The following is a 140,830-nucleotide window of genomic DNA, read 5'->3' as shown; positions in this document are numbered from 1 at the left end:
CAGACTGACACTTTGCAAAAGCATCGGGAGTACTTCTTAATGAGCCAGTATTTTTTTTTTCCCAAGGCTTTGAACATTTTCTGACATCTCTACCACCCCACTTTATTTCCAAGAGCAAACTGCTGAAATCCTTCTCCTCCCTGGGTGCAGGTGGAGCTCAGGCTGGTCGCTGTGTTGCAAGAGGAACTTGGTAACACGATAGCCTGGATCTCAGCCTGAACTTCCTGATGCAGGGAAGTCTGTTGCTTTGTTGTGAAGGCATAACGCAGGAGCAAAGTGTTGAGTACACAAGTCTGGGCTCCGAAATCAAAACTCTTCCACAGGCAGGGGTCTCTACCTGCAGCTAGATTCAAACTTACTCAGGTTTCAGGGAGTCTGTTCCCCCTCACTGCACCTTCACCTCAGTACTAAGTGCTCCTCCCATAGACCCAGCTGGGTGACCAGCTTCAGGTATCCAACTCTGCAGCCACATTCTGAGCCTTAATGTTATTCACATCTTCCAGTGATTCATTAAAGCAGGACTTACACTGAAAGTCTAATTAAGACTGAAGTCCCACATTCATTTCCAGAGCAGTAAAAGGCGAGTTATGTAAACTCACAGCAAGTAATTCTTCTTTTACCAGAAGAGCAACATAAAAGCATAAAACGCATCCATAGGCAAAACAGTAAAAGAGGGGAGTGAAGGTTCTGGCAGACAGTACATAAGAGAAGGAAGTCTAGAAAGACATTTTTATTTGCATTTCTTACATGACATTCTCTGGACTTCCCCTCCACCTGGAATACATCAGAGGGAAGCGGACCAACCAGTGTGATGGCTACTGTACAGCCCTGAGACAAAAAGCAGCTCATTTTGACTAGAAAAATGGTCTGTCTTGCTCTCCTCATCCCCAGCCACCCCTTTCTCTCTCCATACCTGGGGCTGGGCTGCTCTCAGAGGCACAGGTTTGGAATTCAGGCTCCCAAATGAGTCAAGCAGAGACAGCCCACTGAGCCCAGCTTCCCTCTGCACAGAGCTCCCTGAGTCACCCCAAAATCCTTCTTATCCAGTGTCACCAAAATCTTCATCCCAGCTCCTCTGACTACATTGTGTGCCACATCAAGGCAAGGTTGAGGCACAGCAAAGAGCAAGACTTGCCTTTGCTGAAGGGGCCAGCACAAAAAGGATACGAGGGTGAGGGAAAAGGAAAACATCCTAGGAGGGTAAGGAATAGGGTTAGAAGATGATGCCAGTGTGAGCACTCCAAGTTACAGAGGGTCTTGGAGGTGGGAACGGGCAGCTTGGTTTTGATTCAGTACCTGATAAAAGGATAAGGGAATAGTAGAGGTGATTCCTGCAGCTATGGGGATGTGTTTGGGAGGGCAGGAGTGGGTATCACCAAGGCCACCAAGAGATGTAGCAATGACAGTCTGAACTGTGTAACACAGGGAGGTTTTAGTATGGGCAATGGAGAAAAGTGAAATGTTTGAGATTTTCTTATTTTAACAGGCATCTGGGACTCTTGTTTGTTTGTACTCAGGCTAGGCTGATTTGAAAACCCCATGGAAAAGCAAAAGAGAAGACTGTTATTATATACCCCACATGTGAGAAAAGATTTTATGCCCTGAGATTGCTGATTTATCTAATGAGGAACCCAACACTTGCTCTAAGACACATTCAGCCAAACCCACAAGTCCCAGGAGAGGAATGGATCCTGCTTAAGAGACCTTTTGCAGATAGTGGGATAAATATGCCAGATCTCTGCCTTACAAAGCTCAGGGCAGTAGTTGGAAGTAATATTGATTTGTCCTGGGATGAAGTGCTTCCTGAGGAACTGCTGCAAAAGTTGTATGAGAACATCTTCAAAACGAAGCCCTTTATTCTAGGTTATATTTTTTGCTTAGCAAGTATTTTCATCCTGAGATTTCCCAGTCCCAATCTAGCAAAACACTTCTGCAGTATTAAGATCTCTTCTGGGAGTTACCAAAATCAAGTGCATTGTTAACACAGTGCATTATTTGCTTACAAATAGAGCAATGCCAATTAAATTCTCTCCTTCAGTAAGAAATAAGTAACTTTACACTGGACCCTTATTGAGGATACAGCAACTTCTTTTATCTGAGTCTGATAAATTTTATGTCTGGTCCCAAAGTAGACACCAGTTCTGCCTCTTACTGTCCACTGGTATTTATGGCCTTTCACTGTCCTTCTCTGTATCCTACTACAAACTTCTATACACCTGTTATTTTATAATGTGGGTTCTCAGGTTCCTTCCTGGGCATTAATAAAGAAATAAAACAAATACTAAAAAGGAAGGAACATTTAATAATTAATTTGGCAAAGAAAACCCAAACAGTGTTAAAATACAGCTGCCAGGGTGATGAACAAGAGTGAAAGAGGGGAAAAAAACAACTCTAAAAGAAGAGTGTGCCTTGTCAATGCCATCCAAATTTCCTTCACCATTGCAAAGCAAGAATCATGCTCTCTTTAGTGAAAAAAGCAATGGCTTTATAAAAGGCTGAAAAGGTACCTTCATTTAGCATTTCTAGAAAAACAGAATACAGCAGACTGTTAAAAAAAGAAAACCAAAAAAACAACCAGAAGTTACGTGTTAGACAAGCTGAGTGAAACTGTGGAGATGAATAACTGAGTGAAAGCTGCCTCCCAGATGCTGACAGGGGAGCCAAAGGTACAGGTGTGATATTAAATGCCTGGCTGGGTCAGACAGGGATGTTGCAAACTCTCACTGCAGAGTCAAATGTGACCTGTGCCAGTGGTACCTCCGCAGAGTCCTTTTTGATTTTAATGTGTCCTTCTAGATTGATGCACCCTTATTGACAGCCACGTTATGGCAAATAGAACAATATGTAATTTATCCATGCAGCTTAATGCCACCAGCCTCTCCATTTGGTTGGATGATTTGACACTGGCCCTGGCTGCTCCAATACATACTCACAAATACTGCAGCACACGCAGGGTCTCGTTATCGGGGAGAAATCAGCAGGACAGCCATAAAACAAATCCGACTCACATAAGCACACTGCTGGGGGAGACTGCCTGCAATATATGCTCTGATTAATGTCTGGAATGGCAGCAGTGCAAGTTAATGCTTTCTGGAGTCTTGGATGACATGCTTGAAAAGATCTTTGGGAAAGTCGTGCCCACTTTTATGACCTGACTGCAAACTGAGCAACCCCTGAAATGCTGACCTTGGATTTGACTGCAGGGTAAGTGCTGGAGGAGATTGCTAATTGGGGAAGTCCCGTGCATGCCAAGGGCAGCTCCTTGTCTTACCACCACCAGCTCTGCATCTTCTGGGGTTAAATTCCTCCCTGTGTCACAGGAGGGAATGAAGCATTTGGTCCTTCTAATGCTCGCTGCTGTCTGCAAGGGATAAAACAGCCTTTGAAAAAGTTTGGAAGAACTTCTGCAAATAAACCTCACTATGACCAATGCACTTAAAATAGCTTCAATCCTGCAAGTATTAGACAGTCTCAGGCCCTGACTCTCCCTCTGAAATGCAACTGGACTATCACAAAGAAGACGTTCTATTAAAAAAAAAAAAAAAAAAAAAAAAGAACATAAAAGCACTGAAATCATGTAGAAACAAACACAAAGAGGCTTCTGCCCAATGTGGTGAGAGAGAAAACGATTAAATCGCATGAAAAACCTGTTGCTACCGCTTCTGCATCTGGCCAACAAAGAGGGCTGGAGAGGCCCCACTCAGTAAATACCTACTCTTGTTGGATCAAAGGGGTAAGAATGGAAGCGAGTCCTCAGGCTTTATGGACCTGATCCAGTTGGTTTTTCTACTAATTTCTGTGGGCTTTGGCTGGTGTCCAGGCAGCAAAAACAACCAAGAGCAGGGCTAGCCTTGCCTGGCAAGTGGAAGCCCTGCCAGCACCACTGATTTCTACTCTCTCTGCCCTAAAGCCGGGCTTTCTGCTCAACTCTGGAAAACTCCGTAGGCAGCAAAAGGCTTTGCTGGAGCCCAGGAGGGTTTTAGCCAGACCCAGGAAATGCACCCAGCTGCACAAGGACCACCCAACAGCTTCCATCAGTCCCCATCCACATTCAGCTGTCCTGATGTTTGGTGGCACGGTGGCTGTGATCTCCTCCAGCACAGGCGCCAGTCACAAACCTCTGTATTGGCCAAGCAGCTCTGCCTGGCTCTGCTCCATCGAGGAAGGACTGAAAATGGAGCCTTCTCTGGGCTGGCTGGGAGGGGAGCTTGAGAAGGGCTTAGGGGCCAGGGAGAGGAAATCAGATAGTTTGGTCACCCTGTCATGCTCCCATGAGGGCTGTCAGAAACGCAGGAGCTCTTGGAATAAAACTTCTGGGGCAGTTCTTCCTGTTGCCTTGCTTCCAGTAATGACTTTGTGCTTGTTTACATTAGCGAGTTGTACTACCAGTATTTTATACAACCGTAGCTAAAGTACAACACCTGCATTGTACCCAGCCTTGCCTTGGTGTGAAGGTGAGTATAGTATTTTTGAACCCTGAAAAAGCAAGCCAGAAACATGCCAAATGGATACTTAGAGGAAATGGGAATGCTGTTGTATTTTCTGACACTTCAAACTCGATAATGACCACAGACTTAACTGTGAAATTGTAATTGGCTTCCTAAAAATAAGACACTGCTAGATTGCAGACAATTATACCTACCTTACAGTGCCCAAATAGGAATTAAAACCTTGGTTGTTTTTGTAATCTTGTTTTTTCTCAATTTATTTATTAAAGGGGAGGAGGTAACATGAATTATTACTTACACAAAACAAGGTATTTCTGCCAAGAAACCTAATTCATACGAGTACAAGATTCCACCTAACATTTCCAATGCACAAAGATAACAAAACTCCACAAGTTAGCAAATCCACAGGGTAACTTCATGGAGATTGCACTCGCACTTTGGGGAAGAAATTGCTCCACTTTTGGTAGAGCCTGTGCAGGCTGTGACTGCAGGATGACACTGTCTTTAAAAGGACAGAGCTCCCCAGCCCTGTCTGCCGTGGTGGACAAATAGATAAAGCCCTCAGCTTTACTGAATGGTGACAGATTTAACCCCAGGACCTTTAACTCTTTCGTTGGAGCTGGGCACCTCCACATTCTGGGCTGGAGTTTTCCAGTTTCAACCTTACAGCTGACAGTATTACCAAATACTGCTACTCTGAGAAGGGCTTTGTGACAACACAATCATTCATGCTCAAATCCACCCAAATATCCTGGCACTCACTGCCAATGCAGTTAAACAGTTGAGGTTCATGGGGGAAAAGTGCTGGTGGTGATGCAGACACCAGCTCCTGTGACAAAGAGCCTTAATACATCAGAGATCCAAATGAAATTAGATTAAATCCAAATTAAACTTGATCTTTTAAGGTGCTAATTGTAGAAAAGTGTGGAAAATGGATTAATAATAATAATAATAAGTTGCTATTTTACAGTTATTACAATCTAGGCAAGGCAACCTAGAGGAAGGAAAGGGAAAGGAGTTTCCCTGCTGTACTTGTTGGAGGCTCAAGCAGAGTCTGGAAACTCCAGCTGGCACCACGCGGGGCGTTCCGGGGGAGCTCTGAACTGCCCTTGTGCACTCTCACATCCATCCCTCTAAACCCTCAGCATCCACCTCCACCCGGAGCCTCAATCCTCATCCCCCTCCCGGCGCTGCTGCAGCTCCAGGGCTCCGGGACAGCCCAGAGCAGCGACATCCCGGGCGCTTCCAGCGACATCCCGGGCGGCACCGGAGGAGTCCCGGCTCCCCCAAAGGGTTTCGGGGTGAGTGGGCACCCCCTCCCCTCCCCGCCTGGCAGGGCGCTCGCTTTTTGATGCGATTACAACTAATTAAAATTTAAAATTCAAATCAACTATCGAAAAGGTCATCTTGAAAAAAAAAAAAAAAAAAAAAATCCGTCGGCATTTGGTATTTATCATCTGGCGCGCGACTACAGATAAACCCGGGGGGGGGGGGGGGGTGAGTGTGTATATGTGTATATGTGTGTGTGTGTGTGTGTGTGTGTGTGCAGGGGGATCACCGCGCCCCTGGCCCCATCCCCGCGGCACGTCGGGCTGCAGCGGCCGGGCAGGAGGGAGGGAGGGATGGAGGGAAGGAGGGAGGGAGGGCGCGCCCCGTCCGCGGCGGCGCAGCGGAGTTGGGAGCGGGACGGCGGCGCTGCCAATGCAGCGGCCGGGAGGGGAGGGCGGCAGCAGCAGCAGCAGCGGCGGCGGCGGCAGCAGGAGGAGGAGGAGGCGGCGGCAGGGGGAGGGCGCAGCCGGCAGCGCGCACCGGCCGGGGCGGCGGGGCTGGCCGGGGCGGCGGGGCCATTGTGTGCTCTGCGCTCCCGGCGGGGACACGGCCGCTCGCCACCGCCACCGCACCCGCGGCTCCCGGCGCTTAAAGTATCGCGAGAGCGGCCGGAGAACAACCTGCTCCGCCACAGCCCCGCGCCGCGCCCGCGGAGCGCCCGCACCGCCGCCAGCGCCGCCAGCACCGCGCACATGCGGACGGGGAGCGCCGCCGCCGCCGCCCGCCGGTGAGTAACGCGCTGGGGGAAACGCGCCGGGGGAAACTCGCCACCACACCACACCACACCACACCACACCACACCCCGGCGGGGGAAAGTCCTCCCCGCAAAGTTGGGGAGCGCGGCTGTGAAAGGGGGAGATCCCAAAAGCGGCTCCGCGGTGGTTCCCCCCGCCCCGCCGCTGTCCCCCCCCGGAGCCGGGCACAGGCGAAGGTCACCGCGGAGGCTGCGGGAACAACTTTGCGGAGGGAGGTGGGGTCCGGGTTGGGGGCTGGGGGTGGCCAGAGCGTCCCGGGGGGGGTAGAGCGGGCTCGGGGCAAGTTTGTGGGATTTAATCGCGGGCTATAAATGGGGCTGCTGGAACTTTAAAAGGCAGCAAGCTGTGGTTGGCTGGTAGCGAGATTTGGAGTAACATATGGCATTAAAAGGCGCACAGCTGGAGGTAGCATTTCCATCGCAGTGAAGTCAGAGCAGCTGACTCTCCAGCTTGCGGTGTAATTAGCAAACCGAGCACTCCTCCTTCCCTCCCTCCCTCCTCCCTCCCGCCTGCCTCCCTCTCTCTCTCTCTCTCTCTCTCCCCCTCCCTCCCTCCCTCCCGCCGCGCCTCGGTCGCACTCGCCCCGCGCTCCCTCCTGCCCGCCCGGCTCCGGCCCCGCGCAAGGTAAGCGCCCGCCCGCGGCTCGCAGCCGGCTGCACCCCCAGTCCTGTCCTGCCCTCCCCCCGCTTATTTTCCTCCTTGCCTTTTAATAACTTCAAGAAAAACTTTTTATTTTTTTTTTCCTCCCTCCCCCCTTTATCCCCCCCGCCTTTTTGGCCTCTCCCCGCTCTGCCCCGCGCCCCCTCCCCGCGGAGCCGCCGCTCCCCCCGCGCCCGCCGCCGCTGTTTTGTTGTGGTTCGGTGCATAACGACTGGGGATAAAGTTTAAATGTGCGTGTGTGTGTGTGTGCGTGACGCGGGGAATATGCTTTATTAAAAGATGCCCCAAGTTAGCGTTGCTGGGAAGACAGCCTGGGAGTTGATGCTTTTTTTTTTCCCCTTTCGGGGTTTGTGTGTGTGTGTGTGTGCGCGTTTTTCTTCTGCTTAATTTTATTAAAGTGCTTAGTGGGAGAAACAAAGGTTGGAGGGGCTGCTGCTTTACTAGCTTTTGTTTACTTACAATCAAGTTTTTCCTGTTCGGAGCAGGTGCGAAAGGATGAGAAGCATGTTGTGTTGGTGGTTTTTTTTTTTTTTTTTTTTCTCCCCCCCCCCTTTAATAAAACTATTACAGACAATTAACAGTAAATGTTATCTCCAAGGCTGTTTCTTTGGCTTGGGTTACCAAAAAGCCGATCTGTTTGTTACAGCTGCTAGGAGGCTTTAGTTTACAGTAGCATTCAAGTTTTTCCTGTTTTGAACAGGTTATGAAGGAAGAATGGAGTTTCCAGACCATAGCCGCCAGTTGCTGCAGTGTCTGAGTCAGCAGCGTCACCAGGGCTTCCTGTGTGACTGTACTGTTTTAGTTGGAGAAGCTCAATTCAGAGCTCACAGAGCCGTTCTTGCCTCTTGCAGTATGTACTTCCATCTTTTCTACAGGGACCAGTTAGACAAAAGGGATATTGTGCATCTGAACAGTGACATTGTCACAGCCCCTGCCTTCAGCCTGCTGCTCGAATTCATGTACGAGGGAAAGCTGGAATTCAACAGTCTCCCAGTGGAAGATGTGCTGGCTGCGGCGAGCTACCTTCACATGTATGACATTGTGAAAGTCTGCAAGGGCAAGTTGAAAGATAAAGAATTATGTTCGGAAGAGAAGATTAATGATGAGGCGGCTAGTTTGGAGAAAGCGGAGCATTTTCTAGACGCCGGAGTGCCCCTGGTCCACGAGTTTGACCCAGGAAACAAACAAAAATTCAGCGTTGCAGAATACGAGAGAGCAGCAGGCAAAGAAAAGGTCAGCAGTCACCCTGCCTGGTCCTCTGATCATATAAGTGTCAGCTCTGTGCCGACAGAGGCAGAACCGTGCGCCGCAGCAGCTGGAAAAACAAAGGCTAATGTCAATAGTTCCACAGGACCTTTGTCCCAAAGGTCTGTTAACCATCCCCTGGCTTCGAGTGATGTGGACTGTGCGCTGGATTTGTCTTTCAAGCCCGTGCCGGGGAGAGATTCCTTACACCCCTCCTATGTCTTTGGACAGCTGGCTTCCGACAGCCAGCAGCAGGGTACCGAGCCACTTGTTAAAGATGAACAAGACTTGCTGTCAGATCAGGAGGACAGCGAAGCCAGGAGTCCAGAGAGTCAGCATTTTGGGAATTCAGCCAAAAGCCTAGTGACAGGGTTAGGACACATGTTCGCGGGGAATGGCAGCTCTCATGCCCGAGAGGAGGATATAGATCAAGAGCGAGACGAGAGCGAGGACGACATGGATTCGTCGGACATCTCCTCGGGCGTCCTCGTGCCTCCTGGGCATATCTGCATTTGTCCCCTCTGTAGCAAGGTGTTCCCGAGCCCGCACATCCTTCAGCTGCACCTGAGCTCTCACTTCCGTGACAAGGACGGCTCCCGGACCCGCCTGTCCCCCGACGGGTCGGTCCCCACTTGCACCCTCTGCGGAAAGACTTTCTCCTGCATGTACACGCTAAAGAGGCACGAGAGGACTCACTCGGGGGAGAAGCCCTACACCTGCGGCCAGTGCGGGAAGAGCTTCCAGTATTCCCACAACCTCAGCCGCCACGCGGTGGTGCACACCAGGGAGAAACCCCACGGGTGCAAGTGGTGCGAGAGACGCTTCACGCAGTCCGGGGATTTGTACAGACACATCCGCAAATTTCATTGTGGCCTTGTAAAGTCCTTGGTTGTTTGAGACGTGTGACTTTAGTTTTGTTTTGTTTGGTTTTTTAATTTTTTTGTTTTGTTTTGGTTTTTTTGGGATTTTTTTAATATCCATACCCACCCCCAACCCTTTTCAAACAAAACAGGAAAAAAAAAGGCAGCATCTGAATTTTAGTTTTGTTTTTCTCCTCCCTTTCCTTTACTTTGTTTTGGTGATATTCACTTCAGGTATATGATCTTTAAAAGATGCAGCGGTATACACTCCAGAGGCCTTTTAATGCAATCCTTCCACCTCTCCCATCACCGCCCCTCCCTTCCTAGCACAGTCCTTTAGGTCTTCTCTTGTGCACCCATGTTACATTATTAATGTGAAATGATCTTAAGTAATTCTGCAATGATTTAGCATCAGTTTTCACACTGGAAGTACTTGCTTTGTGGTCAGGGTTTTGTTGGTTTGGTTTTTCTTTTTTTTTTAAACCTTTTTTTGTTTTTTTGAAAAAAAGGTTATCAGCAAATTCTGGAGAAAAATTTGGCTTCCATTAAGCTCCCCAAATGCCCTCTGTGTCTTGCAGAGAAACATCCAAAGAGATGAACTATGATTTAAATACATTTTGGTGTAGAGAAACCTGTCCACACGTTGCAGAGTGGGCAGATGTACTTCTGTTTTATAGAGCCAGATGAGACATTGAATTGGCCCAAATTTTAAAGGGGTTGAGGATTCCTGGCTGCATCTTTGGTACTGATCATTTTTTAATCTCTTTATTCCATTAATACTGTTCGGCAGTTGATCCTAAAATCTAAATGAGAAGTTTTTGCCTTGGGACTTGACTTAAATTTTCCCTTCCCACCCATCCTCCTCACTGGGCTGACCTGCTGAAAAGCTGCTTTTTGAGCATAAAATGCGGATGGAAAAACACTTTCTGTCTGCAGCATATTCACTCCTGAAATGTTGAAGGATGCACGCTAGGACAAACAGAAAAATTGTATAATATGAGAATATTTTCATTCCCATATTGACATCCAGAGGCTGATCCCATCCCCCTTGGAGGGGACAGCAGCTATAAAGTGGCCAAATACCCCTCCTGGCATCAGGTTCCTGGGGTTTTGTAGTTCAAGGTAACCCATGGCTTGTGCATTAGGACTTGCTCTGCTGTCTTGCCTGAAAGGTTTGCTGCCATGCTAAAACCAGCAGCATGAAATTTTATTTTATTTTTATGAAGTTGGCGATTCCCTCTGAGCCAAATTGTGTGCAATTGCTGGTGTTCCCAAGAGGCAGCATGAAGATGAACTGCTGGAGGGAAAGCATGGCTTGACTTTTTTCCCCCAAGTCCCACCTTTTCAGGGGAATTTTTTTGGTGTAATTTATTTATTTTTTTTAAGTTAGTTTGTAAACTAAGGCTGCCTGTAACGATAGCCAGTTTTACTCCAGATGATTCAGTTTCTTGCCTATTAGATCATCATTTGGTCTGTGCATGTCGGTGGATGTCACCTGGTTCCCTTCCAGTCAAATTACCCATTCAAGGTACATGTACATGGGACTGAAACACAGTAATAATATCTGAGGGGTGTGAATGTCCTTCTGCTGCATTAGCATTGCTTCACCAGCTTTCTTGACACTCCTGGAGTCGTCTGGTGAAATTTAAGTGTGTGTTTTAAAAAGAATTTGAAGCACTGAGTTAAGTTATTTTTTAAAAGTTGTGCTTAAAATACTGTATTGCATCTTATGAAGAAAAAACTTCCCAATGCCTTTCCCCCTCTGGTCCAAAAACTGAGCACTACCTACATAAATAATATGGGATTGACTCTTTTTTTTTAAATAAGTACTTCCTCTTCAAAGAAAATCAGGATATACTTGTTACAGCCTCTTACTATTCATCTCTTAAACTATGAATGTACATGTAATGTGAAATTTTGCTTTTATTTATAGTTTTGGGGTTTGTTTTCAGTTTAATTTCTCAACTGTAAAATATTTTTGCTGAACCTGTTACATATGAAAGTTGTGGGAGAGTACTGTATCTTGAACATAAGTGGCTTTGGTACTGTGGTCTTATTCTACTTAATCAGTTTTTTTCTTTTTTTTTTTATTTTTGCTGTGATTGGAAATAGCACTGAACAAAATCTAGTAAAATTAAGTTATTTTTCTTTCTACTAAAATTAAGTTATTTTTTTCTCCTGAAGATACTTGATATAGTATTTATTAGATTTTTTTTGTTTGTTTTGTTTTTGAAGTGGAATTATTACTGTTAATCTATTTCAAAACTAGTTAATTTACACTTTAAATTTTATAACAATGGGTTTTGCATGTTGAGCAACATGTAAAGAGTTTAATGTAGAGTCAGCATTACTGAAGCTGGTAATCTTAATTTTGCATTCTTGTGACACTTTTGTTTGCATTTCAGTCTTCAATTACTGTTTGTTTTTATTTTTTTTTAGAAGATCAGAAAATAGGATGTGCCATAAGAACATCATTAGCGTATGGAGCAGGGAAAAGTTGAAACAAGTTTTTGTCTGATCTTAGTATAGAAATAATTCATTAAACTGATGCTACAAGCATGCTCTGTGCTGCAGTGAATATGGGACAAAAGTTGGTTTTGTTTTGTTTTAAATAAGAAAAAAAAACTTTTTCATCCTTGACTACATCATGAACACACTGTTCTCATAGTCTGATATTTGTGTTGCCACTCATAGCTTGAATTTCTACAGTAAAGAAATGTTTGCACTTATTTTTGTCCTTAAGGTGACTTTTTTTTTTTTTTTTTTTGGCTGTTTCTCTGTGTGTCTCTTATTTTTTTAAGTTGCAATAGCTCGGAGCATGTTTTCAAAATGGTTCATGGCTCTACAGAGAAGTACTGAAACATGGCACACTTAATGCTTGTCTCTTCATAAACTATTTCTCTGTGGAGCAGTTGCTGTCTCCATAGGGAACACTCCTGCTCTGCATTTTAAACACTGGATTTGTCTTCTACTACAAACAAATACTGTGAAGTTAATGTAAAAAAAAAAAAAATCATTGATATTTTTAATTGTTTTTAATCTTGGTGCAGTTCAGATTAAATATGTATATTTAAAGACACTAATTTTTGTGGGAGAGTTTTATAGTATACAGTATGTAGAAAAGCTATTGGAATGGAATATATTTTATAAAAATGTTCTATCACTGTTTTATAGTGAACTATTTTTCCTTCAGTGTTAGTGTAATACTGTTAGTCTAGATATGACAATCGCAGGAAGAGTGATTCAGGCTACTGTTAGCGCTTAGTTTTGCGTGGAGTTCTGTTTGCAACTGTATCAGTATGTGCTGTACAATGTGACAATCGTGACTAGGATTGTTGTCTTTATAAATCTACATGAAATAAAACGTGCTAGAATTGTAAGCTTGAGCCTCCTCCTCCTCCCCCTTTAGCAGAAGGGGTGTGGTGTTTGGGATTTTTTTATTATGTATTAATAGTGATTACTTTAATTGCAAGTATTTTATAATTTGCTGCTTTTTAAAAAAATATTATTATATACTCTAATAATTTCTTTCTTTTTCAGGGCCATCTGGAATTTTAGGCATGTAAGGAGCTGCTGTGTGTCTCAGTCAGAGCCTGACTGAGCATTTCCTTAGTGACTGGGCTGGACCTAACCCAGCACCACTTCTGCATTTTGACCAGGGTTTTTGGGGCCGTTTGAAGGGGCTCAGCACTCCCTGGGTGTCCTGGGGGAGCTGTGGGCCAGCCCTGCCCCCAGTGATGCTGGTGGTGCTGGGTGACAAACCTGTGAGCACAGGGTGATGTGGTGTGCAAGGACAGCCTGGCACCCTCGGGCTGATCCAGCCCAGTGCTCTGAGGGCTTTTTCTTAAGTGCAGAATCTGTGCCAGCCTCGGGGGGCTGAGCTCTGACCCACTCCTCTTAACTGCCTCAATCCTTGGGCTGCTTTTAGCAGGAGCTGGGACTGGGAGGAAGAAGGAGCTGGCCATGCTGGCTGCTGCTCAGGGGAGGGGCAGTAAGCTTTGCACCTGTACCATGAGTGCTGTGTCTTGTGTTTCTTAATTATTTGGAAGCAAAAGATCCTGGCAGAACGGGACTGCCTCAAAGTGGTGCTGGTTAAAGGATGGGCAGTTTGTAGTTAATGCTGGTGTGGAGGCACAGCTATTGCTCCCCTCCTGCTACCACGTAGAGGTTTCTTCACAGTCGTCTCAAAATAGGTGGGTATTTCTTGCCTTCAAGCATGTGTCCTTCCTTAGAGATCCTGTGCCTGCATCCCCATCTGTGGGGAGGGCTGAAAGCTGCTGAAGATACGTGGTGATCTGCTGCAATGTGGTGAAGTGTTAAAAACTATAAATATATATATTTTTTTTAGTGGTTTGGGTTTTTTTTTTAATTTCTACCACTGAGGGTTGGGTGTCCCTGCAGCTGCTTATTTGTGGCACTGTATTTCCAGTCTTTTCTGCTGTTGTGGATGTGTGCAAGAACATTCAAAGGTGTTTTATCTTGCCCTTGCCCCCTCAAAAAATTAAATAAATTTGCCCAAATCTGAGTGCAGTGCTGGGGAAGGAGGAGGCAAAAGGCTTTTCTTGGAGAGAGAGGGTGCTCAGAAAGAAGCAAGCTTGGAGCTAAACCTGGGAGGTGGATGGCTTGCAAACAGGCTATAAATAACTGTGAGTAGATTGAGGAGAGCAGCCCACATCTCCTCTGGCATGGGCATGCTGTGCCCATTTTCTTTGTTGATAGCAATTGCTAATGTGAATTCTGGCACTCCAAATCCCGATGCCTGTTGTTCTGATAACATAATTAAATCTTAGGAATGTGAAATATAAAAAGCTTTGAGAAGAAACCAGGCCACTAAGTGGATACTGGGAAGGGGGTTGTGCAGGCTGTGTATGTACCAAATAAGCAGTGGGGTTGCTCTAGGCAGGATTCCCTGCCTATCTGCTCATGGCCACATTGGGAGTGATCCTGAGACCTACAGGAAAGGGGGTGACCCCCCAGGAGCATCTGCTGTCCTAATCTCATGGTACAAGGGCTGTCATCTTCCGGGATTACAGCACGTCATGGGCTCCTTAGGTTGACAGGGGTCAGCTGTGCCCATGCCAGCAGCTGGGGTTTGTGCCGCCCTTGCAAAGCCTGGTTCTCCTTGGGATGAGTGTTGGGAAATGGTTTTGTTTATTTTTAGCTTTTGTTCTGAAGTCTAAGTGCCTCCTGGAAGTGGTCTGGCCTTGATAGGCACAGAGGTGGCTGTGGCTATCTGGGTGCATCTGGCCATGTGTCACCAAGTGCTGCTGTGCAGCTGAGGACCACGGAGAAATGGCTTTTTCCTGGCACAGGTGATTGGGTCTGGTTTGGACCAAGTGTCTCCAAAGCACAAGGAGAGGTGCTGAGCCTTAAGAGTGTCCCTGGTGCTGTTGGATTCTACATCGTGGGGAAGCACTGTGATGATGGTTTTAATTTATTGCTTAAGTCAATGAAATTCTTGCATGGATTTAATGAGGGAGGTCCCCCATGCAAAGTATTTGGGGTAGAGGGGTCTTTGTATTATTGCCCAGCAGGTTGGCAGTACTGTCACCTTCCAGTTTCTACTGTGCTCGAGGTCAGATCGTGCCACCCTGAGCTTTGCTTGCCCACGAGTGTCTTTCTGCGCCGTTGTGCTGAGCAAGGTGAACAACAGAACATGGAACAGCAGCTGTTTTCTGAGGGAATCAATGGCAGGTGTGACCCAGCAAAAACAGCCTATGTAGGACAAAGCTGGACTCTAGTGAAATGGAGTCAAGCCTACGGTACAGTTGGTGTGTGAAAATGCCTTGTCCTGGGAGGAGGAGGAGGAGGAATCATGAGCGGAGCTGTGACCGACTGCCTGGAGAGCACTTTATCTCAAATGACTTGGTGTTTTGTGCTGGAGAGACCCAGCTGGAAGTGCTGCAGGTTGAGCAGCTTTGTGCAGCCGTGTCTCCTAACAGTCAGGCCAAGGGATCCCAGGTTCTTCCTTTTCACAGGTGGGTTGACGCTGCAGAGGGGTGCCAAGTGCTTTCCAAGCAGGTACCCTGTGTGTGTGTGTGCTGTAGCCCTCCTCTCTTCCTGACATGCTCTTTTCATCCCAATTAAAAAAAAATAAAATTAAAAATTGCTATTTAACAGGAGGAGAGTGAGCAAACACGTTGGTTATTGTTACCTGTTTCCTGTTTGTTGTTCTCTTTCGTACAGCTGCTCACTTCTGTACACAGCTGGCTCCCCTGCCCTTTCAAAATGATCTGTTGCAGAAAACTGAAGTATTTGCCAACCTGGCTCTAAAAAACCCCTCAAACAACAAAAACCCAACAACCTCTCCTAAATCCTTCTTCATATGCTTTGGCTTCCAACACATGAGCCTCCTCTGTGCCCTGCCCCAGCTAGAGGAGCTTGATACAGGCAGGGATGGAGGCTGATGGCCCCACCAGCAAAGCAGCCTGGGGCAGGCAATGCTGCCAGCACTTCCCAGTGCCAAAGGGTGGCCTCCAGCATCCCAGTGGGTTTTCAAGGCTTTTCCCAAGGGGGTTTTAAACAATATGCGTTGTAGATGTCAAGACAGAATCTCTAGGAAATTGATGTTCTCAGTCTTAATAACACAGGAATTTGGGAAAACAAAAGTTCAAATGCCAACCTTATCGACAGGTTACTTATCCCCGGGGATAACTCAGCCCACACACTAGGTACTCTCTGTTCCCCAACCTTCTTTATCTCTCTCCCTCTCTCTCTTCTGTGCTATCCAGGTGGTGTTACGAACCATCTGCTGCAGTGATTCAGCAGAATCCATTTAGCGCTTTCCCAGAGAGGCCGGCATCTGCCAGGCAAGGGGGAGACCATGGGGAAGCCCGGCACATCTGCCACTGTGTCTGCGAGCGGGGCCCGGGGTCAGCCCGCAGCCTCCCCGCGGGGCGCTCCTGTGTGCAGCCCCACCGCCTTGGCCCTCCTCACTGGGGCTCGTCTGCCTGCTTCATTACCAAATGGCTCATTTGGCTTTGGGAGGGAAGAACTTCCCTCGCACTTTGTGATGTTCTTGCGGTGTCTGGCCGGCGCTTGGCAGGCGCTGGACTTCCTGGCTGGCACAGGAGACGGTGCCGTTCTCGTTCCCAAGGTCATGCTGAGAGTGCTTGGACTGAAAAGCATCAGTGTATAAAGCTCCCTAAGGTGGGGGCAATAAGGGGATGAATTTCCCTGTGGGGCCGTAAGACAGCTCCAGCCCAGCAGGATTTTGCAGAACAAGTGCTGAGGGGGGCAGAAAGGGTGATGCCAGTTCTGCCTTGGGTACCCTAAATTCCTCAGGGTAAGAATTTGCCTTGGGGTAGGTCTCTGAGTGTGAGAATCAGTCAAATTTTACTCTGGGATGGGGGAAGATGATCTTTCAGATAACATGAAGAATTTCGTTAGCAGTGCTGACTTTCCAACCTATTGGTAAGAGTCAAGTAATGCTTGGCAGCGACTGCCAGCAAATACTGAGTCAGTATAAAAAGTAACTACCTGGCAACGTGTTTTCAATGCCTGTACGCATTTGAGCCTCTGGCAGGAAACATAATAGATCTTGTGTTCAAAAATCCATTGCATCTGTGCAATAGGTTGTGGCAACGAGCACTGAGAGAGGACCAGGAACATTAAATTTCTCATGTACCGGAAGGTGTCTTTAGCTCATGGAGGACCACTGACATTTGGAGGAGCAGAAGCTGCTCCCTTTCTAGCTCTGTAAATTAAATAAAAATATCTTAGTAGACTAGGAGTAGTCACACTGACTACTTGAAGGGTTTCAACCCTTCTGATGTCTAATCAGCTGTCAGAAGAAGCTGCTTTTCTTTTAATCATTTCCTTAGAGAGGTTTTTATACATCTAACAGTTTTGTTTCAGAAAATGTTTTGTAAGCAAACCCTTTCACCATGTTGCTGTCAAAGGATGTGCACAAAATCCTTGGCACAAAAGGGGAAAAGACCTTGTCTGGGATCTGGTCTGCCCTGCCCCTTCTCAGGGGCAACTTGCTGTTAGTTTTACCTGAGGAATAGATGTCTAACCTGCTGGTAAGAACCTCCTTGGCTAGTCTGTCATGATGCTCACCTCTCCCTTAGCTTAGAAAGCCTTTTTTCTCACCCTAATATCTAGTGCAGGTCATACGCTCTGATGTTTTACCTTTTTATGGGGATAAAGAGAGAGGCTCTACTGTCAGTGTGATGCCTGAGATGTAAAAATGGTCTGTGTGGAGGACTGACCCAGTTTATAAACTAGACCTGGATGCAGTCTTGGGCAAAGCAGCTGAACAGCAGAACGAACCTATTCTGAAGCCCCCTGGGTGTTTTATTTCACAGCCAGGAAGATCTAGGAGGCCCCAGGGCATAAGCTGCTGTCTGTAGGTGGCCAGCATGAGAAACAGGCTGTTGGGTTAGTGCCTGCACAAGTGCCTTCAGGAAAACGTGCAAGGTTAAGGCTGCATTTGTTCTTCAGGACACTCTTAGGGACTGACCCTTGCTTGCCCAGCAGTAGGCTGTGTTCTTCTGGGCCTTGTCTTGGGCTTTTGCTTAAGGTAGAATTTTGATCTCTTTTTAATGAACACAATTTAAATTTTTAGAGGTGCAGAGGGGAAACCCCAAGTGAGATTACCTTCCCTTTCTTGTAGCCTTCAAACTGATCGTCTGGTTCTGACTTCAGAAATAACCTCATTAGCCTCTTACTAATGAAAGTAATTTCTCTTACATTAATTCAAAATGAGGGTATTCAGACAGAGCTTGCTAAGAAAAGAGGGACAGGGCCCAGGTTACACCAGGGGTTATTAACCTTGTGAGACCATTTGGGCTGGACCAGTGTGGGACCATGTAGCCTGTGGTGGTGTTGGCAAGTGAACGAGGTAGTGAACATGAGGGTCCTTCCTGCCTTTGGCCTGGTAAAATCTGAACACTTCAGCTGGCAAGAGTATGGTGGAGAAACTCACTGCTGGGGAGGAAAGGATCTGGGGCTGCTGGGGGAGTGCAGAGAAACACCTGGTCTGTGAAACCTGGTGCTGCAGGTGCCTGGATCTCTGCTCTGCATCGGGCTGATGGAAGGGTGAAGCAGGATTAGTCAGTCCTGCTCAGTCATCCCCTGGTCTGGCCAGCACTTTGTCTCCTGGCTCTTCTCCTACACCTGGCAGAAAAGCTTTCAGCTCCATGCCTCTCACGGAGTGTGAGAATTTTCCTAAAGCTCAAGTTTACCCAGGGGATGGAGTTTTGCTTTGTGTGTGGAGCAGGTCTGAGGGAGCTCTGTTGAGCCGCTCAGCTGAAATCCAATCCTAGTTTCAGTGCCATGAAAGTGGAGCACTGAATTCCATTCAGCTCCACGTATCCAGAGGTGGTACAGACTCCAGCACTTGATATGGTCTTGTCTGGAGCTCTTTGAAACTGGGGAAGGAAAGGAGATTAAGTCAGTGATGCCATTCAGTGCAATAAGCCTGGGATAGCAGTGCTGGCCCAGGAAGGATCCCCTCCTGCAAGGGCAAGACTTGTCCAAAGAGAGAGAGAAGAGAGCCAGGCTCTGCTCCCACTGGATGAGGACCATTTTGGGGAGTTGCAACCAAATTTCTGAGGTTGCAGACTTGAACACAAAAGGTGTGATCATTTTCAGAGCAAAGAACAGGGTTCTGACTCTAAAATCATGGTGATAGTGCTGCTGCTTCTTGTTGCTGATGTAACAGGACTGAGGTGCTCTGCCTCCCAGCAACCCCAAATTCCAGCAGGGCAAAGAAGCTGCAACACTTCCAAAGGTTGCATTGAACTCCTCCCCATCAGCAGAATCAGAAACACTTCTTTCCTCTAAACTTAGGCTAAAAAGTCACCCATGACTTCCAACAAAAATACCACCTGTTATATTGGGCTCACATTCTTTAAGCCTCACTGCTTGCAAAACCAGAATTTAAAAGACCAGACAACATTTTGTTCTACAGTATTTCCAAACATCAGAAGATGAGAAAACTTACTGAGCACTGCTCTGAAGTTAGGTAGGAGCACAGTGACTTCCTTGTGGTGTTCACTGTGCCTCCAGTAGCATTCTGGCAAGTTCTTGCAATGCTTTGTGTTCACCTTCAAGACAGAAATTCCAGCTTTTTGTTTGGTTTATTTCAAACTCAACGAAAAATGTCAACTGCTTTTGGAATATGGAAACGTAAGAGATTTTTCTTGGAAATGATTTTTCAAAACATGCTTTTTTGTGTTTTTCTCTGTTTACTGAGTCTTCAGGGTATGCATTGTGGCTGTGCACAGCTGATGGAGCACAGGGGAGTGCAGGGAGGTATCCAGAGTGAAACTACAAAGCCCGAATTTGTCCCCCAGGATGATCTCATGCACAGTCATGATATCTGGATCTCTTAATTCTCCTCTCAAGTTGACATATCTAAAAGCCTTGTTGCTAAAATGTCAGAGCCAGGAGTTTCCCTGGGAGAGCCTGTCTCCACATCATGACCTGGCACAAACTCCCTTAGCTTTTACAACTGTGTGGTGTTAAAGGGTTCTGTGGAAGGAAAATAGATGTAGTGAGAGCTCTTATTGCATGCCTGGCTTCTGGCACTGCAGCAAAAGCTGCCTGATTCAGTCGGTTTCAAAAAATGGGTTGAAGTCTGATTTTTTTTTTTTTTTTTTTTTTTAATCTGCTAAGGAAAGTATTAGATTGGCAGCCTTTCAGTTAAAAGTCTCCGCGTTTGCCATCCCTGCAGATTCTCACGTGTGGAGGCATCAAATTGCAGAAAATAGAAAGTGCCTGGATTGCTGGCTGCATCCTGCGAGACTCAGCCCCGGGAGGGGGGCAAACTCCAGCTCAGTGGTGCAGAATTTTGCCCACGAGAGGCAAAACTGAACGGGCTCTGGTGTTGCACAACGTCGGAACGGGCACCACGGCGTCAGTACCTGCGAGCCTCTCCCTCTTCCTTGTGTACTTTGAAACCCCGAGGGAGGGAGAGCACGGAATGAGTAAGTCATTGGGAACAGATGTTGCACAGTAGCAGCGAAACAAATATTTTGTGTTTATGCTACTTCCATTCAAGGGTAATGTTAACACCGATGTGTCTGTGTTAACTTGCCCTTTTCTCAGCAGAATCTCAGCAGACCATTGGGGTTGGTTACCAATAAAAGTCTGCTTGGAGCAGGGTGAGTGCTGGGCTCCTGAATGTGTGCGTTTGGTTCCTAATTCTGCAAAGTGTGTTGCTTATTCCCTTGCTATGTGTCATTTCTTCCCCTGCCTGACCTGTTTGCTCTCCCCCTGCTGCCAGTGGCAGTTTGCTTTGCCTAAGGAGGAAAGGCACTACCCAGAAGGACTCCAATTTTTTTTCCCCCCCAGCTTTTATTTCTTTTTTTCCTGATAGAGTTTCTGAGTAAGAAGCAGATACCCTGGTGGGTTTTGTTTTTCTTTTTCTTTTTTTTCTGAAGAGACCTGCCTATTCCCTCGAGGCTTTTTCATGTAGATATGATGGGCTTGGGGTGCACAGCTGCCCCACCATCCCCTTGTTCTCAGCTCAGAAGGCTGGGAAGTGCCTGGCTCCCTAGCCCTGGAGGAAATTATCCCCGTGGCAGCATCTGGCTCTTGGCAGGCTCTGTGGGCAGCCTCACTGGCAGGGTTTGGAGTTCCCTTTTAGCTTTGTCGTGTGGTAATGTCAGTTGGCTCTTCGGGCTCCCTTGTTCTCTTGTGTGTCTTTTTTCTTTTTGACAAACTTCTTGATTCAGAGTTGGTCAATGAGAGTTCTGAGAATATTCCCTGGAATTGTTATCCACAAGGAATTTCTTTTACTTTTCTGCAAAGGGGGTCTTTTGGCAAATCTTTGTTTTATTGTAACAGTAGGGAGAGGGGAAAAAAAAGCTGATCAAGTTCCTGGTAGCTCGTGGAATCTGTTAGTGTCAATGGACAGGATAATTTGCTCAGCTGACTGATTATTTACAGTAGCCCTAAAAGCATTGACTCCCTCCCCAGGAAGGAAGCACAAATGGTTTTAAACAGAAAGAAAAGGCTTTAAACAAAAAGACAAAATGCTAGTTCTGCTGCTCCTCTTGAAAATGAGTGGTTTTGGGGGCAGATCTCAGCTGAAGTAAATCCTACCTGTCCCTTGGATTGTGTCACTGTGCACTGTCAAAAAACTGTCTCCCAAGGATATTACTATTACTTTCTCCATGTATGAATAAACCACTTACAAGGCATAGCTGCTGTATTATAACTTCCTAAGAGGTGCTGGCATCTGGAGAGATGACATTCCACTGGCCCTTGGGATGGAAAGAACGAGTTCAAGAACAAAGAACGAAACTCTCACTTCTGCACTCAGAAACCCAATATTCACCAAAGGGTAGGGGCAAGCCAGCAACCAGACCTCAACATCACCACTGCTTGGTGCAACCTTCCCCTTCCCTGCCAAAAACTGGGCTGCACCAAACCATCCATAAAGCTTCGTACTGCTCAGGCTGAACTTGGTGGCAGGAGGGGAGAGGAGGAGGGGGGAAAAAAAAAGCCCCCTCTGAGTGGTGAACTCTGCAGCAGGGTGATGTGTAGGATCAGCAGCCCCGCGCCACGGTGTCTATTTGCAGGACTGGCACGGTTCACGCCGCGGTCTTGGCAGCGGTGGCGCAGCCCCGGCACCTTGCTCTGCACAGACACCTTTCTGAGTGGGAGGAGGATGCTGAGCGCCTGGCTGCCTGCCAGCCCCCGCCGAACCACCACGCAAATTGCAGCGGAGCTGCAAAAAAAAAAAAAAAAAAAAAAAAAAAAAAGCTAAAAAAAAAAAATAAAACGGAGATCACCCACTCCAAGCAGTCTGTGCCATCGGCTGTCTGGCAGGATTGATGGTTGTCACTACCGAAACGCTGCTGAGCTGGAGCCAAAATCAAATGAGTGGATGTCCTCGTGAGCCTGCTTGGGGGAGAAGGGGAAAAGAAAAAAGCAAGTTAAACTAAGAACTTCTTTTCAGTTTAGAAACTGAGCTAAAGAGGCTTGTTCCACTTTATAATAGCTTAGCTGAGAAGAAGGGCTGGGAAACGTTTCCTGCTGCATGCAGAATTGAAAGGCCACAGGGCTTCAGCTGTCGTTCCTTGGTACTGATTTGTAGCAGAGGAGACTGTCAGGAAGGAGGGAGCATCTCCTCTCATCTCATCTCATGTTAAACTGTCCGTAGGACACAGAGGAATGTTTAACCAATGGCCAGCCTTGATCTTGACAGCTGTGGTGTAACGTTGATTGTGGCAACAGAGGATGGGGTGGTGTCCTTTAATGGTTTTCCTTCTTCCCACATGGACAACCAGCCTTGGGAATGCTCCAGGTCACAATCATAGCAGGGGCTGATGCATGATGATAGTGAAGTGACTGGTTATATCCCCCCCTTGGCAAATCATAGAGTTTGGGTTGGAAGGTAACTTTAAAGATCATTCAGTCCAACCCTCCAACAAAGAGCAGGGACATCTTCATAAAATGATGATAGAATGGTTGGAGTTGGAAGGGACATTAAAGACCATCCAGTTCCAACCCCACTGCCATGGGCAGGGACAACTTCACTGGACCAGGCTGTTCAGAACCCCATCTAACCTGGCCCTGAACACTCCAAGGGATGGGGCAGTCCCATCTCCTCTGGGCAGCCTGTTCCAGTGCCTCACCACCCTCATAATAAAGAATTTCTTCCTAATATCTAATCTAAACCTGTCCTCTGTCAGCTTAAAACCACACCTCCTGTTTTTCCTATTGCTATGTGCCCATTTATCTGATCTTCAACTATGTCAGGTTGCTCAGAGCCCCATCCCAAATAACCTTCAATGTTTCCCAGACAAAAAGAGGGGACTTGGTTTCCTGAATCTGACTGAGAGGTGTTACCAAAAGAATTTTGCAAAATCACGGTCGAAACACAGTGTTAGAGCCTGGTTTGTCTGTAATGGCTGAATTGAGCCAGATTTACACCAGAAAAGCAGAGATGAGGCCCTACCCCTAGCATGGGGTGGGCTCACCTTTCAGTCTCCAAATTGTTCACAAAATGGACAAGAATCATCTGGACCAACATATCCTGAGGGACTTGGAAAATGGAATGCATCAATCTCTGTTCCTTCACCTCTCGAGAGAGGGACAAAGGAAGGAAAATAAGCCAGAAAGGAAAGAGATGTGCTTCCTTTTCTCCTCTGTGTTTGGGGGGGAAAAAAAAGCTTACTTGTCTTTCTGCTTCCTCTTTCCTTCCCTCATGTCCTTAGTGTGGTAAGATATAGAAAATGAAGTGGTGTTTTTGGCCATGTAAGTCTCTCTCCTGGAATGGAGGTGCTGTGGTGCTGCCACTCACTGGGCTGAGGAATGCTGGGTCTGGTCCTGCCTCTCCCATTGTTCCTACTGATACTGGTAGTTTATTTTTTGGGGGTAGATCTGAACTATCAAAACTAAATCCATGGGCCTTACTAGAAAAAATGGTGCAACACACTCTCGAATTACATGAACAGATGTGATGCCTAAGGTATCTTTGAGCCTGCTTGAGCTGAGTTAAAGCCTCCTGCCTGGTGATGTGACCTCTTCAGGATGCATCCCTTTGTTTTCTTCTGGTGTGACTTGGAGGGACTGATCCTAGCAGGGAGGTACTGCTGTGGGGACATCCTTGTGCCTGCAGTGGGGAGCAGTGGGGGGACAGGGGATGCTTCCTTCTGTGGCATTGGCAGAGCCTGTGTTGCTCATTCCTGGAGGGATACCAAGCTGCAGAACTAAAATGCATGGTAAACACTGCAAAGACTGTGGCTACAGTGAGGTAAGCCCCTGCCCTGCAGCCCAGTACTTCTTTGAAGTTGTATCCTCTGAGAGATGATCCCTCCTTGTTGTCCAGGCACTGAGTTGAACTCTTCTTTTCTTTTCCTCAGAGCTCCTGCCCTGATGGACAGGAAGCTCCACTCTTCAGATGGGCTATAAATATTTAAAGCAGGAAGCATAGGATCCTGGCCATCACTTCTGTGACTTACAAACCTAAATTACTCCTGTAAGGTGAATTCTTGGTTTGGAGGGTACCTAAACAGCATGTTCAAACACTTCTCCCTGAGCAGGCACTTCCTCTCTCTGTTGGCTTCAGGAAGGATGCTCATCCCAAGCTACCTCCTTCCCAACTCTGGTTCCAGGTTCAGTCTGGCTTTGCAAACCCATGGGCACCTTCAGCCTGATGGATCCTTCCATCTCTTCTCTGCTTCCAAAGAAAACCATGTCCAAGTGTTGTGTCTATCCCTAGAAGAAGGGATATATGGAAGATGTGGAGGATAAACTGGCTGCCTGTTGGCGTCTGGTCAAAGCTGTGACTTGGTTTGGTTCATTCTCCCTCCCTTTTCCCTGTTAGTCCAATGTTATCTTTACCTTAAGCAGTACAAGAGAAGAATAAAGATTTAAGCTCATTTAACCTTGAACACAGCCATTAGTTAAGCAATTAAAATTAAAGGGTGAGTTAATGGGCAGTGTCAAACATTCGGAGAAACATCTGTTGTAATAGAAGTCTGCTTTTTAGTTGATGAATAATTGATCTTCTGTTTGTCAGCACCTAAGCCCAGGCAAGGCAGGAGCACTGGCACTGCCACATCATCCCCAGTGCCCCCTTCCCAAGCCACAGGCTCCAGGGGAGCAGGAACACCCAGCCACCACCACTTGGAGGTACATTAGGAAAACCACCTGCATTGCAGCCCCTTGCTGAGGTTGTCCCTGCTGGGTCTCTTAGCTGGGATCAGATGTGTTACTTCAAGTCTAGAGGAATCAATGGTCTATTTTTGAGTCCTTATTAATGCATGTGTGGTTGGATGCAGTGTCTGGACACCCTTAGCCAGGGATGTAGATGACTCAAACCTCTTTGAATTGAATCACTGAGTTAAATTTACTTGCTTTTTGGCAAGCAGTGGATGCGAGGGAACGTCTTCACTAATGCAGTACTGTAATATTATCCAGAGTTTGAGGGGCAAAAACTGTGTTTGTCTCTTGGCTGTGGCAGAGCCAGTATTGCTGGAGTCACTGCTGCAGTATTACCATCTCCCACAGACATCCCTCTCCCCCTAGAATGGAGACCAGCAAAAGAGATTTGGGTGAAATCTTGTGTCCTGTGAGATGGAGGAGGGCTCTGCTATTGCCAGCAGCAGGGTGCCCTTGGTGCCTGGTCCTGCATGCCCAGCTGGAAAGCATTTCCCAGCCAAGCCAGTCTCCCTGTGGGGTTGGAGGTGCCTTAGCAGGGTGGGGTGATGGAGCAGGGTCTGGTGCCCGTGCTGAGCTCCTCGAGGCTGGGGCTGGGAGAAGTGCCAGCGCAACCCAGAAACTGAATTGAGGACATGAAACATTTGCAGCGTGGGATGTGGGAGAGGAAGCCTGGGTCACAGAGGATTCTTGACGTGTTGTTTTCCATATTACCTCTCAATCCCTTCAGAAGAAATCAAACTGAGCCTGTTGTGCAATTTTCCATAATTTGAGCATGCAGAACTGTGCAGCAAACTGAACTAAATCAAAGCCACTGTCCCAGTCCAGCACAGAAGGGACAGTGGGTTTTTAGCAAGCCCAGGTGAGCCCCTCCTCCCCCATATGGGGGATGCTATGAGCACAGGCCCCTTTATAGAAGGCAGTTGGGAAAAAGCAGTGGGAAGGCAACAGAAAAAGCAGAAGGAAATTATTTTGAAGGTACCTCAGGGATGAATGTTGTCAGAATGTGGGTTCTACCCCTGCCTCAAGCTTTTTCAAGTCAAGCTTTTACCCTCTGAGGTAAAAAAAAAAAAATAAAAAAAATCCATCTGGCTATTTGTTAGAGAGAAACACAACAAAATCACCTCCACCCTCCTAAAGAAACCAGTTGTATAAATATATCACTTTCATACACTTATCTTTTTTCCCCCCTTCCAAACTATCTGTACAACTTGAATATACACAAGAGTTCAGGATTTTTTAAAAATTGTGTTCATGGGTATGTGCATCATAAGCATAAAGAAAGGGAAATAAACTGAGATGGGAAAATTATCTCTGTGTCTTCTGCTGGTTTTAGCTGACAACAAACAGAACCTGTAGCTCAGTTTCTTCCCCATCTCCCCCTCTGCATGTAGAGGCTGCCTAAGCATTTGTCTGCATTTTTGCTGCTGCTTCCACTTCCTTCTCTGCTTCTTTGGAACAGAGCAGCTCTTTCTCAATTTTATATTGAAACTTCTATTTCAGTGTAAAATCGTCCCTGCTTCATTGTCAAGTGTTTGATGCCTTTCCCCACTTCTACCTTTCATTAACTCGTCAATATTGCCTTTAACAACGTGTGAATGCAAACAGACCTTGCTCTGAGGCCTGTGTACAGCAGACAGCAAATGTGGCTGTTCCAGGGCTCTTCAGACAAATTGTTTTTAAGCAGAATTTTAACTGCTGAGGTTATGAACACACAAATCAGCTCATCCAACTGTGTGTGGGACGTGCACAGAAGAGATGTTCATGTTGAACTTAGCGTGGAAGCTTTTTTAAAGCAGAGATAACTGTGAGGATGGATAAAGTAGAGGGTTTTTTTTATCCTAGATGAATTTTGTTTGAGGAAATCAGACCAATTATTAAGGAGATTGTATTCAAAACTGTAATTCAGCCATTTTCAAATATGAATAGCAAAAACCCCCTCAGAAACAAGAACAAGAACTACAAAAACAACAAAAATCTCAGAACTCTGACTTTTCAAATTTACTTATTCCTGTGTTCTGTATTGTAGAGCCAAGTGTGTATTTGCTAACTTTTTCCCAAAATTGCATATTCATATCTCTGCCTCAGCCCCAAATGCAAATTTGCAATTTTCCAAATGGTGATACAAATGACACTATTTCCACTATAATAACCTGGTTACATTTTCTTGGTGACAAAACTACAAAAAATCATAATCGTGCTTTCTTTCACCCAAATATTTTGAAAGAAGGATCTCTGAAGAAATCTCTGCTAAGTAGTTTAGCTGAAATTCATGTTTATTGACTTAATGGAAGAAGATTTGAGCCTTGGGTCAAACTTGAGCTTCCCCAAACACCACTTTTTCATGGTTTTCTGAGGCAGGTATTTTCTGAGCTGACTTCTTTCCACCCCGCTGTTTACTCTACAGACAATAAAAAGGGGATTTACCCCAGAGCTTTCTTGCCTCTGATGAGCATTTGCCCCCTGCACACCACGTCTTCTCAGAGGAGGGAGCAAAGCAGTGCTGATTTATCCCAGGATGCAGGTTACAGGAACAGCTGTTTTTGAAATGTGGAGTTTGTGCACATGAACAGAGGATAGCTGGGAGCTGCCAACTGATCTGCTGTAAGCTTGCCCTATACATTGTTACAGCAAAGGATTTGAGTGGTAATGCTTAATTTTTAATTGCAATTTCATTAGGATTATCAGCTAGTTATTTCATCCCTGTTGGTAGTGGCTGGGCTGCAAGGGAGGTACAGGGGCATCCTCTGCCTGGTCCAGCCAAAACCTGTGTCACTCTCCCAGCAGGGGCAAAGTCAGTGCCTCTGCCTGAGCTCTGCAGAGCCCACACACAGAAGTCCTCATGCAAAGGCTAGAAACTTTCCGGGAGCCCTGCAGATGCTTGCGAGGACAAAGTGAAGTTGGGGATGTTACAAAGACATCCCAGAGTCATAGAATCATCAAGGTTGGAAAAGACCTCCAGGGTCATCAAGTCCAGCCTTTGACCCAACACCACCTTGTCAACTAAACCATGGCACTGAGTGCAAGATCTAGGAATTTCAGGGATGGTGACTTCACCACCTCCCTGGGCAGCCCATTGCAGTGCTTAACCAGCCTTTCAGTGAAAAACGTCTTCCTGACATCCAACCTGAACCTCCCCTGGCGCAGTCTGAGGCCAATTCATCTCATCCTGTCACTGGCTGCCTGGGAGAAAAGGCTCAGCCTCACCTGGGTCCTTTCAGAAAGTTGTAGAGAGTGATAAGGTCTCCCCTGAGGCTCTTTTTGTCCAGGCTCAACACCCTCAGCTCTCTCAGCAGCCCTTCATACAACTTACTCTCAAACTAGCATCTCTCTCCCCAGAGATGCTGCTGAGGCAAGTCAGAATAACTACTGCTTTGTTTCAAAATAATAGAGGATTGATTTGGCATTTTCTTCTGAAAAGCTGCTTGCAGTGTTAGCAACTACCCAGGAAAAACAGAGGAGAAAGGTACAACTTCCCAAGCCCTGGGTGTTCTCCCCCTGCCCGTGACTGACAGCTCCGCTCTGCCTGTCATCTGCAAATGAGCTGAATTCCTCACCATAACAACAGTTGGAAGAATCTGTTTTTCTAGCCTAGAAATAGGGGTTTGGCCTTGGCCTTTTTTGGGTAATCTGCTTGGAATTTGGTGGTGGTGGTGATGATCAACAGTTGTTTAAAGCTGCTGGCAGCCCACTGGCCTTCATGCATCGACTCGGTGGTCTTGGGCTCTTTCCAGCTCTGTGCATTAAACATTGCTTTCCCATGATGCAAGGAAAAGGGTGCAGTCGATGCTAAAAGGCAGAAAATTTAAATCTGATGAAAGGAAATGCTTTTCCACACAATTAGCCTTTGGGATTTGTTACCACATGGAGCTGCTTAGGCCAAACATTTCACATGTCTTTGGGGGGAGGAAAGGGTGTCTGGGGATTTATATGGAAAGCAGATTTTCCAAGGAAAAAGGTTCAAATTAGAATGAGGCGTCTGAAGTTCAGAGCAGGAGTTTTAGCTTCAGTCTGAGTGATTAAGAAGCTCTCTGGACTGCAGCAAGGTCTTGAATTGCAACCTGCAGTCCCAAGTGAGCATCACAACTACTGGCTATGCTGTTAACCAGCTTTCATAATTGGTTTTCCTACCACCAGTTCACCCAGCAGCATAAACTTCCCCACCAGAGGACTTTCAGCAGTGGTACAGTTTGTTGCCTTCCTCCTTGGGGCCACAGCAGCACTATAATGCACTGGGCTTGCTTGATGATTTCGTGTGTGGGCAGCAAAGGCATTAGTGGCTTTCCTCATCCCTCCAGCTGATGGGTGACTTTGTGCTGTGGGAGAGGTCAAAATGTGCCTTCCCTTCAGACAGGAGCAAACCACAGGAAGTTTTGTGTATGAAATAAACTCTGCTGCATGGGCTGGCAAGGCTGAAGCCTTGTTCCTGGGAAAGATTTCTCCTGGCTGTAGCCTTGCAGGTGCTGGGCCCCTGAAGAGCCACCTGAGCTGGAGTTTTATTAGAGTTATGATGGACACAGCCTCCTGTCCTGTAGTCACATCATGTTGAAATCAATGTGCTTTTTAATGGTTGGGTTTTCTTTCACTTTTGTTTTGAGAATGCCAAGACCATTTTTAAAAACTGAAAAATTCCCCTCTGGGTTTTCCAACTCCCCCTGAAATATCAAGCCCTTCATTTAAAATCAATTTTTATTATTAGTTTAGATTTTACTGGACAGTCTTAACTTGCATCCAGGTGTTTTGTTAGACTGGATTTGTTCCCATGTGCCACAATGAGTTTCATCCTGCAAAATGAGGCAGTTGCAGAAAAGGGGGATTTTAGAGGAAGTCCATCAAACCAGAAAAACACATGGCAGAGCAAGAGACTATTGCCATTATAAACAAGTGTTTGGTACAAACACAAACGTCTGCAGAAATTCCCTTGTTCCAGTGGGAGGGGCTGAAATTCAGAATATTCACTGAGCCTTGGGAGCTCCTGCCTGTTGGGAGATGGGTGGATCTGCACAGTGCTAGAGAAATGCATAACAACCCCAAATTTCCTCATTTCCTTCCTTGTTATCTACAATACAAGGACATGAGGATTTATAAGTGTCCTTTAATTTGCCCCTTATTTGCTGTCAAAATCACAGAATCACAGAAAGGTTTGGGTTGGAAGGGACCTTAAAGATCATCCAGTGTCAACCCCCTGCCATGGTCAAGGGACACCTTCCACCAGACCAGGCTGCTCAAACCTCCATCCAGCCTGGCCTTGGACACTTCCAAGGATGGGGCATCCCAGCTTTTCTGGGCAACCTGTTCCAGTGCCTCACCACTCTCACAGTCAAGATTTTCTTCCTAATATCTAATCTATACCTGCCTCCTTTCAGTCTAAAGCCATTCCCCCTTGTCCAGTCACTACTTGCCCATGTGAAAAGCTCCTCTCCAACTCCTCTGTATTCTCCTTCAGGTACTGGAGGGTCTCCCTGGAGCCTTCTCTTGTGTCCCAAATAATGTATCACAAACAGGTGACTGAAAAAAAAACCCGCTGGAAACAACTGTTGGCCTTATCAAAGTCCCTGCCTGCCTCCAGGCTAGTTTTAAATGTATATTGTAATACAGTAATAGCATTGCAAAAGCAGGGTAGGTAGTTTTTGTCACTACTTTGTCACTTGCATTACACTTTTGTCCGTGTGAACGTTTTCTTCTTATCTTTTTAAGCCTTGAAACACCGCCTAAGCCTTGGCTAAGCCTTGAAATACGTTCTGAGCCTCGAAGCTGTGCGGATTGAGAAGAGGAGAGGCGGCTTGTCTCTCACTGCTGGCCCAAGAGCATCCTCTAGTGTGGATGCGAGGTAATACTGACACCTTGCCTTAAGAAAAACTCTGCCGGAGCGAAGCAGCAAAAACGCAGCATGATATTAGTGGTAAAAGGCAGCACGAGGGAGGGAATGCAAACACGGGCAGTGGGTGCTGCTTGTCCCCGCTCCAGGCTGGGTTCAGGAGGAGGTGACAGCACCGAAACCCCCGTGGGCTGAGCCTGGGAGATGACTGGGCAGCTCTCATCTACTAATCCTGAGTGAAAGTGAGTGCCAATCATTTCATAATGTTAAATGTATTGATGTGGCCAGGTATATCAAAAGTGGAAGACTTGCTGTAGGCAAACACCTTAAAATAGTTTAAAATGTGTATTGTGCACTTATAGATTACAGCAGTTTCTGTAAGGGGTGAGTTTTGAGTATAAATGTATCTTGCTAAAAAAGGTAAGCGAAACCACCTTTGAGGCTGTGGGGTTTTTTTTTCTTTTTTCTGTGAAAACCTACTTTATTTTCGGTAACAGTAAGCAATTTTTGTGCACTGAGCAACCAAAACCACATTCTGATTTTCACTGCACTGTAAAAAATGTGCCTCCATTGAGAGCAGGAGGACTGAGCTGCCATGACCAGCTGCCATGGTTCACTCCTAGGGTGTAAGGGAGTGCATCTCCAGTAGACAGAAGGCTGGATAAATAATGAAGAGTGCAACTAAAGATTTTTAAATAGTCATTACATGGCTATTTGGTGTATTTATGCTGTTATGGTATTATATGACACAGATCTAGTCCCCCCTGTGTCTTATTTTTTGTTCTGTAAAATGGAAAAAAACAAGTTTAATTTCACTGCCTCAGGAAGGGATAAGCTAATTATCCAGAGTGTGCATCTAAAAGACGATAGGGGGCTGTATAATTATTGCTGGTGGGTGGACACATGGCCAATGACAGTGTGTTACCTTCCAAAGCCTGAACAGAAGAAATGAGGCCACAGTTTCCTTCCCCACCTCACTGCACCTTGGAATCATAGAATCATGGATTGGGTTGGGTTGGAAGGGACCTTAAAGATCATCCAGTTCCAAACACCCCTGCCATGGGCAGGGACACCTTCCACCAGACCAAGTTGCTCAAAGCCCCATCCAGCCTGGCCTTGAACACTCCCATTCACAACCTTTCTGAGCAACCTGTGCCAGGGCCTCACCACCCTCATAGTAAATAATTTCTTCCTGATATCTAAATCTACCTTTCCTTCAGTTTAAAACCACTAGCCCTTGTTGTGCCCCTATGCTCCCTGATCCTTCATCTTTCCTCTCCTTCTTAAAGTGCTGGAACCATCCTGTTTTCAGGGTAGTTAGGTTTTTGTTTTGGTTGTTGCTGTTTGCTAAAAACTTGCAGTGAAACACTGCTGAAACCTTCTGGAGGAAGGAAGGCAGCACGTGCTCTGACCTGGAGAAGCTCACATATAACACACTCCATCTGTGCAAAAATTTGGAAGAAGTGGAGAGGAAGGGTGAGATCAGGACAGACACAGGTTGGAGTAATCTCACCTCAGTGGGATGAAAGGCTTTGAAAGAAGCTTTGAAGGGATAAATACTTATCCAACATGGGAGCAAACAGAAAATGAGATAAGAGCCAATAGAGCTTACCCAAAGTCCACCATGCCAGCCTAACCTGTTAGCTTCCTTTGATAAGAGAACTGATCTTCCAGATCAGATCCATACACTACTTGCCTTGTCTCTCAGAGCAATTGAGAAAGCCCCATTTGGGAGATTATGAACTCAGATAGGAAGTGGTAGAAATGTTGTGGTGAGGTAAGGAACTGGCCAGGGTAATGTAAGTAGCAGGGAAAGCCTTGGGGAAGGTGCTGGAGACATTCCACAAGAAGACTGGAAAATCATTGCCAGTACAGGGGAGATGGTGTGTCCCACTAGGGCACAGATGGAAAAAGTAGGAGAAAGGGAGGAAGTTCAGTTGCTGTGAGTATGAGCTCATGGAGTAACAACAGAGTTTCTGCCATCAAACAGGTACTCAAGACTTGGGAATGGCTGGGAAGGAGAACACATCAGTATCTTCACTGAGAGCAGGAGGACTGAGATCCACCAGCTGCCATGGCTTTGACAGTGGTGTGTCCTCTCCTAGGATGTAACTGGTGGGGATGGATTTCCAGCAGATAGAAAGCAGGACAAAGGTCAAAGAACAGAGGTGGGTGAGACTTCACCTGGGATATTCTGCTCAGTCTGGTCCTCTGTGTGAGGTACTGGGCATACCTACTAGACAAGGCAAGTGGTTTGGGGAGAACAGGCACAGCTTTTTATAGGTAAATATTGACGCTGGACAGGATGATCATTGCAGATCCCTTCCAGCTGGAACTATCCTATTCTATTCTAACACCCTAAAGAGAACTGCTGGGCATACCCCAAAATCTTGAGCTTACTTCTTTTGCTGACTTGTGATTTAATCAGATCATAATGCTAAACACAAGATAAACAAGTTCAAGCAACACAGATCTTGAAAATCAAATGAGAATTGTTAATGTCACCAAGGATTTTGCCCATTCAAGGTACTGAATTGCAGGTTGACAAGTTTTGATGACTGATGCCCTTCCTTCTGCAGCTGGGGTGGTTCTGTGCATTGGGAATGTGTGTGTGGACACTTGACCATGGACTTGCAGGGCTGATTGCTCACTTCCTGCCCTGCCTTGCTCCTGTTTCCTCTGAGTAACCTACTGCACTCTCACCTTGAGAGCACACCAGCAACACTTAGTTTATGCTGGCAGTGGCTTCAGAGGGTTAGTATAGACAGTGCAAGCCTTGCAACAAACAGCATGAATAGATACAGGTGGGGCCAAATGATGTGTCATTTGGTCAATAAAAACCCTCTTAATAATACTCTAGATTGTAGAACTGCTGCATAGCAGTGGTGAGGGGAGGTGTTGCCAAAATTATTCATCCAAACGTATACAAAGCCTTGCAACCCCTTCCCCTATTCCATCATTCCCTGCTGAAAAGAGCAGCAGCTTAGCTCCTGATTGGAGTGAGCATTGGATTGGGTGCTGAGGGATGCTCTTCCACTCTGTTTTAACTGGCAATGCCACCTGCAGCACTGACTGACAAGTTCCTCCTTAGATCTCAAGTGATGCTGCCCCTGCCTTATGGTATCTCTCTGCCTTCTCTTCTGTCTTTCTAACCAGGTTTTTACTCATTCACCCAGCCTGTACTATTTGCCCCATGTCTGCTGCAGGAAGATAGGCTCTGGAGTCACTTCTGTCTTGCTTTTTGGCTCTTTGGCTTCTGTCATTTTTGTGGAAATCCATCCTACATCCCCAACACTCCATCCTGTCCCCCAAAACCAGCCTTCTAGCTATGTCATCTCCCTTCAAGTCCAGAATCTGCTTTTCTCCAGCAACTGAGCCAAGATCAATTTGTAAAGTCTACGGTTCTGATTAGTGCAGGCAATTGCTTAATCTCTTTTAAGTCTCCCCCTACCCTGGAAGGCTTAGCAGTTGCAAGATCCCTTGTATTCAGCTGATGGACTTGCTGAGCACACGGATTGTGGTGGGAAGCCCTCCAGAGCCACATCGCCTTGTGCATGACCCAGCTCAGGTGAATCACTAAAGCTCAGTGCCAAGAATCACAGTAATTGCATAGAGGCCTGAAGAAAAACTCTGTGCAAGCTGATCTATAACAGCTTCAGAATGCAGTCAGCCCTTCCAATACAGATGTCCTAAATCCCCTCTGCACCTACCAGTATCAAGGAGCCACTGGTAAAGGAAGGCAGAACATGACCCCATGTGCCTTATATCTCTTTGTTACAATTTATATTGCAAATGATAAAAATGATTGTGAGTTTAAGGAGAGGCTGGGCAGATTCATAAAAGGCTGTTTAGAAGAGGGAAGCCACACACACCTCAGGAAGGCTCTGGCAGCCAGACTCTACCTGTATTTTTGCATTTTCTTCCAGGAATTCACTTCTACTGTGGCCAAGAAGGCACGGGATACAGCCATTAACAGGAAAGCCATCACTTTCCAGAGCACCTGTGAGCTCCTGGGTCTCATCATACACAGGCTCTGCCTGTGCATGGCTGCCCACACTGGAAGCTTTTGTAGCCTGGACCTTCCTGCTTCACATCAAGAGTAAGGAAAAAGTGCTGCCTGAAATGCAGTTGGCAGTGCTAATTCTGGATCAAGAACTTTATCTTCAAATAGCAAAGGCTGCAGTTTAAACCTTCCCCTGAGCACAGGGTGATGTGTGTCCCTGACAGACAAGGACACAGCATGTGAAAGTTTTCCTTGCTGAAGTCATCAGAAATTTACCCCTTCACACAAATGAGGGGCTTTTCTGGCCATCCCCCACCTTCCCATTGCAAAGGAACAGAGAGATATGGTCCCATACAGCAGTCTCCAGTCAGCAAATCCTCCCATTGGGAGCAGTGAGTTTATGAATTTTCATGATATCCATTAGTAGTAAGCAGAAGTTGCCTTGAGACAGATTTTTTGTTAATTAACTTTCCGAACACACACTTTTGTTTCTGACTGGTGAATGAATTTGGTATTCAAAGTCTTTCTCACATGCCCAGGCTTTTGTCTTTTTCTTTTCCAGGTTAATGGCTTTATAATTCTTCATGGATAATAAAATAATTACCAAAAGGCAAGAGCAATAATTACACAGAGCTGAATAAATGGACGTGGTCACAACCTCAGCTAATATAAAGAGATTTTGAGGGATCTGTTCCTACTAGATGAGGATGTTCAAAGATTTTCCTGCCCTTCTTCCTCCTCAGAAGAGGAATTTGGAGTGTATGTTCTCAGGGATGTGAAACTGTGCTGTGTAAGGATGTCAGCATCTTCAGGTTTACTTCTCAGCTTTTTGATTTTGTGCTGTCTAAGAAAAGCATTCAGAGCACAGATGAAATACTCAGATGTGCTAAATACTCCCAGCACAACTGCTTTGGTGACTGAAAACTAGAATCCCAATTGCTGAGCCTCTTGCACTGTGGTGGATCCATGAAGATGGGCAGTGGCACAGGGGGATGGGAAGTTTCCAGGAGCAATGCACAGGAGGACGTGACTCAAATCCAGAATCCAACCAGCGAGGGATTTCCTGAGCTGAGAGGGCTGGAGGGATATATGGGGGTTCTGCACGGGCACAAGAGTGGAGCAGTTCAGATTAACTTTCTTCTCTGTCCAACCAGCTCTCCTCCCTTCTGCCAGAGCCCAGAGAGAGGCCCCAGGGCTGAACTCCTGTCCTGTACCACCCTGGATCTCCTAAACCCTGAGGGACCAGATGCAGCCCAGTTATACCATGATATTTTTCATAGCCAGTAGCAAAGAAGGTAGTGGTACTCAGGTGGCACTCCTGAGAGTGCCTGAGGGCTACAAACCAAGCCATTCCCATGTTTTTAACAGGTGTCAGTTTTACACAAACCACACACCTTAGAAGCAGCAGCAGAGTGATGCTGGGTGCAGTATCCAAATCTAGTTCATTCTGTTTCTTGCCAAATCTTTGCTGAGGCCTGTATTTCACTAATGACTTGCCAGTTTGTCACTTCTTAATTTCCCTACCTTAATGCTATTACTTACTGTGAATATGATTGCAAACAATAAAGCAGTCCGCAAAAGGCAACTATCTTATATCTGTTTAGAAGATGTTATCAACCAGGCCAATAATTTATGGAAAAGAAAAAAAATCAAGCTTCTTTCACAAGACTTTTTCCGTGTAAGTTGTGTTGACCCCTCTTATTTCCAATGACATTCTTTATTGCTGACTTCTTGTTGCTTATTAGTAATGAAATACTAATATTTCATTACTTTGCCCAGAATGGGTGGCTGGATGGCTTACTGAATGGATGAATTACTTAGTGATTTTTAAAATAATTTACCCAAAATACAGCTTTCCACCAGTCCTCTAAAACATTTGCAGTCCTACAAGATTAAGTGGGAGTGGGCCAAAGATCCCTTGAGCCAATTCATTTCAGTTCTGAAGATGACAGTTGTCTGGACCTGTTAAGGTAATAATGTTTATCTCTAGTAATGCTGTTTAATAGCTTCCTTGGTTACTAATGGGATGGAAAGTGCATTGTCCTCATGACATTTGTGCAGGATTCTTCTTGTTTCCAAATTCAGAACAAAAATATTTATTGAACACCTCAGTCCTTTTCACATTCATCGTCAACAATTTTACCATTTCCACCACGTGGTTCAAGTGTTTTTGAAGTGAGGATCATCTTAAATGTAAACTAGAGCCAAATGCCATCTTATTGCCCTGTTCTATTTAATGTACTTGTGACTGATTTAGGACTTGACTGTTCAAGACTGCAGCAATATGAAAATCCCACTGAAATCCTGGAGGATCTTCAGGGGTGAACTCAACCTCCCAGATGCTATTTGCTGCCAAAATTACTTAAAAGATTAAAATAGGCAATGACTGACACAGCATACCAATTGGCCTTATCGATTTTGTTAAAGCTAAAAATGGCTACAATTCAAGTTTTAAATTAGTCTGAAACGCAGCACGGTACTTTTATTAAGCTGATGGCATTCTTAAATTTATTTTCCAACAGCAAGCATCTTTCATATAATGTTTTTAAAAGCTGGTTTCTATGCACAATCCTTTTTAAGTGTTTCTAATGTTAAAAAATTAACCAGCTGTAGCTGAGAGAGGGAAAAAAATTGCTTAACTGCGATAGCACAGCACGGAAATGTCAGAGAGCTCCAAAAGTGCACCGTAAGAAGTGCCCAGTGGCCAGTGACATCACTGCTGCTGCTGTTGTCATCTACAGTCTGTGACCTAACCTGGGCAGTGAAGGGACTGAAACACCTTCATGTGGGTTATGTTACAGCAGCCAGACTTGTCTCTTCCTGGCCACTCCTGGGCTCAAGCTCCCTGCTGTTGTGAGCGCTCCCCACCAGCACAAAACCTCTCCTGGTATTCCCTGTGCAAAGGGCTCAGTGGACACTAGGACTGACACAGACCCTCTGGTCCTCCAACTCCATCCCTCTTTTTGATGAGGAAATATAAAATGGTTTACAGGATAACTGCTTGGGAGGGTTGGTTGGGGTTTGGGTATTTTGGCTTTGTTTTTTGTTTTTGGTTGAATGGTCAGTTGGTTTGGAGGGTTGGGTTTTTTTACTTAAAGCAGGAAATGCCATCTCTTTAAAAGGTGTTGTGCCCATTTCTGTTTGCAAGGCAGATCTGTAAGGGCAAGGAAGTCTAAGCCATCCCTCTGCGTGATCCTTTATCCTGCAGGGTGGAACAAAGTAACCTGGCAAATTATTGGCCAACACTCTAGGCAGAGCTGAAAATGCTTTCAAGTATTAACTGGAAGTTTCGAAAGGCCTTTTGTGCCACCAGTACAGTATTGTATTGCTTATTTTCCTCCCTTGAAAGACTTGCAAAAGACATTTGCATAGGTTTTGCTGAGCTCACTGTGAGAGGGCACGGTGAGCTCTCGGCAGAGTGTGTTAACCTCAGCTCCTCTCCTTGTCCAGACGTGTCCCCAGCAATCAGCTTATGGCTCAACAATAGAGCACAGGGCCAGCCAAACTACATACTGGAGGATTTTCATCTTCTCCTTGTCCTAATAAGATGACTTGTTATAAATGTGATCATTTTTCTGCTCAGCTATTACCAGTCCAACAAAGAAAGAAATTATACAACATGATGTCAACCTTATTTTCACCAATTCTCTCCCCTCCTCAGTTTATTTTCTTCTTAGATAAATTCCTGCAAGACATTATCTCTGGTTTACCTTGGGTCTTAAACGGATCTGATTTACAGCCTTGCCAGGTATACACCAGCTTCTATTGAACGATTATTTGTATTAGAGGAGTGCTGAGAAGCTCAATGCATAGCACAAAAACAGTATTTAAGACAGTCCCTGATTCAAAATGGTTGCAGTCTACTTGAGAACCAAAGACCTGGAGACAAAACTGTAAAGTGGGACAATTCTTATGTCCCACCTGTTGTTGCTGCCTCTCAGTCTCATGAAAGACCTACATGTACTGTCCTCAGGACTTTTCTTACTCCCCTTCATTTTCTTTTGCACTTGAGTTTTGCTGACCATTCAGGTCTCAACCACACTACTTGGAGAACCTCTTCATGGCATCTCTCTGCCATGCTGGCTCCTCTGTTCTCCACCATGTGTTTGAGCTGATGCATATGCAGGCCCAGGTACTGAGAAATGTCTCTTGTAGAGTGGGGAAAATAACCCTCAGGAATGAATGAGAAATTAAGATAAAATACAGTGCTAATGAATGTTTCTGCATTCAAAGTTAATTCATGGTGAGTGGGTGGAAAGCTCTAGGATGTTTCTTCAAGATCCCAAGAGCAGAAATTTGACCTGTAGCAGCTGGTGGCAAAGGCAACATGAGGGTAGGCATGACTGAGATGGGGATGTGCTGTGTTGTGCCCACTGAGGTGATGCAGAACCTATTCTGCATGTCCCAGGACAAAAAAAAAGATGGCTAAAATCCTTTAGTGAGATTTAGTAGTATAATCTGTTCTCATCCCTAAGTACCCAGCCTGTGGGCAGGTGTGACCAGCAATGACTGGTGTGGCAGTCGCTGTTTTTTCTAGAGATGCTGCTTGCTGGTTTTATCAACCTCCTTTTCTCTCTGGAACCGCTGCCAGGGAGGAGCAGGAGTCTTTGAAAAAAGGAGAAACCTGCACAAATCTGCTCTGCCACGGGGAAAGGAGAAGGCACATCAGTCAAAGCTGGTGACAGGACCCTCCTCTGAGAGCTCCTGCACCCTCTGATATTAGATATGGCCAGAAAGCTACAATATGGTCCTACTGACCACAGTGCCCAGATGTGGTCAGATGTGGTCAGATGTTTCTGTTAAAGCTTTTCCTGCAGAAAATGCAGTTCAACCCCAAACACTGAAGCTGATTATTAACAAAGGGAGTTGTATGATGCCATTATCTGCCAGCAAGCATACATCCTATAGGTATAGGTATTGAAAGGGCCCAGAATTTTATTAATCTCCAAAAAAAAAAAGTGCGAGATGGTGAAACTTAGTAGAGGTGAGAGACATTCTGAGTCTCTTCTGGACAATTTAAACAAAGCAGCCTGTGTGTGTAAGAAATGAACAGTTGCTTCATGCTTGGCAGATAATCAAGACTGTGGTACCTCTCTTTTTTGTTCAAATGTCACTTAGCCTTCCTCAATCAACTGTCTCCACCTCCCACAGCTAATTTTTGGGAATTAATTTCACCAGCATGGAAATTCCCGGGAACCTGAGTCTTGCCAGAGGTGTTGCAATGATACAGAGATCTGTGCCCAGCTTACCTGAGACTTTGTTTCAGTCATGATCACTCTGTTTACCTGAAATGAATGGAACTTCTACCCATAAACTCTGAGCTGAGAAGAACAGCCATGAGCTACATGTGTGCAGTCAGAAAGTGTGCATTTTTTGCAGGGTTTTAAGACGATTTAATGAATGTGGAACACATGGCAGTTCATGCACCTGCTGACTAAAGAAGATTATTCTAAAGTATCCTGAAGCTTTTAAGGATCAGCATGTAATGAAGGCACTACTACATCTCAAAAATACTGCTCTGTTGGTCTCCTGCTTGTGGCTTTTATTCTCCAATGGTGCTGGTAATACAACTGTTTCCCCCAAAGAAATAAATATTACTCTGATGAGCTCTCATAAAATGCCTGACAAGCATATAAATCTCCTGCTGATGGCTTGTATGCTATAAATTACTAAAGCTGCCCCTACAGTTGACCCCATCAAAGCAGGCTGGCTCCTCCTGACACTGCTGACCTTCTCTTCCACATTCATTGCATTCTTCACCACTCTCAAGTGAAGAAAGAGCATCACTAAAGATCAACACAGTGGAGTATGGTTTTAACTTCACAGGGCAGAAAATACTTGAATCTCCAAGTGATTCAATAAATTATTCCCTGCAGGGCAGCAAATTATGAACCTTCTCTTCCTGTAAGGCCTTTGCCACTACACTGGATATTACTGAAGACATATTCTTCAATTTAAAGGGAACTATATATTTATTTTTTTTTACATGCACCTATTAAATATTTCATCAAAGCTTTTCATTTTGCAGGCAAAAATGATAATGCAAGGAACCAAGAAGATAGTTTCAAGCAGAACTGACATTTTCATTAAACCAGTGGCATGATCAGCAGCCACTGAGCAAACACTTGTCTACAGAGGCAATAATAATGATTGCTTCAGAGATGCAACTGTACTGTTACCTAAAATATTCTTCTTTATAACATCAGCAAAAAAAGTTTATTGGTCTTGGATTCCCAGTAAAATGCATGAATTTGCTCAAATCATATAGGAATGACTTCTTTTCCACAAGTTCTCATTCACCCACCACTGAGTCCCTAAGTCTTGTCTTAATAAGTCTCTAAGGCAAGGAGCAACCTTGTATAGTTCATAAATCAGTGAGATCCTGTTGAATGACAATGTTGGTTTTCTTTCGTGTAAACTGATGTTTCATTTTGAACTAGGATTTTTATAATCCTCATGAATTTTAATCAAACAGCCCCACTGAATTAAATATGAAGAGGATTTTCCTAAAAATGCAGAAATTTGAAGTTCTATAAAGAATCTTCTGACTAAGTGGACCCTTGGGAAAGGGTAGCAGAGGATCACCTGCATGGAACAGAGTCTGCAATGAAGGTACTTGCAAAATAAACCTTGGGCCACTTCTGAAAACGTGCAAGTGCCTGAGTGGAGTACTAGGGAAGAGAAAGGCAAAGAAAAAGAGGTGGTTACTGCAGCAAAAACTGCTTAAGGAAATCCTGCATTTTTGGCATTCAACCAAATATTCCTGCCTTCGCATTATAATAACAACCACAGAGGAAGAGGAGAAAGAATTTCTTCATGGTTGGGAGGGCAAAGTACAGGCCTCTGGCCATGTGTGTTGTGTTGGGCTCTCCAGGCCATGTGAAATCATTTTTATGTTTAAGTAGCCTTGCAACCTTTCTCATAAGAAATACACACATACATGAAAATTAATTGAACGAATAAGAGGGAAAAAACCCCTGAAATAGAGACGATCTCAAGCTGCCTGTTGTTCCCATTCTCCCACACAGGAGGCCTCAAAACCCTGCTGCTTCTCTTATGAAACCAATCAACTTTCCCTGAGAAGCTATTTCTTTAAATGTGATATTGAAATGGCACCGACTTGCCATAAGGTGATTCCCATTTAAGATGCCACACCACACAACTATGTATAATCTGACCTAATCTCATCAGACAGCACGACATCATCATTGCCAAGCTTTTACTAATTAAACCCCCCCAAAACGAGATCACTTAAGCGTATGTTTTAATTCTTTCGGTGAAGTTTTATACCACACAGATCCTAGATGAGACATTCTGACAATGTTCACACTTAAACCAGCTCCGTTCTTTTATTGCACTGATGATTCTTGCTGCTCCCCTGCCACAAGTTATGAGGGTCATAAATTAAAAATAGTTGTTCGAATTCCTCTCCGTAAGAAAAATAAATTTTTTTTTGTGGGTTAGCTGGGGAATAAAAGAGGATGACTGGAGAAGGCCACACTGCACATTCTGAAAAGAAGTGTTAACACAAATGGGGTTTTATTTTAGTAAATTCCATGGTAGTAAAATTAAATTTCATGTTGGTAGGACTATGCTGTGGGTAAAAAAAAAAAAAAAAATTAAGGAAAAATTCTGCAGCTGGTGTAAAACAAAGATGCCAAACTAAAGCTGTTTTGGGTAATGCTACCACACTCCAGCTAAGAATGTGTCCCTATAGCTGGTTAATAAACAGATTAAAACCACAAGTATTGTAAAAAGCCATTAGAACCATCTAAATGACAGAAGCCTGTCCCAGTCAGACTGTATCTCTGCAAACATTTATGCCAGGGAATAACCATGCACATGAATGGTCTTATTGTTTTCCAGTTGGCTGGGCAGGGTTGGGGCCTGTTCCTGGCTGTACAGGAGAAGAGAATGTTGGCAACCAGCACAACTGAGGTACTGGGCAGAGTGAAGGATTGAGGAGGGGCAGATTGCTTTTGCTCCTCCAAACTCAGTTCAGCAAGGTTCCTATGCCAAGCTAACTAAAATTAAGATAAATATCCATTTTGAAATAATTAGCTTTAGTAATTTAAAACTCATCATCAATCAGCAAGAAATTAACAAACAACAACAATAACAAAAAAAACCACCCAGAATCAAGGGAAGTATTTTCGAAATGACACTTAGAAGGTACATATTCAGAATGGGGATTATTTGTATGTTATGCTGATCCAGCTCATGCTGATACCCAGAAGCAGTGATGAAAAGCTTTGGTCTCAGGCTCCATAGGAAAGGGCTCAATCCTGCCCTTTCTGCTGGCAGCCAACAGCACCATTAGCTGTGTGAAGTACACGGGTCCAGACCCGCAGCGTTCTCTTGCAAAAGACCACAGATATTTCCTGATTACAGTAAAAATCCAGGCAGAAATCCTGACCTGAAGAGAGAATGCTGCAGGCACACATCTCCCTGCAGCAGGGCCCAAAGAACTGGCATGGGTCCAATTTTGGCTTTCTGGGAAAGAAAGTAATCACTGAGGAGCAGAATCCGTTCAAATGAAGAAGTGGTTAAGAAACCCTGCATGACCTACTTGTGAACCTCTCCTGATGCTTCTCAAAGTGAGTTAACAAAGAACAAATGAAATAATCTCGGGGAACAGTTCCTGACAACTACTTCTACAGCCCTTGGATGCAAAATAGTCAGGAATTCAAGATCTGCACGTGTGCCCATGAATGTGTGTGCATGCAGCTGTGCACACTGGACTTCAGCCAGCCTGCAAAGAGTTAATCAGGCCACGTTCACTTAGCAGTCCTGCACAGCTTTATTTGTAAGCTACCCACCATGCTGATATCTAAGCAATAACCAGAATTAGTTTTTTCCCTTAGCTCATGGACAGGGAAAACTGCCCTTCACAGGGGAAGCCACACGGGACATTTGGATCAGGCTATGATCAGTCTGGAACAGAAGCTCCTCTGCAGCAAGATGCAGCTCTTGTTTGGCAACTCTGCCAAAAATCTCCTTCCCATCAGAGCCTGCCAGCAAGAGCTTGATTTAGTTCAGCTCCTTGGGGATATTTGTTTTGAAGCAAGGATCTGAAGTGATAGTTGTGATAGCTATGGGTTCAGGATGTCAGACAGAAAGTATTTCAGTGGAGCAGATGACCTGATTCAACAGCTCTGGATACAGATTGCCTTGTGACCTGTTATTTTGCTGCCTGGATGTTCTACCTTGCCTTCAATCTCCTTGTTTACTGGCAATATGAGTGCCCTGGAACAGGGACTGGTCATTACTCTGCATCTGCACAATATACAGAGCAGTGAACCTCCTGCCACCTGGGCCATGCAGGTTCACACAGATGTGAGCATGTCCCCTGTAGCTGAAGGTGACACTGCTGTAGATGAAGGTATTTGTAGAAGAGGGATTTGCATGATAAACATATGCCCCAAATTTAGCATGGCCACACTGTGCTGCTGCTACACCCAACTTTGTGAGATCTTTCCCTGCCCTTTCCTCCTCCCAGCAGGAAGAAGTGGTTTTATGTCACTTTTATGGTGTTGTGTGTTAGGCTAGCCTGGGGGGTTGAGTAGCCCAGGAGCTACACTGCCTGCCAAAAGGACTTGTTTCAATAGGAAAAAAAAAAAAAGGTAAAACTCAAAAGTACAGCAGTCTTTGTACAAGTGCAGCAGCTTGTCTTCCACATGGACACATGCTATGACTGAGATTTAAAAATGACAGTGTAGTACCAGGATATGCTGTCCACACACTCTTTTTGGAGGGGTGAGGAATGAGGAGAGAGGAGAAGGAAAGACTCCACTTATTACATTTTTTTACTCCTCTTAGATCACTGGAATAAAATAAAGAGGCTGCATTGCATCATTCAGCCAGGCCCAGGGTATTGGCCCATACTGCATCTTCAGTCAGGCCAGAAGACACGTGGTGAGAAAAGGGACTTTTTTTTCTTCCCTATAAATGCTGAAGAACTGACTGACTGCTCAAATAAACACACATGGATAAATGCATGGTAAAACTGGGCTTAAAGAGAGACTAAAGCAAACACTAACCTTTTTATAGCAACTTATAACAAAGATTTGCCTAGATGGCAGGCTTGTATAAAGAAGTAAATTATCCTACTTCCTTCGAGGAGTATAGAAATGCTCTACAGATCAGTTCATAGAGCAGCCTCTCCAGTAAACAGATGTAGTTCAGAAAGAAGTGAATAATATCTATAAAAACTGAAGCTATAGGTGAGTTAAATCAATAATAAAACATCATTCAATGACAGGATGAGCTGGCAAAATAGGGTAGAAGTCCATTTTTATTTATAAAGGATTTCTATTACTTCATGGCAGCACTCAATACAAAAGCCTTCAAAGCACCGTGGAAGTGGCAGCTGCTCCCTCCATCCTCCTGCCTGGTGTCTGAGGGACATGGCACGCTGCAAGGGTGTGGTGCTCTGCTCCAAGCAGAGACCAAGAGCACTCCAATAAAACACAGATGCTGCAGCTCAGCCAGCTTCAAAGACTTTGAAGATAATGGTACCCTGACATCACCCTAGGGCATGACGTATCTGCCAAGAAAGAAGTCAAATGTTGATTAAAGAAGGCAATAATGCTATTAATTAAATTATAACAAAGTCTCAATGCTCTTCAAAAAGAGGAGGGGGAAAGAAGAAATGCTGTTTTCCTTCCCTTCTTACAGTCCTGCTGCAGTTCACTTTGCCCTTCCTGGCTCCATAGCCTTGCAGCAAAGGTATAAACCAGGAATAAGCCCACAAATGGGCCACCCCCTGCAAGTGGTATGCTGGACCTGTGGTTTCCATGCCATCACACTTTACTTTTCAAGATTACATCCTGAGCCAAAATTCCAAAGTACACACCACTGAAGACACCAAGAAAAGTTCTTGCAGAAACTTTCACCTGCAGAAACATCACTATGAACTTGGTGTCTTCCTATAGTCTTTCCTTAGCAGCCTGTGTCAGCTGGAGCCAGAGAACCAGTGTTAAGGTGCTACTCCTTGCAGCTCCACTGACATCTGCAGGAGCTGGGGCTCTCTTGAGAAAGCTTTACCATGATACTCAGTGCTCTTCACAATGGGAGAAAAAGTTGTCATTGCTCACTGCATTTACCGCTCTTCAGAATTTTCTAGTTACCTACAACTGAAAAGAACTCATAAACTGGCATGTCCTTTCACAGCACCCATTTCAGGCTCTTATTTCATGGTTAAATGCTCAGGATTAACTCAGTCCTGCCAACTGCATTTAGGTACTGCCCTACAAGAGGACGAGGAGTGTATGTGGAGATGGATGCCAACCTGCAGCCTGGTGGAGCATGAGAGAGACCAGTGCTGAGGCTCACTTGGGTGGCTGGAGAAGATTTCCTGGCACTCAGGCTGGAGAAGCGTTAACCATGAAATAAGAGCCTGAAATGAGTGCTGTGTTGGGACTTGGGTGGGAGAAGAGCAGGCTGTGTTGGGGCTCACTTGGGTGGAAGAAGCGGCTGGAGTTGGACCTCCCTTGGTCTGGTGTTGAGTCTGGCCCCAGTGTGTAGCAGAGGCAGCATCCTCAGCCCCGTGGCATCAGGATTGCATGTTGGACCTTCCCAGGTCAGGGATGGCTGCGCCCTGGTCAGAGATGGGCCAGAGACTCTGCTGGCATTTACTGAGCCCTCTGAGAGCCTCAAGTGAGGGATGCTGAATCAGGGCATGGCACAGGCTTCCTGGACAAGCTGTGGATGCCCCATCCCTGGAGGTGCTCAAGGCCAGGCTGGACACACCTTTGAGCAACCTGATCCGGTGGTTGGCATCCCTGCCCACGGTGACAGGCCAGATGACCTTTAGTCTAGATGACCTTTAAGGCAGGTGACCTTTAAGGCCCCTTCCAGCCCACGCCGTGCCGTGGCTGTGTCCTTGCGGCGATGCCAACGCCCCGGGCCGGGCCGGCCCCTGGCGCTCAGGTGTCCCGCGAGCACCGGCCAGGCCGCTGCGGGCCGGGCCGCGGAACCGCCGCCTCCCCCGGCCGGGCCCGGCTGGAGCAGGGCTGGAGCCGCCTCCTGACGTCGGGAACCTGCGGCGCGGGGGCGGAGCGGGGCGGGCGCCGGGAGCGGCCCGCGGGGCAGGCAGAGCCGGCTGGCGGGGCGCGGTGCCCGGCTGCCACCGCGCCGAGGGCCGCAGCAGGTACGGCAGGGCTGGGCCGGGCCGGGCTGGGCCGGGGGGCCGCGGGGCCGGCGCACAAAGGGACCGCTCCCGGCTCCCTTTCCCGGGCGCTTTGTCGGGGCCGCGGTGTGCCGGGGCCGCGGTGTGCCGTGACACGGGCGGGGCTGGCCGGAGCGGCGGCTCCCGGGGAGGCGGCGGGGCCGTGAGGGCTGTCCCGGCCCCCGCTGAGGTCGCCCATCGCCACCTGCGCGCCCCGGGCCGGTGAGGCGGCGGTGGGGCCGGAGAGCGCGGCGCAGCCCGGGGAAAATGGAGATCTCCTTCCCCCGGTGCGCTTAGGAATGCAGCTGGGAGCCCGGGAGGTGAGTGAGGGGAAGGCGAGAGGCTGGCGTGTGCCGCTGAATCCTCCTTCCTTCAGCCGGGGAGAGGAAAATGGGATGTTGCGGGAGAGGCCGCAGGAACGGGCTGCGCTCCGCCGGGCTGTGCCAGCGACAACAAACAGGTGTGGCCGGGAGGGTGCCCGGTGAGAGCCGCACGCAGGTCACGGCTGCCGCCCCTCCGCCTGCCCGGCACCGAAACCCCCGGTGGGAATCGCAGCCTGTGTTTCCTGTCCTGGGCCGGCAGAGCGGTTTGGTGTTTGGACCAGCCGTGCAGCCAGGGAGGGAGGGAGGGAGGATTTGTGGGCTCCCAACTTACATCAGTGTGGAAGTGGGATGAGCAATAGGGAGGTTGGTCTCCTCCCTCCCAGCGCTCCCGGGAATGCGCTGGGAAAGGTTGGAGGAGCCACGTTATGTCACCTCGCTGATGTGCTGGTCCGCATCTTTGGTGATGGGGGAGGCTCAAGCTGTGTAGCGCTGTGGTAGCAAAGAGGAAATGTTCTGGAAAAGAGATCTTTGTTGTTTTCTTTTTTTTTCCCCTCCACCATATTTTATCATTTCATTGATTGGATTCAGCTGGATGCTTCAATTTTTTTAAACAATCCTTTTCTTCAGATCCCTAGTCTTACTTTGCCGTGGGAATATTTCTAGGTCTGCAGAGCTCCTGCACATGGCACATGGTCAGCAGGACCTGGCAGACACTTCACAACTGCTTGTTGTCACCAGAGATTTAAGATAGGAACACAAGTGCAGCTTTGGGTCCTATGGTAGAGGGAAATTTGGCAATGGCAGCTACACACTGTTGTACTTGCACACTTCATTAATAGTTCACTGTGTCCTGTGGTTCTTTTTGTGTTTAGGATGTATAAAGGTTAAGTGCCAAGCACCAAAATGAGCGTGACTTCGTGGTTCTTGGTGAGCAGCACTGGCATTCGCCATCGGCTCCCTCGGGAGATGATATTTGTTGGCAGAGATGACTGTGAACTGATGCTCCAGGTAACATGGCTTTTTTTTTTTTTTTTTTTTTTTTTTTTTTTTTTTTTTTTTTTAATTATTTCTTCTTAAGATGCATTAGATGTGCATGTAATGCTGTGGATCTATAGAGATGTTTGATGCTTTCTTCAAGTGACACCTTTTAAAAGAAACTTCCTCTTTTTATCCTGAGTCTGTGCTTCCCTTGAAGACGTCGTGTTTGTGACAGCGCAAGTGAGGTTTTCAAATTGCCATGTCATCAGATGGATAGGATCCGTAGTGGTGGGAGATTAATCAAATAGATTAACTGTCTTGATGCTACTAGAAGCAATAAACAAAGACATACCATTCTGTCCTGATCTGCGATTATGCTGCTGGGTTTTTTTAGGTTTTAATGCATGCGGTGTTTACATGTGATTTGAATGCAGGCAGGGTTTTTTGTTTATCTCTTTTTCCCTTTAAGTTTGATTAAATTATTTATGCTGGTATTTCTCAGGTGTTTTTATCACGGTAGAAAATACTGATGTTTAGCAGAGGAAATCTGTTTTGGTGGGCTGAGCAGGCTGGTGACCTCTTCCCAAACTAATTGTGTTACTTGGGCAAACTTTCAGCTTCTGTTAGTACTTTCCATACCAGCATGTGTCTCAGCTGGACCTAATCCAGCATGTCTGAAGTGTTGACTGTGGTCTGATGTTTGACAGCATAATGTAGTAGATGTCACTCCAGACAAATGGAGCTGGAATCTTGCAGAGCTTTTGACAGGAGCAGTTTAGCTCAGGAATTTGTAGAAGCTCAGAATTAAATTAGTGCTTCTGCTAGACCCATGCCATGAGTACTGCACAAAAAATGCTCTATTGCACCTGCCCATCCCCCTTTTTGCCCCTTTGTGAAGATGGCAAGTGTTCCTGTTGGTGGCAAAATTAGGAAGCTGCCTGCAGGATGGAGAGACTCCCTCCTCATAATTTCCACTGCTGGCCTGGTCACAGGTATGTCCTAAATGCTGTGCTGATGATCTACTGAGGAGGCTGCGTTTGTAGTTACTGTAGGGAATTTGTATGGTATGTTAGTAGGAGGTCTGTTTGGAGAGGTAGAAGTTCTAGTACGAGGTGTACTTAAAGGGAAAGGTGCTGTCAGTGTCCACAAGAGGAGAGCTTGCAGTGTTTGTGCTGCTCTGCCTGCTGGCAGTGAGTGACATGGCTGTGCTGTGCTGGTAGAGTCAGGAGCTCCTGTTCCACAGCAGATTGTTTATTTGGGTTCTCCCATAAATCACACTATCTCCTTAGTTCATGTTCCTACATGTCTGGCTGGTGAGGCATGTAAAGGTGAGACATAAAAAATATTTGCTGTATGTCTGCATTTGGCTGCTCAGGAACCTGATTGCCATCTTCTCTCATGACTTGGAGGGAGAAAACACTCAGTGGCCCTGGTTTACAGAAATAGTCTGAGTTTTAGGCTGCCCATCTTAATATCTTGTGAAGGAACTTGGAGGTTGTTGGTTTTTTTATACTGTCAGTTTTCAGTACTCTGACAGTCACGTCTCAAGCTGTGCATTCTAAAATAAAAGTACCCAAATACCAGTTATGCTTAAAATGGACAGCTTGTTTCTCTGGTTGCTTATGGGGTTACCTGGATGTCATGGATTGTGAGCCACTCCATGCCAACCAGAGTATTTCATGCTTCTTTGGAAGCCTGAGCTGGCTTGTCAGTGTTGCTTGTGGAGTACCCAACCTTGTGACACTCTTCATTTGCCATGCACTTTTCTACAAGGTAAATGAGTTGAGATTCCTGCAGGAGCCAGGAGTATCTGTGGAACAGTTGGTTCTAGGGACTCATAGGTGGTGAGTGGCATTAAAAGAGGTTTCCATTATTTCACCAGAGTGAAGGCTCTGGATTGTCTATAAAAGCCAGCAGCTTGTGTTCATGGGGTGAGCTACATGTGACCCTTTATAACCATACCACTCTGCTATCTCCAGGAATAAAGCTTTTTCTAGGCTCACATGTAAAGTCATGTTTTGAACAGCACAGCACATTCTTTTCCTAGACATTTGCTCATAAAGATGTTTTCCAGAGCTACCTGGGGCTCCAAATAAGATGTTGGAGTAAGACTGAGTGCAGAAGAGAAACTGTGAACAGAGACTTGATATCCAGGCAGAATTGTATGTGAGCAGATGGAGGATGAGATCTAAAAATAGACTTTTTCCCTACTGTGACTGCCCATGTCACAAAATCGTTGTGCACACTGGCACAATCATTTGTCTTGGGGGAAGCTTAAGAAGCAGGGCAGTTATCAGAGCAGATGGACAGAGCTCTTGTGGCAGTTGTTTGCACCTCGTAATATTTCTGTGGTATTGACTCTGAAACTGTATATTCACTGCATGGTTATTTTCCATATATATTTCAAGATATTGGCATTTAATCCTTTAAAGTGCACAGCTGGGAACAGACTGGCAGCGGCTGGGTGACCTGGTCAGTGTTTTTTCATCTCTAAGGCTGTTACTGCTTATTGATTTCGTCGTGATATGGTTTGTGGTTCCCTGTTGAGACCATGTGTAACACGGTGTTCAAACGTACAGTGTGGAGATAATCATTGTCCTGGACACCTGCAGTCTTGCCTTTCTCATTTTACTGTTTCAGGAGTCTTTTGATATTTTCTTGGAATGTGCTGTCTCAAGGTATCAAATCTCTAAAACAGCCAAAAAGGATGTCTTTCTCACCAAAGAATCAAGCTTTAGTTTTGTCTCATTTTCTTATTTCATAATACAAGCAGTGGATTTGCTGTCTGATTAACAAAGAGGTGAAGAAAATTTGAGTCTTTAATCTTAAATTTGAGTAGGTCTGATACTGGGGAAACATAATCTACCTTGATATCTTCTATACCTACTAAGAGGATTAGAAATATTTTAAATGTTTTTGCAGCCCTCTAAAGCTTCTAGTACAAGTAAATGCGAGATTTACATTGGGTTTGAATGTTAATGCATGAGTGAAAATACCATGAAGTGTTGCTGTAGCTTGGCGTGCAGTGTTGCTACCAGAGCCAAGGGCTCAATTCTGCCCTTTTTCTAAGAAAAGTGCTTGATTTCTTCAACAGCCTTGCTGGTTCCTTCAGATGACAGTCAGCAAACTGCAGGAGTGTGGAAATCTGGACCTTCACTAACTTGCACTGGTGTGGGTTTTTAATGTGAAACTTGGGGGTGGTAGGAAATAATGCTCTGAAAAGATCTACTCTTCTTTTAAAACCAAAAATAAAATAATTTTGAGACCATCTTGAAGAAAATAATTTTTTCCCTTCCCCCAACATCCTTCTTGGGAAGTATAGCTGACATTTTTATCAGCTTTGATCACTTGCTTAATGTTATGGATACCCAGGGGACAAACATTTTGCAAACTCAAAAATTTCACTTAATCATTAAAACACTCCCCTCTGCTCCTAAACAAAACATTTTTTGCGTTTTTGCTAGATGTAAATATTTAACAGAGTGGAAAGCAGTGTCATGGTTTCCTTGTTTTTGTTTGAGAGTGATGTTTACTGGAAAATTTGGGGAATAGAAGTGTTTAACCAGTGCTCCCCTGAGTATTTCCCTCCCTTTAGAGTGATGCTCTGGGCATGTGATTGTCCTAAACTGAGTGAGTTTCTACAGGAGTGTGAGTTACAGCAGGAATAGGTGCAGGCAGCATGGTGATTTCTCTTTTATGCCTTTATCCTGTATGTCTTTTGAGACAGCCTGACATTTCCTATCAGGAGACACTGTTTGCAATTGCTTATAATTCTGCTAAACTTTGTAGCTGTTTGGGATGAGATTTATTTTCCGGGCGTCTGTTTTAGGCAGTGTGTTCTGGATGTGATCATTTATCTCCCTTCTTTGGTCTTTGCTGTGAGCAACTCTGAGAAAAATGTTGTTTTCTTCAGGTCAATTATTTAAAACTATATTTAGCCCATTCTTTGAAGTTCTGACATTGTAGTAGAGCTGGGTCAGTGAAACTTTTCAAGAGTGAATGACTAGGTTGGAGATGGTGGTTTGTTGTTTTTTTTTTTTTTCCCTTAATCAATAATCTAAATGTTTTTGACCAAGTTCCAAACCTTTGAATAAAAGCTGGAGTTTGAATGTGGTCAGCAGGGACTTATTTGATAGTATTGCCTTAAGTAATTTCATCTGGGAGTGAGGTTGGCAAGGGGATGGAGTGGAGAAGTGTCACAGGTTGGGCAAAAGGGAGCTGGGTGCAGGTATTCACAAGGCTGAGGTGTAGAGGTAACAGCAGCTGTGCTAGATTAGATCAGGGTACTCCTAACCTGGCATCCTGACTCAGTGGCCAAAGCAGCTGTCGAGGAAAGGGCAAGGACAAGCCAAGAGTGTAATGATACTTCCAGAATGCTTGTTCAACCTCTTCACCTGTGTTTCAGGAAGCCACAGGTCAGATCTTTGCATCTAGCGGTTGGATTTCTACTCTATAAAGCTTAGCCAAGAGATGAAGATTTGGCCAAGTGAGGAAGTACAACGAGGATTGTGTTTGTGCAGAGTGAAAGGAGAAGCAGCAGGACAGGGAAAAGCAGAGAGGGTGGTGCAGGTAGGGCAGAAGCCGCTCGGTGTGGGCGAAGCGGGCATTACAGGATGTGGCTGCTGAGCAGCATCGCCCTTAGGCCTCAGATGGGTCAAGACTTGCTATTATTCTGGTGTCAGGAGGGAGCTGTGAAAGCTCCTAGGCAAGCATCTGTCACTGGTCCAGATGGGACTTTGCATGCTGCTTATGATACCAATTAGTCGGTTCAAGTGGTAGGGCCGTGTGAGCCCAACATACAAGTTCCTTCTGGTGAATCACATAAAAGTAACAATACTACATTTTCATCTTTTTAGCTTGCTGTTAAAAAGACTGGGAATTACAAGCATTCTGAAGGAGTATTCTTATGGCTAAGTCAAGTGTTTATAACTGCAGAGAGGTTATAACACACTTGTGTGAAGGCTGCTGAAGGCTGCCTGTGTAATCCTGCCTCTGCCCCTGTGTACATAGGCATGAAGATGCAATCTGTTATTGTGTCGTTCCTGGGTATTTTTCCCCGCAGGATCTGTTCTGTGTCTGGTATGCAGGGTGCACGGCGTGCTCCACAAATAATAGAGTGCAAAGATGAACTCTGCCTGTGTGTGTGACATCTGGTCAAATTAAGGTTTCATTGACCTAATGTCTCCTGCCTTCCCTGGGCCATACTTGATAATACCGTGTGTCTCCTGTGTATTTTAGTAAGTGCATACATAAACAAGTGCACATAGGTGTGGTGTAGGTTGTCTACAGCGTTAGGCTGGGAAGAAGCAGATGGTGGGAGCTTGGTAGATGATCTTTTTCCTGGTCCTTCTGGGTGGATTCACTACGGTGTAGAAATTGTATCTCTCCATTGTTCACATATTTCCAGCACTGGGAGCCCCCAGAAGAAGCCATGAGGAATCTCTGCTGGTTTTTGTGTCTGGACCTCCTTCCCCACGGAAGTGCAGGGTTGAAGTGGGAAGCTGTAGTCGGGACAGGGAGATGCCCCACCCATGCTTTTTGCTGCAGTTATCTGGAGAGTGTGAACAAGCACCTAAATTAGTCCCCTGGGTGCTGGGAATTGCCAAGAGTAATTCATTAGGTGTTACAAAGGAAGTAAATGTCTTACAGAAAAGAATGGATCTAGCCTTGGGAAGGTGCTGCTTTTTGACAGGTAGTGTTTCCAGGTGCTGGGACAGCAGCTGTGGGAGGAAGGATGCACATCCTGTATTTCCAGGCCTAGAGTTGTTTTTTTGGCTCTTCCTTGTCCCATTGTGTTCTGTTAATGTGCAGTTGATGGGAGGAGGTTATGATGACATACGAGTGTAGGAGGCTGGAGGCATAGCAAGACTGGCAGACCTGGGAGGGGAGTTCATTGCTGGAGGCAGGGTAGGGAGAGAGGTGATGGTGGCACTGAAGGCAGGTGGTTATTAGGGTTGAGAGGGCTTCATGTAGCTGGCAAGGTACTGGAAGCCTGGACTGCCAAGGGAGGCTTTGTCCCACTCTAGAGTAGGCAGAGAAAAATGGAGATGTATCTTCCTTGTATGAGATCCTGAGCCAGGCAGTAGCAGCTCAGCTGCACTAAAAAAAATCAGGCTTGTGTCCACCTAAAACAATGCTTTTCCATTTTTCTTGGGTGGTCATGTAAAACAAAGGGAGAGCCAGTGCATCTGTGGGCAGTGTGCTCCCTGCCTGTGGGCAGGATCTGACCCTGGGTCACTTGAACCAGTTCACTTTGGGAATGGGGAACCAGCAAGCAAAAACCCGTTTTACCCCTAAATAACGGGTTAAGCTTTTATGGGAACTGTGCCAGCCTCCAAATCCCTTTGCCAAGCTGTGGGGATTACAGTTTCATTTTCCTGGGGGATTTCTCTCTTTTGTTCACTGCCTTATTTTTTGCCTGAATACTCAAGCCCTGGTTCAGCCACAGATCTGCAAAGCCCATGATTTTGGCTGCAGCAAAGCTGAAGGCAGGAACCTCTGCAGCCTGGGAACTGTAAAGCAAGTCCAGCCCCAGGATGAGGTGGCTACACTTGCTGAAGAGATTTGTCTGTTTAGGCAGGGTCATTAGAAGCTGGCAGCGCCTGCCCCTGGGAGCAATCAGACTGCCACAGGGGTGACACACTTGCAACCAGCCTAGGGCAGGATGGAGCATTCACTGATATTCTGGAAAAGTACTGAAGGGGACAATGCACACAATGCTGTGAAATGCTTTGTGATGAAAGAGAGGGACCCAGTGTTCACATCTGTCATTAAATGTTGTCCAGCTTCGTACTTTTGAGGAATAAAATTCACATTTCAGGCCAGAATGCCATGGGATTTTTTTGTTTTGCTTTATTTTTTGTCTGTCTCCATTCTAAAGTGGAACACCAGCAGAGGTTTGTATTTCCTTACTGGGACACTTGTGCAGAGCACAGTACTGGCAAAAATGTAACTGTTCACTATGGAAAGTATTTGAGCAACTGTTTTATTGCATGCTGCCACCAGAACACTGCAGTTATTTTGTGCCAGAAGTGCACAGCAGACTGCAGTGAGGAACAGGGAAACTGCTCGTGTTTGTTTATTTTATCTCCAATACCACGATGCCTCGCGGCACTGGCAGGGCTGAGGTCCAAATCCCAACCCCAACCAGTAGGTTTTCATCCATGGTAATTCTCCTGAGAAAAAAAGTAGCATCTGTATCTGCACAGACAGCTGAGCTGTGTCTGCTCCCCGGCCCTGTGGGGAAACTCAGGCTGTCTGCCTGTGTTTCTCCTCCTGCCATCCTAAGCAGGTCTTTTTGCCTCATGGATTTTGCTTGGCATCTCTGCAGCTCATGCTTTCATCCCGAGTGCCGTGTTGTCTGGATCAGACCCTTACCAAACACAAAGCTGTAGGGTATGGTGCAGCACACGTAGCCACAGTGTTATTTATGCCTCTGTGGAGATTCCTGTAAGCTTTTAAAGCTGATTTTGCTGATTTGATGATGTGTGCAGTTTTGAGAATCACAAGCGAGCTGCCTGGTTGTGTGGCTGATTGGAGACTGGTGATCCAAGGTGTTGGTACCACTGTGGGGCTGGCAGACCCACAGCTACCATTCCTATGTTTTGGACTATCTGCTTATATGATCTTGGAAAAAGGAAGAGCTATTTAAAAAGTACCTCCATCCTCAGTTACATGCTGTGTCTGCATTTTGTCTACTAGGTATTTAAAATATGATGCATGGTAGATAGTATGAAAGAAAAGCAACACAACCTTATATTAGGAAGTGATTTGAATGTCTGGAAATTCCAGCCCTGGATGAGGGCTGAGTGTAGTAACAAATCATGTGTACATGTTTTCCCTGCAGAGAAGAGTAAATATTCTTAATCAAAAAAGCACACGTGTTTTCCTGAGAGTTGTTTTCATTTGATAACAGGTCCAGTGTTGGGACATGGGGAGAATGCTATGTTCTTCCTTCATTTCCAGCTTCTTGGAGTGTAGCCTTGTTTCTTGCCTGAAGATCACCACTGCTTAAGAGGACAGCTCCCTTCCTTCTTTTTCCCTTCTCAGCCTCCTCAGAGGTGCTCCAGCTCTGATTTGCTTGTTTGGATCTCTGACCCATAGCTCAGGACTGCTGCTTACCCCACCACAAGTGCTTTTCTGGTGAAACAGATTAACTGCAAGGCTGTACTGGTTAGTTTTTGCTTTTGACGTCTGGATATAGGTAATTGAGGTTTCTTATTAGCACTTTATTGGAAATTCTGTTTGTTTTTTTATTTTGGACTCCTTTGTCTGGTCATGATGGATCAGTCTTGCCTTTGGTTGTGAGTGTCATGTTTGATCATTAAGCAAGACTCAGTATTTGATGCACATGTGCATTTAGGCTAGAAGTCCTCTTACGTTAGTGATCCAGTCAACTTAATTGCAGCTTTTCAATTTATAGATGCCTAAAATCTTTCCAGTGAATTTGCAGATGGTTGGGAGCTCTGCACCCATGGGCAGCTCTGTAATGTGTTGATTCAGGCTTCTTAAATCACTTTTCTGTGATTCATCAGGTCACTCCTTAGGAACCACTGGCCTGTCCTTGGGCTCTCAGCTATTACCAGCATGGAAACTGGTTAAGTCTCCTCCTGGGAAGTGGGATTGAGGGAGCCTGCTCCTCTCTGAGACAAAAGCACCATCAACCTCTGGGTTGCTGCTGTCACTGTGCACACAAGAGCAGTTTATGTTAAATGTGACTGATGTTGAAATAAACCACACCTCAGTCCTGAAGTAAGAGTGACCTTTGGCAAGTCTGCATCAAAATAAATAAGGTGTGATTTTAGTTATTTTAAGTTGAGTTTCCTTGGAGACAGGCCCCTAGGAACTCTTGCTGCCAGTTCCTGTGATGTTTGCTAGCTTAACATAAACAAAACTAAGAAAATTCCTCTCTGCTCCACAAAAGCATGAAATTTCACAGAAGTGCAATCTGCCTAAGTTTGCCTTGTTCCTGATGTGCTCTTAAAGAGATGCTGAGAGGTTGTATGAAGACTGTGGGTCAGATTTTGCATGTTGTTTTGACTCCTTTTGCCTTGGGCTTTCTTGAATGCAGCTGAAACTTTCATGGAAAATAGGGTGGCATAAATTGGTTCCTTTGGTGACCTCTTCCTTCATTTATGGAGGAGGATATCATGTTGCTAGAATACATGTCTGCTCCCCTGAGATGACCCTCATCTGATTGGAGACCCCTGAGTGGCTGAAGTCAGCTGTTGTAGAATACAGCAGACCAAAGGCTGTGCTCACTTACATCAGGGTCAGATGCAGGGCAAATTGAATTTTTCAGAGACAGCTGGTTTCCAGAAATAAACTTCTTTTTAAGTGACCGGTGATACATTTAAAATCAGATACCAGATCTGCCCAAATTTTTTGTCTGGGTTAACTTTTTGAGGTGGAAACCTTTCTGCCCTTGGAAGGGGGCTAAATGGTTTGTTCTGCCTTTAGAATCTGTTAATCTTTAAATGAGCCTCCATGATGTGCTGTAAAAAGCTACAGCAAACACTGCTGCACCAGTTAATCAGCATTGCCTTGTATGTCACTGGGAGCAGTGACGTCCACAATTTTGAGCAGCAGAGGCATCACAGGGAAGACAGACAACTTCTGTGCTGTGCAGGCATGGTCCTCTGCACATGGTTGTCTTTGACTCTGGTGACATGAAGCATAAATGCCCATGGACAAGGAGAGGGGATGGTCATCCCCCTCTGCTTTTAGGTGAGGTGTGGTGAGCCCTCCAGGAGCCTCAGTCCACAGCACTGCTCAAACAGCCAGATTATTATGGGGACAGACTCTGGGTTTAAATCCATCCAAAGGGTGTGAGGGACCATGTGACAGGTCAGGAACAACCCCAGCCTGTGTAGCATCAGCTGCTGTGGTACCTGAGGCTGTGCCTGGAGACACTCCTGTCCTCAGGGCCATATGCTGAGATGCAGGGCCTGGGTGATGTCCCTCAGCTGTTCTTACCTGGACCATTCTTACCTTGGACCATCCTTACCTTGGACTGCACACGCCTGCCACAGCCACTTGGGTCATTGAAAAATGCACTGAGGAGCTGCATCTGGTGTGGATTATAAGAGAGAAAAGCAGTAGCTTCACTGCAAATGCTTAAGACCTGCCCTGCCTTGAGGTCAGGGGTCAGGCACCAAGTGTGGGGATGGCAAGGGAGTGAGGGGTTTGTGTGTGCCCCTCCTGGGAGGGAATTGCTGTGTGTTGTTTCTCATGTTTAGTGCTCAGCATAGCAGGAGGCACAGGTGGGGTGTCCATGTTGTCTCTGCCTGTCTCACCTCTCTTTGGTTGTGGTTGCTGTCTGAGCAGCATCAGTTGGGCAGCAAAGCATGAAGTGCTTCCTTGTAAGTCCAGCAGGCATGTGGGTAACTGTATTAGTGAGGGAGCTGGAGGCATGGGGTCCCTGTCCCCACTGCCTCTGCATGGAGTGACATGTCATGAATAGTGTAAGGGACATTGCAAGGTGGAAGGGCTGTCTTCTGACCAGGTATGTGCTTGCTTCATATTGGTACTTCAGGGTTATTCTGGAAGATGTGTCTCCTGGGCTGATGGATGCTCTGCAGGGGAAGGAAGTGGCATTTCTCAGGTATTGTGATACTTCCCATGTGCTTGACATTGGCAGGACCAGAAGAAATTCTGCAAATAGCAGCAGTTTGTGTGGAAAAAGCCTCTTTTGTTTTCACCAAGAAATTCCCTGAAACAATCTTTGCTGCTGCATGCTTGAAGGAAGCCAGATAATGGCTTGCTGAGAGCAGTGCTGTGGAAACCAGTGTGTTTATACTTGGCAAAAGAGAAGGACTTTGAGCAAGAACTTGTTGGTTGGTGCCCAGGAGGATGAGGATTAGCTGACTTGGAGCCTGGCTGGTCTCCTTGCTCTGGTAGCCTGCCCTCCCCTCCCCTGGTCTGAGGTACCAGGGAGGTCTCAGTGCTGTGTGTAAGTGCTGACTGCTCCCATGGTCTGCCTGAGGTCAACTTCAGCAAGGATTCAAGTTACGAGAGGCAGCAGGTCTAAATACAGACAGTCTGGTGTCTTTATAGCTGTAACACACCATATTTCAAAGTTATGCACAGATCTTGTTTTAGCACATCTTCAGAAGTCTGACACGATGCCTGCTCAAGTGTCACATTCTGTTTTGAAGATAAGGTGCATTACTTGTGCATTGTGACAAAGCCAGATCACTTCAAGTTCAGTGTTCTCAAACCCAGCTTACAATTTAAATTTTCCTGGAGTTGCTTTCTTTCTCATTCCAGGTTTACTAACCTCTCTTGAACTTGGAACACATCCTAGAATTTAAATCAATTCCAGGACATAATCCTGGGAACAGTATAAATTTTTGGGAACAAGTTTGGTTTGTAACTCAAGAAAATGATTTTTTTTTTCTTTCTGAAAAATAGGAAGAAATGATCCCACATAGGAGCATCCCTAGTGATGAGACCATTGAAAAATGGAGCTCTTCTAGCTAATGCTGGCTCAGATCCTGGCCCCCAGGCTTTCAGTTTGACTGGTTTTGTTCAGTGCATATTGATATAATTTTCCGAAATTATGGCATAGTCTTGACAGCCTGCAGCGATTTTTTAAAAAACTTTTTATTTTCCCTTCACCATGCAAATACCGTATTGTCTTCAAACTCTGCAAACAACCATGGAAGCATTTACTGCTTATCCTTCAATTACTCATAGTAGTAAATAGTATTTAATCCTTCCTGCTTTCCCTTTGTCCCCTTACCCCATATCAAGCCAGTTTAATGTCTCAGTGTTGCTCTGATTAACATTGTGTCTCTTTTGCCTGACCGGTCTCACGCTCGTTGTGCTTCCCTTGCCAGTCCCGCAGTGTGGATAAACAGCATGCTGTAATCAACTATGACAAGGAGAAGGATGAGCACTGGGTGAAGGATCTGGGGAGCTTAAATGGGGTAAGTACCAAACCTCCCAGCTGGCAGGGGGGGCCTGTGCTGAGTCTGCTCCTGAATCCTGCTCTCAGACCCTTTTGGGTCACTGCAGCTGTTGGCATGAGTTAAGCCAAACATGCATAATTATTTGCAAGGCCTGAAGTGGAGGTCATGTAGAATTTCATCTTGGGAGGGGAAAGCTTTGGTGGATATTGTAGAGCTTTTTCACCCTCTCTACTGGTGTCCTTGCAGAACGCTTCAGGGCTCACAAAATCATAAGGCCTCTTGCAAAAGGGGAGGAAATAAATTCAGTTTCATGGTTGGGATATTAACTTTAAACTGGTGGAGATTCTGGAGCAGCTGTTCAGCATGAGCAGGGTGACCTTTTGGTGGTTCAATTGTCAGTGCATGGAGTGATTTATGGGATGATGAGACATTTAATTTTGTTGGGGAGAAACTACTGCTTTCTTTTTTTTTTTTTTTTTTTTTTTTTTTTTTAATAATAATAAAAATTGCTCTTTTTCCTGCCTGGAGCCTGGTTTGTGTGAAGACTGAGGAATAATGTGAGCACAGAAGAGGGAACTGACCTTGACTGAATCTTAACCCTTGCTCTCTCTGGTGTGACTTAGGCAGTGGTGCTAGACACCTGAATTCCATGATCTTTAAATACACCATTGTTGTTAAAAATTCCCTAATGTCATAGCATGCCTCTGTTTTGGCAGTTTCTTCATACAAGTGGAGCTATTCCTCTGCTGGAGCAGGCCTGAGCTAGATTCACATAATTGTCTTCCCAGTGGGGGTTTTACTGCAGCCATTGTTTGGGACTTAGAAGCCCTCCACCATCACAACCACAAAACCACAAGACGAGCCCAGAAACTTGTAAAAAACAGTGGCTAAAGCAGCCCTCAACCATTCTGCCTCTTCTGGCATCTGAACACAGCAAGAATGGGTGCTAATCTTTCTCAGCCTAATAGCTAAAGGCATGGAGCCCTGCTGAAATGGGAATATTTCCAGTAACTGGTCTGGACTCTAGCTGGATCCCTGGTTCAAAAGCTTTGGTATTTAACTCACGGTGGTAAAATAACAGTTGAATATTCTGCTTGCAAGGGAGGGAAGGCTTGTACCACTAAGTATTTTCTATCTTCACATGGTAAAGCATATGAATTTACAACATTTTAATAGTAGATTTATGCTTAGAGAGGCAGTGGAGTAAAAGGGAGTTACAGTAGCTCCTATCTTCTGTAGGTGATAAAACACTTGTGTTGAAAAAGACTATTGTGGCCAAACCAAATTTTGCATGCAAGAAACATACCATTATTTGAAAATTGTCACAAAAACTTGTTTTGCCACCTGAAACTAAAGAAACCACTTTTGAGGACCTTGGTTTTAAATCCATTTTCAGAATTTCCTTTTATTTTGTATTTTGAGTAGTCAGCAATGCATTATATGGCTTTGCTGGATAATCTGGTTCATATTAATTGTCAAAGTGTTTTATATTGTTTTTATTATAATGTTCAGGTAATTCTGCAGTCTTATTCACTTGTTTTTGTTTTTAAGGGTATCATTTCTATCCAGATTAAGTGTTTTACTGAAGTTACTTTAAATAAAGTAAACATGGACAAATAGGTGATTGTCATAATGGGCTCTTGCAGACGTTTTTTAAGAAAATTCAGCAAACAATTATTCCTGTTCAGATGTGACTGTTGTGGGTTTTTTAAATTTTAAAAACTTTAATGCAAATTGGAATTCTCTGCCTTTTAACTAGCTTCACTGTTTTTATTCTGAAATTACAGGCCTTTTTCCCAGCTCTTCTGTAAATTGCCAGGAAACTGGGGACTGTTGTCTGCTGAGGTTCTAGTTTCCTGCTCTAGCATTTATTTTTCCTCTGTGGTTAATACTAGGTTTTATCATGCATGTTTGGCTTGGCTGAGGTGAGAAGGCAGAAGGAAAAGACTGTGCTGCAGTCATGAAAACATGTAAATTCATTTTGTAGCATAATTTTGTTTCCTCAGCTGCATTTGCATTACTGGCACAAAGCCCCAGCAGCAGGTTCCTGGTCTGAGAGGTTGGGTGACTCCCACCTTGCCAAGTGGGGTGACTCCTGGTGTCTGAGTGCCTCAGATCCAGCTGTGGGAATGGCTAATCCCCATCAGCACTCTAGGGCTTCTTCAGCCTCTTCTTATTTTTATTTGGCCCATTGCAAACCCATGACATGGCTTTATTTGTGAAAGATGTCCATGGATGCTTGATTTGGTCCTCCATTGGTCTGAGAGAATTGTTTCATAGTGGGTCCCCTCAGGAAGCAGAGACATCAAAGGCATTTATTCTCAGCTGTGGAGCTGTGAAATACATGTCTTGCACCTTTAGAAGGATGTTAGTTTCTTTCAGCCTCAATTAACTGCCTGGAGCATGGGGAAAAGGAGTGTGTGAATTTTCAGCACGAAGGGTTTGGTTATCTCGGACAGTGTGGCCTCAAATGTCATGGTGATGCTGCTGCAATTTTTTTTTCCATTTCCCTGTGCATTTTTATTTCTCCTTCCTCTGTGATAGGCTTTGCTTGTTAAATAGTCAGGCCTCGGGGCTGACACCAGTCTTGTTTGCCATCCAGCAGAAAGCTGATTCCTAGCTCAGTAATTAACAGCATGGGTTGCAACTGTTTGCTGGTTGAGATGGAGAGCCAAGAGCATTTGAAGTTCCTAACTTGAGGCACCTCATTTACCTGTTCAAGTCGGGGACTAAAATTGCATTAGCAGTTGGTGCAAAGGTAAATCTCCCTAGAGGTCCCTTCACAGCACCTTGCTTTGAAGCATAATTGGGGTGCTCTGACTTGCCCATGGGAGCGACTTGCTGGTGTTGATTTTTCCAGGGAGCTCAGCTCCTGACATGGTGCTGGCACACTCTGAGTACCTGCAATGACACCAACAGATGGACATGGGTGCCCTACCAGGAGCACCATCCGTGAGCTCCATCACCCTGATACCCTCAGTCAAAACCTGTTCCTGTGCTTCTCTCCTGCAGACATTTGTCAATGATGTGAGGATTCCTGACCAGAAGTACGTCACCCTGAAACTGAACGATGTTATTCGCTTTGGCTATGATATCCTTTCTGAGGAGGACTGGGACTCGGGCTTTCTTTGGGGTTTGTGCTGTTGGCTGCAAGAAGAGGTACCAGGGCTAATTGTAACTACTGAGTAAGGTTTTTGTTTTGCCTCTTGGAGCCTTTGGATGGCTCATAAGCTTGTGTTTCTTCACCATGAACCTGAATCAGAGCACATTAATCATGATTCCTGCTTTTTCATTGGACTTTGGATTGGGCCCTGCACTGGCAGTACTGACTGTGGAAGTGCCTGTTCAGTCTCCTCCTAAAGAAAAGTTGTGTTTTTTTCTTTTTGTTTGGGTGGCAACTGTAGCTAGTACCAGCTGGGAACAAACATAGTTGGTATGTTTCTGTATTAACTAACATCTTCCTAATATTTTTTCATTCAATTAGCCTTGTTTTGTTAGTGATTTCACCCAGATGCTTTCTTTCAGACAATTTCCAGACCTTCAGCCTTCAACATTTAGCTGTGGAGCTTGTGGCCAGACCCTTGACTTTGCATTGATTAAAGTTTGCCCGTGTAAATTGCTTCTGCCACAAAATGCAAGAGTAAATCTCTCTTTAGCAATAGCATATTTCACCTCTAGCAAGGGGAAGCTAGGCTGCAGTTACTGCTTTATTTACAGACCAAAAATCCTGCTGATGTCTGCTAAAATACCTTTGCTTTCATCCCTTTCCTTTTTTATGCTGATGTGACAGTATGGCTGGCTATAAGCATAGATGTTGACATGCCTTTTTGAGCCTGAAGAGCAATAGTGGTAAGTAGAGGCTCCTGTTACTGTTTTTTCATGTAATCTCATACTTTTTTCACTTATTTTCAGTTGCTTCTATCTGCCAAACTTAGCCCACTCAAGCTGAATTTAGAAGTAGCAAGTGTCTTCTCCAGGTTGTTTTTTTTTTTTTTTTTCTTTCTTTTCTGGGGAGATGTCAGTTAAAACAGTCCAGACATTTCTGAGAATAGAGGCAGAGACTAAGGTTTACCATTTGGTGGGGGCAAATGTTTTTCTGGAAAACTCTTGTGCATCCTTGACCCCAAGGCCACATTCTTGCATCTTTTGCTGTCCCCATGCTGATCCATTTGTGCTTGGCCATGCTTTAGCCCTTGAAATACTCCAGACTCTTGAGCCTTACTTGTCTTCCAGGGACCTGGTGCTTCAGCTCTCAGCAGTGATAGTGCAGGAGCACTCACTGTTGCAACCAGGATTGCTTAAACTTACCTGTGTGCCATCCTGGATCTGCAGGAAAAGAGGGTTTTCTGGGCCATGGATCATAATTTGGGTCTTGGTCACTGTCATCTGGGATCTTGTCATTAAAGGTGGTGTCTTGCTGCACGTGTGATGAAATCTGTTACAGTCCCATGGACAGCCTCAGCTGAAGCTTTTCTTGACTTTGCCAATGTTTGTTTTTTGTTGTTTGTTTTGTTGGTTTTTTTTGTAATGTAGCTCTTGTGTATGTTCTGGTTTCTTGGTGTGTGAGGAAATGCACAGAAGATTTGCTGTGAACTCCAGTCCTGGGAAGGCAAAACTCAGTGCCTGGAGCATGGATGGGTTTTAAGGGCTGCAATACCAGTTTAAACTTCTTACAGAAAGCAATTCTCAGCACTGAGAAGCTGAATTGAAGTATTTACTCGTTTCATGGATATTCAAGTAAAATGAATGATTATATTTATGAATTGTAGAATTTATTGCCCTCAACAGGAAAAATTTAAAGAATGTAGGTTTTAGAGAGATCTTTGTACTATGTACTCTACCTATGGCAGCTGTAAGGTCTTTCTCTGATTTGCTGTTTTGGTGCCACTCTGTTTAGCAGAGCTTTTTGTGCACAGTGCAGTCAGCTTGGTGTGGATGGCAGCATCTCCTGAGGTCTTGGAGTCAGCTGTGTCCCGTTGCACGAGAGCATTTCTCTTTTCCATTTACAGTTTCACTTACAGGCTGTGCAGAGTTTCCCTGCTAGGCCAGTATCACTTGGTTTATTTTTAGTCCAGCATTTTCCATCTTAACTTTTTCCTCCTCTTTGCTTTCTGCTGTGCTGATTGGGTTGTTCATGATGACATTCCAGATGCCAGCTCTTTTTTTTTTTTTTTTTTTTTTTTTTTTTTTAATACAGCATTGCTGAGGATTATTGCCTGGGCTCAACCATGTGAATGCCTCCCTTCCTAAGAGGTCACAGCAGCTCATGACCTGATTTACTTTTCATCTAGAAAACTGCAGTGACTGAAAGGCCTTGCCAGGGCAAGAGAGCACCACAGTCCCAAGCATCTGAGCAAGGAGCTGAGACTGCTCCCTTATCCAGTGTGTGAGACTGGCCCACCTTGGCCAGGATACTGAGGGGTCCACCTGAATCCCCCAGCCAGGTTGAGAGGATCACCTCTGCAGCACAGGCAGCTTTTACTACCCTGAAAATTTTAAGACTTTCTGGTTTTATGATGCTATTTTATTTCTGTGACTAAATGCTAGATTTTTCTGTCCATCCAATTCCTTTGTGTTTTCCTTAATGAATTCTGTACATTCGAATATGTATGTCCTGGAACAAATTCAACACAAAGTCCCAGAAGAGGCATTAAAGGTAAGAGGGGCTGGGTGCAGTGCATTTAAAAAAAATAATAATTAAGTACTCTAGTGATGGTCAAGCAGAGTGAGATACTGAAATACTCTGGATGGCAGTGAAATGTTTCAAAAGGTGAGGCTCTCCTTGGATTTGGACTTAATAAAACCCTCCTTTGAGGAGAGATACTTTTCCCAGTTATCTCAAATCTGATCTCGCCTATCCCTGTGCTAACATGCAGATCAAGTTCTTTATGTTTCATGACTGCCAAGAAAAAAAGGGTTACTTAAAGCTGTAACATGTTAAAGAACAACCAGCACATGAACTTGTGGGTGAAGCACAGCAGAACTTATTCCCTCCCAGAAGTGGAGCACAGATGTCTTTTTCTGAGCATAGTGACTTATGCCAGCTCCACCACACCTCCTCAATCAGGCTGAATTTTGCTTAATTTATTCATGTGTACCATCTCTTTTTTGCCTTCAAGCTCCCAATTTTTACTTACTGAGCAGTCAGTCCTCTTAGGACTGAGGTGGTTTTTTAAACACTGTTCAGTAGCAGGTAAGAAATATTCAAGCATCCCCTTCTCTAAGGCAGAAAAGCAACCCTCTCTAGGCAAGAAAGCTATAATGTTGAGCTGTAGGACTGAGCTATCAGTACCATAGCTCTTGGCTAGCAGATACTGCCTTCTTAGTCCTGGTTCCTGGTTTAGGACTTGGTGAGGATAGGAAATCTAACAGCTGGAATTGGACAAATGGTTCACTGAACTTACTCAGGGATAATCTGAATGGGTTCACCCTTTTATTAATTTACTTGTAATAAACCAGCTTCTAAATAGCTCATTTACTGTGTTAATATGGAACCTGTTTTTAAGGTAGAATCACTTTCCTAGCTGGGAAGAGGGTTTGGAAAAAAGTAATTAAGATAGATTCCGAAAAACTGAGATAATGCAGATGAGTGCCCTGAAATAATTTATGGTGTTCCTTTAAGAACAAAGGGGATTTCAGGATTTGAATCCTGAGTGGAAAATGGCCTGAGTGATTCTTCTCAGTTTATTCTTTAAAGGATTTTCTAATTAGTTATTTTGCAGAGCTAAGTCACAGTGACCTTCTTGCATACTAGAATTGTCACTTAATGGCTTCCAAATGGGCTATTTCTCCTGTTCTGTAGCTTCCACTCAGGTGTGCATGGATTCTGTTGAAGGACACAGCTGCAGTAGAGTTTTGGGTGATCTGTTGGTGGGGAAGAGGGGTTCACTGCTGCTTGTGTCTCTGCAGCATGAGAAGTACACCAGCCAACTCCAGATGAATTACAAAGGCACGGCCATGAAGAGGGCGGAGCAGCCCATGGAGCACGGTGTCTACACAGAGTCCCCACAAGCAAAGCTGGAGAAAGGAGAGAGGAAAGCAATTACAGGTACCTGCTTGGGAACCAGTTAATCTGGATTCTGAACAAAGTGCAGCTTGAGCCCTGTGCTGGGTTATGATTCTGACAGTAGAGTCTTGTGGGTTTCGTTTGGGAGCAGTTCTGGAAGGATCATCTTTCTAAACTCCTGGAGTATTTCAGACTCCGGGTTTTTGGAGATTCAGTCTCCAAAAAAATTGGCTGGTGTGATGGCTCCTACATGCCTTGTCGCTGTGTGTGTTCTGGAAAACCTGTGGGCAGAGCAGGTTTGGTAAGTTCTCTGGCACCTGTCTGGTCTATTTTTAATTTCCTAATCGTGAGCTGGTGTTTGAACAGAGAGGGTGACTCAGAGCAGAAGATGTATAGCTGCTGTGGTGTGGTGCTGGCAGGCAGGCAAAGAAGCAGCAAGCCATTTCTTTCACAAAGCCCTGGATGGTTTTAAATGGCTGTATTTCCTAATGTGCCAATATGTGGGATTGAAACCGACTGCCAAACTGGGAGATGTTTGCTTCAGGTTTGCTGTTCCCCAGCTTCAAACCTTTTCTATTTGAGAAATTCCTTCTGTTCTCCCATTTTGTTATCAACTGCTGCCTTCCTTTAAAAATCCTGTGTCAAACTTGGTTCCTCTGTGTTCTCCATTATAGTTGGCAGGACCTCCCCAGCAGTCTTGTCTCACTCATTTCACTCAAATTCCTGCCTCTTGGCAGGTCTCTCTCCCCAGTTCTGGTCAGATATCAGTTCATGGCTTTCTGGAGCTTGCTGGTGCATGGGAGGAACAAATATGGTTTTAAAGCATATTGATGACATAACTACCAGCGGTGGTCTTGTGGCTTCAGGGTGGCAGAGCAATTAGGAAAGCTTTAGGGTTTAGCAAGGAGAGTTGCCCACTTTCTGTTGGAGGAAGATTTGGGGAGGAGAATGGAGAGAAGGGAATGGGCAAGGAAAAGAGTGAAAGGAAAACATCTGGGGTGAGTTTACCTAGAGGGCAGGTATGGCAGCTTTCTAGAAAAGTGTACAACTTTGGGTAAACCTGTTAAGGCTTCATGATAACAAATTGGAGTGGGTTGATTGACCATAATCTCCCATGCATTGTACTTATGAAAGCTGACATGGTGCACTGAGACAGTGTAATGTTCCTCCCTGGTCTCTTCACTGTCTCCAGCTGTGTGGGGAAGCACATGCACTCGTGTGCCCAACCCCCATTTTTTGCACCAGAAAACCTTTCTTTGTGTTGATTTGGCTGTGGCTGTGTTTGGGACTGAGCCTGACAAGCGTGAACATAAAGGGATGGAATTGTGGATGATTAAGTGTGACACTGGGGAGGGTGAGAAGAGGTGAACCCTACTGGGGGAAGAGCTCTCCAGCTGCCTTTCAAGGGCCAGGAGGTTCTTGGAAAGCTTTGCCAGTAACTGAAACCACTTTGTGTTTGCTACTGCCTGGTTCCATGAACACTGAGTTTTTTATTCTTGCCACTTTCCAAAATACACTCTCATTGATTTTAACCTACATAGCATAAGTGGTGGATATTTGGAGCACCTTCAAAGGCAGGACGTTGAGTGACTCTTCAGCAAGGTGACCCGTTTCTCTCGCCTCTGATTCGCAGACCTGCATTATGTTTGTCATCTTCAGTGGGCACAGACCAGAGGTCTAAGGCAAAACGGGCTCTGTGTTCTTACTGGGGACCAGCACTGAAGTGTGTCACATGCAGTGGGACTGATGGGCAGAGCTAAAAAAAATCTGCAAAGTGCTGCTAACCCCACTGAACGATAGAGGAAATCAGGGCTTTTTGTTTGAAGTATTTTGCTGGATTGGACTGAAGCCTTTGGAAGCAAGAGCCTGCACATTAAATCAGTCCCTCGCTCTTCCAAAAGCATCTCTGTCACATGAGCAGGATGATCAGTACATCTCTTTCTCATCTGCCATGTGACTAATTCACCTTGTCCTCAGCTGCACACAGGCACTGTTTCTCCTCGGCTGCTGGGAGGAGTGGCAGCAATTGGCAATGATTAGTGAAAAGAAGAATGTAGTGGTCTTAGGGGGGAGTGGGCTTGCTTAGTGGCAGCAGAAAGAGGCTTTAGGGAAAGAGCTGGTTTGCTAAGCCCGTAGGTATTTGGGAATTTGCATTGACTAATTAAAGCAAGGTCTGGGTTGACAAAAGCCTTTAGAAGGATCGGTTCCCAGGGCCCGTGTGGAAAAGAGGCAGAGGGAATGCAAGCTTTCAGGGAAGAGGTTTAACAAAACAATGTGAACAATTAGAGCTGCTTAGAAATGGGAAGGAGGTGAGAGGCTGAGGATAAAGAGATTCAGGGGAGTGAATGGGAAACAGTCAGTTTAGTCTTTATGCTGTTGAATTTGCAGCTTTTGGGTGTATGTTGCCTGTAAGGCAGAAAATGATCAGTCTGTGAGATGTTTGAAGCAAGGAGCTTGGTTAATCTGTGGGTTGGAGATGGTTATGAATAAAAGTGTCCGCAGTTCAGCTAGTTCATGCTAAAAATAGCTATTAGCTCTCAAGTCTAAAGCCTTAAGTGATCAGGAAGTCAGGTAGAGCCTTGAACTGAGAAGATTTCAAGACAGTCACAATCCCTATTCCCATCTGTTGCTACCTGAGTTGAGGTACTTGATGAGATAAGCTACTTTGTGGTCTTCTGTTCTCAACACCTAGTTAAATCCTCCGGCTGATCTTAATTTTTTGTTTTTTTCAAAGCTGCCACGGCCTGATGGGACTGGGTAATCCTGAATCTGATGACTAACCTGTGAAAAACTGCTGCAGGCCTAAGTTTCCAGGGGTGGAGGCTGCTTGCAGCGTCCATTTGAAATGGGCATCATCACTTGCAGGAGTAGGACCAGTTGCAGGAGCTTCTCCCGGAATCTGTGAAATAGGTTTGCTCACCAGGTCAGCGTCCATGTCATTAGTGAGTCCTCTCAGCAGAGTGGACGACTTGAAAGTCTTGCTGATGTCCAGGGCTGAGGTCAGCAGGCAGCGTGGATGGAGGCAGCGGGAGCTGTGCCCAGTTGTGAAGTGGTTTCCATGGTCTTTGGCTGCTTTCCCCATGAGATCATGGCAGTAGCTATTTAGACACACAGCTCTGCCCTAGCCTTTAATTTAAGGGAGTGGTATTATATCTGCTTTTCTGCCTGAATTAGAGTGGTGGTAACTGCAGCATGTTTAAGGTTTGACCATGTAATTGATAAAAGTACATTTGCAATTGTCAGCCTGATTTAGAAGTCCCTGGGGTCCGTGTATGTTCACAGCAGGTACAAAAGACCAGGGCTTAGATTAACCATGCACATATGAAATAAATTGTGTGGCAAAGAGTCAGAGAATTGCTTTATGATTATTCCTGCTAGATCTGAATTCTCTGTTTTGGAGAGGAGTTAAAAAGCAGAGATGTAAAGAATTAATTTTAAAATGTTGTAGCCAGATCATCTTTTTTTTTCCCCCAAGGCCTCTGCTGTAAGAAACCTACTCTGCATCTTCTGGAGATGGACATTATTGTTATTAATAATGAATCAAAAACAGTTTGACTTAAAGCAAGCTGAATTTATCATGCTTTTGTTATGACTTGCAATAGAAAGTTTCAAAGCTGTGTGTGCTTCTGTGAGCAAAGAATTTTGCTGTTGCTGACTGTCTCTCTCATGATGGTGTGAAACTTTGTGAAGATTCGGGCAAAGCACAGTCTTCAGTCCTGTCCTGACCACAGGGGACATCTTCAAGGGAAATCAGACCCCCTCTGTTTAGTGGGAGCTGTGTGCTAGTCTTGAAAGCTCTTCTTCCTGCTTGATGATGGAAAGCAGCTTTAACACAGTCTTTCTCCTTTGCCTTTCATCACCTGGACTGTATTTCTGGTTGTGGCTTTGTGTTCTGTGTGATTCACTTCTCCATAAATACACCCTTTGTATTGACATGTCTCATTCTCTCTCTTGGTGCCTCTCCTTCAGATGATCAATAGTTCTGTATTAATTTTAACAGACCACATTTTTGTCAGACTGTTAAGCAAATGGACTTCCCTTGTTCTGTTCTGTTCTAAAACAGCCTTCATTTTTCCTTTCGAGTGACTGCCCCAAGGACTGAAATCCAGGAGCAGAAAGTGTGTATGTCAGTGGTCTTCCCTGTATTACACCACCACTGGTATCTCAGTATTTATCTGGCTGAATGCTTGTGCTGACCTCAATTCAGTTATCTAAAAGGATGGTTTTCGGGCTGCCTGCCTGAATTGGCGAGCTAAGAAATACTTCTAAATGAATTGGCACCATCTGGGCAGCCTGGCACGAAGTGGAGAGAGGCGGTAACGAGCTGCCATCAATTGGAGGAAGTCTCATGTCATTAAAATGACTGAGCAGTTCATTTTCATTGGTGTTCCTCCCCTCACTGCTGACTTGAGCAGGCCCCGAGTTTGTCTGCTCTTGTGAGAGCATCCATCTTATACTAAAATAGAACAGACAGGAGGTGGCTTCAGGGTGCTTTGCATGTCTCAGGACACAGGCAAACATGCTGCTCTGGATGCTGCAGGTCCAGGTTGAGGTTGCTGCCCCAAATGGATCCCAGCTGGTGAAGAGCAAAGCCCGCTGGCACAACTGCATGTGTAGCTGCTCCCTGGCCCACTTCTGTCACAGCCATCTGTTTTAGTTGCCTTCCCATCGTGCTTTTTTCCCCCTCCCCTTCCCTTTTTCCACAATATTGTTGTGTTAGAGCTGGAGCTGGGAGAGGTGTCAGTTGTGCTGGCAAATTAGAAGGGACAGAAGCTTCTGACATGAGCAGGGCAACAAATTCATGTAGCTCTTTGTGCTGGTTTTGGCTGGAGTAGAGTTAATTTTCCTCACAGTGGCTGGTATGGAGCTGTGTTTCGAATTTTTGCAGAACACAGAGTTGTTAATATAGAGATGTTTTTATTATTGCTGAGCAGGACTTACACAGAGCCAAGGCCTTTTCTGTTTTCCATAGTGCCACGCTGGCGAGAAGATTTGGGCTGCATGGAAGGCCGGGAGGGGACACAGCCAGGACAGGTGACCCAAACTGGCCAAAGGGACATTCCAGACCATATCACATGCTCAGGATATAATATAGGGGGAAGAAGAAGGAAGTGGGAGGGGATGTTTGGAGTGATGGTGTTTGTCTTCCCAAGTCACTGTTATGTGTAATGGAGTCCTGATTTCCTGGAGATGGCTCAACACCTGCCTGCCCATGGGAAGTGGTGAATGAGTTCCTTGTTTGGCTTTGCTTTTGTGCATGGCTTTTGCTTCCCTTACTAAACTATCTATATCTGAACCCATAACTTTTCTACCTTTTACCCTTATGATTCTTCCCCTGATCCCAGCTGGTGGGGCTGCATGGGGCTTGGCTGCTGGCTGGGGTTAAACCACAACACTTCTGAAGTCAGAGAAATTTTACTCTGGCTCAGGATCTGTCTGCTTTCAGCAATAGCCAAGAATGACAGTGACTGTGTTACTTGACAATGTTATTCAAAATGCAAATTAATATGAATGCTCAGTGGAAACATTAATTGCTCTTAAAATATTGAAACTGTCCCCAAATAGCAAGATACTGACTCCTCAGCTTTCCATCTGTGCTTTTTGCAGTTTTAAAATGAAGTTCCAGTTCATTGTGGTGGTTGTGAGAGGAAAGGAATGCAATGCCACACACACAGATGAGCAGCTTTGTCACAGATGCTGTAACAGGCGTTGCAGGTGGGGCCATGTGAGCTCTGTGTCATGGGCCATGAGCAACCTTCTGCTGCTGTGCAGTGACTCCCACCCTGATGGCCCCAGATCTGCGCACTCTGGCCAGCCTGATGCACTCTTTTTAGGTGTTCCTTAACCTGCCCTGGGGTTTTGACTTCATGCTGGCTTTTGTCAGAGGGGCAGTTAGGGTAATTTCCAAGTACCTATTAAGGCCCAGGGAAATTTGAGACAGCAGAGAAGTTGGATCATTATTCTTTGTAAGTCCTTTTTTCCCTGCTTCAGCTTCAATTGCAAACTCAAAGTTCCTCATCAACAGAAGAGGTCTGACCAAGAGTCTGACTTAATCCCGTGCCTGCCTTTTCCCTGTAGTAGAAAAGCTACTACTGGCCAACAAAGGCAGAAATTCCTGTGTTTGTACTCAGATGGGATACAGATCTTTGAGTAGTTTCTGGGAAAACTTCTGTCCTGTAGGATGGGTGTGAGCTTTCTTAGCTCTCTTCTGTCCCTCTGGGCACAAAATTGTCTTGGAGTAGATCACTGGCACCTTGTAGACTAGGGGGCCTTTGGGATCCCTTTGGGGCTGGGATGTGCTGGAGAGACGAGCTGTAATGAGGCAACTCTTTGCAAGCAGTAACAGCACCCATCCTTGGGAACGATGCTGCTTGTGCAACAGTCAAGTGCAGGTGGTCTTTGCATTTCATCTATAGGGTAGTTGATGCCTTTAGGCACAAATTACCTCAGACATCACTGGCTCTTGCTAATGGATTTGTGTTAAAGTGTTGATCTCCTTCCCCTGGCTTCCCCCTGAAAGCTGCCATCAACCCTAAGATCTGTACTGCAAGTCAGAGGGTAATATTCCATTGTGTGCCCAAAGTGCCTGATGCTGGTGGAGAAGATCCTGCATGGGTGGGGTGGGGTCTAGTGGGCAAGTTACAGCATGAAAAGAGGATGGTAAGTTCCTGCTAGGCAGTGTGAGAAGCTCTCAGCCTAGGAGAAACCAAACCCTACCCTGGAGTAGGGTTCACTGACAACCTTGTGAATATGTTTTTAAATTTTTTATTCCCCCCCATCTCCCATGAGTGGTTTACCCATCATCAGTTATGAAACATATTGCTTGGCAATTCCAATTTATCTTGGTGAGAAATGCTTCCTCCTTTGAACTTTCAAAGGCCGCCTACATAATAGGAACATGGTTTATCTTCCATGCACTCTAGGCAGGGAGGAGAGTAATACTTTCAGCCTCTTTTGATCCTCAGTGTGAAGGGAGGCTGCGTGGTTAACTTTGGAACGTGGACAAGATCTCTTGAAAAGGGCCTGTGGGCTGCATCTGTAAAGCAGAACTTTTGCCTGTGGACTGTCAGTGTAGGAGCTTAGATATCTGGAATGATCCTGAATAAAATTATCTGAAGTAGTGACCACTGGCTCTGTGTAGCTTTAGAAACAACAGCGTAAAATCAGGCTGCTTTTTTAATTTGAGTTACTTAATTCCCCTTCCTCCCCTGACTTCCCTTATGCTAACAACTGCTTTCTGTCATGTCCTTACTAAAGCAGGCAGTGCAGAATTGCAGGGCTATGAGAGCTGCTTTGCACAGAGCAGTGTGTGGTTTGGAAACCACAAGCTGAGCAGCAGCTGGCAGTAGAAGCTCAGCTATGGCTCTGGAGCTGGAGCCAGGGTTTCAGACGTGGCCAGTTATGGCTGCTATGAGCAGAGGCAGGAGCAGCCTAACAAAGCTGAATCTTAACCTCAGCCCCTGACCTATTGTGGTGTTTCTATCACCTCTAGATGAAAGAACAAAAGCTACTTTATTTGCTTCTCTTGAACTATGAAAAACTGTAGTATTAACTGCACCACAGGCAAATTGGGTGTATTCTTTTTGTTTGTTGCATAAACAGCAGAAGCCCAAGGCACTGCCAGAACACAAACTTGTTTTGTGGGATACAAAACGAGGAGCAGTGGATCAGCTCCACTGAGTGGGTGCCAGTTGTTGCAGTGAAGATCTTTCAGGGAGTGCTCACTGAACAGAGAAATAATGTAAACCTGGCTGTTCTAGAGGAAATTCTTCTTGAGACAAACCTCTGTCCTGTAATGATTATGCAACTCACTTGGTCTACTATAAGCTTTAGAGAGCAGGATTTTACTGCTGCTTTATGAAAGTGTAAGGAGATGGTTTCACCATTTTTCCTATGTTTGTAATGCTTCAAGAATTTCCTGTTGTGGAATGTGTGTCACTTATAGTAGGAGTGGTAAGTAGTGCAAAAAATCCCTAGCCTGGACACATCCAAGGACATGGTGGGGCAAAAAAGGGTAGAGCTAAAGTCTTCCCAATTAAGGTGAGGAAAAAAGCCAGATTTTCACCTGAATTGCAGGGGTTGAAAACAGTTTTCTGGTTAGTGTTTTGTAGTCTGTCCTGCCAAAAATCTTTCATTTTGTGTGTATAATAAGGCTAGAAAGGGACAAAAGCCAGTATCTAGGAAACACAGCTATGAAGGACAATGAAGGGAGATGGAGTTAGTGTCTTGCAGTAGAATGTAAAAAGGAAAAAAGGACACAAAACAAAGAAAAGCCTGAACATATTATTATGTATAATTTGCTGTTGTTACAACTGTGGTGTAACAAGTTTATGGTCTCATCTGGCCCTGCTCTTTTTCCCCTTTTGGTGTGTGGTTGAACCTGGTAAATTGATATTTTCTGTGTTAAAGTATTTGCTTATCCTCTTCCTAGAAACAAATACTTACCGCACCCCTCTCTACGGGCAGCCCTCCTGGTGGGGGGAGGATGATGCAAATAACAAGGAGGAAAGAAGGCAAGAGGAACATTATTCAGGTAATGGAGGTGACATGGGGTGGGAGAAGATAGGGGACACAAAATTTTGGCACACTTCAGATATTTACTGTTTGAAGCCACCATTCTGTTTCAAGACTTTTAATTTCTACTTTTTTGTGCTTGTACTTGCACTTTCCTGTGTGTAGGTTCTTCCTGCTGAAACTGGAATAAGGGAAAATTAAAATATTTTCCCTAAAATATTTGACCATTAGAAACAGCAGTTGTGGAATAAATCACTAAGTTTGTTTTAGAGCTAGTTGTGTAGTTGTATTTGTTTGTCACCTCATCATCCCTGGGAGCCATTTAGTCTTAACACTCCCATTATTGTCCATCTGTGTGTATGGAAGAGGCATCTTGTTTTCAGTTGTGCAGTAAACCTGATGTTTCTATCACGCATATGCTCTACTGCACAAAGAAGTGTTTTATTTCAATGCATACACAATGTATCTGTTCTCTAGCAGAGAGGGGTTGTGATTAGTAGGCCTTCCAAGTTGAATCAAATGAATCGAGTAGTACTGAAAAAATGTGATTTTATCCTTTTTTTTTCTCCTTTTGTAGAGAGATCAAAAGAGATAAACCAACATGAAGAGGAACTGAATGGGAATATTTCTACTTATAGAGATGCCCAAGAACAATCTGTGTTTGCCTTCCGGAGAGAGCCAAGTTATTTTGAGATTCCAACTAAAGAATTCCAGCAGCCATCAAAATCTCCAGAAGCACAGGTCCATGAGATCCCAACAAAGGATGTTGATGCTGTGGTAGCCCCTGTGGTACAGAGTCATGCCTCTTTCACCATTGAATTTGATGATGGTACCCCTGGTAAAATAAAGATAAAGGACCATGTAACTAAATTTTCACTCAGACAGAGAAGACCCTACAGTAAGGAACCAGGTCATACAGAAGTGATGTCAGCAGAGAGCAAAGTGGCTGACTGGCTTGTCCAGAATGACCCAAGCCTGATGAGAAGGCAGTCTGCAGGAGATGATGTTTACAGTACCAAGAGTGACCTGCCAGTTCATGTAAGGACGCTTAAAGGTGAGTGAATGTCTTGTCATGTGGACATAGCTCTCTGTTGGCCATGCAACTGCAGCCTTTGATAATAAAATATGAAAACCCTTCTCCTATCAAGGAGAACTGGATTTCATTATCTCTGCTCCTAATTTGCAAGATGAAGAATATTACTTTAATGACTGTTGATATTTTGAATGCAGCTAGCATGCTCTTTACCTGGCCTTGAAGTCGTGTGTGGTGTTGGCTTGGGGGCACTAATGTGACTCCTCTACTACGTCTGTAATGCCAGCTCAGCAGTAGTTGGTTGAAAAAAGATTTTGATTTTTAAATGTCTAAAATAATTTCCATATGGTCAGGCAGGCTGATAAACACAGATGTTTCAGTGAATTTGGTTCTCTTGGCTTCTCCTAGCTGATGGAATGACTTTTCTTTTTAACTGTAGTCCAGAGGAGTCTAAGCATGATCATCCTGCTGTCCTAAATCTAAGAGTGATCATCTGGTAATGACCAGAGCCAGTTGGTTGGATGACAGAAAGTGCTGACACAGAGACTATTAGTAGGAGATGAGATACAAATGGTCCCCAATAGAGGAAATTGTTGTGCTTGTAGGAAAAGGTTTCTTCTCCTAACCTAAAGCTTCTCTAAAATCCTGCTCTGTTTGAAAACATCAGACTACTTGGACCTCCATCTTATTATGTGTGTCACTGTGGGGAATTCTTTGAGGATTTTCAGAGGTTTGAAGTAACGTTTGGAGTCCAGCTCTTAGAGCAGCTGGTGGGACTTAGATGATTCCGATGCAACTTTGAATACGTTCTGCAAGATCTGTGGTTGCTTGGGTGTCTCTCTTGGGCCAACCACTGAAGAGCTCAGAGGAGACCAGTGATTTCTGCATTCTCACTGCCTTGCCTCTGGAAAAGCTATTATTTTGAACTGCAGCTTGAGCTGATGAAGTCACATTGAAGGTTACCAGACCTACTTGTGCTTGAGGTCCTACTTAAATAAGAGCTATAAATTGTTTTGTCTTAAAGGAATATTTGCTTTGACCTTCCTGGAAAAAAACCCCAAAACTCTTCATATTATGAAGAGTTTAATGTATTACACCTCCAAATTGCTGGTTTGGGTGCATATTTTGGGGAACTCTGTATAAAGTCTCATATTCAGCCATAGGGTTTGGTATAGCATGGAAACTGAACTACTTTGTTAGCCATTGCTTGGTTCTAGTCCTTCCCAATAGGGGACAGTATTGAGGTGCCCTGTTTGGCTATTTAGGATCCTATTTTCAGTGTACTGTGACTGTGTGATGAAAGGATTTTGCTGGAATTTTTAATGTTATTGTCATACTGGATTTTGTTGACTTACTGGAGAACATTGTCGGGGATAGAAACGTGCTTCAGTGGTTTTGCTCTTTCCTTTTGGAGAAAACTAGAGAGTTGGGCAGCTCTTGCTGTTGACATGCACAGGAACACTGCTAGAGACTGTCTGCATTTGCATCTCTACAGTCCACAAGGCATGGAAAGTAGCTGAGGTAATTTAGTGCATAATTTGCATATCAAGAAATCAACGCTGGACATTTGATTAAAACACACAGTGTTGATGGCCCGAGGAGTTGATCCAGGGCCTCTGCTCTGGCAGGTGTCATTTATCTACGATAGCTGTGCAACGTGTTCTTCTGGCAGGGCTAATTTTGAAGATGTCCTGGAGGCTACTGCTGGCTGCCTACCAGGTTTGAGTCTCCAGGATCAGAAATGCCCACCACTGGGGCTATCTAAGTAACATTTGCTCACTTCCAGCAGCAATGTGGTGAATGTAAAGCCTGGTATCAGGACTACAGTGTTCAGGTCTTAGCAGCTTGAGGGGATGTGCATGGTGTTCTGCTGGGGCATCTGTGAGCATGGTGCATGTTTTCCTTGTGTCCTCTCTGTTTTGCATTCATCAGAACTCTTAGTCAAGACCTTTAATTTAAGAACTTTCCCTTCCAAAGGTGAAGCTTATCAGCCCTTAGGGCACAATGCAAAGTTTGCTGGCATTCTTCATGAGCATATTAGGACACTCTTCATAGAATTGACTCCTGGGTTGAATGGACCTTGCATTAAATTCTAATCTTTCACAGTTAACTTGGTGTAATAAATGGTCTTCACCCATGAGTCTGGAGAACTTGTCAAGTAGGTTTGAGCAGTTTTCCTTCAAACACGTGGTGTTTTAGCCAGTATATCTTGCTACATATTACAGTCTAGAGCGCAGAGACCTCTTTCCCCGTTCTCCCGATGACAGGTTCCTGGTCGTTGACTGAGTCGTGTTGTGTGCCTTCACACCCGTTTCCTTCTCCAAAAAAAGGTTTGTTTTTTTGTTTTACTTTTAACTTTTTGTTTTAATTTTAACTTTTTGTTTTATTTCAACTTACTTTCTGAAAGTCCTGAGCTAAGGTGCTGAGGGGCAGGCGGGCACTGATACATAGAGACAGTTGTAAGGATGGTTGTTGCTAACATAAGTGAAAATAATTATAAACTTAGCTTATTAGTGAACTCTTAACTAATGATTTAACCTTTGCTTGGCTGGTGATAGGATGGTGTAACGCATGGGGGTGTCATGGTGTGATTCTTAAATCTCCAGGAAGAGTAAATAATCCTGCAAATTTACTTGTTTGTTAGCCTCTGGTTTATTTCCCCCTTGTAGGGGAGGGTGACGTGGGTGCTCAGAAATGCATGTACTTGTAATGCACTGATCTGGTCTTTCATCGTGGGGATTTGGTTTCATGGGATGCAGCGTGAGGGTTTTATTTCCTGATCCTGCAGAGATATTTCTGCTCTGTAAAAGGGAATACCCCATGAGGTGGTCTTAGACTACAATAATTGGATAGAATGGCAAAATAATTGCATCTTTTTTTTTTTTTTTTTAATTGAAAGAAAAAAAGAAACAAAATATTAGGTATGTAAACGAATTGCTATTACAAAATCAGAAATCTATGAGGTTGAAAGTACTTCTGGAATTCTTTTTAAATAAATAATTAACTTGGTAGCCAGCCAGTGGTGAAAAGTGGGGTCAGGAGAGAGCTGCCTTCTCTTCTGTTTCTTCTGATGGAGTGCAATCCCTGTACCACACAGACATCTTTGGAGTTTTTCAATCTTATAAAATGCTTTTCTTGTAACTGAAATGATAAATATCAACTGGGAGGTAATGACAGGCCCACAACAACCGAGAGTATGAAGGTCAAATGTACATACCTTGTTTCCAGGCAACAGGCACGAGGACGGGACACAGAGTGACACCGAGGACCCCAAGGCGGAGAAGGAGACGACGACACCGACGACGGGCGGGGAGCGTCCGGCAGAGCAGACCAGGCTGCAGCGGCAGATGAGGCGGGACCCCCACGAGATGCTGCACAACAAACAGGCCTTCGTCATTGAGTTCTTCGAGGACACGCCGCGCAAGAAGCGATCCCAGTCCTTCACGCACAGTGCTCACTCGTCCCAGAGCGACACGGATCTGAAGAGCAAGGTGGAGAAGCGCAAGAACGCGATGCCGGCGGAGAAGCCGGGGAATTCGGCGCCGCCGTCCCACCTCGCAGCCCAGGCAGGGAAACCCACCAACAACTCCTGCGGGACACAAAGAACGAGCTCCTTCAAGAGGGAGAAGACAGAGGATCGGATCAACACTTCAGCCTCCTCTGCTCCCAGAGCCAAAAGTTATGGGAGTGTCGGGAGGAAGTCGAAAATGGCTCAGGATTTCATGGCTGAGTACTTGCGTGAGACTGCTCAGTCTGGGAAGCCAAACGCCGAGAAACCAGCCCCTGTGCCCGTAGCTCCACGTGTGGTCATATCCTCGGAACCAGAGCCTGCCTCTGCTCCACCTCCCGAGGTGAAGTCAGCCCAGGGCAGGAGGAATGATGAGGAAGACAGTGTGAGCGAGACAGGCACGTACACCATTGAGACAGAGTCGCAGGACAAAGAGGTGGAGGAAGCGCGAAAAATGATAGATCAGGTAAATAAATGGTGCTTTTCTGTGGTTGGCCAGTGTGCTGAGGGCTTGGAGGGCCTAAATTAACTGTTGCCATGAGAGGATGCAGTTGGGTGCAGCAGGGTGTTACAGTTAGGAGTGGAAAAATCATCCTGGGTGACCTGTGCTAAAGATAGGCCGCAACAAACTGTGAAGCTTGTCTTTAAAAAATCCCATGAAAACAACAAAATTACAAACGAACAAAATAACGCATAGTGAAAAGCAAAATATGCCCATAGCAAAGAGCTCCTTCCTTACAAAATGGATTTTGGAAGCAAAAGTGAAAGAGTGGGCTTGCCATCTGTTTTGAGGAAGGGCAACACCTGAATAAAGATCAGGCTGATTGTGCTGACAGCAGCGGCTGGGAACAGCTCTGCTCTCTAGGACTGCTCCCAAGCCTCTGCTTTGGCATTGCATCACCTCCTGCCCACTGTTGGGAAGATAGGAGCTGCAGCCCATCACTGATGTATCATCCCGTGGTAGGCCACAGGAAATGCCAAGGGCTGGTGCTTACAAGCCTTAGTGGCAGATGTTTCTGTATTTGGCTATGCCTGATCAGAAAGGCAGTGCTTGCTGTCAGGGCAAAATGCAGCTGGCTGAGATAGCAAAGGGTGTGAAATAGGGCAGAGGCAATCCCAGGTGGATCTGTACTTGTTTGGATTTTGCAGAGTGAATTACTGCCTAAAAACTAAACTCCAGAGATGAGAGAGGCTTAAGAAGAACCCACCCAAGTAACTAACTGCAGGGCAAGCCAAAGTTTGGCTGATTTTCAGGTTTGAGTCTCATCTGCGGTCTATTATGAAAACAAAACTGGCAAGTTGTTATGAAGATTTAGTGAAATGCAGTCAGGAGGATGGCAAGGTTTAAAGGAAGCGTTAATTGAACGTGGCTTCACAGCTTTGTATACAGTGTTTATGAGCCTGGATCTAGCTTCTCTCTTTTGTTTTTTATTATATTTGCTCCTTACATCTTGTTTGGAATCTGATTGGAAGCTTTCAGGGCATGATCACAGCAAGGTCCTAGTCCTGACATTAGATGAGTTATTGTTCTGGTGGGGAAATATGAGGGAAAATGCCACAAAAATAAAAATATTTCTGAGGAGTAGTCTTTGCAGCCATGTGACTCTGGCAGACAAGCTGGCCAGCTTCTGGTCCTGTCTGTGCCATGGACTTGGTGCAGCGCAGACCTGCCACTTGTGAAACAGCTGATAACTAACCCTCAGTGTTTCTGTCCAGGAAGAAAGAAAATGAATTCTGGACTTGCTTAGGTTCTAAGGTGGCTCTGTTCTTTATTCCTCCATTATTGCAAGCACATTTTTTTAACAGCAGTGAGAGTGGAGATCTTTATGGCCATCTCTGTGCAGCCAAGGCACCCTCTGTGGTGGTATCTTCCTCTGAACTTCTTGCAGTCAAGTGAGAGGAACAAACCTTTCTGAGGCATGAGTCTTGATCACCCCCCATAGGAAGGCCTGCTTATCTTCAGGGAGAATCTGTCCAACGAGCTCAAACACTCACCCATCTCAGAGGTGCATCCTTTCCCAGTTCCTTGTGGCAGTGCAAGGCTGCTTTGCTCAGCCTACTCACAGCTGCAGTCTGTCAAAGGCATTGGGGATGGAGCTTTCCCATTTTCTCTATCTAAATCTTCATGAATGAACTCGCAAATAGCTTTCCTGTCACTCATCCTAAATTTCCCTGGACTGAAAAGGGACTCCTTTTCAGTGAAACTTACTGCTGCTAAAGGCAGCACCCCTAAATAATGAGGGAAAGAGGAAAAGTGGGTGTGAGTGGAATTCTATGATTAAGTATATTTAAAGCTGCTACTGTGGAGTACAGAAGAAAATTATTTACATAGTTTGCATGGAAGCATTGGCAAGTGTTTCTGGCCCCTTGGGATCATAATTTGTGTGTGACTAATGTTTCACAGATTTGGATTTTTGGCTAATGTTTTTCTGTTTTCTTGCATTTTAATATTCCCATGCAAACATCTTTTCAGGTTTTTGGTGTTCTTGAATCACCTGAATTTTCCAGAATCTCTTCAGCCTTTAGACCAATAATTAAAGGTGAAAAAGACGACTCTGGTGCTCAGCATCTAATCAGTGAAAATGGCACTAGTCAGAAGTCACCGTTGCTCCAGGCATTATCCTCAAAAGCTGTGAATGGCGCTCAGGTTGAATCACAGGTACGGGTAGTCCAGGTGGATTTCCTGGGATGGTGGGGGTGTAGATGGGCTTTTTGTCTGGATGTAAATGTGATGTGTAGCTTGATTTTCATTTTGGACAGACCGAGTGATGTCAGTATGAGAGATTTCGTGGCTAGGATTTTGTGTACAAACCCTCTTTCTGACCTCATCTTCCCCACCTTGTTGTAGATGTCTGCAGCATCTCAAGGGAATCAGAAGTGGGTGTCAAGGTGGGCAAGCCTTGCAGACAGTTACTCTGACTCTGGAGCTGTGTCTGGGCAGGGTGATGGAGGTGCAGGTAAGTCTCATCCAACACTGTGGTTTGAAGGTAGCTCAATCTGAACCAGGATGATAGAAAAAGCAGAAACTAAGGGCATTTTTGTATCTTGCTGTAGGTTGTTTTCTGTTTTAGCTGCAGTAGTTGTAGATGGGAAGCACAGAGTGAATAGTTCCCAGTGGACTGAAGATGGAGAGAGCCTCTGGTTTGCATTTTGGAGTTACTCAAGAGGTTCTTAAATATTAGATTTGGCATGACTAAAGGGAACCTGGGAAGGAGAAAGCTTGTAAGGGCTTTGGGTGTTAACCAGCCCCAAGCTGTGATTCCTTAGGCTGCCTTATGATGCCAGATGAGAACCCTTTGCACATAGCCTTGGAGTTAGTTCCTGACTTCCATGTTTTTTGTGTCCTTCTCCTGTGTCTGGCTGTGCTGAGAATTTAGGCTGTTCTGGGGTTTGCTGTTGAGTGGCAGGTTTAAGAGGTGGAGATCAGCATAAAAAACTAGATATGGTGGGGGAGAAAGGAAGTTGGAGGATATCAGACTCCCATCATAACTTTAGAAGACACTTTATGGACCCTGTGGTCCTCTTGGTGTGTGAGAAAAGGAGCAGAGCAAATTGTTGGCTTTTGCAATTGTTTTCAACTTTTCTTGGTTGGGATTACTTGTCATACCTTCATGCCATAGACAGCTATAGATAGATCCAATAAAGATTAGACAGTAGCTTTGTTTCAGAGATCATTGCCACTGTTTTACACCATGTAGATACCTAACTCCTGGAGTGCTTGTGATATTACCATAGCCAAATAACCAGTTATCCTGGTATTTAAAGGTGGTGTCAGATATGGAGGCCTGGCCAGCAGCATGGGAGAAATAGGAACACTCTTTCTATGGGGTGTGTCCCTGCTGATAAGCCCACACATACAGGGGCAGTGAGCTCTAATTCGGAGCCTCTTGATTATTACAGGATCTTTCTCCTGGGACTTTGCTCTGGGATATGAGTGTAGGAGAACTTGTACTGTGAAAAACACCCATCTGTTTAGTCAAATGGGCAATGTTGTTTAGAATGGCACTTAAAACACTGCATCATTGATGTCTGATGGCTTTTCATCTCATTCCTGTGGCCTGATTGATGCTAGATGGCAGCAATGTCATTATCTTCCATAGTGCTTGTACTGAGAGGTATATTATGGGAGAATGAGTCTGACATACTACCTTGAGAAGGGAGGGTGTTGAGCATTGTGATTCAACAAAGGAATTAAGTTTAATGTCTGTATTGATAAACTTGAGGGAGCAGGGACCAGCCAGGCCCTGCTGATGTTCATATTACATAAAACCTTAGTTCTAAGCATATCTTGTGAGTGCTTTTGTAAACTTGGACTTTGCAGGATCAAGCTCTTCCTAAACAAATAAGTGCATTAATGGCACAGTTTTACAGTAATTGATTCTTTTCCACTTAACTCTCTTCAGAAAGCGGGGTACCCCCAAAACCTGGGGAACCAGAAAATTCTGTGCCCTCAAGGACAAGGCGCCTTCTTCCCCAACTCCCAGCAAATGATAAATCAGACAGCCCCACTCCCACAGTCCTGGTGTGCCAGGAATCCTATTCTGAGGTTACCAAGAGAACCATTGTGAAGGACCACTGTGTGGAAACCTACGGTGATTCCGGCAGCCGCCTCTTCATCCAAGAGGACCTGGATCCGGATAGCCTCAGTGATGCCAGCAGATCTGATGATGGCTTCAGCACGGAAAAAGGCAAAAAATATAAAGAGAACAGCAAAATGCCAGAGCAGATGAGGGAAGACAGTAGATCAGAGAGCCGGCAGCCAGGAGCCTCCCGTATCTCTCACGTGAGAGCTGTGAGTGAACCAGTTTCTACTTCATTCTACATTGGTGATGACAGCAATGATGCAGAGGTTCCCTCCAAGCTCTCTCTGAGTGTGTCCCATGCTCGAGCAGACAAGGACAGCAAGGATCCGGAGTTTTCCTTCAAGTGTGCTGGCACACCAGTTTCTGGAAAGCCACCGGTCAAAGATGTTAGTGCTTATATAAATGCAGCGGGAAAAGTTGTCATCTCCCTTAATCAGAGTCTTCCTCAAGATCAAGAAAACATGTCAGGAAAGGAAATGGCATCTTTTGTTAGACAGGAAAGTTTTACCAAAGATAAATCAAGCAGTGGTGTTCCTCAAAATAAACTCCCGCATATTTCAAGTCACCCTCTGCTTAAAGATTTAGAGGCTGTTCGGTCAAATCGTATGGACTTTAGTCAGGACACTCATCTTCTGCTTAAGGACACTGAAACTGCCTTGGCAGCCCTGGAAGCCAAATTGCTTAGTCAAAGCCAACAGCTGGAGCCCTCAGAAACTGCTGGTCAGCTGGAGGACTCCTTGTCAGGGGACTCAGATGTAGACACGGCCAGCACAGTCAGCTTGGTGAGTGGCAAAAACGTCCCAGCAAGTGCCCCAAAACGCAAAGCAGTTGCAGGCCTGCAGAAAGAGAAATCTTCCTCCACGCCATCCATCCAGGACCAGTGTGGGCAGCCCAGCGCTCGGGACAGGCTGACAGAGAAGAGGAAAACACAAGCACCAGAGGCACCAAACCGAGCAGAGGCCACCAAACGTTTCCAGATGAAGCGCAGTGCTGGGACTCGAGGGTCGCTTGACTTCACAGATGATGAGAGAACTTCAAACTCACCCTACCTGCCAGTCCCAGATGCAGTCGTGTCTGACCACGAGCACTCGGTAACCCGGCCTGTCCCCAGGAGGAAACCTTACACTCAGCCCACCAAGGAGGACCAGAGCAAAACGACCTCGAATGTGCAGAAAATCCAGCAGGTCCTCACCCGGTCCAACAGTTTATCCACCCCACGGCCCACAAGGGCCTCAAAGCTACGCCGCGCCCGGCTGGGAGATGCTTCGGACAACGAATGCGTGGATACTGAGAAAACAGCCTCTAACTCGGATGCCACTGCTCAGGGCACCAAGCAGCCCACAGAGACCAAGAAGCTCTCCCGGCTGGACATCCTGGCCATGCCCAGGAAACGGGCAGGTTCATTTACAGTGCCCAGTGACTCGGAGACGGCGCAGTCGAGGACGGGGTTTTCGGGCCGCAGTGCCGAGTCCTATCGGAAGGCGGGCGTTTCGGAGGTGAGAGCTGCAGCCAGGAAAACAGCAGCAGCTGCCTCTGCCAAGCAGCCTTTCAGCAGGACCCGTTCAAGCAGTGTCAAGTATTCCTCCTCATCATCCTGTAAGTGCTCCTGCTTTATATTTCTCCCCTCTTTCCTAATTTCTGACTTACAGGCTGCACATGGTTGCCGAGGATTAGTATCACAATAGTAGAGGTGCTGCCTTGGTGAGTACAAAAGTCTGCATTAATGAGCAGCACGAATGTTGAGATTTCCTGTGGGTTTGGAGACAGCAGAGCACCCTGATACTCAGTGAAATGGTATTGTGGTGATGTCTGTGAGGATACTACAAATAGCTACTTTTTTCTTTTCTCCAATGATTTTGTTTTTTGAACAGCCAGTTGCCATTTGACAGTTGGCCATAGTTTGGTTTAAAAGATAAAATTTAATGCCTTTCTAGCGCTACAAGAAATTCTGTTCTGTTTTACTTGTAAGGTTCAGAGTTTTCTCCCAGAGAGCTTATAGTGGTGTGGATGACAGCTGATGTCCAAGGTGGCAGGTTTGAAGGCATCTAAAACAGGAGAACAAGAAATAAATGTCCCTGTGTTGTGAAAGCTTGTTCTTCCTGTAAATGTAAATACAGAGCTGGACCTGCAGGTTAACTGCCCCAAGAGATCGACACTTTTGTGTATTTTCACTCACTTCTGCCATAGCTAAGGCAGATTCACAGCTGTGATTCCCATGAGGAAGAGGTGTGGGAACTACGTCGCCCCGTAGTTGAGCACTCAACAGACCCTTGAAATACCAGCATTTGTCATATTGAAATCAGCCTTCAATTCAGAAGTGGGACAATTCAGATGACAACTGTAGGATGGTAATTGGTAATGAGAGATTGTCTCTGAAACCTTTGGTGTGAGTTCAGGTCTATGCCTGTAGCCCTTGACCTGCCACAGGTGTGGAAAAACAGATGTGTTTGCTTAGGATTTTAGGAGTGATGGGTAGCCAAATAGACAGGTAGAACCCCTTTGGATGGATTTCTCAGTCTTGTTGAGAAAAATGCTATTTTCAGCAGTTTCATTATTTTGTAAGGAGTCTTGGAGTACTGGATGTGTCCTTTAAAATATTTTCATACAGCTGAACTATTTATCCCTCTTGCAGTATTCGTTTTTATTGCATGCTAAAAATGTTATTTGCTGCTTGTTTTGATTTGGATTGTTTTAGTGCATTCAGCTTCACCTTTAATTTTAGTGATTTTTTTTTCTTACACACTTGTATATGCATGTAAATCAGAATGTAATTAAGCTAGAAGAGTATGTACAGTCTCTTCTCTTGCCTTATTTTGAGATGATGCTATTATTAACTTCTTGTTAAACAGTAACAAATTTAAGCACGATAATGTGGTCACAGTTTTCCACACAGGAGGTGCTGTTTGCACTCCCTCTGCCTTTGGACCACAGGCTTCAAATCATTCGGAGAAAAATGATAAGTGTTGGCCAGTTCTTTATTTAAATGAATTGGTTTTTGATTTCTCTGTAGCAACATGCTAACACCTTTCCTTGTCCATAGTTGCAGCAGATGATGCTAATCCTTCCTCTGAATTAGTCGCTCTTAAAATACTAACTTCCTAATTCCTTGATAGGATTGTGAACCTTGTGTAAGCTCTAAGTACATGCTGGTGTATTTCAGGCTTCATCACGCTTGCTGTTGTGTGATGCATGTTCCTGTACTAATGCTATTGTAGCAAATCAGCAGCTAGAACTCCCTTCCTGCAGCAAGAGTGACATGTTGTTTAACTGGACTATTGCACTGTGCCATCAAGACTTTTTTTAAGCATGATACAACAACCCTTAAAAGCTTTGAGTGTCAGGGCTAGGGGATAAGGAGGCAGATGTGGCTGATTTATTCCAGGAGTTGTTAGTGTTTAGCTAACCACAGGAGTTCCCAACTCTCCCAGTGGGAGAAAGTTAATCTTGCTAGTGGAAGAACAGCATGAACTGTCTGCCCGTGAGACAAGAAATGCCAGTGTATTGTTGGGGCATCCGAGGTAGCTTTCTGTGAAAGTCACAGATAACATCAGAATAATCCAAGTTACCAGTTCTGAAAGCTAAAGGCCTGTCTCCCATGCTCCTCTGTGTACACAATTTGTTTATTCAGGGTAATTTACATTATACTGAGGGAGCTGATTCTGATTTCCCTTGGTATACAGAGATGGAAAATGAGTCGCATCATTTTAAAATTGCTGTTTGGTGACAGGGTGACCTCTTGATTCTAAAACTGCAGTGAAAAAAAAAAATACAACTCTATGAATTGAATATGAGCAAATTTATTTTTATTATATATATATAAAAATCCTAAGCCAAGGCATTGTTATAGCTATGGATGACATAGCAATGTCTAGGAATACTTCTTTCACTATACAGTAATTATCTATAGTTTCTACCTGCATCTTACACGCCAAATTAGTTGGTTTTGTTTGTATGATGCTGGCTTACTTCACAAGTAGTGTTTCAGCATTAGGATTGTCTTGGTAACACAGTGAAGTTTTTCAGTGTTGTAATTCTAAATAACTTGTCTGGTTCTGTGTTTGGTGGGTCTTCATTCTCCAGGGACAGAAGGGAATGAAGCAGTACCCATAGAGAATATAGTGAGGCAGTAAACATTGGGAGCCCAGTTTTCAAATAAGGACACCTTGACATTTCCCAGGCAAGGAAGACCTGGGTATCTACAGATCTGCAGAACAAGTTAGGATAAGTGGGCAGCTTCCACTTGGCTCCAGGGCTTGGAGCCAGTCCGGACTGTGAACACTTTCTTGTAGGGTGTCATTAATGGTGAATTGCGAGGCAGGAGGTGAACACAGGGTGTGGACTCTTGTACATAACACCAAGCACCACAGTCCACTCTTCACTCAAAAATCCCTCCTTCTGCTTGTACTTGAAGCTAATTAGAAAGGTATCTGCAGGCTTGAAAATTGGGCTCTCTTTAGAAAAGGACTTCTGTGGGACTGTGATGGGTCTGAAATGTGTGCTACTTATACACAGAGCTTCTGTGCATGGAAAGCCAAGTCTGTAGTAATAATTTACTACAGTGGAGGCATTAACACAGTCATTATGATTTTCCATTGGAATTTCCCACTCCAAATTTGTACAGTGAATGGGAGCCATAGAGGGGCTCAACTTTGAAATAAGCTTGGAGAATGTGGTGTTTTAACTTAATATCTGCACAGAAACTCTCTTTTCCTTGTGCTCTCGGGCTAGTTTTGTGTTACCTTTCAGCCTTTTGTAGTTTCTCTTGACTACTGTCCTTGGTCTGAAACCAATTCATTTTTTATAAGCATCAAGGCGGAGACCACAGGGTTCAGATTACACTTCTACTTCGGAGGAGGAATATGGCTCAAATCACAGCTCCCCTAAACACAAACGCTCCCATACTTCAACAGCCACACAAACACCGAGGATACGTGGCTCTGGGCTGGGCAAGCAGAAGCACAACGGCAGAGAAACGGATGATGATGAAGATTTTGATGACAACCCTGACCCCTACAACTTCATGGCACAAACAGCAGAGATAGCAGAAATAGCCAGGTGAGGTGGGGCTTTATCTGTTAACCCACGTGTTGAAAATGGGTTGTTTTCTCCTTGGTGTTTGTATCAAAACCGTGTGTGGGGGTAGAAGGAGGGGCTCTCCTGTTGTTTATGCTCTCACATCTCCTTTATATACGAACATTGACTTGGAAGGTTTTCATGGACCTTTATAGCCTGGATGTGCAGTTGTACCTTGTATCTACAAAAGGCCAAGGTGCAGGGCATTGTCTCTTGGTTTGTTTCTTATTGAAGCTGTGGGAAGTTTTAACTGTTTATACCTGCATATCTCTGCTCTCTGCTGGAAGTCAGTGTGTGCCTGTGGTGTGGTTGGTGTGAACTCTCCTAATTCTCTGCAGAGGAAGTGAAATGGATTAGCAAAGACTGAATATGTAAACTGTTGAAGCTGCTTTGCCTGAAGCTGGTGAGGGAGCAGTAAGAAATAGCTGCAGGGCAGAAACCTCTGCTTGGCACAGCTGAATCTGAACCTGTCTAGACTTTGTCTATAAATGCATCGTTGCTTAGCTTGATGTCCCTGGATATGGTACTTGCTGTGTACTGGTGGTCTGATGGTTGCCTGGAGGACCTCAGCAATAAAGCAAACAGATTCTTTTTTTAAACAGGGGCATTTGAGGTTTGTCATCTCTAATATGCAACTGTGTTATGCCAACTTTCCAGAAATACTGGTCTTCCATTGTACTGGCCATACTTGAAATACTTTTGCCTGTGTCTGCTTTTGGCCACATCGCCCTCGCTGCTGCTGCGCTCACCTCAAAAGGGCTTTTCTTGCCTGAAAGTTGCTCTCAAGCTGCTAGAAAGTGTGTCAGCCTTCAAATCAGGCTGCTCTACCTGTGCTGCACGAGGTGTGTGTGTGTGAGAGATGCCGGCTTCCCCTCCCAGCAGCATTCCCAGCACCGGGGAGCGCTCGGCTCTCTCTAGGCAGTCTATAAATAAAGGGTTGCGTCAGACTCGTCTGGCGCTGCACCGTGCAGTGCTCTGTCACAGAGCCTGCCTGCTAATTGCAGCTCTGATTTCCCTTGCTGCTCCTGAATTAACTGGGAGTGGTTTAGAGGAGTCAGGGAGAGTTAAAAGGGAAAATGCCACTTGTTTACAGTACTGAGTCACATAGTAGAAGTGTTTGGTGACAGGTCTATCCAAACTGGCACAGAGAGGGGTTACCTTATGCAGGCAGCTCAGCCTGCATTTTATTAGTTCAACTATGCATTTTCGTTCCAAGGAAATGTTTTGATGAACTGACAGTTTTATCACATTGCTTGTTTTCCTTGTGGGCCCTTTCCAACTTGGAATATTCCATAATAGCTTTTTTTTTTGTTGGGTAGAGTGGTTTGTTTTGTTTTGGTGGGGGTTTTTTTGTTGTTGTTGTTTTTGTGGGTTTTTTTGGTTGTTTTGGTTTGGGTTTTGGTTTTTTTTTCATTAAAAGAAGACAGTGGTTTCAGATGAAGCTGACCAGCTGTAAGATTATTTTTTTCTCTTGGAAGTTTTCCTTTAAAATTACCACAACAGCTACTTCTGACCTGAAGGGGTTTTTTAAAGCTCTACTACCAACACGCCAGAGATTTAGGAACTGTTTTTGAGCTCTAGAGCAAATAGAGTAAGGTGCTGCAAACACAGTATTAACCGAACACCTGTCAAGGAGCTGGAAGTTTCAAAACATGGTTTCTGAAAACCAGATCCCTCTAAGGTGTGCCATGCTTACCCTCAGAATCCCTCAGCTCTTCTAGAGAATGTGGAGGCATATTGTGATTTTCAGTCTACAGACCACAAGGAAAAGGAAATAGAAATTGAGGTTTTTTTCTTTAAGTAAAAAAACAAAAGTTTTTTTTCCCCTGTATATACTTTTTAATGGAAAACAAAGAAGACCAAAGAAGAAAAATTATTGTATTTAAACAAACAAACAAACAAGAGAAGGAAGTAGAATGGATGGGTGGGGGAGCAATAACATAAAATTTCTTTATGGATTGTCTCCAATACTTTCTGGCAGCGTGTAGTCACTAGAATTTGCTTTATATCAATTCTCCACTTTGCAGCTGGATTCAGGAGAGAAGGGGATTTCTTTTGTATGCAGCCAGAATGTTCCTCAGCACCCTGCCAAGGTACCCCAAAAAGCCTGCTGGCCCTGGCCTCTGCAGAGGTTATAGTTCCCACAAACCTTTTGTGGCTCCTCTTTTTATATTTTATGACTATGAGGCATGTTGTATTCTGTGTCCTAATGGTTCTGCTTCGTTGCCTGTGCTTTAGGCTCAGCCAGACCTTGGTAAAGGACGTGGCCATCCTTGCTCGAGAGATCCACGATGTGGCTGGAGATGGGGACTCTCAGAGCTCCTCGGGGACGGGGCCAAGCACCTCCCTCAGCTCTGTGCCCAACACTCCGGCGTCCACCATATCTGCGAGGGAAGAGGTAAGGCCAGGAGTCACAGGAACCTCTGCCTCTCCCTGCTAGCGAGTACATGGGGCATAGTTGGGCTGGGAGGAGACCAGAGCAGCATCCCCAGTTGCTGCAGTGCTGAAAAACCTTCATTCCTTGTCCTCCTAAAAAGCACCACCAGAAAGACCAACGGCAGCCTATTTAGGGTGGTCTTTATTTTGTCCTCTGTGCCTCAGCCAGCCGTGCAGGATACTGGAATCATATAATTTCCTGAGGCTCTCAAGGCTTCTGTTTGGACACTGGTCCCTGAAATTTGCATCTGAGGAGCAGGGTGGAGGGGATGTGTTGTGCTGCTGTCCCAGGGAGCCAGAGCCTTCTTTTTAGTTTCACACAAGGCACTGACACTGTGCACTGGCTGCACTCTCTGTGTCAGCTGTGTGTTTTCTACCCCTGCTGTGCCCTTTCTGCCAGGACTGTTGAAATGCTGTGTAGGTGTTGCTTGAATCCCTTCCCTCTGAGTATTGATGGAGGAGGGCAAGGACTCTGGGAGCTGGGCAGGGAGGAGGGCAGATAGCTTGAGAAGTGCAGCCCTTCAGTGGAGCTGTGGCTTCCTCCCAAACTGTGTAGCACAGTTTGTCTGCACTTGGCTGGGAAGGAGAGAGGCAATTTCTTAATTTGGTTCACCAGTGCTGCAGCACAGGACCAGCTTAGCCTAAATTTGGCTGCAAGGTCACCAGAAGGCTTCAGCTGCTGAAGCAAAATTGCCTTTGCTAGTGTTTAAATCCAAATTCCCTCCTGTGTGCCACCAGTGTGGGCTTAAAAAGTACACAGCTCTCTGCTGCTCAGGGCTCCCCTGGCCCCCTGTTGTCTTTGACTCTTGTGAGAATTGCAGACCCATCTTAGGAAGGGTTCAAAGATGAGACCAAACCTGTTACTGTGCCAAGAGAGTCCTTGGAGGCCCCGTGACCCTGCTGTGATCAGCTCTAGAGGTGCAAAGCAGAAATGCAGGGAGATACCCAGAGGATGAGGCCAGTGTGGCTGTGGTTGTGCTAAACTGAGATGGGCTGCAGCCTGCTCGGGGAGGGGTTTGTCCCGGGGCCTGTTGGAGCCAAAGTGCACAAATGTTTCGCAATAATTTCGAGCTCTGAGATAAAGTGTTCTATCCCTTTGTTTCCTTTGCAAGTGCCACGCCTGTCAAACTGCCTTTTGTATTATTCTTTTCAAGCAGTAAAGGTGACATGCCTACTGCACTTTTGACTTGCAAATGAAACATTTTACTCAGCTTCCACTTGCTTTCAGAAAATCAGGGAAGGAAGAGCAGCATCCCTGCTTTTTTTTGGAGTGCCACTGAAGAGTTCAATCATAAGTCAGCTCATACAGGGAGATGTTCCCAGCTACTAGAGGAAGGCACCTGCAAAACAGTGTTACTGTTTTGCAAAATGACAGGCTCCAAAGCATGATGCTGAGTGGCAGAATCACAAACCCAGGATTGCTCTGACCTGAATGAGGGTTTTTCTGTGGCTTTGTAGTGCTGCTGTGTGGGATATGCCAATCAGTCCCTCACAATAGTGAGGAGAGCAAATTCAGGACTGTCACACTGTAGGGAATACTCCTGGCAGTGTCCACTGCTAGAGCAGTTTTTGAGATCTCACAGTGGTGTGAAGGATGAAGCACTGATGGGAGCCTGTGAAGACAGATCAGGAGCCCTAACCTTCGGTGTGCTCAAGCAGTGGCTGAAAACACTCTAAAGGCTTCTACTGAGACTTTCTCTGAACAGGAGTGGATATCAGCATGATTTCAGCAGGGCCAGCATCGGGCATGCCATTTGAGTTACACCCAAAATACCACAGTGTATCAGTGTTGCTGCCTTATCTTGTCCATAGCCAGCTTCCATCAGTAGGGCTTTCTGCTGCCAGTGCTGAGATGTGGAGCTGGATCCGGAATAGATTGGGATCCTAAACAGTGGAGCTTGGGGGTCTCATTATGAATACCAACAATATAAACTGATGTGTGTTTGATAAACAGCACCTCATCTTTGGTACTGGACCAGATTCAGCACCAGTGCACTGCCACACCTGCTTCCCACAGTCTTAAGTGTTGTTGAAACTGTGCTGAATTAATAATTTGGGCTTGATGCAGAGAAGCTGCTGGGAAATGTCTGAAGATCAGTGTGTGTGTGATGCTAAGCACAGTGAATTTTGTGACTGTTTATCAAACAGCTTTATATTAAATATTCTAGGAAAGGACATAGTGATGAGAAATAGCTACCGTGGTTATAACATTATAACATTATATATAACAATATATATATATAAGCATCTGATAGGAGGGATTATGTGAATAAGAAAAGTTTTCTGTGTGTGGCTGTCTCTTATATTGCTCTGGCTCATGCAGTGTTGTATGCCATTCTGCATTCTAAATATTTATATCTGTTCCAAAAAAGTGGGGGAAATGCAGGAAAAATAAGTACTGATACTGGAATAACTTTTGAGTGTTTAATGCTGTACCAAAAATGTATATTTGGTCATTTGGGACCAGTGTGTGGCACAGTGTTTTGCAGCCTCAAATGAGCTTGCTTTTTGAATTACTTTTATTAAGAAGTTTGGTTAAAGTTTAAATGAAGAGTATCCTCTTATGAATTAAGGTGGAGCCTTAGATTTAAACCTTATTCTTCATGTTCTGTCCTTTCAGGTTCAGTGGATGTTTGCCGGGGAGGCTTTCCATTTCCCCAGTGCATGTTTGGGGTGGTTTTGTTTTGTTTTCCTAGCCTCAGCTGTTTATTTTATGATAAGATAGATTTCTGTTGTACAGAGCTGAGTACTGCTATAAATTAAGCAAATTAAAAAAAAAAAAAACAGAACAAAAGAAAGAGTTCAGCAAGGGTGAAACTTTCATGATTCCTGTTTACCAAAGCCTTGGGTTGTTTGGGATGCCTTGGTTTGTGGGTGTGTAGGTTTTACAGGACCCAGCTTTCTGCAGAGCTCAGCCATCAAACCTCAGCTGCTGCAAACACAGTCAGGTTGGGTCATCCCAAATCACTGGCTACTTCTGGGAATTTTAGCCCTGCATAAAATTCTCTTGGTAGGTAATTTTAAAAAAAGTTGATAATGATGTAAGAAAAACTTAAGAGCCTGATTAAGTTTAAGTTAAGTTGTGTAACCTACTCAGTATGAGTGTTGATACCACAGGAGGAAATGCTTATGGGTGTGATGGAACAAAAAATGTGAGAACAGAACAGGTCTTGTACAAAAATCTCCTGTGATAGTGGAGCAGATGGTGTCCTTACCGTGTTTTCAGCTGGTTGTGCTGACACACCTGCTCACTGTAGGAACATCTCATTCCCTTCTGACACTTTCACTGCTGCAAGCAGCCTAACTTACTGTCCCTGCACTTGATGAAAGGAAGCTTATTAGCTAAACATTTTGGCTGTCATGCCCCTGCACCGTAATATCTCACACCTGCTGCCTGTGTATAACCCAAGTGCTGCTGCACAGTGTGGGGAGCCTGGACCTTGGATGGCACACAGTTTCCTCACAAGGAGCTATGTGCTTTGCCAAGCTAAGAGCCTCTTGGGCTGGATGTTGAGCCCTTTCCCAGAGGGCTCTGGATTTCACTCAGCACAGTCTGGTTTGGAGTAACTGGGGAGCTGCCCGAGGCCACCTCAGCAGAACTGGCTGGTGACCAGGATCTCCATGGGCTTCAGTGCATGGTGGGGGGTGGGCACCGAGTGCTGATCCTCAGGAATGTGCTTTTGGGAATGTCAACCCCAATAACCCCAAAGCCTGTGTTCTCTTTGATACTTGCTGTCACAGTCATTCACTAGCATTGATCTCTTTGTTTCTGTTTTAACACAGATTGCTCGTAGATCTTTTCGGCTGGCATATCCATCTCAGGTGCACTTTCCATCCCATTATTTTTGTATCTCTGTCTTGTCACTGTTATTTTCTTCCCCTTCTTTTAAAGTTTTTGTCAGTAAACTCAACAGGAGTAACTGTCTTGTTATTTCTGTTCTTCCTGTTAATTGTTTGCATTTTTAGTGGTTTTGTACTGCTTTTTCATCTCTTTCATGTGTTACTAAATGGTTTCTGATTAATTTGAGTGTGTCTTTAATGTTGCATTGATATATTAAGACATAAGATATGGGAAAACAGGGTCCTTTTGAGTTTTAGCTAAATTCAAAAAAGACAAAGATGTACCTTTCCATACATGCTTAAGACTGAAAATTTTGAAGTAGAATAGCTCCACAGAGTTTTGTAGTATGACTCCAGTGGGTAGGCCCTTGCAGGATTGGGGTCTAGTAATTTGCTTATGAGCCCATATACCTGTCTGAACAAGACTTTAATGAATCAGTGTTCCTCTTGGGCTTGCCTGAAAATCTACAATACCTGCAGTGAATGCCTGTGAGCCTACTTTCCCTACTAATTTTTAATGACTCATTGCTCATTATTTCCAAGTTGGTGCAGCACATTCCAGAAGCAAGTCTGAACTACCAGAAAGTGCCTCCGGGATCAGTGGAACTGAAGGATTTTGACCAAAATATGAATGATAATAGAGAAGAGGATCCCTCAAGAAAAACAAGGACAAGAAACCGTGAGGAGGCAGGCCACCTTTTTCTTTACTTTGTATATGACATTGCTTTAAGCTGCTGTATGTATACTTGTTCTTTGTAAGCTGCCAAAGGAGACTACTGAAAAAAAAAAAAAAACAAACAAAAAAAAACCCCACACTTTTCAGCAGCCCTGATGAGTGGGTACAGAAACAGTGTTTAAAAGGAAAAAAGAGGAACAGAACCACCCCTCTTGCCAAGCACTGACTGGAAGTTTCCTCTCTTGTGTAAAATGCCAGTAAAACTTTAGGCTTGGTCATCTGTTTTTGGGAGTCCACATATAGTGTCAGAGCCTTCTTAGGCTATTTCACTGCTGTCTTAGAGAAGATCTCAAACATCTCAACTTTGAAATCTGAAGCACTGATAGTTTAATTGCACCTTACTGTTCTGCAGCTGGAAACCTGGTTAGAGCTGCTTATGGAGCAGCAGTGGTGGGATCTGGACCTTAGGAGGGTGTGTGTGACTGCAGTGTGTGAGCATTGCTCCCCCCTACATTTGCAATTTGATGCAATTCCTCTGGGCTGAGAGAACAGGGTAACCTGCAAGTCACTGGGGTGATGCTAAAGGATGAGAAAGCCTGGCCTGCACTTGAGGCTGGGGATGGTGGTGGGGTGAGGGGTATAGTGGGGAGATGGTGCCAGGGGGAGGAGGAGGAAGCTGCTGATCCAGCACTGGCTGTTGGCTCTGCTTGCTTTCTGCCTGCCAGCTGTGGTGGGAAGGAAGAGCTGGGGCAGAGGCTTCAGGGAAGCAGGGCAGGCAGGAGGGGAGAGCTGGCTCCAGCACAGCCACTCTGGAGGTGGAGTGTGACTCACACAGGCACATACAGGGGACTGTGGGCTGAGCCACTAGTACTGATCCTGAACTGTGGCTGGTTTAAAGCAATCCCTTCCTCTCCTGTAGAGAAGTGCCAAGGCTGGATAAAAGATGTGGATTCAGAGTGCCCCCAGCTTGATGTGGGCTTTTCTGGCAGAAGCCTGGAGGTTCTGCTAAGCCACAGGACTTGAATATTTGGGGTTTGATAGTATTTTGTTGTTACTTTATTAAAGCAGAATGTAACAGGGTGGGATACCTGTCTGTGAAGGTGGTTTGAACTCATATGTGTCACATTAGGTAGTTTCAGCAAGACTGCTTTTGAGTCTTCTTGCATTGTGATTTCGGGGGCTTTTTTGTGAGGTGTGTAAAGCCCTAAGTGCTATTCTTTCAGAGATGCTTAAATGCTTACATTACTGCCAACAGCTGTGTCTCTAGAAAAAGCCTGAACAAATTAGTATTAACCTTTTTGCCAAAGTGCTGCAATAAAGCTGCACATCATTTTAATCTCCCTTGAACTTCAAGTATCTTCCATACAAAGATGTTTCAGTGGAGGTCATTTACTGAACAAAAAATTACTATTCTGTAATATGCCACTTCTGCTAAAAGTTCTCCAATCTATCCTCATACTTCAGGTAATCTTTGACAATCTGATGTTGAACCCAGTGTCCCAGTTATCGCATACAATCCGTGAAAATACAGAAAACCTTGCTGAAAAAATGAAGTAAGTAACTTCTTGTCCCTGGCCTGAAATACTGACTTGCTGGTGAGTTTGTTGACTTGCTGCTTGCGGAAGATATTGTACTGTCATCTTGGAAAGTTTTCTAATCAGGATGCAGGAAATCTAGATGTAGGAAATTGTGTGTGTGTAGTGAACCAGAGGTAATACGATTATTTGCTATCACCTTTCCTCTTATCTTTGGCCTTTGGAATTTTAATGCTGGATTTGTAATGCCTGTTGATGCCTTGACTTTGAAATGCTGCCTTGTGAAAGAGATACAGCAGAAAATTGGTGGATTGTCTCTCCTTTCCTTTTCTGTACCAAGGCTCTTGTAAATATGCAGGTTACCAAGCTTGTGAAATCTTTGCAGTTTATTGTTGCTCTAGAGACATCAGTTAGGGAAGGACTTTGGATTGTTCCTAAATCAGCTGAAAGGAGCTTTGTCCAGCTGCTAATCCACCAATCTCTTTTGTTGCCACATTTTGTGATAATTAAGTCTTTTAAACAAGCCGTTTTTAACAGCAGTTTTAAGATCTGCTCTACTTTTTGTGTTACAGGATTCTGTTTCAAAACTCAGAAAGGACCTGGGAGGAGATGGAGGCCAAAATCAATTCAGAAAATGAAGTGCCAATTCTGAAGACATCAAACAAAGTAAGTCCATGCAAACAAGTGAAATATTAAAGACTTCATCCATGCAAGCTTTGTAAGAAACCCAACCACCAATCTCTGACCCTTCTCAAATCCATTTCTGAAATTCCTGGTCTATTTTCATGTGTTGAACTGCTGGGTTTTGTTACTGTTTGAAGTGTGACAAAGTGAGTTCCTTCTGTGGTTTTGTTTCACCGAACTCTTTCCCAGTTCCATTGCAACTGATCTTCAAAGACTGGGTCTCTTAACAGATGCTGAAGTTCAGGGTCATTAGGCCTCATTTAAACATTTACCAAAGACTCACCTGCCATGTGGTTGCCACAGCTTCAGTTGCAGACAGATGTTTCTCCTGAATGTCTGTTTTCTTCACCTGTAACTGTTTGACACTAGGGCAGTAAAAATCCTCCTCAGGGTGAATTCACTCAGGTGATTCAGCCTCAACCTGGTGTTTGTGCTCTCATGACCTTTCATTGTCCTTGAAATGGATTGTCAGTAAGGATTTAAGTACAGTAGTGGACCCAGCAAATATGATTAATGCTAAACAACCTTGTGCAAGACCTGTGTATCTTGGTGCTGCAGCAGTTTAAATGTGGCCAGATGCCTTGTCCGGTCTGGGAGTTGAGTTTACAAATATCTTTGTGTATTTTATATTACGGAGAAGCCTTCGTAGAGGTGTAGCATTTCCTATCTAAAAACCACTGTGGCTGTGGATGGGGTGGTGTAGTAGCACTTGGTGACATGATGTAGAGCAGGCTCCCTCTGCACTGACCAAATGCACCTCAGTACAGCTGAGTACAGTTAAATGAGCAAGGTTGAATCTTTGACTTTGAATCTTCTTGATCAGATAAGGCAGAAGCAGTAAGACTGGATTCCTTTGTCAATTGAGTACTTTGTTGCTTAATTTTCCATTCTGATGCTTTTGTTTCTAGGAAATCAGTTCTATCCTGAAGGAGCTCAGGCGAGTGCAAAAACAGCTTGAAGGTTGGTCATCTGAAATGTTCCCGTTGTCTATGAACTGCCAGTAAAATAAAAAATAAAATAAAAAATATTGCACAAAATTCCGCACAAAATAAAGTAATGTTGGCCTGATTTATCAGTGAAAGCACGCAGAAGTTCAGGTTGTTACCACAGTGCTCTCTCATGAGTGAATAGGGAATTAACAGTAGATTTATCTTACACTGCCAGTTTTTAGGAAAAATTTTGACTATTGAAATGCAGAAGCTGTTGCTGTGGAAATGCTTTGTGTTAATTAGCATATTTCCATAAGATAAATTGGTGTAGGACTGTTCTGATGAAATAATATGTAGCAGCTCTTTCAGCCAGTACACTGTGCTATGTTTTTTGGACTTGAATTTTGCACATAGATCTCTGCAATAGGAAAAGCAGGACAAGCTCTTGCATCATCTAAAAGCATAATAAAGGCATATAAAAACATCCAGGCATCATTTTGGGCTCCTCCTAAAAGCTTTCCATTTGGCTGCTGTAGTTTGTCTTTTCCAATTTAACCAGAAAGTTGAGAGTCCACATCTCTTCCATCTGGGAGAGATTTTGCTTGTTAAAGCTGTTTTGACTTGAAGATACTAATGAGGAAAATAACCTGACTAAAAGGAACAAAAGTACTGCTTACAGTTCTGCTGCCTTCAAAGTGAAGGCATCAAACTTCTGTTTGGAAACTTTGTTGACTGCTGCTAATGTGTTTGTCTCTTCTTTTTTTTTCCCCCCCCGCTTTTTCCCCAGTCATAAACGCTATCATTGATCCTACTGGAAACTTGGATATAGTTGCCAGTAACAAAGCATCTTCTGCTGCTAAACAATCTACAGCCACTAAAGTCAGGACTGCTAACAATTCTGGGTCCACACTGGAGACTTTGTCCCTAGCACAGATGAGAAACTACGCTCAGAAATCGAACTGTGGGTCTTCTAGCTTACAAGATTCAAATTTCATTCCAGATGGAGAGAAATATGTGATCTGATATAATATTTTGTATTGCTGTTATACTGTAATCTACTGTCGCATTAGTATTGTGTATGAGTGGTTTGTGGACAGTTTGTGTGGAGCAGTTGTTTAGATTGCTAACATGTTGCACAAAAAAGAAAAATCTATGCTGTGAGGGTGAATGGAAAGTCTGTGTATGCCTTTTAAACAAGACTAGCACTGTGGAGCAGCACATATTCAGCATAGAGGCAAACTGATTTTTACAAAATTACTCACTTATTCTTCCAGTGTGCCATAAGAAAACAGGCCCTGCATTTTTTCAATTCAATACTGCTGAGGCTAAAGTGTTCTTGCATTGGCCTGTGTAGAACTATTCAGTTGCAAAGAGGCTCAATTTAAAAAAAAAAAAACAAAACCCACAAAACACACTTTTTTGGTACTATATTTGTTTGGGTTTTATTTGATTGAATTTTTTGAAGTGTACAAGTGAGGCATTACAACTCTGTTGGAATCAGCTTGCAAATCCAACAGAATGATTGTGCAATATCATGGGTTTCTGAGAGGAACCCTTACTGCAGTTGGGTAAGATTTTCTTTCACAGCAGTCATAAAAAGACAACCACACTGAAGTTGTGCATCTGTTTTTTCAGTCCAAAAACCAAAACAAGACAGAATAAACTCTTTTGGTTTTTTTCTCCTGAGAAAGTATGAAAGTTAATAATGGTATGAATGTAAAGACTACTGATACAGCTACTGTTTATGATGATATTTCAGACCCAAAGTTTGGGGTAGGTACCAAAAACCAGATTTTACAATTTAGCTTGCCAAATTTTCATGCTTTTGGTACAAATGCTGTCTTTAAGCTGCTTTTCTTTTTTAATTTAAATATACAGTCTTTTCATAATGAGCTACAAATGCTCTTGGCTGGGCCAAAGACTAAGATGTTTGCAATTACCCAGTTGCAAAGAAAACCATCTGTTCCAATGGCTCATGGAATAAACTTAATTACACAGTTGCTGTGAACTAGTGCAATCACTTGACAGCACTGAAAAAATAATGGCTTCAATGTAGCTCTACCTTTATGGCTAGTTCTGTTATGAATTTTTTTTTCCAATGCAAAAGTGCTTGCAAAGGCCACCATTGTGGTGTTCCTCAGAAACTATTCAACAGTGTCAAGCACTTGGTACATTTGGGATTTTTGTCTCTGGATTTAATTTTTGGTCCGTTGCAATCCCGGAAACACTAAGGTTGTGTACAGTTGTTTGAGCAATTTCTTATTTAACAGAAGTTGGGGTTTATATTCTGTCTTTATGTTAAACAGCAAAACACTAAGCAATTTTTGTTGCTTTAAGAGCAAAAATTTTGGTTTTGAGGGGATCTCTTCTAGATGTGTTTGCTCCCAGTTTTTTCTGTCTTGTATCGATTCCTTTTTCATTCTTCCAGGTCAACAAATAGTAATCATGTAAAGAAATTTTTTTTGTAGCTGTGGAGGATACATTTACTGGGAAAGGTGAGCAGATGAGTTCCACTTTGCCCTCATACAGTATGTAGTTTACCCAGTGAAAATGGTTTCCCAAGCTTGACTGTTTCTTGTGTACTGACTATATTTTGGGGTGAGTAGTGGATTCCTTAGTTAGCTTCAGTAGTTACCTGAGCTTTTCTGCTAGGATGTTGTAACAGTGGGAACCTGTTAAAATAATTTAAATAAATAGGGATGCTCACAAAGTGTTTAACCTTACTAGTGAAGAAGGTGATTGCTTTCCTGGTGGAGCCAGTGAGAGCTTTCCATCAATTTCAGCAGAGACAAGATTGGTCCCAAAATGGGAGTATATCAACACGCCATTAGTTTATTTTTGAGCCTGCAAGATGCTGGCTGGTAAATAGTAGGTGCAGATATTCTTCCAAGATTTCCAGTAGGCTATAAGCTCATCTGCTTGTGTGGAGATGCTCTTCCATGAAGAAATTTGCTGGATTTCACGTAGATGAATGCAGAATAAAACGAATTTGCCCTTGATGTTGTTCTGCCTGTAATATACGCACTATCTGAATGTGTTAACTCAGTTGTTGATTCTGATCTGTCTTTTCTTGAAATACCTGACTGTGTCCTTGGTGAATATCATAAGTGGTGGTATCATTCCTGACATATGAGACAGAATTTTTCAAGCCCTTCTTGGTTAGGGTTTGAACTGACCAGGTGCTACCCCAACTCACTAGGAGTTGAAGGACCTTCACAGATAAGGTGTTGCTGTTAGTTTTAGTTTTGCTGTAGAGGCAAGTGAATTACTAAGCCGTACATCTGACTTCTCTGATTATTTGTTACTTCCGCATCTTCATGGCTATGCGCAAGTGGATTCTGTTTCTCTGCAATGTTTCCTTGATGGGACTTCTGTTTACTTTCACTTGAAAATTGCTTGATTCTTCTTTGATTCTTGAACACATCAGGGAGGGATTTTCTCCCTTCGTTGCTCTGTTCTGGACTTGAGAGCGAGCCCACAGACACCTTGCATCAGTTAAATCAACCTGCAAAATACGGTACCTCTTCAAGTGACTAATGAGGATGCAACAATCAGTGTCTCTTGATAATTTGGAAATGAGTGTGTGAAGGCAGGGAGGATGCACAGCTTGATTTGTTTTATTTGTGGCTCAGCCAAACTGTAAAATGCTTCTGTGTCCTGACACAATGCTCATTCTTGGATCTTTGCATTTGAAAAGGTTTTGCTAGTCGACAATGAAACGCAACATATGTTTTCTTGTGTTCACTGCTTCTGAAGTACTGTGGTTTGCACTTGTCTGCTCCAGATAAGCCAAAGAGCTATCCACTCCTTTGCTGATTGTTGGTTCTTACAGGTACTGTATGCAGCCATGGAAACATGCCCGTGTGATTCCAGTGTGAACCTGACCCATGTGTAGTGGTGTATTTGGGGGGCCCAGGATCAATGCACGAGATTCCTGCTGGCTTCCATGAGCTGTGGGTGGGCCCTGCATTGAGCTTGGCAGGGGTGACATTGCCCCGTGTGTCACTCCTGTGGCCACCTTGCTTTCATGTGTTTTGTGTCTGACTAAAGCAATGTAATAAAGGGTGGGATTTTAGAAGTCGTGGGAAAGCAAGTGCTCAGGTCCTTTGGGGTTTTCCATATGCCTTGGGTTCCTGATGCCCTGAGCACCTTCCAAAATCCCAGCCCTCAGCTCTTCCACTATACTTGAAAACTTTTCAGTTTGACGCTTTCAAATGTAAAATCCTGTTATTCTGTTCTGATGGCGTGAATGTAAATTCCTGTGAGGGTGTGTAGGAGCTTTGGGAGCGAGGACCCAGCTGGATCTGTGGTGGTGTCATGTTGTGGTCATGCTCCAGGAGGAAAGAACGTCTGCATCATCTTTGAGTATTTTAGTAAAGGTACAGTTAGTGGAATGTTTACATACAGCCTACTGACAAAAAATGGAGACAAAAAGAAAAAAAAAATTAAAAAGTGTAAAGTATTTAAGTGCAAGACTCTACTAGTTTTTTCTTGTTTTGCAGATCACACTAGCTATTTTTGAAGTCGGTAAATGTGTATAACTTTTGCAAAGACCAGACAGAACTACCTGTTCACTTTCAATGTGCCCCGTGCTGAATTGTGCCTATTTCACTCTCTGCTGTTGTTATGCTGCTGATTCTGCTGTTCTGAACTGTTCACTGGATCATTCCATTTGCATGCAACACAAATGCAAGCTGAGCTGTCTGAGAGTAAAGCTGAAACACGTTTGTATAACTTGAATCAATTAATGACTTTCTCTTTTCCACGCCCTCTTGAAATGCTGTGTATAATTTTGATTTGTTTCTTCTGCCCTGATTTCTTTTCACTTTTGGTTTGTTGTTTTGGTTTTTTTTGAACGGTAATTTATTTTTGTTTGGATTATAGGCAGTATCTGTACATTTTGTTTCAAGGTGATATTGTGGATGTCTTTAAAAAACCAAATTGTTATTTTATATAATTTTATCATAAAGTTGCTCTAATAAATCATTCTTTTATCATGTGACAGTGATGCTGGATTTTGTGCATTCATTTGGAGGAAGATGTGTGTTTGGATTGTTTCAACTGCCTGTTCTCACTGGTGTTAAGTGCAGGGCAATGACAGAATTGTCATCAATTGAAGCCTCACAGCTCAACTGGTTCAGTCCTGGTGACACCTATGGCTGGGGCAGATCCCTCTCCAAAGAGCAGGAGTTCCCTTTTTCCCCCCAGAACTACTGAGGTTGAAGTCCCTAAGTTCCTTTCACATGAGGGTAGCATATCTGACTATGGTATGGTGATATTTAATTTTCAGTGCTGTTTTGTTTCTTTGCCATGATTAACTGGTGGTTGAATCCAGTCTGGAAGTGATCATTCCGCAGGAGGTATGTGACTGCAGATACATTATTAGGCTTTTTTGTTGTTGTTGTTCTCACATTATATATAGTTTATGTGTCTGTGAAATACTTCTTGATGTTTTCCTTCGTACCACCAGTGTCCTCCTTCCCTCCTCCAGTTCTGTCTGAGCTTTGCATCCTTCCTGGCACTTAAGAAATAATGTTAATTCCTCCTCCTCCTCTGCACTGCCTTCAGCTTCCCCCACCACCCTGCCTGGTGCCACGTGGGACTCTGCATTAGCACAGCTCCTGTAGGAAGCAGAACGCATGCAGCTGATGAAAACGGCATTGTTTGCCAGCAGTAACTAAAACAGAAAGAGGAAAAAAAAATACTAGTCCCTAACTAGAATCACTGGGAGATTTTCCATCCCCTGGCTACCTTTCCTTTAGATACTTGAACACAGAAATCTTTCACATTTAAAAGTTTTAGGGAGAGATTTTGTGTTTAAAGAAAATAATAAATCTTACACCTCTCTTAAAAAGCCTTCTGAAGCCTAGTTTGTGTGCTGTGTCTGCAGAGGTTTTCTGTGTTGTGTACAATGAAGGGGTGGATTACAGAGGAACAATATTGCCTCTCCTAAGGCTTCCCTGACAGTATGGAGTGGTGTTTGAGTTGGGATGCTGTGCAAAGGGCCCTTTTAAATCAGTAGTGCACCCACTTCATTAATTTTTAACAGTTTGATTGAATAAACATAAGAGGCAGTGGAACTGTGGCCAAAACTATTTGCAACATAATGAAAGCTGCTGGAATTGAAAAATGAAGGATAGATGGGAAAAGTAATGATCTCCTCTGTGCATCTTCCTGCTGAGCCTTCAGCTGCAAGCCTGGCTCTCCAACATCCTCAGCTGCTTTGGGAAATAGAGTATGGTTCTCCACCTGTGCATAGCAGGGAACACCAGAACACTGCCTTGAGCAGGGTTTCAGGATCCTTTCTCAGAATAAAGCTTTTAATTCTTTGGAGGAGACACATTCTCTTTTTTGGATGGTGTGTGAAGATCCAGCGATAGACCTTCCTGCTGGGTTGTGCCCATGCAATGGTGGGAGAGCACCATGTGTTCCTCAGCAAGGACATCCAGAGGCTGTTGAAGAGCCAAGCCCTGCTGGTCCCAGCTGCTGAGATGGCGTTGGTGTGGGGCAGCAGTGTGGGCAGTTTGGCTGTGGGGTGTTGCTTTCCTTAATGGGGTCCAGTCATTTGGGTGAACCCTGCAAAGACTCTGAGCACCAACACATGGGAACTCACTTGTTACCTAGAAAAGGTGTGTTATTGTGGATTGGCTGCTGAGCTGAGCAAGAGATGCCAAGAACAAGTAGCACTCACTAGGACTTTACCCTGATTAAGCCTTTTCTCCTCTGAACAGAAAATACTAGAAATACTGTACTTGCCAAAAGAGTTGGTGCCAGAAAAGGGTTTGATCAACACTAAATGCTTCTGTCAACATTGAAATCACAGGAAGGAAAAAACCCACCAAAAAAACCCCAAACTACAGCATCCACCTGGTACCTGCAGATACTTCCCAGACAGGAGGAGATCCAGAGGCATGGGTGAGGTTTGGTTTCAGGAAGAGCAATAACGACAGAGAGAAGGGAGTATAATTTTCATAAAATAAAGTATATTCAACACAGCACACACTGAAGTATTTTCCTAATACTTGCAGGTCATCTTTCCCAGGTGTGACTGGAGGGTGAGTGTTATAAGAGATGAGTGACAAGACTGAGACAGGAAAGAATTCTCTGCAATCCCCTGCACTATATATTCATGGCTTTATTTATTTGTTTGCAATTGAAATATTTTTCCAAACAAAACATGCCTGGCGGGCATTTAGTATTCAATTTTAGGCTGAATAAAATTATTCCAAGTAAAATATTTCAAGTTAAATGTTTCAAGTCCATGGTCAAATATCTTAGTGAATTTACTGAATATTTTAAAAAGTGGAAACTGAGTAAATTTTTAAAAATACTTCCAAAGAAATCACAATTTTATTTAGACTTTGAAATTTTCCCTAGGCTTGTCAGCTGAATCACTTCCCAGTTCTAAACTTGAAATAACTTCTTTTGGGTCCCCCCTCCCCAGCTAATTTAAGTATACAGTCTTTTAGCACAAAGTATAAATAGAGCATCTTTCTTTTCAAGTGTATGGACCTTAGCTCCTCCTGCCTCCCATCCTTCTGTCAACTGTTGGTATTTGGACCCTAGCCTTGTTCTTATGAAACAGAAAGTGTAGTTTTGTAGTAATCCCTGCAGTGGTACTGATGTTTTTGTCTATAATTAGCTCTCAGAGATGAGAATGTGTTAAACTGGCAGTTTCTTCTTATCAAACCTCCCACACAGGCAGAAAAAGCTTTCAGTGTATCTTTTACTGCACCCTATAAGAAACTGGAAGTCCAGGCATGATTTTTAGAGGGAACATGCTAACCATAGAGAGAGATGCATTTGTTCTGTGTGGGATGGTGGCAAGTCAGCCAGAGCAACTGCTAGAAGGAGCTTTGTCTGAGAGATGGGGAAGAGGAAGAATAAAATTTCCTGTTTGCTCTAAAATTTGCTATTCTTTTTTTCTTTGCTCCCCACAGCTGCATGAATTGGTCAAATAGAACCATATTCTACCCATAAACCTACTTCCATCCTGAAACTCTCATAGCTATAGCACTGTTATTAAGATCAGAAATGCAGAATTGTTGGGCTGGTATGTGAGATGAGATGAACGAAAGGAAACCAGGATTTTGCAAGCTGGAGGAATTTACAAGTGGAATTTATCAGTGCTGCAAGTGGCTATAGAGCTGACAAAGAGGAGGAGAAATGCAGGTCCCTTTCCTGGAACCTGCTCTTCCTCTGATACAAACCACTTAAACTGAACTTGTGATATTGGAGAAATAAATGATAAATCCTGAACTTTTTTACAAAGTGCTGGTGCCTGTGTGGCTCAATCCTGAAATCAGCGGGAGCTTTTGTGACACTGACATAGTTCATGCCAGGATTTCAGTCCTGCACACAAACAGGAGCTTAACTGAAATATTTAGTTGGAATGCTCAGCCTCTGAAATCATCTGAGGGCCAGGGACACTTCCTGGGGGTGATTTGGACCTTTAGCAGGGGTGGCTTTCTAGAGCTCTTTTCACTGTCTGCAGATCCTGCCTCCAAGCACTCTGGTAACCCGGATCTGCAGGGATAGCAGCAGGCTTTGCTTTCCTTTGTTTTTAAGTCTTGCTGTAACAGAGATTTGGGATGGCTCCCATGATAAGTGATCTCTGCACAGCAGTAAATTCAGGAGGGGAGGTGTCTGGGCAGAGAGGTGCCCCATCTGCTCCACTAAATACTTTTTGGGCTTTTTTGAGTTCCTGCTTGTGTTCTGGTCTTGAGGGAAGCAGAGGACTGATGGCACTTTCAGCTTCCCGGGGAAAGGCCTCTATCTGTTGTACCAGACCTATGGCTCCTTATTTTTTCCATCTTCAGCAGCTTAATACAAGGTGTGCTAAAGCCTTGTGTTCCAAGCTGTCTCTCCATTGACTCCTTAAAGCATCCTTCCTCTGGCACTGCACTAGGGACCTGCATCCATGGGGTCAGCAGGAATAAGAGGCTGCCTGGAGAACAACAGCAGCATTCCCAGAGCAATTTGTGTCAGCTGAGGTGCAGCCTTTGGATTTTTACAGAAGGCACAATTCCTTAGAAGCTGCCCCAAACTCAGTGTCAGATATAACCCCTCAACAACGTCACTGCAAATTCCAAATGCCACGTGTCCAGATGAGGGCTGCATTGTTTCAAAGGAGCTGGCTTGCTCCCTTGTGTTTGTCCAAGCATGACTGAGCAGAAAAGTGCTTTCAAGAAAAATTTGTAGAGAGGTTGTTTTGGAGGCTTTGTTTGTCTGCTTAAAATGAAGCTTCTGGTTAAGAATAATGCAGTGAAAACAGAGCCATTGTTTGGGCTGCTAACAGCACCAAAGCTGAGCAGTCCTTCCAAGTAGTGTCTTCTCATGCTGATCTGGACTCTGATTTTCCACCACTGAGCAGGAGCTTTCCCATCCAACAGAACAAGTTATGTGAAGATCAGGACCCAGAGTTTAAGAACTGGGTCAAAAGAACTGGATGACAACTTAGCACCCTGCCAGTGCATGTTGTGAAACTCAGTGTCTAAGAGGAAGTGATCTACAGCAGGAGGGGAAAAAAAACAGAACCCAAAACAAATGTGCTGACAGAACATGAGTTCTGCCTCTTGTACATAAGGCTGGGAGTAACATCAGAGTGCAGTGGGACATCCACACAGGAGGAGACCTTCCAAGATGGTAAGTACATTTGTTATTCTCTTGAGAGAGCTGGGGGGTGGCCATGGAGAGATGAATGCACCTTGTTCATCTGAGGAACTTCAAACAGCTCCGGGGGAGGATTTGGTATAATGAAAAATCACATTCGTGGGTTTGAAACTCAAAGTCTGACACAATTCGTTGCTGGTGGAGAAAAGAAGCACCAAGACGTATTTTGGAGGCAAGGAGAAAGCAACCTGAATGCTATAAACAGCAGTACTGTGGGTACTCAGCAGACTGGCATTAGCTGGTGTTCCAGCCTGTGAAGCAATGCTAAGTAGGGCTTGTATTTATTGCTCTTGGATGAACTTCAGTCGTTGGAACTGGCAGCTGGCAGAGCCCTGAAAGCTTCGAGAGAGACCTAGTTAATTGCTGACTAGCTACAATATTATTCTTAGGAATCCTGGTTGCCTCTGTGATGTTTCCCTTCTTGAAAATTAAACTGGTTTAGAGCAGTTCTCACAACTTCTGTACAGCAGGTGGGACTCCAACCCAGCACAGTGAATAGCGTCAAGAAGGGCTTTGTTTGAACAGAGTGGTAGATGATTCTATCACAACACATACGGAAGCTGCTCACCTTCATATTTTAAAAATGCTGCTTTTCGAAGACATTTTGTAACTGTTGCTGAAAAAAGAGAAGTGAAACAAGTTGTTTCTGGTAAGCTCTGTCCATCTGAGGCCATCACGAGGCTCTAAGAGCACTGACACCTGCAGTTTCCTACCAAGACACAGCCTGGGTCACCAGAAGTGGCTTTGGGAGCCAGAGGGACAAGGCAGCACCAGTTCTGTGATTAGAAGCACCCACCCGTGGTGGCTGTTTGTTCCAGGCCAGCCCAGCTGATTGGGACAGCTGTGCCAAAGCCAAAAGCTGTGGAGTGAGAGGTGCAGCCTCAGTGCACTCTCCTGGCCCAGCCTGAAGGGCTGCTGCTGTTTGTCAGATGCTTTTCTCCTCCTTATAAATACCTTTGCCTCACTTTCACATCTTCACTCTTGCTCTCTCTTCCCTTTCTTTCCACTAAGATTTCTGAGTTGGAATGTGACCACTTCCTCTCATGTGTGTTGCTGTCACGCACCTTTTTCTCTGTGTAATGGGTTATATCCCCCCATCTGCCTGGGCTGTCAGCTCTTTGGGGTAAGACAGTGGGTCTTTATGTTGTGCTAAAAACATGAACTGGGATTTCAGAGGTATGGGAATGGCCAACTGTCCTTCACAGCTGGCAGCCACTCCATTTCTCCAGGGCTGGGAGAATGGACGTTTACCTGCCAGCATGTGTAACTATTTCTAGTGCAGAAGCTTGCAGCTGAGCCTGGGGCAGCAAACAGAAGTGACAGTGAAAAGTGTGAGTAAAACTGCTTTGGGAAGTGGGCCCTGCTGTAGTGATTACAGCTGATAACAACAAGCATGTCCTGAAAAGGAAACATGGCTTTCTTCTATGCAGCTCCAGTAAGCTTTTAAGCAGGAATACTTGTACCTTTTCTTCCCTCTCCACCTTTTCCATCTTTGTCATCTCTCGTCTGCTCTTCTACCACAGGCCCTCCCTTTCCACATCCCTCTGTGTGTTCCCCAAGTCACTGTTTCAGACCCACCTCCCTTGTCTTCCAAGACATCCTCCACCTCTTTGGTTCAGCCCCACCAGTCCCTGTGAGTCAAGTCCCACAGGAAGCCTTTGGGGCTGTGTCTGGGCAGTGTCCAACCCCTGCCTGTTCCCTGCAGCCACAGCATCCATACAGAAAGGTGGAGGGGGCAGGAGCTGGAAGCAGCAGGGAATATGTACAGCCATGCTGCATTACTGCTGGGGGAGGGCAGACACCATAAGCACACCCAGTTCAGGTGACAACAGCTGTGATCACATGGCAAAAGGATGGGACAAGTCTGGCAGCATCATTCCTACATGAAACTTGAGTGTGGCCACCCACAGAGCAACTCTAATACCACTGCATCAGGTTCATCCTCCAGGCTACAAATGCCCATTTGGTCAGGGGTCAGGAGCAGTTGTTCAGGGACTGGGCAGGTGGTGGAATCATCTGGTAGCACCTTCTGAGATCTGCTGTACCCCAGGATCTGTTTCTTGCTTCTGAGAATGAAAAGTGTCATCAAGCTCCTGGGGGGTAAATCCACCACTGCCAGTGATGATTCATGACCCACTGGGCATGTGTCAAGTTTTTGAGAGGGTAAAATAGGCAAGTGCCAACTCCCCCTGTCTGGCCATCTGCTGTCACATTGGCATATTTTGGTATTTGCTCTTATGGTTGCTCTGCTGCAACTCAAGACTGGAGAAATACTGCCTGAGAAGGAAAAGAAGATAACTTATTTTCTAGAGTCATGACTGCAACAGGGGAGAAGGGAGTTTGTATTTCAGCCTGGTCCCTGTCCCCTTAACTGAGTAACTTCTGGAAGAGACACTGGCATTGAAGACAGCTCACAGGCACAGGAAGAGAGCAGAAGCCTGACAGAGTCACACGCAAGATGAGACTGATGCTGCACACTATCACCCACTGCTTCTGCATTTAATTACTGCTTGTTGGCAAATATGTTCTCTTGCAACAGGACAAAAGTGGGTATTGAAGGATGGCTGGAAGAGGCAGTGATGCAGTTGTTTACACATTAATTACTGTAGGGATTTTTGTGTGTAAACAGCGCTGGGGAAAAACTGCAGGGACATGTCTTTCTGTCACTTTGGAATCTGTTCATGTCACTCAAGACCCATAACACAGGGAGGATGTTGCACAGATCCATACTCAAATCTCAGAGCACTGTGTAAAGCAGTGGCAGTAACCTGCACTTTTTGTCTGTAATTGGCTGTACACAAATGTTGTCATAAAGCTTTATTTTTCCCCTTGCATACATTTCTGTTTTTCAGATTGTGAAAAAAGCATTAAAAACATCCCTGATGTTTATTGAGTCCTCCAACAGGAAATTAGGCGTGAACAATCAAAAAGACGTCAAAACGGTAATTATTGGGAAACACCACATTTGCTTACAAGAACGGAGATTGTGCTGACATTTTTGAAAAGAAATAACAGGTTAAGAATGATTTTATTGGCCATTTAAAAAATCTGTGTAGGTTTCAACCCTATTTGTAAACAAGTGAGCGACAAAACCCTCATTGATTTATCCGGTAGACTGATCAAACCTTGCCCAGAGGGAGTAATGTGGAGATAAATCCTGCAGCTCTGCCTGGCTCAGGAAAAGGAAACCATGCTTGTACAAACAGCCTCACTTCCAACACTGGCACAGCATTTATTCATGTATTCATTTGTTCATTTATTCATACACCCAGAGTACCTGGACATCACAGTGTGTAGCATGGTGACAGTCATGAAGTGACTTCAAAATAGATTCCTTAACTTAGAAATGTTTTCTAAAACCTATTTAAGTCTTGCTAATGTTTTCATGTGATGAAATGCAGAACTGTTAAAAATGACTGAGACTTTTTTTATGTTGAGGTGGAGAACAAGCCAGAGGGCAAAAAATTTAAGAAGATAGCTTAAAAATTATTTCTTTAAATCACCGCCTGAAATTGATGTCAGCACTGTAGGTTTTGAGAAAAGCAGAGAAAATTAAAAGCAAGACACTTTATCCACTTAAAAACTGAAACAGAAACTTTCAGAGGCAAGTGGTTTTTGTGTGGTTTTCCCATGTGCCTTTTTGGGAGCTCAGATTGATGGCTACAGCCTCACGACAACTCCAAACTCAGTTCTCCTGCCTGGAAGCTCAGAAGTTCAGCTCTGAAGTGCACGTTGCCTATCACAAGCTGGTGGATGCTTCCAGCTCCCAAGAATTGCCATGGGGAGCCAGACATGATAATTAGTGGGGGGAAATAGATCTGCATGTGTGGTTGGTTGTGTTTTCCTGCTTGGTACAGGGCAGCATTTAGAGGCTGGTGCTATAATTTTCAGCATGTGAGTAGCTAGACTACAAATCTGAAGCTACCAGGTAGCCAGCTTCTTTTTTTTTTTTTTTTTTTTTTTTTTTTTTTTTTTTTTCTCCAATCTACATTCAGGAAAAAAAAAATGGAAGTGCAGCAAAAGAGAAATGAAACTAACTCACCACACTAGAATTACAAGGGAATACTGTTCATGCAGATAAATGAGATTTGTGTAGTTTCAATTAAGAGAGGTTTAAGACAAAACCAGAGCATGTTCAGAAACCACAAAATGTCTTTCTGCCTCTGACAGTTTCTGAACTGTTTTTTCTCTCCTGACAACACAAAGTTCCTTTTTATGGTAATGCTTGGCTTAACCCCACAGCTAATCATGTGTTAGGAATTTCCTTATTTTGATTTTGGTAGAAATTTTGTTGAACATCCATTGGTCCTGTGCTAAAAGAAAGCTAATCAATGCCAAATTAATCACAAAATTTGGGAAAAAAACCAAGGGATTGATATGTTGGCACAAAAAAAATTAAACCAAAAAATGGAACTAAACCCATGGTCTTCACATAAACCAACACCAATCAATTTCCATTTTTTTTTTCCTATTGCACTTTATTTGATCCTATCTCCTTTCCAGAGTGTTTGTTCCACTTGGTTCTCTGATTTTAAGATTGCACACCCTTTCCAAAAAGGAAGCACTGCCTTTCAGGAAAGGGAATGAAATCTTGCCATTTCAGTGAGGATCAACTGGGGAAGCTTTGGTCCATTTCCCTGCCCTTCATGTCATCCCATTGGCTTTTATTGTTTTCACTTAGTTTCAGAATTTTTTTCCTTTTTTTTTTTTTTAGCATTTCATTTCTTCAGTTTCTTCCCCTGTCTCTTTGTTTACCTTTCTTCCCTGATTTTGGGGTTCCAATATACATAATTTTGGCAAGTTTTGGTCCTTTTCACTGCACATCAATTGAGGCTAAAGGGACCTTTTAAAGGTCATCTAGTCCAACCCCCCTGCAGAGAGAAGGGACATCTTCAATGAGATCAGGTTGTTCAGGGCCCTGTCCAAGCAGACCTTGAACAGTTGTTCCTCACTTTCAGTGCTGCATTTAAGAACACTGTCTGGCAATAGCTGCAAGCAGATCTCCTATTCAAAGATTGTTATTTATCCACCTGCACAGGTAGTCATCCATTAGCTGGTGCATCTCTGTCTTGGTGATCACTTAAATCTTCTCCTCTGTGGTTTCTGTTCTAGTTTCTGATCTTAGGGGCAATTTTGATGCTTGGTCTTGTCCTGATGGCTTTGTACTTCCTGAGCGTGGGCAGCACAATTGATGCTGATAGAGAAGTAGTAGCAGTTTTCAGCATTTACAGAAAGGTGGAGAAGGAAGAAGGACTCTACAGAGATCTCCCAGAGGAAGAAGGACTCTATGGAGATCTCCCAAGAACCACAATAACTGAGGAGGGCATCAACAGATGCAATGACTCTTGCAGGTGAGTCAGGTTACATGGCACATGGAGAAGTCATCACCAGATGGAGAAATAGCTACAGCACTGATAATATCAGCATGGGTTTTATTCTCTTCCCAATGTATCATAAGTGATGAAGCACCACTAATTTGGGAAGAGTTGGGGGTGTTGTTTAGGCATTGGTAATTGGTAGTTGCCTGCTGTGAGGGGCAGTAGGGGCAGTGCCACAGCTCCTCTCCCAGTCCTGTGCTTGTATGTTCATCTCAGCTCAAGTTGCCCCTCTGCCACCTCCAGCCACCCTCCTTTTGTGGCAGCAGTGGGAGGCAGCAGAGTGACCAGCTGGCAGAGCAGCCTTTCTCAGAGGCTGGAGGGGCAGGGAATGTTTGTGCTGGGGGAGGGTGAAGAGGGTGCCCAAGCAACATCCAACTATGGGAGTTTGGTTTTCTCCATATCTTAGGTATGGTAAAATAAAAAGCTCAGAATGGCTGCTGGGAAACCATTCTGCTGAATTTGGGAGGACACTGTACAACAACATAAGCCTGGCTATAAAAACTAAGGGTAGAGAGCATTCCCGGCCTGTTTGTCCAGCTCATCTTGTTTGCTGTGGAGGCTGACACCCAGCATGGCCAACTGCATGGCCTGACAGGTGCTTGGTGTCCTGTTGGGGTCACAGTCACTTTCTTCACCATGCAAAATTGCCATTGCAGCTTTGAACTTGTGGAAAACGTTCCTTATGACTTACCCTTTGAGATAAACAGCACTGCAGCCAAACCCTTGTACCAAGCCTGGACAAAACTGCTTGATCTAGCCCAGGAAAAAGTTCATGTGGCTTCTTACTATTGGTCTCTTACTGGGAAGGATATCAGTGTCAATGACTCCTCTTCCAAGCAGGTAACGTAAAATCAACAACAAGCACATCTGTGGGGTTTTTTCCTCAAGTACATGTGGCAGAGGACAGGTTGGCTGTGTGGTCTGTCTCCCAGAGACACTGCTTGACTCCTCCTGCAAATCCAGGAAGGTTTTGCATGCTGTTCTGAAGCAACACTCCAACTTTCCTCCTTCATTCAAGTTAGACTCAAAAGGGTGAAATTTCTGATCTTCCTTGTGCTGGGATTCTTCAAAGGAAGTACCCATTAGTAACACTGCACTTGCATATATTATACTATGCCTTCTATATAAATATAAATATAAATATAAATATAAATATAAATATAAATATAAATATATATAAAAATATAAAATATAAAATATAAAAAATAACAATGTACCACACAGGGTGAAGACATTCTGCAGAGGTTTGAGAGGTTACTCGCAGAGAATGTCTCTTTGTATATTGCAGCAAGTTCACCAACTCTGGCTACAAAATCAACAGACCTTGAGCTTTTAGCAGAAAAAGGTAATTATTTCCCCTCAGTGAACCACTCAGAGCCTCTGTATTGCAAGAAGGCATCTGAGGGAAGCTGGTCCCCAAGGCCTGTTCTGGTGTGATGCTTACATGGGTTCACAGGACAAGCACTATCTGCTCACTATTCTTGCTTTCTTTCTGTGTTGCCATGCTCTTCAGGATTTTCTGAAAGTTCACATCTTGCATTTTTTTTTCAAGTTGCTGTGTTCTTAGGAATGAATGCTTGTAAATTTTGGTAGTTATTACTGCCCGCAAGAGTCAGGCATGCAGATGTGTTCTGGCTGTTGAGGAACCATCTCCATGCCGTATCTTAAACTCTTTTTCCCCTCCCATTCTTTCTTCAGGGGCTCACGTGAAAAAGATTGATTTTGGACGTTTAACAGGAGGAGTGTTGCATAGCAAATTCTGGATAGTAGACATGAAACACGTATATATTGGTAGTGCAAACATGGACTGGAGATCTTTATCTCAGGTAACCTCTGCTGCTGCATATTCAAAAATCTGGGGGAACATTCATGTCCTAACAGATAACAGAAAAAAAATCATAATGATGTAAAATATTGTCAGTGCAGAAGAAACAGCAAAGAAACCGCCGGAAGTGGCTCCTTATGGGGCTGTGACACAGCTTGTTCTCTTTGCAGGTGAAAGAGTTTGGTGCTGTGATGTACAACTGCAGCTGTTTGGCCAAAGATCTCTGGAAAACATTTAGTACCTACTGGGATGTTGGATATCCTAATTCTACCATCCCATTCCCTTGGCCTCTTAATTACTCTACCCACATTAACAATCACTGGCCTCTGGAAGTAGAATTTAATGGAGTCTTGACAGAAACCTATTTTTCTGTAAGTATGTTTGAAAAAAACATGACAGACTGTAAACTGTTTAAGGATTGAGCAGGAAAGTTTCCTCAGCAGTCCTCCTCAGTTGCTTGTGTTCCAGGTGGATAATAATTTGTTCCTTAGGTTTCTCTGGAACTACTCAAAAAACAGGGATAAACCCAGCACTAGCTGTCAAATTGTATGGCAGGAACAGTGTGCAGGTCTCTTCTAATCACCTGTAGGCTCAATATCAATAAGTATCTGACCCAGCAGGATATGGAAGGTATGAGGGAAGATGGTGCTGCATCTGAAGTGCTTTGTGATATTTTAATGAGAACTAGACAGATCTAAATGTAAATGAGTTGCAGTCTGAGGGGAAAAAAAGAAAAAAAATTAAATCACCGATCTACATGTTTTTTGGTTTTTGTTTTTTTTTACAGGCTTCCCCTCCAGCATTTTGTCCAGAAGGTCGCACCCATGACCTCCATGCTATACTCAGTATTATCAGTCAGGCACAGAAGTTTGTCTATGTTTCTGTTATGGAATATTTCCCTACCAGCCGTTTTATGCATCCAAAAAGGTATGATTTTAATCCTGAGAAAATCAGCTACTTGTACTGTTTAAAGAAAAAAAAATATGATTCCCTTCCTTCTGCAATGAAAATATTCAGAGTGGAGAGAACTGAGGCTTTGCTCTGCATTCAGAACCATCCCCTAGACTGTGCCTCTCAGGTACCAAGGGACAGGATGAGAGGAATTGGAAAAGTTCTGCTAGAGGAAGTTTAGGTTGGATATTAGGAAAAAGAAATTCATGGAAAAGGTTGTCAAGTATTGGAACAGACTATCCAGGGAAGTGGTGGAGTCACCAGTGTGCTCTCCTTTCTTGCTCTCATTTTTCTTTCTTGCTGTCCTTCACTTCTGAAGAGTCTTGACTTGCTGCCCTATTTCCCGCTTCATGAACTTGACCCATAATTTAGAGGGTGGTTCTTGACTGTCCTGACCTTTGCAGTAAGAGCTGAACCAGCCTCTAAAAGAAACTTCTGGGGGTTTTTGTTTGTTTGGGGGTTGGTGGGGTTTTGTTGTTGTTGTTTGGTGGTTTTGTTTTGTTTTTAATAATTCCATCTAAGTTCCAGCAGCAGCTTCAGAGAGAAGGTGATGGTGGTGATTTGGATTAATCACAGAATCACAGAATGATTTGGGTCACAGATTATCTCACTCCTCCCCTTCTGTGCCATAGACAGGGACACCATTCACTAGACCAGGTTGCTCAAAGCCCCATCCAGCCTGGCCTTGAGCTTGCCTCTGGTGAACCACTGCCATGGTCCCAGACACTGCCCAAGGTCACAGCAGAACTGCAGACTCTGCACATGAACCCAAACCTGAGTAGCACAGAAAGTTAGTCAGTCATGGGGCAGCACTAAGACTCCCAAATCCTCTTAGATATGCTTGAATTGGGATGTTTGCATGCAACCAAGTGCTCTGAATTATCTGCTTACAACATTTTTGAATTTTCCAACCATCTAGGTAATCTGAAAAAGAAGTTCAAGTGAAAGAATTATGTACAACATGGCTTGTTGAATAGGGTAAACTCTAGGCTGCCATTCAGCCAGAATGATACCATGCACATACTCTGTCACAACTGTGTACAGCCTCTGTTGTTCAGTGGGATCATAAGTGTTTTAATGGGAAGATTTTAGGACAATAGAGAGACACAGATAATTCTACTGTCCAAGAAACAAAATCTTGAGACTAGCTTCTACTTGGAGGATATATTTAATAAACTAGACAGATCAGAAGATTTTTAGTTTCTGTGTAGTATAGTTGAGTCTCTGGGTTTCTCATGTTCTGATTTTAGCCAAGATTAAATTCCCGGAAAGTCTCTTTCCCCCTTAGGATTGGGTGAATTAATACTCCTTATTCTTCATCTGAAGGCTTAATCCACAGTTTGTGACATCTAGGGCTGATCAGATGCAAACAAGAGTTTGAAAGGCCCAGGGAAAGCGGCACAGGGCCTCGGGCTATCTCCACAGCAACCAGCTGTAGTGCCATGAATTGAAGCTGATTAGTTCAGGTTAGGTTCCTCCAGCAGCTGAGGCAGAGGGAACAAAGCTGCTATCTAATGCCTGACTGTTAATCAACTAGAAACTGATATATTTTAAAAATTGAAACCATTCAAAAATTGCATTTCAAATAGCACGATTTTCCAAGCTTTTCAGGATCTATAAGTCAAGCCTGAGCCTCAGAGCACGTGGCCAGGCCATTGACTGCAATAGGTCGATGCACGGGGAGGATTAGAGAATTCAGGCCTTTGTACATAAGACCAAAAGGATTAAGTTAGGCAAATTAATTCATCATTGCTCATGGGACTGTGAGCAAATGCTGGACCTCTCTCTGTATCAACCCTGCAATCTGCACTAAACATGCTCGTCTCCCTCCGTGCAGCATTTGTTAGGATCTACAGAGTGAAAATGCCATGTGAGCCTTTGGAGTTACCAGCCCTGGGATGCACATTGTCCAGCTCTTAGTGTTGTGTAGCTGGGTGAAAGATGTTAAAAATGTTCCCCATAGCTACAGCCAACACAAGTGTCAGGAAAATGGATTTTCCCATGTTCAGGGAAATACGGAGAGCACAGCTGTGTCCATTACCTTGGGCACACACAGTGACGACAGGGAGGGATGGGGAGGGATAGAGTCTGCCCACACTGGCTGATGGCACAGGACCACTGCAGACACTGGAAACAGTCTCCAGGAGTCTGAAAAAGCCACATTCTGCAAAACAGTTCCTAGGCTTTCCTCTGGGCTCTGCACTGCTCTTTTTACTCTGTGCTGTATGAACTGGCTTTACCCTGGAGTTGCTGTTGTTATCTTTAGTTTCCTAAGAAGATAAGTATGGTGGCACCATGCTGTGTGTGTATCTGTGTGTGCACTTTACTAAGCTTTAAACTTTTGGATGAATTTCACCCCAATCTGGCAGAGCCTGGAGGTCTCAAAACACGTTCTGTGAAAAGAATGGACTTGGTAGAAGGCAGAAACCTTTTTTGTACCTCCAGGGAAGCCACAAGGGCTTCACTTACTAGACATCAGAAATCCCATCTGTGCATCATCACTCGTAGTCTCAGTTTAACGTCACAGCTTTCTAGGGAACTGTTAAAAAAAAAATAATCCTTTTTTGTACTCACCTCCTTTTCTGCAGATACTGGCCAACCATTGACAATGCCCTGAGGCGTGCAGCTTTCAACCACAGAGTGGATGTCCGGCTCCTGGTCAGCTGCTGGGCTTACACTGACCCAGCCATGCTCCACTACCTGAGGTCCCTGCGTGCTCTCAACAACCCACATGCCCACATCAGTGTCGACGTGGTATGGATAACAAACCTGATTTAGGAAAGGCAGCTGGAGGATATGGCCCCACACTGATTTTTGAGACTAAGCTGCTGTTTGTGTGCATAAATATTAGCTTTCAGAGAAGCAGGTTGTCTGTTTTTCCAGTGACTGCTTCCCATTTTTGTTAAAATAAGGCCCAATATATAATCTTTGAGGAAGCAGCTATTTCAAGACAATAGTGATATCAGGTATGTGCCTGGCTGTGGCACTTAAGACACTATCCAGGCAGTTGCTTTTGCTGAGCACCATGACAGTAACAGTTTATATGATAACTTAGTACTCCTCTGAGACCTTTTCCTGCATGGACTACGTTAAATCGGTCTAATTGCTATCAGTTTTTAAAACTGAGAGCTCTGCTGTCTGCCTATACAGATAAATCTCTTCTTGAACACTAAATATTGCACACATGCCATTAGGCTGGAGTGCATCAAGTGGAGTGGGGATGGTGTGGAAGGTCCCAAGGATGCAGTAATCACAACACAGAGATATCACTGAAGGTGGAGTGGGTTTCAATAAAAAAAAAAAAAGGGAATTGTAGATTTTGGTAAGAGTTAACACAGAAAGTTAGGCATTATAGTTGTCTGCAGTATCCCTCGTGTCTGTGATCAGCTCATTCTCACACAAAATAAGAGCAGCAATCAGTGGTAAATGCAGATCTATTAAACAGCTGCCTAAAACTGCATTTAATTGTCTGCCCTGTAATGATAATAGCTGTGCCACTAATGGAACATTGTAAGGCAAACATTATCTGTATCTGATCTCAATTGCTTATCCAGTTTTATGTATAGTGGAAGTATTATTTGCTGGTTTTCTTGGAAAGGAGTAAAATCTCTTCTACAGTCTATTCAATAACAGAGTGTGATATGTTCTCTTCTGTTCTTCCCATACTATTCTATTATTTGAAACCATAGAAAACATGCACTGTCTAATCATGAAGTCTGTTCCTCACTCTAGTATTTGTGTTAATATTTTTAATTTCTCTCCCTCCAGAAACTCTTCATTGTTCCTGTTTTGAATCACACAAACATTCCTCATGGGCGAGTGAACCACAACAAATACATGGTCACTGATAAAGTAGGCTACATCGGTATGTATTCCATTATTCCAAATACTTACAGTATCTCCAGATCTATTGGACTGATCCTGAGATAGGGTCACCTGCAATGCCAAAAATACCTCATTTTGCCATATAAAGTAAAGTCTGTCCAAGGTAAAGATGTACAGATGTGAAGGGGAGACAATAATGTACGTCAAGTTCAGTAAGAGATTATTTCACATGATTGTGAACCATTAGGAACAGAACATGACAAGGCTGAGTGCACAGCCTGTGACAAGCACAGTGGGAATTCCACAGCCCGTGTGCTCAGAATGACACAGGGATAGCTGCTGCTCCAGTATATAACATTATCGTGCTTTAATGAAAAGGAACTGCTGGGAGGAATTAATTCTATGCACTGTTTGTTAAACACAACTCTAGGAAAGAAAATGAGAAAACAGTAATCTCAACTGTGTGCTGTTCCTGAAAGCTGGGATGATGTTTACATTTCACTCTTTTATTAGGAGCCCTCAAAAAAGGGGATGTGAAAGTGCTCTGTCATTTCACCCAGCTCAACCTCCCAGCAATACACACCAGCAAACAGCCTGATCTTCCAGCTGGCTGAGAGTTTACAGCTTCAATTGCCTTCAATACTTTAATAACTTGTTTTATACTTGAAGGCGTATATGCAGATAATTTGTTTTCATGCCTGAACACCTTCAGGAATTGACAGATTTTTCTGGCTAAGGCGACCACGAGGGGAAGTGTGTAAGTGATAAAATGTGTGTTTTTCACAGTGTTTGATATTCTGAATTGAGGTAGCTTTGGAGGGACTCCTAGACAGTGTCTGCAGCTGGATTCCAAGCTTTGCCTGGTTTAGAAGCAGGCTTTTGCACGTCAAGCTCAGAACAGCTCCCCAGGGTTTATTGATCAAGAGTCTAGTTTCTCCTTTTGTTTAACAAGTGAAGAAAATTAAATCCATTAAAGACTTTTTTCTTTAAACACAGAAACCTATGTCAAACACTGGCTTTCACCCCTCTTAATACTCAAATACTGCACTTTATTACCATGTTTATGAGTAGATTTGTGCATTCTGTCACAGGCTGAAATAAATCAGAAGGTTATGAACCTTCAGTGTTGCAGTTAATAGCAAGTTTTCAAAACCTGAGGTCTGGCATAAGAAGGAGGTGACCTGATTTTTGCTGCCTGTTTGGTCCTAATGAGATTTGCAGTCATAGAGCAAATCAACAAAGCCCAGAGATCAAACAGAACACTGGGAAATGAATGTTTTCTAATCAGCTACTTTTCCTTTGCATAGGGACTTCCAATTGGTCAGAAAACTACTTCACTGATACAGCTGGCGTGGGACTAATTATCAAACAGAATTCGACCAACCTGAAAAGAAGGCAACGACCTGTCCAGGAACAGTTGATAGACCTTTTTGAGCGAGACTGGAATTCCAAATATGCAGTGAATCTCGAAGATGTGCAGGGACAGACAGACTGTAACTGGGAAGCAGACCCTGAAGTGAAATGAAATGTACATTTAAAGTAGAAATGAAAAAGATGTATTTGAATCTTGTTCATGTGCAAATCAAGGAACTCTCTTTTTTTTTTTGTCTTTGTCAGAGAAATCACTTCCTTGTGGCACTCACATTGATGACATGAGAATTTCTGATAGTTGACTCTACCACCAAAACCATTAGTCAATGTGTGATGTTTGATTTTTTTTTTTTTGTGTGTGTGTGATTACCTCATTGAAGAGTTAATGAAATGCATACAGTGTTGTATGACAAGCTGTCTGGCATTAAAGCAAACATCAGAGACACAGATCATTATTGCTGTGCTATTTTATCTTTGGAAACTATATATTTCAACCTAAATGTTTTAACCTATATATTTCAACCTAAACTATATATTTCAATCCTAAATGTTCCACATCCAGTGTTTGCTTACTTGTGTTTAAACATTTTTAATAAACTCCTGGCCACCTTAACCATGTATATGATCACCTACAATAGCAAGGGCAGATTTTTAATAGTGTTTAGAAATTAGAGATATGGGGAAATACCTGTTTCTAAGTGTTGAGGCTAGCTGCTAGAGATAAATGCCTGGGATTTAAACCTTGGGGCCAGTTTCCAACTCAGCTGCCCTGGAACCCCAAGTGTCTGGGGATGTTTGGATATCTGGGTGTTGGTTTTGTGCAGCAAACAGGATGGGGGAGCAGGGCAAAGCTGTTACATGGATGCTGTGGTGTCTAGGGCATCCCACCTCCACTGTGGGTGGTGCTTGGAGAGCCTCCTCTGTCCCTCTGGGCTGCCCTGGTGCTGGCCCTGAGCAGTGCTGAGTCTCTGGGCTGCCTTTCCTCCTGCAGTCACTCAGGGACCACAGCCCAGAGCCATCTGGTGCCTGATATCTGTATCCAGCACAGCTCTGCCCTGGGTGACTTTCTGAAGTGACAGGAAAGGAGAGCAGGGCACATCTCCAGCTGTGAGTGCTGTGAGTGACACAGGGCTGGAGCTCCACAAGCCTTGCCAGGGCTGTGCATGCACAGAAATCCCCATACAAATAAGGACTTCTAGAGGTGACCCCCAACAAAATTCCATTTTTTGGCTCCCAGGCTGTTCCTTAGCTATCTCTTCAGACATTTCCAAGATTCTATGGAGTATCTTATCCATCATTACAAAGCAATGCTTCATGTTACTGCGGCAGGTTTTTTTTAAGACATGTCATTACCTGTACAGATGTCACTGAAATTTTGGGAGTATTCACATACATGCCAAAATATTGAGGAACATGCAGTTGCTTTTTGTGCTCTTCATCCCCTATTTCCTTACTAGAGTTAGCTTGAAAATCTTTGTGAAATGTTACACCTTCAACCAACTAAACAGTTTTCAGTAGAGGAGCACATTCCTCTAGATGGCACTCCAAGCTGCGTTTTTCTGCTTTGGCAGGGCTGGATATTGCAGGAGTAAGAAGAAAACTTTCTCTTCTACTTGTAAGCTCAAATCTGACAGTGCTGGATTAGTTGTTTAGTGGGACGGAATTTTCTGGACAAGCTGGCAGAATTTTCTTATGGCCATATAAACCTCAGGTGGGTTAAGGTTTGATTTATAAAGAAAAATAGAGCCTTAGGAGAGTGCTCTTCTATTTTCTCTATTGACATCACTGTTGGTTTTCCTCTGCATTTGGGGAACTGAGTGGGGAGGTTACAATTAATACAATGAACCGGATCTAAGAGGAACTTGAGATTATTTCCCTGGTTTCTTGTGTGACTTTTGAAGCCCATTCATACCTCGATTCTTGTTTGTTTTCTATTAGAAAAGTAGAATATAATGTACGTTATAACCAGGCTTTGAGTCGCAATTATTCTCCATTTATGAAACAAGGTTAATAATAGCCCTTATACATTCGTTGCTTACTTATCTCTTTCATTTAGATTGTGATTTCTACAAGCTAAGGGCTGTACCAAATGTAACCCGAGTCCTTCAGTGGCATTTATTAACATCATCCTTGGGGAGACTGGCTATTAGGAAAAGGTTCTTCACCCAGAGGTGAAGACAATTTCCCTGGGCAATGGAAAGGCTTCCCAGGGAAGTTGTCACATCAAGAAGCATTTGAGCTACACTCTTGAAGATGTGGTGTGATTCTAGGAGTGCTGACATGACCACAAAGTCACCTGGCTTCACACTGTAGACACCAGCTTGTTCCAAAAGCTTTAGTATTATCTGCTCACATTTCTTCCTGCCATTACCCAGGATTTTCCTTTCTCAGTTGTTCCAGATTAAACATACCTTTGTTGCTTTCACCCAGGCACTGATGAAGGGTACACTTAATTTATTGACAGTCATGAATATCTCCACAGTCCCTAGAGGATAGATCTTGGGTTTGGGCACTGACTCACAGACCTCTGCTCTCTGTAGAGGCCCACAAGTCAGCTTTAGTTGCAGGGGGGATTGTGGTGCTGCAGCTTCCTGAGGAGGGGAAGGGGAGAGGGAGGTGCCAGTTCTTTCTTCCTGGTATCCAGTGATAGGATGAGTGGGAATAGTTCAAAGTTGCATCAAGGGAGGTTCAGACTTGACACTAGGAAACATTTCCTTACCAAGAGAGTGGTCAAACACTAAACCAAACTTGTCTTGAGAGGTTTTCAATGCCACAAGCCTGTCAGTGTTCAAGAGGCATTTGGACAATGCCCTTAATAACCTCAGTGTTTTTCCTGTGTTTTGGTCATCCCTGAAGTGGTCAAGCACTCGGACTGAACTATCATTGTGGACCCCTTTCAATTAACTATTCTGTTCTATTCTAAATGTCTTTAAAGTGAAACACTTTAGATCAGGCTTAGATCAGATATAAAGAAAAAATCTTTTCTGTGAGGGTGCTGAGACCCTGGCACAGGTTGCCCAGAGCGGCTGTGGCTGCCCCATCCCTCAAAGTGTCCAAGGCCAGGCTGGATGGGGCTCTGACCAAGCTGGGCCAGTGGAAGGTGTCCCTGCCCATGGCAGGGGGTTAGATGGATGATCTTTAGGGTTCCTTCTGTCAACATTCTATGATTCTATGATTCTGTGATTCCATGATTCTATGACGTAGAAATGAGGAACATCTCAATCTGCAGGTGGTTAGACAGCCAAGTACACTTCACTTACAACCCATTTCCTAACTGTGATGCTCTGTCTGCTTTTCTGTACTAAGTAGAATATGGAGAAGTATGGGATGAGAAAACTGCTGTAACAAAGCATGAATGCATTTGTCATTCTGGAGAGAGGATCTCATGAGTGAAGTGGTGATTGCAGCCGTCTTGGCCACAGAGACCACAAAGAAATTGAGTTTAAAATCTCTGTTGACAGGAGCAAAAGGGACAGCAAAACTTCAACTCTGGACAGGAGGAGAGCCGACTTCAGGTTGCTCAGGGAACTAGTGAGTAAAGTCCCTTGGAAAATGTTTTTGTATTTGAGGGGATTGTCCTGCCCTGCTCTGCGCTGGGGCAGCTGCACCTGGAGTCCTGTGAGCAGTTTTGGGTGCCACAATAAAAGACCAAAAACATTAGAGAGCATCCAAAGGAGGCCACAAGGATGATGAAGGGTCTGGAGGGGAAGCTGTATGAGGAGTGGCTGAAGACACTTGGTCTGTTCAGCCTGGAGGAGACTGAGAGGAAGCCTCACAGGGGTCTTCAACATCCTCATGAGGGAACCAGAGGGGCAGGTGCTGATCTCTTCACTCTTGTGGCCAGTGACAGGACCTGAGGAAATGGCTGAAGCTGAGTGATGAGGGGTTTAGGATGGATGTTAGGAAAAGGTTTTTCACTCAAAGGGTGTTTGAGCACTGGAACAGAGTCCCCAGGGCAGTGGTCACAGCCCCAGGTCTGACAGAGTTCAAGAAGCCTTTGGACAATGCTCTCAAGCACATGGTGTGAGTCTTGGCGTGTCCTATGCAGAGCCAGGAGTGGGATTCAAGGATCCTGACAGGTTCCTTCTGACTCAACATATTCTATGATTCAACTTGGGACTGTAATGAGTGAAAAGTCTTCATTACCCTTATATTTAGGAACTGTGCTGTCATTAAGCAACCACCTCAGCAGACAGTGAAGTAAATGCAAACTTTTGCAAATTTGGGCTTTTCCAAATCACATAATGTCAGTAACTCAAGCTACTCAAGTTATTATTTTTATAGTGAGTTTATTGTGAATTAAGAATACAGACAGTGTTTTAATGGTACATGTGAAGGCTGTCACATATGCACTCTGGTTTTCATTGTGCACTTGAGAGAAGCATTAATATAAACAAAGGAGCAAATAATTATATACACCTCCTTCCTTGGAAAATCTCTGAAGCAATTCCACCAGTGTGGCAGATCATTCTAAGCATTTAACTATCCCATAAGTATATACATAAAAATTTATTTATCCACATTTGAATAATATTCTTTGTGAGCATGTTTTATTCTGATATCTTACAAACATGATTTAGTTACATGTTTTTGGTCTTGAAGTTATTCTGTTGGTTTTTGCTGTTTTTTTAAAATTATTGTAAGGCTAAATATGACCCACCACAATAATAAAAAAAAAATGAGAAGAGAGGAAGAGGCAAAGCATCAGTCTCTCTACACTAGTATTTAATTTTTATTTTATATTTTAAAATATTTGTGGAATATACATACTACTATAGCTGAAATAAAGAAAAACATTTTAATAACAAAGCAAAAGTAGATCAGAAAGTTCCAAAATCTAAACAGGTAAGTATAGTTCTCATAGTACTAGTTTAGAACTCATTCTGGAAATAATCTGTAATCTAAATATAACTGGTGTGTTTTGAGAAGCCTCTTTAAAAAGTCTTTTGCTGTCGTTGAGCCTTTCAATGATTTACTTTCATGGTTCTGGTATCCACTCAGACTTTGCTCAAACTATGGGCCCCTCTGCACCTGTCATAATTGTTGCCCTTGGGGTAGATATGAAGAAATCATTATTTTTATTAGTGTACAATCTAGTACATCCATGTACTTGAAATTTTCAATGTAGTAAATTCTGTTCAAGTGTTTTCATGAATACCAGCCTTGAGTTTTAATTTTCAGTTAGCAGAATATTAGGAAAATATTCTCTTCTGTACATATGGACTGTTTTGTTTTCATTGAGGATTGAGAAAATGCAACCTTCATTTGGTTGTGTCTCCAACAATATTAGATTTACTATCTTTTTCTTCCTCCAGCAAGATTAGTTCAGTTCTTGCTGAAGATGTCACAATAGATGAGGCCCCGTCAATTTCAGCTTTTTCACCCTCTCCTATTTCTTTAGGTGATAAGCTTTCTTGTGCATCAAAAAACACATCTGGTTTATCTGTTGGGCTATCTTCATCTGAGAGTGTCTCCTCTTTATGACCCACCTCTTCTTTGTTAACAGACTTAGCCTTTTTGGAAGGAGATGTGAAACCAAGCTTGGGAAGTCTAAACCATCCAGGTTTTTCAGCCTGCTTAGAGGAATCATCTGATGTGTCAGCAGGTTTCACATCTTCTGGAACTGATTTTTTTACTTCTGGTTTTGCATCTGTGCTTGTTTCATCCCCAGAAGATGAAAAGCCAATACTTGGAAGCCAAAATTTGAATCTTCCCGGAGATCTTTTATTATCAGTCTTTTCTTTCTCATTGGTTATGTCTTTTTCTTCACCTTCCGCTGCTTCAACTACATCTTCATCTCTAGAGGGAAGAGCTGCAATTATTTCCTCTGGTGATTGATCAGGAAAACTCTCTTCAAGTTTACTGGAACGCTTTAGTTCAGCAGCAGATGTTTTTAACTTCGTTGAGCTTACTTTTCCTCTAGATTCCTCAGACTCGTGGTGTGGTTTCTCAGATAGTTTAAGCTCAGCACTGCCCATTCTCTGTGCTGCTATTCCAAAGCTTTCACCAGCACCTGTAGGTTTTCTCACTGATGCATCTCCTGTTGGAGATGGCTGCTGGACCAGCACATCTAAATCACTGTGTGATTCAGGCAACTTTGTCTTGAGCAATGAAAATCCCAAAGCAGCAGTTTTGACCTCTGATGACAGAATCTCTGATTCTTTCACTATTTCAGTAGTGTAAATCTCACACCGCTCAATAGCAACATGTTCAGGTTCTACTTTCTCACTTACTTCTTGGCCCTCTATGTAAGACCAATGGATGTCTTGCCCTGCACTTGAAAGGGAGGACTTTATGGTAGCTGTCATTTGTGCTGTTTTAATGTCAGGTTCAGTCAGCGTTAAGATTTTGCTTTTTGCTTTTTGAATACCCCCCTCTAGAGCTCCTGGTGTTTCTTCAGGGAAAGCAGAGCTTGCTTGCAGTTTCACTATTTCAATGTCAGTACTAGATCCCTTTGGATCTGTTACTACTTTTGACAGTAAAACATCAGCTTCAATTGGGAGAGTTCTGAAAGTGAATCTTGGTATTTTTAGTTTGGGAATTCTTACAGTTACTTCTGGGACACCTTGTGTTTGGTCCACTGTTTCCCCCGTTATTCTGGCAGATGCTTCTATGTGATCTAGAACTCGACTTTCCAGGCCAATTGATCCTTCTGGTTTTTGTAACTGCATTTCTTCTGTGCCTCTTTTAGGTGCTGAATCAGCTTCTAAGTTTCGCAAATGGGTATAATCTTCAAACCCCTTGATTTCTGAATGCAACATTCCAAACTTTGGAATCTTAAACTTGTATGCTTTAATTTTACTTGTTTCTGCTCTGTCTTCTACTTGCACTTCCAATCCTGCAGACACATCCTTTTCAACACTTTTCACTTGAAATTTCATTTCAGGATCTACTGTAGTAATTTTAACATCCGTCTTCACTGTTGGAACTTCTACCTTTAGCTCTTCCAGCTTAGCTGTAACATAAGTACCATCCTCTGATCCTTTTGTTGTAGACCATTCACATGTAGTCCTTTTTAAATTACTTTCTTCACTGTCTTTTCCTATGATTTTTACCTCACCCTTTATCTTTCCTTTTTTAATTGCTGCCTCTTTATTTTGAATATCTAGCTCTTTCTTTGGAAGACTAACATCTCTTTTCTTCTGTGTTGCATCCAGAGTAATTTCAGCTGATGATGGCTTGCATCCTACCCCTGATGTCTCAAACTTCATGGAACTTCCTACCTGTGGGACTTCTATATCCCGTGACTTGCCTTTATGTTCTGGAAACTTATTTGCTGAACTCTTGTCTTTGTCAGTTTCTGAAGCACTTGGGTATGATTCAGACAATTCTGCTGCAGACACTGTGATTTCTGAAGTATGTCCTTCAACACTGCGCTTAACTATGTCTGCATAGGTTTCAGTTCTTGGAATATTCACTCTACTATCTGTTCTTTCTGTGGATAATGAAATATCTCCTTCCATCTTTGGCAAGCTAACATCAGAACTCTTCACAGAATCTCCTAATTTTTGAATCCCTTCTTTTCCAATAGTAATTTCAGCAACTGCATGTGGTAATGAGAAGGTATTTCCAGGAATACTTGTTTCAGTTTGTACTTTAGCAGAAGGAATAGTTGCCTGAGTTTTTTCCATACTTCTTTCAATATCAGCATCACTTTTCTTTTCCTTTAAGGATGACCTGCCAAATGCAGGTATTCTGAATTTTGGCATTTTAAACCATCCCTGGTGTTCTTCAGTCTGAACTTCTTCAGCTTTTATTTCATGCTCTTTTAATTTGATTTCCTTCTCCTCAAGGCTCTCAGTAACTCCCTGTGTCTTTGGTTTAGACACTGACTGGGTGCTTATGTCTATCTTTGCATCTTCAATGCCACCTGTCAGAGCTTGGGGTGTTTTTATCTTACCATCAACTACTCCAGGATCTGACATATCAGATGTAAGTTCTGATGCTGGAACTCCCACAGCAATGTCAGCAATTTCGTTTGTCGTTCTTAGTTGGGGTAGCTCAGCTTCTATTTTTGGAGAGCTGATCTCTGTCTCTGGGACTTTCCCTTTTGTTAGGGAGATTCCAAACTTTGTCTTCTGGAATTTGGGCATTTTAATCTTCCCTTCAGGACCTTCCAATTTCACTTTTCTTCCATCCACAACTGATGAGCTTTCTGTTAATATATCAGGGCTCTTCAAATCAACTGAAGCTTCTCCTTTGGGGAGCTTAATACCAGTATTTTGAATGTTACATTCATTGGTAGAACCTATTTTTAAGTCAACCTGTTGAAAGCTCCCCTCTGAGGGAGTCAAAGAAGCATCAATCTTTGCTGAGCTGACTGTTATTTCAGTTTTAGAGGCTTCAGTTTCTACTCTGGAAAACTCTAGAGTTCGGACCGTAGTGTCAGCCAGTTTTATGCTTATTTGTGCCCCTTCTTCAGCCCCTTCAGGATGACTTTTTTCTATATCAGGTATCTTAATTGAATCATCAGCCTCTATTTCTGTTTTAAGAAGAGTAGCATTAGCTTCAACTTTTGGTGAATGAGACTGAGATTTCGGAACCTTGATCTTGGACAGTGAAATTTTAGGCATGACAAATTGAGGCTTTTTAATTGGACTTTTTTGTTCAACTTTTCCTGCAGATATTTCCAGATCAAGGTCTGGCCCACTACCTTGATCATCACTTGTAGTTCCTTTCACTTCTGTGTCTATCCCGCTTGACATGACAGCAAGCTTTTGGTCTTCCAAATTTGCTCCAGAATCTGATTTAACACTTGCTTCCTTCTTTGGTGACCAACTGAAGGATGGAAGTTTGAATTTCGGCATTTTGAAATGTCCTTCTTTCTCTTCTGCATCTCCATCTTGCTTTATTTCTCCCTTGATCTTCACTGTTGCATCTGAATCTGGAATATCACTGTCTGTTTTTGGAATAGAAATGTCAGCTGATGGGAGGTGAACATCAGCCTCTGATGCCTTACTGTCAGTTTTGGTAATTTTGGCTTCAGGGCTGTAAGTTGCCGATTCTGTGCCACATTCCACCTCCAGGTCTGGTGCTTCAACAGCAATGTCAGATATTTCTACTGTTGCTTTTAGTTGGGGAACCTTGACTTCTGATTTGGATTGATCAACATCCTTTTCTGACCCTTTCCCTTTAGAAAGTGTAATTCCTACCTTTGGCATTTGGAATTTAGACATTTTTGTTTTCCCTTCAGAACTTTCAGCTTTTATCTCTACATCACCCACAGCAATTTCCCCCGATGTTCTTTCAACACTTATGTCAGGACTCTTCATCTCAAGCGAACATTCAGGTATCATCTTAATATCTGAGGTGGCACTAGCAGAAGCTGACTTCAATGTCAGTTTATCTTCTTCACAGGTAGGAACTGTGATGTCACCTGTAGGCATGTTAATATCCATCTCTATTTTGGGAGCTTTGGCTTCTGGTTTGGAAAATTCCATAGTTGGGACTGTAACTTTTGGCACTTTTATGCCCAGTCCTGCCCCTTCTCCACTACTCCCCTTCTCAGATTTCTGGACAGAAACACCTTCTTTTTCTTGTGTGGGTCCAGAAACATCAGTTTCCAGTATGGGCAGAGAGACCTGTACTTTCTGACCCTTAATTTTAGGAAATGAGATCTTTGGCATGGTAAATTGGGACTTCTTGGTTTTGGCCTTTTCACTGTCTTTTTCTGTTGTATCAAATTCGTCATGGAGGCGTTGATTCTCAGGAGCAGGAAAAGTTAATTCAGATCCCATGTCTCCAGATAAAGTAGACAAAGTGGGTCCTTCTAGATGTTCCTCAACGTGAGAAGGAGCAATAGCTTCTTTCTTTGGTGACCACCTAAATGAAGGCAGTTTGAATTTTGATGATTTAAATTTGTGTTCTTTCTCCTCAGTACCCTTCTCTCCTGTAACTACTTCATGTTCTGCCTTGCACTCTAACTCTGGGCCATGGATTTCTGCTTCGGATTTTGGCAAGGTAATCCCCATGGGTGAGAGACTTTGATCCATTGCTGGTGCTTCCAGAACACCTTCAAGTGAAGGCTTAGGCAACTTTAAACCAAGTTGGGTATCAGATACTTGAGCTGGTTTTTCAATATCAGGATAAGCCATATCAGATGCCATCTTTCCCTTGGAACTTTCAGATTCTACATTAAAACCAATGTCACTTTCAGATGCTTTTCCCTTAGATCGAATTCTGAATTTCGGTTTTCGGAATTTCGGAATTTTAACTGTGACCTCTGTATCAACCAAAGATATTTCAGCAGATGTAGTTTTCCCCTCTAGCTTAAAATCTCCTTCCTCATCAAAACCATCTACGCTTAAAATTTCAAAATCAGAAAGATTTTCATCAGCAATAGATGCTATTTTTGATTGAGATTCTGTTAGATTAATTTGGTATTTAGTAAGAGTAATATCCCCCCTTTGTAATGAAGACTCCAAATCAATTTTAGAGGAAGGAACTTCAGCTTTAGAAAAACCAATGCTAGGAACTCTGAATTTGGAACTTTTAGATACATTTTCTCCCTTAATGTCAGGCAAATGTTTAGATCCAACACTTTCAGTAGGAACAGAAGTTTCATCTGTTGAAGAATGACAAAAAGTTTCTGAAACTGAAACATCTAATGCAGGCTGGTTTTGTGAATGAGGTTTGAAGCTTTTAGAAAATGAAATTTTAGGCATTCTAAATGCAGAAGTTTTAGATTTACCAATTTCCTCTTCTTTAGGAGTGGAGGGATCTAGGGGAACATCAAAAGAGGGAGCTTGGATGTCAGAGTCAGGCAATGTCACATCTACTTTGGCAGCTGCAGATGGTACTTGGACTTCAGGCTCCTTGAGGCTGACGTCCACCTCGGCGGCCACGGTGCCCTTGGCCTCTCTGCTGCTGGACCAGCCAAAGGAAGGCATGCCGAACTTGGGCATCTTGAACTTGCCGTCCTTGGTCTTGGCGACCTCCTTCTCTGGGACTTTGGCTTCTCCTTCAAGGCTAAGGGTGGCCTCGGGCGCCTGCAGGTCGACGCTGGCCTGTGGTATGGTGACGTCGACGGAGGGCAGGCTGATGTCCACCTTGGGAGCTTTGATGTCAGCTTTGGGCATCTTGAGCTTGCCTTTCAGGCCCGTGCCTTCCATCTCAATCTTGCCTTCGGCAGAGGGCGCTTTGAGGTCTATGTCAGGCGCCTGCAGCTCAAGGGAGCCTTCGACGGAGGGCAGCTTGATGTCAGGGGCCTCAATGGTGACGTCAGTGTCCTTGAGCTCTGCCTGTGGGAGGCTGACATCTACATCCAGTTTGGGAGCCTTGACGGTGGGCTTGGAGAAGACCACGCTGGGCACCTTGACTTTGGGCATGTGTATTTTCATGCCACCACCCTCAGCTTTGCCAGCAGCCACCTCCAGGCTGGCTTCAGCCTCAGGGCCCTGCAGCGAGATGTCGCCCTCCTGGCCTTTGCCCAGCGAGACTTCGGCCTTGGGCAGGCTGACCTGCGCGTGGGGAGCTTTGACTTTGGGCAGCTTGACGCTGGGCATCTTGAATCGGCCTTTCTCACCCTCTGCTGCTATGGCAGACGTCTCAACGGTCACCTCAACACCGGGCGCTTGGATGTCGGCCGAGGGCAGGGTCACGTCCACTTCGGCAGCTGCAGATGGTACTTGGACTTCAGGCTCCTTGAGGCTGACGTCCACCTCGGCAGCCACGGTGCCCTTGGCCTCTCTGCTGCTGGACCAGCCAAAGGAAGGCATGCCGAACTTGGGCATCTTGAACTTGCCGTCCTTGGTCTTGGCGAACTCCTTCTCTGGGACTTTGGCTTCTCCTTCAAGGCTAAGGGTGGCCTCGGGTGCCTGCAGGTCGACGCTGGCCTGTGGTATGGTGACGTCGAAGGAGGGCAGGCTGATGTCCACCTTGGGAGCTTTGATGTCAGCTTTGGGCATCTTGAGCTTGCCTTTCAGGCCCGTGCCTTCCATCTCAATCTTGCCTTCGGCAGAGGGCGCTTTGAGGTCTATGTCAGGCGCCTGCAGCTCAAGGGAGCCTTCGACGGAGGGCAGCTTGATGTCAGGGGCCTCAATGGTGACGTCAGTGGCCTTGAGCTCTGCCTGTGGGAGGCTGACATCTACATCCAGTTTGGGAGCCTTGACGGTGGGCTTGGAGAAGACCACGCTGGGCACCTTGACTTTGGGCATGTGTATTTTCATGCCACCACCCTCAGCTTTGCCAGCAGCCACCTCCAGGCTGGCTTCAGCCTCAGCGCCCTGCAGCGAGATGTCGCCCTCCTGGCCTTTGCCCAGCGAGACTTCGGCCTTGGGCAGGCTGACCTGCGCGTGGGGAGCTTTGACTTTGGGCAGCTTGACGCTGGGCATCTTGAATCGGCCTTTCTCACCCTCTGCTGCTATGGCAGACGTCTCAACGGTCACCTCAACACCGGGCGCTTGGATGTCGGCCGAGGGCAGGGTCACGTCCACGTCACCAGAAGCTGGGGGCATGGTCACTTCAGGCTCCTTGAGGCTGACGTCCACCTCGGCAGCCACGGTGCCCTTGGCCTCTCTGCTGCTGGACCAGCCAAAGGAAGGCATGCCGAACTTGGGCATCTTGAACTTGCCGTCCTTGGTCTTGGCGACCTCCTTCTCTGGGACTTTGGCTTCTCCTTCAAGGCTAAGGGTGGCCTCGGGCGCCTGCAGGTCGACGCTGGCCTGTGGTATGGTGACGTCGACGGAGGGCAGGCTGATGTCCACCTTGGGAGCTTTGATGTCAGCTTTGGGCATCTTGAGCTTGCCTTTCAGGCCCGTGCCTTCCATCTCAATCTTGCCTTCGGCAGAGGGCGCTTTGAGGTCTATGTCAGGCGCCTGCAGCTCAAGGGAGCCTTCGACGGAGGGCAGCTTGACGTCAGGGGTCTCAATGGTGACGTCAGTGGCCTTGAGCTCTGCCTGTGGGAGGCTGACATCTACATCCAGTTTGGGAGCCTTGACGGTGGGCTTGGAGAAGACCACGCTGGGCACCTTGACTTTGGGCATGTGTATTTTCATGCCACCACCCTCAGCTTTGCCAGCAGCCACCTCCAGGCTGGCTTCAGCCTCAGGGCCCTGCAGGGCGACTTCGCCCTCCTGGCCTTTGCCCAGCGATACTTCGGCCTTGGGTAGGCTGACCTGCGCGTGGGGAGCTTTGACTTTGGGCAGCTTGACGCTGGGCATCTTGAATCGGCCTTTCTCACCCTCTGCTGCTATGGCAGACGTCTCAACGGTCACCTCAACACCGGGCGCTTGGATGTCGGCCGAGGGCAGGGTCACGTCCACTTCGGCAGCTGCAGATGGTACTTGGACTTCAGGCTCCTTGAGGCTGACGTCCACCTCGGCAGCCACGGTGCCCTTGGCCTCTCTGCTGCTGGACCAGCCAAAGGAAGGCATGCCGAACTTGGGCATCTTGAACTTGCCGTCCTTGGTCTTGGCGAACTCCTTCTCTGGGACTTTGGCTTCTCCTTCAAGGCTAAGGGTGGCCTCGGGCGCCTGCAGGTCGACGCTGGCCTGTGGTATGGTGACGTCGACGGAGGGCAGGCTGATGTCCACCTTGGGAGCTTTGATGTCAGCTTTGGGCATCTTGAGAGAGGGCTTCTCCAGCTTCAAGTCAGCACCTTCTATCTTGGCACCGGGGACCTCGGCTTTGAGGTCTAGCCCAGAGCCCTCCCCTGCGGCTGTCACAGTGGCAGAGGGGAGGGTGACCTCTGCACTGGGCAGGCTGACCACAGCTGCAGGCACCTCGGCCTTGGGAGAGGATGCTGTGAATTTGGGCTTGTCAAACTTGGGCATCTTGAGCTTGCCTTTCAGGCCCGTGCCTTCCATCTCGATCTTGCCTTCGGCAGAGGGCGCTTTGAGGTCTAAGTCTGGTGCCTGCAGCTCAAGGGATCCTTCGACGGAGGGCAGCTTGATGTCAGGGGCCTCAATGCTGACGTCGGTGGCCTTGAGCTCTGCCTGCGGGAGACTGACGTCTGCGTCCAGTTTGGGAGCCTTGACGGTGGGCTTGGAGAAGACCACGCTGGGCACCTTGACTTTGGGCATGTGTATTTTCATGCCACCACCCTCAGCTTTGCCGGCAGCCACCTCCAGGCTGGCTTCAGCCTCAGGGCCCTGCAGGGCGACTTCACCCTCCTGGCCTTTGCCCAGCGAGACCTCGGCCTTGGGCAGGCTGACCTGCACGTGGGGAGCTTTGACTTTGGGCAGCTTGACGCTGGGCATCTTGACGTCGGGCATCTTGAATCGGCCTTTCTCACCCTCTGCTGCTATGGCAGACGTCTCAACGGTCACCTCAACACCGGGCGCTTGGATGTCAGCTGAGGGCAGGGTCATATCCACTTCGGCAGCTGCAGATGGTACTTGGACTTCAGGCTCCTTGAGGCTGACGTCCACCTCGGCGGCCACGGTGCCCTTGGCCTCTCTGCTGCTGGACCAGCCAAAGGAAGGCATGCCGAACTTGGGCATCTTGAACTTGCCGTCCTTGGTCTTGGCGACCTCCTTCTCTGGGACTTTGGCTTCTCCTTCAAGGCTAAGGGTGGCCTCGGGCGCCTGCAGGTCGACGCTGGCCTGTGGTATGGTGACGTCGACGGAGGGCAGGCTGATGTCCACCTTGGGAGCTTTGATGTCAGCTTTGGGCATCTTGAGCTTGCCTTTCAGGCCCGTGCCTTCCATCTCAATCTTGCCTTCGGCAGAGGGCGCTTTGAGGTCTATGTCAGGCGCCTGCAGCTCAAGGGAGCCTTCGACGGAGGGCAGCTTGATGTCAGGGGTCTCAATGGTGACGTCGGTGGCCTTGAGCTCTGCCTGCGGGAGGCTGACGTCTGCGTCCAGTTTGGGAGCCTTGACGGTGGGCTTGGAGAAGACCACGCTGGGCACCTTGACTTTGGGCATGTGTATTTTCATGCCACCACCCTCAGCTTTGCCGGCAGCCACCTCCAGGCTGGCTTCAGCCTCAGGGCCCTGCAGGGCGACTTCACCCTCCTGGCCTTTGCCCAGCGAGACTTCGGCCTTGGGCAGGCTGACCTGCGCGTGGGGAGCTTTGACTTTGGGCAGCTTGACGCTGGGCATCTTGACGTCGGGCATCTTGAATCGGCCTTTCTCACCCTCTGCTGCTATGGCAGACGTCTCAACGGTCACCTCAACACCGGGCGCTTGGATGTCGGCTGAGGGCAGGGTCATATCCACTTCGGCAGCTGCAGATGGTACTTGGACTTCAGGCTCCTTGAAGCTGACGTCCACCTCGGCAGCCACGGTGCCCTTGGCCTCTCTGCTGCTGGACCAGCCAAAGGAAGGCATGCCGAACTTGGGCATCTTGAACTTGCCGTCCTTGGTCTTGGCGACCTCCTTCTCTGGGACTTTGGCTTCTCCTTCAAGGCTAAGGGTGGCCTCGGGCGCCTGCAGGTCGACGCTGGCCTGTGGTATGGTGACGTCGACGGAGGGCAGGCTGATGTCCACCTTGGGAGCTTTGATGTCAGCTTTGGGCATCTTGAGCTTGCCTTTCAGGCCCGTGCCTTCCATCTCAATCTTGCCTTCGGCAGAGGGCGCTTTGAGGTCTATGTCAGGCGCCTGCAGCTCAAGGGAGCCTTCGACGGAGGGCAGCTTGATGTCAGGGGTCTCAATGGTGACGTCAGTGGCCTTGAGCTCTGCCTGTGGGAGGCTGACATCTACATCCAGTTTGGGAGCCTTGACGGTGGGCTTGGAGAAGACCACGCTGGGCACCTTGACTTTGGGCATGTGTATTTTCATGCCACCACCCTCAGCTTTGCCAGCAGCCACCTCCAGGCTGGCTTCAGCCTCAGGGCCCTGCAGGGCGACTTCGCCCTCCTGGCCTTTGCCCAGCGAGACTTCGGCCTTGGGTAGGCTGACCTGCGCGTGGGGAGCTTTGACTTTGGGCAGCTTGACGCTGGGCATCTTGAATCGGCCTTTCTCACCCTCTGCTGCTATGGCAGACGTCTCAACGGTCACCTCAACACCGGGCGCTTGGATGTCGGCCGAGGGCAGGGTCACGTCCACTTCGGCAGCTGCAGATGGTACTTGGACTTCAGGCTCCTTGAGGCTGACGTCCACCTCGGCAGCCACGGTGCCCTTGGCCTCTCTGCTGCTGGACCAGCCAAAGGAAGGCATGCCGAACTTGGGCATCTTGAACTTGCCGTCCTTGGTCTTGGCGACCTCCTTCTCTGGGACTTTGGCTTCTCCTTCAAGGCTAAGGGTGGCCTCGGGCGCCTGCAGGTCGACGCTGGCCTGTGGTATGGTGACGTCGACGGAGGGCAGGCTGATGTCCACCTTGGGAGCTTTGATGTCAGCTTTGGGCATCTTGAGAGAGGGCTTCTCCAGCTTCAAGTCAGCACCTTCTATCTTGGCACCGGGGACCTCGGCTTTGAGGTCTAGCCCAGAGCCCTCCCCTGCGGCTGTCACAGTGGCAGAGGGGAGGGTGACCTCTGCACTGGGCAGGCTGACCACAGCTGCAGGCACCTCGGCCTTGGGAGAGGATGCTGTGAATTTGGGCTTGTCAAACTTGGGCATCTTGAGCTTGCCTTTCAGGCCCGTGCCTTCCATCTCGATCTTGCCTTCGGCAGAGGGCGCTTTGAGGTCTAAGTCTGGTGCCTGCAGCTCAAGGGATCCTTCGACGGAGGGCAGCTTGATGTCAGGGGCCTCAATGCTGACGTCGGTGGCCTTGAGCTCTGCCTGCGGGAGGCTGACGTCTGCGTCCAGTTTGGGAGCCTTGACGGTGGGCTTGGAGAAGACCACGCTGGGCACCTTGACTTTGGGCATGTGTATTTTCATGCCACCACCCTCAGCTTTGCCGGCAGCCACCTCCAGGCTGGCTTCAGCCTCAGGGCCCTGCAGGGCGACTTCACCCTCCTGGCCTTTGCCCAGCGAGACTTCGGCCTTGGGCAGGCTGACCTGCGCGTGGGGAGCTTTGACTTTGGGCAGCTTGACGCTGGGCATCTTGACGTCGGGCATCTTGAATCGGCCTTTCTCACCCTCTGCTGCTATGGCAGACGTCTCAACGGTCACCTCAACACCGGGCGCTTGGATGTCGGCTGAGGGCAGGGTCACGTCCACTTCGGCAGCTGCAGATGGTACTTGGACTTCAGGCTCCTTGAGGCTGACGTCCACCTCGGCAGCCACGGTGCCCTTGGCCTCTCTGCTGCTGGACCAGCCAAAGGAAGGCATGCCGAACTTGGGCATCTTGAACTTGCCGTCCTTGGTCTTGGCGAACTCCTTCTCTGGGACTTTGGCTTCTCCTTCAAGGCTAAGGGTGGCCTCGGGCGCCTGCAGGTCGACGCTGGCCTGGGGTATGGTGACGTCAACAGAGGGCAGGCTGATGTCCACCTTGGGAGCTTTGATGTCAGCTTTGGGCATCTTGAGCTTGCCTTTCAGGCCCGTGCCTTCCATCTCAATCTTGCCTTCGGCAGAGGGCGCTTTGAGGTCTATGTCAGGCGCCTGCAGCTCAAGGGAGCCTTCGACGGAGGGCAGCTTGATGTCAGGGGCCTCAATGGTGACGTCAGTGGCCTTGAGCTCTGCCTGTGGGAGGCTGACATCTACATCCAGTTTGGGAGCCTTGACGGTGGGCTTGGAGAAGACCACGCTGGGCACCTTGACTTTGGGCATGTGTATTTTCATGCCACCACCCTCAGCTTTGCCAGCAGCCACCTCCAGGCTGGCTTCAGCCTCAGGGCCCTGCAGCGAGATGTCGCCCTCCTGGCCTTTGCCCAGCGAGACTTCGGCCTTGGGCAGGCTGACCTGCGCGTGGGGAGCTTTGACTTTGGGCAGCTTGACGCTGGGCATCTTGAATCGGCCTTTCTCACCCTCTGCTGCTATGGCAGACGTCTCAACGGTCACCTCAACACCGGGCGCTTGGATGTCGGCCGAGGGCAGGGTCACGTCCACGTC

At 45.0% G+C, this 140,830-nt stretch overlaps 7 protein-coding genes and 1 long non-coding RNA gene across 16 annotated transcripts in view; 4 read left to right on the top strand and 4 right to left on the bottom strand.

The window, feature by feature from the left end:
- Positions 1–6,478: 6,478 nt before the first annotated feature.
- Positions 6,479–12,677, top strand: ZBTB42 (zinc finger and BTB domain containing 42). Its single transcript, XM_083863432.1, has 2 exons — positions 6,479–6,504; positions 7,893–12,677. The coding sequence occupies exon 2, from the start codon at positions 7,907–7,909 to the stop codon at positions 9,332–9,334; it is 1,428 nt and encodes a 475-aa protein (XP_083719558.1). The 5' UTR covers positions 6,479–6,504; positions 7,893–7,906; the 3' UTR covers positions 9,335–12,677.
- Positions 12,678–19,780: 7,103 nt separating this feature from the next.
- LOC310910132 lies at positions 19,781–36,319 on the top strand. Its single transcript, XR_014590252.1, has 3 exons — positions 19,781–20,231; positions 30,616–30,748; positions 34,663–36,319. It is a non-coding gene; the product is annotated as an uncharacterized lncRNA (long non-coding RNA).
- A 10,500-nt stretch (positions 36,320–46,819) lies between these two features.
- Positions 46,820–104,919, top strand: CEP170B (centrosomal protein 170B). 8 transcript variants are annotated; one of them, XM_083863310.1, is made up of 21 exons: positions 46,820–46,890; positions 48,104–48,239; positions 60,050–60,139; positions 63,134–63,214; positions 65,721–65,777; positions 67,031–67,169; positions 75,559–75,660; positions 76,219–76,695; positions 78,942–79,004; positions 79,903–80,648; positions 82,656–82,841; positions 83,031–83,139; positions 84,586–86,361; positions 89,571–89,820; positions 92,077–92,236; positions 96,058–96,096; positions 96,658–96,801; positions 98,255–98,343; positions 98,898–98,991; positions 99,918–99,969; positions 100,726–104,919. In XM_083863310.1, exons 2-21 carry the CDS (start codon positions 48,135–48,137, stop codon positions 100,959–100,961), a joined length of 4,995 nt encoding a protein of 1,664 aa, XP_083719436.1. In that variant the 5' UTR covers positions 46,820–46,890; positions 48,104–48,134; the 3' UTR covers positions 100,962–104,919. The 8 variants fall into 8 exon arrangements, with proteins under 8 accessions (XP_083719436.1, XP_083719440.1, XP_083719435.1 ...); XM_083863314.1 differs by having other exon boundaries at positions 82,656–82,856; positions 89,676–89,820; XM_083863309.1 differs by having other exon boundaries at positions 82,656–82,856.
- Positions 104,920–109,467: 4,548 nt separating this feature from the next.
- On the top strand, positions 109,468–123,409 carry PLD4 (phospholipase D family member 4). 2 transcript variants are annotated; one of them, XM_083862883.1, is made up of 11 exons: positions 109,468–109,583; positions 112,463–112,552; positions 114,723–114,961; positions 115,645–115,828; positions 116,213–116,333; positions 116,687–116,814; positions 116,984–117,184; positions 117,601–117,740; positions 120,353–120,518; positions 121,533–121,629; positions 122,897–123,409. In XM_083862883.1, the coding sequence occupies exons 1-11, from the start codon at positions 109,581–109,583 to the stop codon at positions 123,112–123,114; spliced, it is 1,587 nt and encodes a 528-aa protein (XP_083719009.1). In that variant the 5' UTR covers positions 109,468–109,580; the 3' UTR covers positions 123,115–123,409. The 2 variants fall into 2 exon arrangements, with proteins under 2 accessions (XP_083719009.1, XP_083719010.1); XM_083862884.1 differs by lacking the exon at positions 112,463–112,552.
- A 3,840-nt stretch (positions 123,410–127,249) lies between these two features.
- The window catches only part of LOC310910247 (uncharacterized protein), a gene marked incomplete at its 5' end in the record, with an annotated part of 93,471 nt that continues 79,890 nt past the window's right edge, over positions 127,250–140,830 (bottom strand). Inside the window, 3 exons of the mRNA XM_083862699.1 lie at positions 127,250–134,038; positions 136,493–137,227; positions 138,899–140,053. Of these exons, the coding sequence (XP_083718825.1) occupies positions 128,222–134,038; positions 136,493–137,227; positions 138,899–140,053 (7,707 nt within the window). The 3' untranslated portion in view covers positions 127,250–128,221. The remainder of the gene's footprint in view (positions 134,039–136,492; positions 137,228–138,898; positions 140,054–140,830) is intronic.
- Positions 134,045–136,348, bottom strand: LOC310910893 (uncharacterized protein; the record flags this gene model as incomplete). The annotated part of the gene is made up of 1 exon (XM_083863969.1): positions 134,045–136,348. A coding segment is annotated over one exon (2,304 nt), but the record flags the coding sequence as incomplete, so codon positions are not given.
- LOC310910892 (uncharacterized protein) lies at positions 137,266–138,844 on the bottom strand (the record flags this gene model as incomplete). Its single annotated transcript, XM_083863968.1, has 2 exons — positions 137,266–137,274; positions 137,324–138,844. The coding sequence occupies 2 exons, from the start codon at positions 138,842–138,844 to the stop codon at positions 137,266–137,268; spliced, it is 1,530 nt and encodes a 509-aa protein (XP_083720094.1).
- The window catches only part of LOC310910891 (uncharacterized protein), a gene marked incomplete at both ends in the record, with an annotated part of 1,364 nt that continues 723 nt past the window's right edge, over positions 140,190–140,830 (bottom strand). Inside the window, 2 exons of the mRNA XM_083863967.1 lie at positions 140,190–140,227; positions 140,311–140,830. The exon at positions 140,311–140,830 is cut by the window's right edge and continues 723 nt beyond it. Coding sequence (XP_083720093.1) covers positions 140,190–140,227; positions 140,311–140,830 — 558 coding nt within the window. The remainder of the gene's footprint in view (positions 140,228–140,310) is intronic.

This window comes from Zosterops lateralis (assembly GCF_965231275.1).
Source record: "Zosterops lateralis genome assembly, chromosome: 6".
Classification (NCBI taxonomy): domain Eukaryota; kingdom Metazoa; phylum Chordata; class Aves; order Passeriformes; family Zosteropidae; genus Zosterops; species Zosterops lateralis.
This window is presented reverse-complemented; position numbering and strand designations above follow the sequence as displayed.

Coding starts and splice junctions, on each gene's coding strand:
- PLD4 (XM_083862883.1), top strand. Junction 112,553..114,722: donor ATCAAAAAGACGTCAAAACG/GTAATTATTGGG, acceptor TTTCTGTTCTAG/TTTCTGATCTTAGGGGCAAT. Junction 116,334..116,686: donor TGAGCTTTTAGCAGAAAAAG/GTAATTATTTCC, acceptor TTCTTTCTTCAG/GGGCTCACGTGAAAAAGATT.
- ZBTB42 (XM_083863432.1), top strand. CDS start 7,907: ATGGAGTTTCCAGACCATAGCCGCCAGTTGCTGCAGTGTCTGAGTCAG.
- CEP170B (XM_083863309.1), top strand. CDS start 48,135: ATGAGCGTGACTTCGTGGTTCTTGGTGAGCAGCACTGGCATTCGCCAT. Junction 83,140..84,585: donor GCAGGGTGATGGAGGTGCAG/GTAAGTCTCATC, acceptor AACTCTCTTCAG/AAAGCGGGGTACCCCCAAAA. Junction 96,802..98,254: donor GGACAAGAAACCGTGAGGAG/GCAGGCCACCTT, acceptor CTCATACTTCAG/GTAATCTTTGACAATCTGAT.